The following is a 120167-nucleotide window of genomic DNA, read 5'->3' on the forward strand; positions in this document are numbered from 1 at the left end:
ATTTTTGATTAAATCTGAGAGCTGGATCACTCCTCCATAGGCTTCTATGTTATTGAAACTTGCCGGCCCAGAAAGTTAGTAAAGACAATGTTTCAAATAGTCCAAGTGACTACAGTGGCTCAACCATAAGTTTATCAAGCGATGAGAATACTTTTTGTGCAAAAAAAACAAAAACTCTGAGTGAGTTCACGTAGTGTTACAGCGCACTGCATTTGGGTTGTACGTCAGAACGAAGGCTCACTATTGGTCAGCATCACACACATGACCAGCGTCGACCAATAGAGAGCCTATGTTCTGACGTTGCGCTGCACTGTTACACTACGTGAACTCACTCAGAGGACCACACAGAAGAAAATGAATAAAGTCGTTATTTTTGTATTTTTTTTGCACACAAAAAGTATTCTCGTCGCTTGATAAACTTACGGTTGACTAACTTTCTGGGCCGGCAAGTTTCAATTACAGAGAAGCCTATGGAGGAGTGATCCAGCTCTCAGATTTCATCAAAAATATCTTAATTTGTGTTCCGAAGATGAACTTAAGTCTTACGGGGTTGGAACAACATGAGGGTGAGTAATTACTGACAGAAGTTTCATTTTTGGGTGAACTGTCCCTTTAAGGAACAAAGTGCTTTTGTTCCGACACACCCCAGTGTCAGCTTTTGTACCTTTTTCTGAGAGTGTACTACACCCTAACAGTATACCCTAACCCTATATAGGTTAATTCTGCTAAATACGATGGTCAGTATAGAACAGACTAGTTGCTCTTTTCCTAAATCCCAATAGGCCTACAGATTTTCCTAAATGCAAAGTATTAATTTCTCGATCTGATTCCACAGCTCGTGAATATTCAGGACACGTTTTTGAACGGAAACGTTTTTCCTTTGTGTTTTTCGCACACAGACAACAACGTTTGCAAAATGGTCCCCGCAAAAACAACTAAAAACGCTATATTCTGCTGCTAGGCCAGTAGTTGGCGATGTCACTTTGTAAAGAAACACTATACATGTCAATCGATTGAACACGTGATTACGCATGCGCTTGACGTCACCGCTTTCACAAATCCGTGTTTTTGTTGATTCGTTTTTAGGCCTCCAAAACATTGTTGTCTTGTAAATGAACGGCCAAAACGCATAAAACGTTTTTAGTTGAAAACGGTGTATTGTAAATGGCCCCTGAGACTCCGGTGGCCAGGCTTAATCTTTGGCTATTGAATTGTTGCGGTGCAAATCAGATGCTATGTGATTTGCCAAGGGCTGTGTGGAGAGGGCCAGCTCATTAGCTCTCATTACCGGATGGCTAAATGGGCCTGCTGACCACAGCAAGTAAAAATAGATGGATAGACTCTACACTGACCAGCTCCACTCTGATAATGGGTGCATTACCACTTAAAATGATTCAACATAGAAATGGCTGGCCAGGAACCACTTGTTTTGAGCATTAGTGAGCGTGTCTGTTTGTGCATTGCACTTTTCCCACATGCCACATTAGTCCTTGTACACATTTGTAGGCAGTTTTGTTGCTCTAAGAATTCAGATAATACCATATACAGTGTTACTGAATTTTTACAATATTTAGATATTATGTTACTCCAAGGTTCTATCATAGGACATGTCCAAAAACACAAGACATAGACCATGGTATCATGTCTAAAACATGGTACTTGCTCATACTTGTTAGCAGGTGAGGATGATCTGAACAAGCTTCCTCAGGACATAAAGGAATTACATTGCCGTTCAAAAGTTTGGGGTTGGAGATGTTTTTGATTTGATCTGAAATACAAACTATTGAATATTGTAAAAAAAATTATAAAATTAATTTCTAATTTAATATATTTTAAAATGATCAAAGCTGAATTTTCAGCATCATTACTCCAGTCTTCAGAGTCACATGATCCTTCAGAAATCATTCTAATATGATGATTTGATGATCAAGAAACATTTCTTATTATAATTATCAGTGTTGAAAACATGTGTGTGTGTGTTTAGGATTAGGATTTTTTGATGGATAAAATGTTCAAAAAACAGCATTTATTTGAAATAAAAAAAAATTCTGATAAATTTAATTGCATCCTTGATCTATTAAATGATTATTTTCTTTCACAAATATATATATATATATATATATATATATATATATATATATATATATATATATATTATTGATCCCAAACAACAATACTAACCAAATTTTGGAAAAAGCATGATTTGTGTTTCTCCATTTTGATGAGAACAGAGCGCTGCATCTTTAGAAAAAAATTTGAGGTTTAATTTTTTTAGTTATCATGCACAAAAACAAATCTCAACAGAATTATCCAGCCATGCAAGACCGTCAATCTATTAATCCCTACATGTTCCGCAAATTATGTAATGCTAATTGCGGGAGGAAAAGGACTGTAGCGATGAAATTTACGCTAGTGGATCACAACAATGAAGGACAATCGGTATTTCATATGGAAATGACTCATTTCCCACTTCAACATCTGTCCTGCATGCTCCTGACATCTTCTGCAGAACGAATCTCTCAGTCTCACACTCTTCTGGATGAGTGAGTGTGAGCATCAGAGCGGATCTGCTGTCCTTGGGGCCGGTGGCAGTGCGAGTTGAAGACCATCGCAGTGACAGGAGTCGACCTTTAGAGACCTGATGTAGTCATTTGACAGATGCCAGTCATTCATAATAAACATCACACGTGCCCCTCACTTCACAGGGAACAGCTCCAATACGACACATGACACATTTAAAGAAAACTGAAGGGCAGAAAAGTGGCAACCTGCCATTGTTACCATAAATAGCTATTTCAACCGGATTTAACCTATAAGAGTTAGATGTTACCATTTTTAGATTATTACTTCTTCCAGTGTAGAGAAAAAGGGTGATATAATACAAGACAGCAATGATTCAAAAATAGGTCAACTAAAATAATCAGAATAAACATTCTTCTGTCAGGTTATAATGTGCATTAGGTTGCAAATGAAAGTACAGTGTTTTCAATCAAAAGTTTTGCAATGGTTTCGAAAATGACTAATAGAATTTGTGAAGTGTACCAGACACTGGCCAAGTAATAGTACACACACACACACACACACACACTTTAATCTCTAAAACTTTGCAGACCTTTTACATTCACAAACAGCTTTATTACACACTGCATGAAAGGTAAGATCTGAATAAATTAGTTCACCCAAAAATTTAAATGCTGTAATTTCACCCTCATGTCCTTCCAAACCCGGAAGACTTTCGTTCAATTTCGGAACACAAATGAAGATGTTTTTGATGAAATCTGAGAGACAGCTACGCTACTGACACTTTGACGCTTCAAAAAGTTCATAAAGAGATCTCAAAACGAATCAATATGAATCGAGCGGTTTACTCAAAATTTCAATCGCTATATTATGAACAGATTTAATTTAGGCTTTTATTCACATATAAACATTGATCAGAGAACATAAACAGAAGCTCAACCGAACTTGTTGCGTAAGAACAAACGCCTCTTGCTGAAACTCAAACGTGCTGCGTAACGCGAGAATGAACCTCATTGGTTCTTGCGGAAACTCAAACGTGATGCGTAACGCGAGAATGAACCTCATTGGTTCTTGCGGAAACTCAAACGTGATGCGTAACGCGAGAATGAACCTCATTGGTTCTTGCGGAAACTCAAACGTGAAGCGTATCACGAGAATGAACCTCATTGGTTCTTGCTGAAACTCAAACGTGATGCGTAACACTAGAATAAACCTCATTGGTTCTTGCGGAAACCAATTAACCTCATTGGTTCTTGCTGAAACTCAAACGTGATGCGTAACACGAGAATGAACCTCATTGGTTCTTGCTGAAACTCAAACGTGATGCGTAATACTAGAATAAACCTCATTGGTTCTTGCGGAAACTCAAACATGATGCGTAACGCGAGAATGAACCTCATTGGTTCTTGTGGAAACTCAAACATGATGCGTAACGCGAGAATGAACCTCATTGGTTCTTGTGGAAACTCAAACGTGATGCGTAACGCGAGAATGAACCTCATTGGTTCTTGTGGAAACTCAAACGTGATGCGTAACGCGAGAATGAACCTCATTGGTTCTTGTGGAAACTCAAATGTGATGCGTAACGCGAGAATGAACCTCATTGGTTCTTGCAGAAGCTCAAACGTAATGCGTAACGCTAGAATAAACCTCATTGGTTCTTGCGGAAACTCACACATGATGCGTAACGCGATAATGAACCTCATTGGTTCTTGTGGAAACTCAAACATGATGCATAACGCGAGAATGAACCTCATTGGTTCTTGCGGAAACTCAAACATGATGCGTAACGCGAGAATGAACCTCATTGGTTCTTGCGGAAACTCAAACGTGATGCGTAACACAAGAATGAACCTCATTGGTTCTTGCATAAGCTCAAACGTGATGCGTAACACTAGAATAAACCTCGTTGGTTCTTGCGGAAACTCAAACATGATGCGTAACGCGAGAATGAACCTCATTGGTTCTTGTGGAAACTCAAACATGATGCGTAACGCGAGAATGAACCTCATTGGTTCTTGCGGAAACTCAAACGTGATGTGTAACGCGAGAATGAACCTCATTGGTTCTTGCGGAAACTCAAACGTGATGCGTAACACGAGAATGAACCTCATTGGTTCTTGCAGAAGCTCAAACGTGATGCGTAACACTACAATAAACCTCATTGGTTCTTGCGGAAACTCAAACATGATGCGTAACGCGAGAATGAACCTCATTGGTTCTTGTGGAAACTCAAACATGATGCGTAACGCGAGAATGAACCTCATTGGTTCTTGCGGAAACTCAAAGTGTTGCGTAACACGAGAATGAACCTCATTGGTTCTTGCAGAAGCTCAAACGTAATGCGTAACGCTAGAATAAACCTCATGGGTTCTTGCGGAAACTCACACATGATGCGTAACGCGAGAATGAACCTCATTGGTTCTTGTGGAAACTCAAACATGATGCATAACGCGAGAATGAACCTCATTGGTTCTTGCGGAAACTCAAACATGATGCGTAACGCGAGAATGAACCTCATTGGTTCTTGCGGAAACTCAAACGTGATGCGTAACACAAGAATGAACCTCATTGGTTCTTGCAGAAGCTCAAACGTGATGCGTAACACTAGAATAAACCTCATTGGTTCTTGCGGAAACTCAAACATGATGCGTAACGCGAGAATGAACCTCATTGGTTCTTGCAGAAGCTCAAACGTAATGCGTAACGCTAGAATAAACCTCATTGGTTCTTGCGGAAACTCACACATGATGCGTAACGTGAGAATGAACCTCATTGGTTCTTGTGGAAACTCAAACATGATGAATAACGCGAGAATGAACCTCATTGGTTCTTGCGGAAACTCAAACATGATGCGTAACGCGAGAATGAACCTCATTGGTTCTTGCGGAAACTCAAACGTGATGCGTAACACTAGAATAAACCTCATTGGTTCTTGCGGAAACTCAAACATGATGCGTAACGCGAGAATGAACCTCATTGGTTCTTGTGGAAACTCAAACATGATGTGTAACGCGAGAATGAACCTCATTGGTTCTTGCAGAAACTCAAACGTGATGCGTAACACAAGAATTAACCTCATTGGTTCTTGCAGAAGCTCAAACGTGATGCGTAACACTAGAATAAACCTCATTGGTTCTTGCGGAAACTCAAACATGATGCGTAACGCGAGAATGAACCTCATTGGTTCTTGTGGAAACTCAAACGTGATGCGTAACGCGAGAATGAACCTCATTGGTTCTTGCGGAAACTCAAACGTGATGCGTAACGCGAGAATGAACCTCTTTGGTTCTTGCGGAAACTCAAACGTGATGCGTAACACGAGAATGAACCGCATTGGTTCTCGCACGTCAATCGAACATGCATGAGCTTCCGTTTATCATAACTGATGTGTGAGCTGATGAATGTTTATGTGAATAAAAGTCTAAATTCAATCTGTTCATCATATAAAGCGATCGAGTCTCTTCAGAAAATGTGGACTAAACCACTCAATTCATATGGATTAGTTTTACAATCTCTTTATGGACTTTTTGGAGCGTCAAAGTGTCAGTTGCGTATAGACTGTCAATGCAGGGACAGAAAGCTCTCAGATTTCATCAAAAAGATCTTCATTTGTGTTCCAAAGATGAATGAAAGTCTTACAGGTTTGGAACAACATGAGGGTGAGTAAATGATTAATGACAGAATTCTCATTTCTGGGTGAACTAACAGATTTATGATTCTAAGCAATTTGAATCGATGCATTTTGAAAAAAAAAATTTATTTTTAAACCTAATAGATGCAAATAGTTACTAATAAACGTATGTCTAGGGTTTTTTTTTAGTTTGACTGACAAAGTTTCTTTATGTTTAAACTGTGTAATCCAAATTGATGGACTTTTTTATAGGCAATTCAAAAACATTCATCTTAAATTTAGGCCTAAATATATATTTTTTGAGTTTGGCCTAAAAGTAAGACATTTATGGTTAAAAAAGCAAGTGTGCGTGCATTTGACAGTGAGTCAGAACTATCTGTTTTATAAGACAGATTTCATAATAATGCATTCCTTTAGTGCCAATAATCTACAGTCCACATTTCCAACGAACCCACATGCCCTTAATTCAAATTTAAACCCAGATGTGACTAAAATAATGTTAAAACATCACCCACCCACATACTCAGAGCGCTTTGCATCTAGTCTGAAAGGTTAATCACAGCAGAAAGCTTCCAACAGAAAAATTAGATTTGTATTTCCAAACAGAATGACTCATAATAAGCAATATGTTTTGTGTGTGTGTGTGCATGTGTGTTTCAGTGTAAACACCTGTTTTGCTCTCCGTATCCTCCGATGATTTGAAGCTTCATTTGTACAGGCTGTGGTTTAATAAATCAAATGGAAATACAATAATACACGCGCGCGCAGAGGTTTTCTCGTCCAGAAAGGTCAGCTCTGAGATTAATTATACCGAGAGGAAGACCTTAAAGGGACAGTTCACCCCCCCCCCCCCCCCCCCCTCAAGTTTCTTTGTTCAGTTGAACACTAAAGAAGATATTTTAAAAAATGTTGGCAGCCAAACAGTTGCTGGACCCATGTGTATACTTCCGTATACGTTCGCAATGGGGAAAAGTTTGGAGTGACAAAAGTCTTTAAGTTGTTCTAAACTTGTAATAAACTCATACAAGTTTAGAACAACTTGAGGGTGAATACAAATGACAGAGTTCTCATTTTTGGGTAAATTATCCATTTAATTATGGAATATTTCTCTAATATATGACACAACCTTGCTTTTACGATCCGAATAATTCACTCCAAATCTGTCCTTTTTACAATTGCACATGCATGCATGCTCCTATTTTTTGTCTTTGTGCATGCAGTGACTGCAACCCCAGTGTGTGTGTGTGTGTTTACAGATGAAGGAATAAATGTAATGAGGAAAGCGGGGGTGTCGTTTAAGAGCCACATTCAGCCTCGGGGAATGGCCGCTTGTCACAAGAGTCTGTGGGACAGTGACAGCGTCATCAACTACACACTCATGGTTCAGCCTTTAGAGTGAACAGACAGACAGGTCCCGTCTTGTCTGGTGGTTCTTTGTCAAGATTTACATTTGCTTTTATTCATTTAGCACATGCTTTTATCCACAGCGACGTACAAATGAGGAAAAGCAAGCAATTTATATCATAAGCTAAAAATATTAGCAATGGAGCCTTCCAAGAGTAAATCAGGAAAACTTCTAAACGAAACAGCAGAAGAGAGGAAATGACATTTTATGGTTATGAATTAGCTGAATGCTGAGAAAGGATCAATAAAACATTAAAGCATTTAAAATTGTAAATGCTCAAAAACTTTAATGCGTTTCTTTTGCGGTTGTTAGTTTTTGTGAGTTTTGAAAAAGTGTATTTAGTGTGTTAAATCTGTCACATTAACAAAAAGTATTACCATGTTTTTTGACATGGTACCAAAACAGTATATCAAAATTACCATAGTCTTACTTCATTCACTGTACCATGGTATTATTTTAGCATCATTTTTATACTTTGTTTTTATTTTCATTTTAGATTAAAGTTTTAGTAATTTTGTTGCATGTTTCATCATTAACAGTTTACAGCTTTGATACATTTTTATTTCAGTTTTAGTTATTTTAGTACAATAAAAATGTGAAATGTTTTCTTGGCTACAAGCTGAAATAAAATACTTTAAACAAATTATATTTAATTTTATTTCGGATAACGTTTATTTTGTTTCAAGAATAAAATTGTAATAAAACTATTTCAAATATATTTCAAGTGACTTTTTTTTTATAAAGGCATGCTTATGATTTTCATGGGTAAGAGAAAACAAATGTCTATCACCGTATACAAAAGGTTTATGTCAGAGATGTGGAAGGAAATCCAAAAATCTATTATATTTTTAATTCAGGTTAAAATTGGCTTCAAGCATGCAGTGAAATCTATACTTATAATATTTCAATCAAACATTGACATGGTTTTTACTTGTCTACAATTTGGTTTATATCCTCTCACAGCATTCTAAACAATATTCAGACTTCACAGAAATCAGTCACATTTTATATGGATGGTATATGGTTTAAATGTGTTAAATGGCATGTGAGGAAGCAGCATTATTGCATCACAAATAATAATAATTTCGTTATTCACATCTATCAAGAAAAAGTTTTACTTAGCTGCTAAGGAGTACAAAACAACTGGGAAAAGAAACTCATAGCCTATTATTGCAATCAGTGTTTTGTATTCTGAAAATACACACCTGAGTCCAGACATGGTTAAAATGTAATGGAAATGAGAAAAGTGGCCACATAATTTATATGTTCTGCTATAAATGAGATATTTTCTCTGGGGAGACACTAATTCAGATTCCAGCAAGTAGTGAGGTAATTGTGTTTCAGGTTTAGCTCTGTTTTCTGTCTGTGAATCACATTAGACAATGAATGATTGGTAAACCCTTAGTGTTAGTTCAGTGGAAACCCTTCCGTCTGAGATCTTCATCCGCTGCTCCTTAAGAAGCACTACTGTGCTTGATACTGTAAAGCACACACACACACACACACACACACACACACACATACACACACACACAGACACACACAAAAACACATACCTGAGTCTTTCACAGAATAAAATACATGAAGTTTAGGTGGTGAAACGGTAGATTAAACAGCAGAGGAGGACTAGGTGTCAGTAGAGAAGCTCTCTGGTGCCATCTAGCTAAAAACAAAAACGCTTCAGAAGTTTCTGGTCTCCATTTTGCGTCTTCATCAGACCACACTACTAGCAGGAAACCTAATGATTGACCAGTTATTCACAAACTCAAACATCTGATATATGGTGTCTTTATGAGTTCATGAGAGCAATATAGATGTTATGAAGAAATCAAAATAATGTCAAAATGGTTCATATACTGCCATATTATACGGGGCAGACCATAGCATGTTTATTGTGCTCAGTGTGTAGACTAACATTCATCTAAAGCTTGGGGTCAGTTTTAAAGATTTCAAATTATTATTTTTATTTTTTTTCAGAAAGGATGCATTAAATTGATCAAAAGTGAGTTACTTTAACAGTTAGAATGTTACAAAAGATTTCTATTTCAAATAAATGCTGTCCTTTTAAAACTTTATATTCATCAAAGATTCTTGGAAACAATTATCAAGGTTTCCACAAAAATATTAAGTTTTCAACATTGATTAGAAATGTTTCTTGAGCATTAAAACATCATAACAGAATGATTTCTGAAGGATCATGTGACACTGAAGACTGGAGTAATGATACTGAAAATTCTGATTTGATCACAGTAATACGATACATTTGATAATGTATTAAAATTGAAAAGAGTTATTTTAAATTGTAATAATATTTGACAATATTATAGTTTTTGTTGTATTTTTGATCAATTAAAGTGTTAGGCTGCGTCCAAAATCGCATACTCTCTTGCATAGGTACTTATTTTGAATGAGTAATTACTTCACAACTGCAAAAAAAAAAAAGTATGTTCTATGACATGAGTGTGTGTAGTATGAATGTAATCTGGACGTACTACATGTGTCATGTTGTCATTATCATGGTATACAAGCATCAATTCACTGCCATTCATAAATCCTCTCCCGTGGCCTCATGGGATAGTAAAGTGTCCATCATCTGCACACTTCAGAATCTCAGTGGAAGCAGTTTTGCCTCATAGATATCATCTATGGTTTGCCTACTCTTTTATGAGTACTGTGAATTAGTACATACTTTTGTCACCTACTACATAGTAGGGAAGTATGCGATTTCAGATGCAGCCGACATTTCATAAAATGTGTACTGGGAATTGGATCCCATAATGCAATGCACTCAACCTGAAGTTAACTCATCTCAAGAATGAAGGGTTTCTGCAGGTATCTTCAAATTAAATGTAATGCTTTTTAATGCCTTTTTAATGGCATTTAAAATAATAATAAAAAAAAGTGTATGCCATACATGACCTATGACTAACCATGGAAATTATATATACATAAATGTTTTTAAAAAATAGACAGGTCCCAAATTCTGAATTGAAACCATTCAGTTTGACACTGATGCAACTATATTGCAAAATTGCAATTACCAAACTGGTTCCGCATGTTTATCACATGAACGTACATATTGTGAGACAGTTTTGAAGAATCAATTTATTTGAATATAGCCTTCATATTTTAATTTATCTAAATTTTTAATGCCTGTAGGATTAAAATGTAATGCTTTTTAATGCCATTTAAGGCCTTAATTTTCACAAAATTCATTTAATGCCCCTCAGAAACCCTAGTATGACTATTTCCAATACCCAGGGTTTGCTCGATTTGAAGCGGTGCTGCACAGACATCAGAGTACAGCGAGCGCAGATACAGTTATACAAACTCCTATAAAGTTAGCATGCACAAAGTCATGTGACAAATGAAGCACACTGCAAAAGTATGCAATAAGCAAATCTCTTGCTTCTAATAGCCAATAAGGAATCTCAATAGTCAAGCATCAAGCAATTCAACTCCTAAAAACAAAAGAGCTCATTTATATTGCCAGTCAATAAAGCACCAACATTTAAAAATATACAGGCTTTATTTAACCATTTAAATATGTACATTTTCTGTGACAATAATGGTTCATTTCATCATAAAACACTCATAATTTTTTATAAAATCTTATAAAACAACATTTACAAAACAGAAGAGGCTGTTTAACCTCCTTGTTGAATATTTTTGGCAAGGGACGATTGTAGGTATTCCTCTTTGTGCACAATTCACTTCACATTTTAGGAAGATAAAACATTTTTAAAAGTCTTTCAAAACAGTTAAGAACCCAAAGGCATTTTGTTTTTTAAAAGTTCTTGTAACATTTTCCCTTGTGGTGCTCAGAGGCGACGGACGTTTCTCTTGCTTCGAGCGGAGCCGGCGACCAGTGTCTTCTGGGAAGGGGTGAAGGCTCGGACTGATTTTCGGCACGGGTCAGAGTTGTGGAACGCCGAATGGCACAGTGTGCAAAACTCAAAAGCGCAGCTGATGCGCGTGCACACGGCCTGCTGCATCTCGGAGTCGAAGCGTGCCGGAGAGCCACAGAGAACACACGATCGCAGAGACTCGTGCTGCTTGAGGGATCTGGCCGCCTGGAAGAAGAAAACCACATTCACGTCAGCTGCCAAACACACAACTAAACTCATGTGTGCATCAGAAGAGAGACAAATCAACCTTTACTCATTTCCTAGGTTCTCAGAAGCTAAAGTCATATTTGGGTAAACCTCTATAGTGGTGAACTGAAACTACAAATAATTTGGATTCCAATAGTAAAAGAAAAAAAAACATGTTCTATGACTTTTAATAGGTTTACACGACACGGAAAAACCAAAACATATGTATTTTGGCCGTTCATTTACAGAACAGCGTTTTGAGGGGGGCCTGAAAACAAACATTTGAAAACTGGTTTCAAGGTTCAAGTTTTTGAAACCAATACCATTAGTCTGTAAATAAAAAAAGAAGTGAAAACTGTGACATCATGTGCAGGTGTATTACTAGTCTTAGGGCCAGATTTACTAAACAGGGCAAATTAGAGAGAGCGCAATTCCAAAAAAGCACTAGTGATGTACTGACGACACGCAAATTAAAGAACAGACGCAGCCGGATCATTTCCAAAATGACCAACACAATCTACCAGTTAGCGTTTGGCTTAAGGCGTGCTTTTTGGGGGCGGTAAATAATGGCGCAAACCTTAGTAAATCACCTTGGGTGATTCATTTAAATACTCTTCTCCAATACATTTTGCATCTGAAAGGGAAACTCCAACGGCCGCAAAAACCCTGTCCACGCCTTTTCAGCGCCAATTTATCAGTGCATGTCTTTAGGAAAGCCTGAGTTCAACACAAAAAGAGGGTTTGCACTGGCGCAAGCGGTTAGTAAATTAGCGATTGGTGCTTCTTTACAAAGTCACATCGCCAACTTCTCGCCTGTCAGCAGAATACAACGCTTTTAATCATTTCATGAATCAATGTGAACGGGATTTTGACAACGTTGTCGTCTGCATGTGAAAAACGTTTGTTTTAGTACATCATTGCCGTGAAAATGTACCATAAGAGGAAAAATTTGAGTTAGTATGTCGGTCAGAAGAGAGAAAGTCAAATTCATCCCTCCCTCAGCCAATCACGCAATAGTATTGATATGTTCTGACGTTTCATTCCAAAGTAAACAAAGTTTCATAGTATTATAAAAGCAGACTTTAAAAAAGAAAAAAGCAAGCTAGATTTACGATGTTTACTGTGAAAACACATCACAGTGTGTGAAAAGGATCCATAATTTAGTGTTATAGGGGGATTTTTTTTTTTTTACCTCTTGAAACTGTTGGAAGCGACTTGATTTGGAGGAGTTTTGCGCTCCACCCGTCTGGCACTGCGACTTCTTAACAGCCTTGTGAACGGGCGTCGAGGCGACGGCCTGCATGCAGGAGAACACCACCCTGCTCAAGGTGAAGTCTCGTGATAATGATCCCATGGGGTGGCCCGAGTCCTGGAATCAAACAAACAAACAATTAGAACTGAAAGATAGCAAAACAACAATTATGAAGGCTCTAATCATGTTCAAACCACAAATATTCACACGTTAAGTGAAACTGCCGTTTGTCAAAACTTCTAAAACTTGAAATTTAGTTTAAGTATTCAGGGATTTGTGTGTGTGTGTGTGTGTATACAAGATTGAAACTAAACTCTTGTTGTGACTCTAGTAAAAGAAAACCCTAACATTCAAATCAAAGCATTATCGTGGAAAGAAAAAAAGCTTTTTTTTGTAACTGATGGCTTTTCCTTTGAGCTATCTTGAGGTAGTTATTTGACAAACTTAATTCTGTTTGGCGCCTGAATTAACCAATTCAAGTTTATTCAATTTAGCTTAAACTAAACCATTACAACGTGAACTTTGCGTTATATAAAAGCAAATAAAACAGCACATGGGTGAATCGGTCCAGTCGTCATCTGAATGCCTCTTACCCGTTGTGTTCTTTCTGCTTTTTTGCAGCGCTGAAGGGCCACATGATCCTGGGAAATGATTTTCCGCCACGTCCGGCTCACTTTTTTACAGCTGCAACAGGCCAAACAGACAGTCAGTCAATCAGATCCACATCAGTGTCGGATCAAGCCACAGGAAAAGTAACGAAACTAAACAGGACTTTACCTTATTAAGTCGCAATCTCCCAGCAGACCCAAGACCCTGGTGAGAATGTGCCTCATGTCTTTCTTCAACAGGTCACAAAGGATGTCCACAAACTGCAGTCCCATCTTCCCACCGATCACATTATGCAGCCCGAAATTCTCAGCAACCTTATCGACGACGGTCCAGTCGAAACTTCTGCTCTTTTTATAGCTTTTGGCCAGTTCTCTGCACGCCTCCTCCTGGAAATTCAGCACGGGCAGACAGAGCGCAGAATGACACTCAGCGTCCAAGGATTGAGAGGACACATTTTCCACTTTACTCCTCTCCAATGAGTCCACACCAACCACGTCCCCGTGATCCAACCGGCTGTTTTGGAGGGAAAGGTAGCCACTGTCCTCAGTTAGGCCACCACCGCTGATAATCACCTCGTCGTCGGACGCCACCTCCAGAGAATGACGCTTATTCTGGTAGTTTTCTTTATTGTGCGGGCCTTTGCTTCTGGCCTCCATTGGGGTGGAGATGATGGCCTTCACCGGTGAGCTCGGGGGGGATGTTTTCCGTGGAGAAACGGAGTGGCGCTTCATCTCACCGAGGTCTGACTTACCTTTCTCCATGTGGCATAAAACAGTACAATCGTCACTGTTGCTTGGACACTTCATACTGAGGCCGATTCAGACCGCAAACTAGAGGAAATGAGAAATAAGACACGTTAAAGTATGTTGGACAAATTGTTATGTCTTTACTAACCCAATCATGTGAACATTTTATAAATCCACATTAGCCAAACTACTAGTTTGAGGGGGAATTCCCCCTCTTATTGTCCAATATAAAGTTCTAAACACTTCTGACCACTCTAACACTGTTAAATCAAGATACATTTATTTGAGATGCTAAACGACATATTAAGGTATGAAGCCTTTTATCCTACTTTTCGCTAAAAACAAGAAAGAAAAACTGACAATGGGGTACAAAAAATTTAAATAATTTTAAAAAAACGTATTTTTCCATTTGAATTAAGTTCTCATTTTTTACCCCAATGGCAGATTGGACTTGTCTTCGGCAAAAACTAACTTCATTTAAAAAAAAAATATTCCCAGAAAACATGACTTAGTATCACATTAACACTTACTTAAGAAGCTTAGATACACAAATACCTAATATGGAAGTCATTGTTTTACAATGTAGGCCTATATTGGAACTGCATTAACTAATTGCAGATTATCTTGATGTGTTATATGTCCAATACTTTTATATAAAGAGTTACATAAACTCATATAGAAACACAAAGTCCCTCCTTTTTTGGGGCTCAAATGGAAGCACATTAGCCTGTGCTCTCACGTCTTAAACATTACAGCCTTAATATTAAAACACACTGATAATGCATGTTAAAATAACGTTATATCATTCTGGTTGCCTGATATTTAATGTGTTCAGATGTTATACAGTGGATGCGTTTATTTGTACTTTTAATTTTGCGCGCCTAAGTGCATGCATCCCTGACGTGGCTCCTCATGATGCACACTACCGAGGCCACATACTAGCTTTAGGACAACTAACAATCGATGTTCTTACGCGAAAATGCTTATAAGGTTTCTTTGAATGGCTCCTATAATACAAATAGATAAATAGCATTTTACAAAAATATAATTCTAAACTTAAATCTGAGACCATCACATTGAGGGACCGCAAAAATGGCCGGACAACTAGCAACAATTTGTTGAAAATCCTGTTTAAAGGCTTATATTTTCACGAAACTACAAAAATATAACATTAAAGTAGTCGTCGCTTACCTCTAAAAGATAAAATCACGTTTGTATAGTCCTCATATGTCGTTACAAACACGTCCTGGTCGCTATTGCAGTGGTAGTACAAGCATTTAAGCGGCAACACAATGGTTAGTGACTAGTGAGCTGCAGGAAAAAGCGCCACTTGCAAATGCATTTGAAATTTGGCGAAAAAACCTTTTAGCCAATCAGAGCGCAGTGGAATACCTTTAAATGACCCGCAGCCAATGAAAGCCATTGGCGGAAGACTGAAGTGATGTCATGACGCAGATAGATCCTAAACGTCAACATGCATAAAGAGCGCCACCCAATCAAAGGCTCGCCTGAGGAAAAATGCGCTTTTTTAAAAAGTAAATCAATAAAGTGGACTTTAAAAATGTTTATTTTATTTTATTGGTTTAACAGAGATTATACCGGGCAAACGTTTCGAAACATTAAGGTTTTTTAATGTTTTTTAAAAGTAGTCTCTTAATCTCACCAAGGCTGCAAAAATACAGGAAAAACAGTAATATTGTGAAATATGATTATAATTTAAATGAACTGGTTTCTGTGATCAAGGCTGAATTTTCAGTATCATTGCTCCAGCCTTAAATGTCACATTAATGATCCTTCAGAAATCATTCTAATATGCTGATTTGCTGCTCAAGAAACATTTATGATTATTATTCATGTTAAACACAGTTGTGCTGCTTAGTATTTTTGTGGAAACTGATTTTTTTTTTAAAGGATTCTTTGATGGATAGAAAGTTCAAAAGAACAGCATTTATTAAAAATAGACCTTTTTTGTAATATTTATTAATTTCATAAATTTCTTTAGTCTTTTTTAAATCATTTTAATGTGCCTTGGCTAAATAAAAGTACTAACTTCTTTTTCTTTTTAAATCTTACTTACCCCAATCTTTTAAATGGCAGTGTATTATGATTCCAAAAAAGAAAAAAGAAATGTGATAGTATAAATTATCTTAGAATGATTTCTGAAAGATCATGTGACACTGAAGACTGGAGTAATGAAGCTGAAAATTCAGCTTTGATCACAGGAATAAATTGAATTTTAAACTATATTACAACAACTTTAAATAAAAGCTGTGATTTAAAATCCTGTGGAAATGTATGTTACAGTATACTCAGCTCCACATATTATTTTATGTGCTAGAAATGGCTCTTTGTGAGTTAAATCTCTACAAAATGATTTTTAGAAATCTTAAACAACTGTAAAAGTCAAACTGGCTGTAATTAGTCACCTCACCAAAGCATTTCACAGCGCTGTGTGAACTTCAAGAGAAAGCACAGAGTGTGTGTGAAGCTCCTCAGAGTGATGGTGAGATATACTGCGCTCTTTTCCTTAGACCAGACGACTCTGCTCACAATTCAATCTGACACCCATGAAGCCAAACTTTTACACATTATCTTTATTGCCACAAATAACTACTGATTCTGATCACTGTCCTCGAGAACGTCCATGAGGGATTCCTGTTCAGAAAACTGTTGCAAAAACACAATCATCTCCTCTAGCATTTCCTCTCCTTGTAAAAATCCACGCACGTCATGAATGGTTTTTCCAATCCTGTGATCAGTGATCCGGTCCTGTGAGAAGTTATACGTCCTGATTTTCTCTGATCTGCCTTTGGTGCCAATCTGTAATAAGAGAAGAACAAATGTAGTTTACATAAATCAACTAAACCAATCATATCTGATATTAGATAGTCACTTATACATCAACATTGACAGTTCTACAGTAGCCTTATTCTGTGCATTAATAAAGTTAAATTCAATATGAATTGATGTTTGCAACTGTTAATGCAATGTACTTCCAGGTAAAACAGGATATTTAGAGAAACTAAATGTAGGCCGGGAATTTATTGGATCATGAAATGTGTGAGTTGCATGCCAGAATACCAAATTGATGTGGCTAAAACAGCAAGATTATGAAGATTTTTTTTCTTCTTCTTTTGAATAACATGCACTGATGAATGACTGTCATGCTTTCATGTACCTGGAGTTTGCGAGCCTGGTATCTCTTGCTGGTCTCTTCCTCCAGCCGGGCGCTGTAGAGTTTGGCTCGCAGGAGTGTCATCGCCGTCTCTTTGTTCTTGATCTGGGAGCGCTCCTGCTGACACTCAGACACTGTGCCTGAAATTAGGACAAATTATGAATAAGTTGTGAAAGTATTACAGTCTAAACGAACTGTTAAAATGCTATTTATTCCTGTGATGCAAAGCTGAATTTTCAGCATCATTACTCCAGTCTTCAGTGTCACACGATGCTTAGTATTTTTGTGGAAACCGTATGATATTTATTATGTTTTTTATGACATTTATTATTATCATCTGACACTGAAGACTGGAGTAATGATGCTGAAAATTCAGCTTTGATCACAGGAATAAATTACATTTTAAAATACATTAAAATATATATTTTTTTCACAAATATTTCACAATATTACTGTTAATATACACACAACAGTAAATATATAATAACAACATATTTATGGTGTAGGTTTGATTTTGACATTGGTGGGGACATAAAAGCACTTTTGACTGCAATTTCATGTCATCTAAAGCCTTGATTTATAGATATGGTAGTCAACCCACTCATAACTCATAACATAATTTTGACTATGTAAACCAACAACATTACAATTTAGCTTTTCGTACTTTATGATAGAATATTTAAACAAGCATACATTCATAACAGCAAAAAACATTATTTAGGGATTGAGATTAAGGTTTTTAGTCTGTATTGACTTAAATTATGCATGTAATATTATAAGATAAAGGTAATGATGGCAAGGAGACTTTTACTTGACTCTGTCGATAATGAAATCGTCAACATCTCTCATAATCAGTAAATATTGCACAATGTATATAGAGCACTCTCTGCGAATTACACAGTTTTTTTGTTTCTTGATGACACTGTGCATCACTTTATTTTAATATCACGAAATGAACTTAACCAATGATTTTGAAAGAAAACACGACTGAGAGTGCACTGTTGCTGTAGAAACACACAACTTCTACATGCATCTCATTAACTGCACGCTCTTATTTTAGTGTTGTTCTTAACTTTGTGGAAATTTGAGCTTTGTTCGTTCAGTTTAACAACATTAAGTTAAAGAGGGTAAACTTTACCATTCACCTGAACTGTGCACATACTTACTAAATATATAAGTCCCTAAAATAAAACAGTTTTCAAGCGTATTTACTTTGACTTCTCAAATGTGGCCAATATTACAACAACAGTGGTTACATAAAAATGTTTTTTTAATTGTTTGATCAAACTTATTGCTAGGGACAATTCAGTAGTGGCTGGATATTGGTCGGGACATATCCCTAGCGTCCCTACTAAATTCCACACCCTAATCTCCATCTTGCTGACCTGTGGGTAGATGGACGATCCTCACAGCGCTGTCGGTGGTGTTGACGTGCTGTCCTCCTGCTCCACTGGCTCTCTTCGTCTCTATCCTCAGATCTTTGGGGTTGATGGTAAATGAGATCTGTGAGGGAAAAGAGAAAGTCAACAATGCAATAAGATGAATAACCACTTATAGCTGAGTACTGCTCAAAGAACAAGGCTTTCTCATGAAATACAGATTCTATTTTTTAAATAATAACACCTAATTTACACATGCACTTACTTCGTGGATGTGGACGAAGTAACACATCTGATGTGTAATCAGATGTTAATTTATTTTGTAACGTTACAGACTTTTATTTTGAAAAAAGAAAAATCACCCGGAAAAAGAAGCTTCGTACAACTGATTTACACATCTGAATTGCCATTAGAGCTGACGTTTTGTGTGTACCTCAGTGGGTTGAGGAAGTATGGCCACGGTCATCGTGCTGGTGTGTATGCGACCTTTACTTTCTGTTTTCGGGACCCTTTGGACACGATGGACACCAGCTTCAAACTTTAACTTTTTATAGCTGAGTGGACCACTGATACTGGCTGCTGCATGTCTGATGCCCCCTAAACAAGCCAAAAACACCACTGGACATGAGCGTTCAGGGCACATGATAACAAACACACAATCACTGACACAAATTATTAAGAGTTTATAGAGTCTTTGCCTATGACAGGATAGAAGTAGACGAATGTGTTAACCTAGTTCACTAGACATGACCTCCAGGATTCCAAAGTCCCAGCCATGGAAAGCAGCGAAAGAATGATACATATCGAAGATCTCTGCGGTGAAGAGCATAGCTTCTTGACCTCCGACCCCCATAGTGACCTCTAGGACCAGGTCACTCATGTCTGAGTCCTCTTCTGGGATCAGCAGAGATAAAATCTGGAACACAGAACATTAAGTATTGAGTGTCTGTTTACATTATGTTTAAACTTGTTGTTTTCACAGCATTTTTACTTGGTTTGACTTACAAATTTTTTTTACTACTTTTTGTACTGCCCTTTAAAATAATAATTAAATAAGAGTAACAAATAAATAAATAAATAATCATTATCGAGTCATGCTATTAATGTTATTTATATTGTATATTCACTGGTTATATTATAACTGGATGTTATTCATTTATTTATTTTTAAATAATACAGTGAATGTATCCAGTAAATGAATTAATTTGAAACCAATATATATATGTATATATGTATATAATAAATTGTATATATTTATATATTAATGGATACATTAACTGTATTGTTTAAAAATGCATAAATTATTAACTTGTACATTTACTTGTATGATTATTTATATTACACACACATATATATATATATATATATATATATATATATATATATATATATATATATACTGTCTATACATATACATACAGTATATAATATTTTCAATTAAATATTAAATAAGTTATATATATTAATTTCAAGTTCATGTACATTTACTGATAATTTATAATAATATTGTAATAATAACATCATAAAGCAGGGTTAATCTTTTTACTATATATATATATTGTAGTTTATTTTTAATTTTTATAAACCATAAAACTTGGATATGTGAGACCCATAAGGTGTGTAAGTGTTTACATGTCCTCCATCTCATTCCTTGGTAAACTTTAAAAAAGATCTGTGACTGTGCAAAGACTGTATGACAATCAATAAGGGTAATTTATTTAATAAAGGAGACTGACATGTTAATGAGAGGATTTCACACCTCACCTTTTGTTTGAGATCTTGAATGGCTGCCAGACAGGTTTCCTTCTCAGACTCTGCAAGCTCATGTAATTCTGGGTCATTGTCTGAAATGAGATGCAGATGCAAATGAAATGGCACTCTAGAAAGCTTTTCAATTTAAGTTTCACAGTTCACTACCTTTCAGCAAGTCCTGTGTTTCCTCCAACTCCTTCTGTTTTTCCTCCAATTCCTTGATTTTTTGTACCAAAGGCCCTAGTGCAGAGAGATTAGTCCTTTTCATTTTTATATCATCATCATCCAGTGGTTGGTTTTCAGTACTGATGGAGTCCAACCATGTGTTATACTCCATTTCTTTCTTCCTCAGATAGGCATGTAAAGACTTCTTGTTGAAGATCTCATCCACAGACAGTATCTTAGTGACCAGCACAGACTGGGATGTATGAAAGGCTCTTTGAGTGTGTGGTATTGTGCTGTTAACAGTCCTGTGAATGGCTGGACATCTGCATACTGCTCTTCTAATGAAGCCTGCACTCCTGAACAGTGTCACATTCAGCAGCTGAAGACTCTTACTAAAGCAAACGACTGCCATCTCCACTCAAGTGCCGTATTTAAAGGAGGATAAAAGCATTTACCATTCAAATAGTTTTACAAACACAACTTTATAGCAGCCTTCAGTTGACATCTATGAACCACAACATTCACATGTACTGTACGAAGCTTCTTTTTCCGGGTGATTTTTCTTTTTTCAAAATAAAAGTCCGTAACATTACAAACATACTGGAAATAAAGATTCAAGACGTTCTGACATTTATGTATTCAAAAACATTTAGTAACATTATGTAAAAAATAAATGTACACCCATTTTAAAATAAAATTCATCACGATAGTTCGTCAGCACGAAACATCTGTGTTTATTGGAATCTTGAGCACATTACTATTTAAAAATGTTTTATTTATTTATTTAAATCATTTTAAATACTATTATATATAAGAAACACGTCTATATAGTTTTAATAAAATATATTTTTAAGGCTTTTTATTTAGGCAGCATTGCCAGCGTTGTTTATTTTAGGTAAACATGACATTACATTTAATTTATATTATTTTTACATTAACGCGTTTTGTATAAGCAATATATTGATATAATGTTTTAAAATCAAGACGATCTACTATTTATAAAATAATATAATAAAATAAGATAATTATTATTAATAATTTATTAGATGATGCAGAAATACTACAATAAATTCCAAATCATGTAAAAAAACAGTACCACATTAAACCAGAAGATGGTAGTATTGCCAGGACACACACACACACACACACACACACACACACACACACACACACACACACACACACACACACACACACACACTGTAAAAATAAAATCGTAAAAAAACGGTCAATGACTGTCAGCTGCGGCTGCCAAACAAAAACCGTAAAAATAAAGTCAAATATCGTAATTTAAATGAAGTGCAAAAAACTTTTACAGAAATTTTCCTTCAATGTTTTACAGAAAAACACTGTTATTTTACAGCTATTTCCTGAATTATTACGATCAAACACCTTCATTGTAAAAAAAATCCCATAAAATAACAGTCAAATGACTGTCAGCAACGGCTGCCATACAAAAACCGTAAAATTAATGTAAAATATCCTAATTTAAATAAGTGCAAAATACTTTTACAGAAATCTTCATTAACCTTTTTTAACAGAAACACACAGTTAAAACACAGTTATTTCACATTTATTTTCTGATTTTTTTACTGAAAAACACGCAGTTAATTATATGCATGATTTGTTGTGACTATACGTCACTGCATCAGCAACTACACAGTTACTGTCAGTTAAATAAAGCAAATTGCAGCATAACATCTGCGTTTCTCTGCTCATTCTGGACTGAAGCACAGGCTCTACTCTTCAACACAATGGTGACACATGAAACACACCATACAGAAACACTTTAAACCCCAACAGAACATTACACACTACCAGATCTCTCATCTTCACTTATTACAATCCAGACTTTATTTCTTTCATACTAACATTATTGAGAATTAACAGAGGTTTAGAAGTTGAAGTTTTATTGAAAAGAATAAAGTTTGATGTCACCATGAACAGTGTTTGCTATAGTTGGGGTCTTGAACTTTTAGTGTTTAACTTTAATGTTTCTCTGGCTTCATTAACTGTGTGTCTCTGATGCATATTTGCAATTGTAGCAGTCCAAGAGAAACTCAGATCAGATGATGTTGGTCACGTTTTAGTAATAATAGTCATTATGCAGTGTCCTGCTTTATTAATACCACTTGAAAGTGAAAAAACTGACTAAGTCGTTAAATATTCGTTGATCATTTTGCATGACAAACCTGCAGTGCTGTGATACTCAGATTTTATGAAATCATTATACAGAAAATGTTTTGACAGGATCATATCATATAGACATCAAGAATCAGCGTATGAATCACAACAATGGTGACAATGAAAAAATAATCTGAATTACTATAAAGTCACAAAAAGGCTTTGTTGGTTGTCACCATTGTTGAGATTCATATGTTGATTCTTGATGTCTCTATACTACTAAAAAAATGAACAAGCTCAAAACTTTTTCTGTACAATATATATCTTTTTTTTTAAATTTCAGATTGTTATAATACTGATGCCACAATATTTCAAGGGTTATGTGAAAAATTATGACATTAATAGACTTTGTATAAAGCTAAATTCCATATACATATTATGTGAGCTAATACAGGGGTTTTCAAACTGGGGGGCCGCGGCCCCCTGGGGGGCCGCCAGGGGGCGCCAGGGGGGCCGCAGCAAGTTGGAAAAAAAAAGCGGAAAAAAAAGTTAAAAAACGTCACACAAAAAAAAGTGTTAATATGAGTATTGTTATGAAATAACATTATAATAAATTTGTTGCATAGCCTATCTGAACATTATACTTTTAATGCTAATCTTTTAGAGATGAACTGATTGATCGGCTGGTGACCAGAATTGGCAGATTTTCGGGCGATTTTCAGTCTGACATATGCCGATTCAAATGCACTTGGGCGCCGCATGATTAACATTGCATAACATCAGCATCACACGTGCACACAGAACGCACATGTAGGAAACCTTGTGAATTACGGCCGTTTCAGACCGCGAGCGGCGCAAATTTTTTTTCGGCGTGCATGTTCAGTGAGTGCATTCACACCGCGAGCAGGAGCAGCGCGTGAGCGTCAGGCAGGAGCGTCGCGTGCCGTGAGCAGTAGTGAAGCGGAGGGTTTCGGCGCCGAGTCTATTTTTGCTGCACTGCTCACGCTCAATTAAAGCGAAAGCACACTTTTGATGGACAAAATAAATATGATTTCACACAAAAAGTACCAAAAATGCACATAATTTGCATGTAGGCTATAGTGTGTTTTAACAAGAACTGGAGTAGGCTATGTCAGAAAAGAAAATGAAGACTCAAAAATATTTATAGAAAATGTACCCATTTAAACTTGTTTTTATTAATCAGTTTGGGTAAAAGTGGTGTTTTATAAAAAAAATATATTTATAGAAAATAAATATTTGTGTGTGCTGTAAAGTGGTTAGAAAAAATGAAATCAGAATCGGCTAAAATCTGTATCGGCAGGTCAAACTCAATGAAAAATCGGAATCGTTGAAAATTGTAATCGGTTCATCTCTATAATCTTTCTGATTGGCTGGTATCAAACACCATCACATAATCTGATGTTCACCTTGTTTTATTTATTTATTTCTACATTTGCCGCAGTATTGTCGATGGGTTCAATAACACATCTTGCAAAAGGGGGGCCTTGGCCAGAACCTAGTAGTATTTGGGGGGGCCTTGTCATGGAAAAGTTTGGGAACCCCTGAGCTAATATATTCAGAGATTTGACTGACACATCAGTGAAATTTATTTTAAAGTTTTTTACACTTTATTTAAATTAGCATATTATACTTTAATTTTATGGTTTTTGTTTGGCAGCCGCAGCTGCCAGTCATTTGACCCTTTTTTTACAATTTTTTTACAATGAAGGTATTTGATCGTGATTATTCAGGAAATACCTGTAAAATAACAGTGTTTTTCAGTTTATTTAATTTAGGATGTTTTACAGTTTTTTGGGGAGCTGACAGTCATTTGACCATTTTATCATTTAACTGTTTTGTTTCTGTTAAATTACAGATTATATTTGTAATTTTACATACATTTTTATGTAATTTAAGAAAAGAGAAAAAAATACTGTATAAAAAATGTGAATTACTGTAATTTGTCATTAATGTCACAATACCTAAAATAACAGCTGAATTTTTATTTTACAGATATTATTTGTAATTTTACAGTGTTTTGAGTACAATTTAAAATTAAAGAAAATGATCGTCAAAAAATCACAGTTATTTTCTGTAAAATTAGGATTTTTTTTTTTTTACAGTGCACACACACACACACACACACACACACACACACACACACACACACACACACACACACACACACACACACACACACACACACACACACACACACACACACACACACACACACACACACAATACTTTATTTATAATAAAGAGCACACTATAATACATTTCAGTACAAAATCAAGACAAAATTTAGAGGAACCAACGACAGTATAACCAATAACCAATAGATGGCAGTATTAGCAAAGTTACTTAACTAATCAAGTTTTATTTAACTTTTAATTTGCATAATTGTGTTGTTTTACGTTTTGTTTCTGTTTAGTTGATGTTTAGTTTAGTCTATGTTACTATGTTACATACATGTATAATGCATAATAGGCTATATATATATAGTCAGACAATATATAATGACTGATATAATTTTTTATTAGACCACAATATTCACTCAAGTGATTCCTTCTTTCACAAATTCAGTTTGAACATATACACACATTTGCCATTTATTGCAGAGACTTTCAACTTTTTACACAGATATATATTTCCAAACATTTTTACAACATTTTGCACCTCATTAAACGGGTCTAAATTGATGCTTTACCCGAAGAAATTCTACAACAACAGTCCAACACAAATTCCAGAGCTGTTTAGATATGTCAAGCTAGTACATGTGGCTGCAAATGTTGTCTCTAATATTAATGTTCTGTTAGATCTAATCTTTGCATTCTTTAAAAGTGTTATGTGAACATGGACTAATGAAACAGAGCCATGTGGATTGTGTAATTCTCACTGGAGGCAGAGATTTGACATTATGTGGCCCAGAGAAAGAGAAAAGGGTTATAAAAAGTTTAATCCTCTGCAAAGTCATGCTGATTATAGAGGAATTACATGGATTTGATCGACGTAAATGGGTCATTCATCAAACTTCACAGATCAAAGATTGAGTGTGCAGGGGGACAATGAATATATGTCATTTCTAACCACAATTTCACATCCTAATCAATACTTCCTTTTGATGGTGCATATTAAATTCAAGAGCTCTTTGTTATAGTCATGACTCCAATCTGTCTGCAAAGGACAAATATCCTTGTGTGCCCCTGAATAGGAGAAGTGAACAAACACACTCTGTGAGCAGCTGGAAACCCCTGCCGATGAAGTTTGTCTTCATGTTAAGAAGATTACTAACGGACAATAACAATATCCATATAGACAAGCACTCCAGTGGCTATTGTCTTCGGCTACATTGTTCTCTGTTAGATTCATAGTTCCTTTGTGTATGCACATAACACACACCCTCAAACGTTGGACATCTGAGACCCCAAAGCTGCAATTAAGATTTATAAGTGACGAGAAACACATTTTAATTGTGTTTCAAAAAAGTTTCTCAAGAACTCTCTAATTTATACAGAATATAGCCTAATAATTATGTTATAGAGCATCCACACTATTTAGGCTAGAATAACACGCATGATATTTATAAATATCAGTATAACCCAGCTAGCAATGAGTAAGAAGGTTTGCTAACGTTCTCATTAAGTTATGAAAACCTTATTTCTGAATTTTCCTGAATGTTCATAAGTTTTTGTTTTGGCCATTAAAGGGATATTTCACCCATATATTAAAATTCTGCCATCATTTACTCACCCTCATGTTGTTCCAAACCTGTATGAGTTTCTTTCTTCTGTTGAACACAAAAGAAGACATTTTGAAGAAATATAAAAAGTTGATGGTAGCCATTGATTCCATAGTATTTCTTTTCCTATATGGAAGTCAATAGGGTCATCCAGAAACTCATCCAGGTTTGGAACAACATGAGGGTGAGTAAATTACTTCACATAAATGATGACAGAATGTTCATTTTTGGGTGAACTGTCCCTTTAAGGGAACACTTTATTCTATAATTTTGGGAATGTTACATTTGGAACATTATGTTACATAAGTAGTAGGTAGTAACATTTAAAAAGAAAAAAGAAAAGAAACATAGAGGGACGTCCAAATAAAACGTTTCAGGAAAACGTTTAATGAACAAAGTATAAATAATGTTTTTCTGCCAACATTTTAAGAACATTTCTAAAAACCAGAACCAACATTACTGAATGAACGTATAACTTTCTGAACCTTGTCAGAAAGTTCTGAGAATGTAAGCTGGAAAGGCATTTTTATTTTGCATAGCAAAGCCAGTTTAATGAGCTCAGATTGAAAGACTGAATTATTTCACAATCACAGCACACTTGTTAATTTATATAAATTTAATGAAAAAAAAAAAATATATATATATCCATGTTATTTTTTCATCCACTCTCATAGATTGTTACAACCTCCTGCACTGTTGCGTTGTAATTCTTTACTTGTCTAAAATGTATCAGTTGTAATGACGTGTTTCTGACGATTTTTAATCCAAACGGATAATGATGTAAAAGCATGCAGCGCTTAACCAGGCTGAAATCCACTGACAGAGCCATTGATTCAGAGAGGAATTTGGAGCAACTTCACACTGCGTATCGACGCAGTCATCACATTCAGAGCTGTGACAGCAATCCGACATTCACACAGAACACATTCTGCAAACTTCGCGCAATGACATGCAGGGCGTTTCAGGAAACCGCGAAGAACCATGTAAGTAATAACACTTGCAGCACTGTAGAGAACGCCTGTCAATGACAGTATAATCCAGCTGTGCACGCGCTCAGGAACACTGTCTGCGTCACGATATGGACTGTTTGAAGACGAACACTGTCCAACTTGGATTTCTGCATACTGTATATATACAGTACTAAACATTTTTGTACATTTGAAATATTTTTTTTTGTACAATAATGCGTTAAATTAAAATAATAATACATTTAAATACGTTTATACCAATTATAATAAATACAATTAAGAAAAGACTAACGATAGGTAGTAGCAGTTGTGCTTTGTCAGATTTTGAATAAATTAAGCGACCGAATAAGAACACTTGTTGTCAGTTGAATGTGGGCGGATTTGTACGCAGAACACATGCTGATTCAGGTCAGACCTCCACAGGCGATCCCGTGAGAGAAATCCCCAAAATATCTGGCTGGCAGATTATCATGAATGTGTTGTTAAGATTAAGAAGCTTCATTCGATGCAGTGTATTGAATTGCAAAGAAACGAACGAAATAACTGTGTTTCACTGGTGCCAGAGAACGTGACCTCAGATGTCCCAGTGGTTATCAATGCCAAAACCAGAGTTCTGAATAAAGCCAACTTTTTAAATACCAGCACGTCTTCTGTCAGACTCAGCCATCTGCATTCACAAGCAGAGCCTGGGGTTAGAAGCTGATGTGGAATATACTGTACATATTTATGATACTTATGGTGCTTTTGCTGTTTTCATTTTTGGAGTGTTAAAGCCGGCATGCAACAGAAGTTGCGATAGTCTATTCTTCCATATTGTCTTCTCAAACAAGAAGAAATGTAGGGGCGGGACTTGATTTTGACCTTGAGGAATTGATTGGATGGTTGTGGTTTGCTATTGGTCGATCTCATGTGAGTGACAGGATGCCCCGCCCTCGTGCCAGTAAACATAAGAGAAGAGATGTCACTGCAAGAGGGAGGGGAAGTTATTTTAAGTGAAGATTAGAGAGAGCACATGCATTAAAAAAAAATATGATATGCATGAATAAATCATTTATATTATAAATAGTGCAAAATTCCTTACAAAAATCACGGGCTTTGTCTGAAATTGTCCCCTATACTCCTAAATAGGGGATTATTTGAAGAGAAAGTCATTTGTTGTGGTGTACGAAACCATAGTGGACATTATCGAGTGCACTCATTCAATCCCACAATGCACCGCGATAACGAGTGTACAACCGATGTACGCTCAACGCCTAGAGAATACCCATAATGCACTGTGAGGGTCATGCAGAATGAATTTCCGTGTCTGACCAGAAGATGAATCATCCATCCATCCCTCCATTTTCACAAACCGCTGGTCCAATGTGGCGACAGCGTAATATCATACAGGTATAAAGTACCTTTTTAATTGAATATTAAATTGTTTAATTAAGTTTTGCATGCTAATTTTCCGACAAAGTTAAAGATAAATCTTTTCATTACTACTGGAGCTGCCAGTTTGCTATAAGTTTCAAATGATTATTAAACAGCAAGCTCAAACTATGCATATAAGCGGCACTCAGTGTCGTTTTCATTCACTTCTTCAAGTGAACTATATTAGTGGAGTAATGTAGGGAATAGTAAATGAGGGTAAATGAGGTGATTTTAAACACAGCCATGGTGACTTTAAAGCATCTGTCCTCAATCACTTTCATTGCGGGTTTGGTTAAACTAATATTGACCTTAAACTGTCAATCATGCATGGGCATTGTTTGCTGTGGCTTATGATTAGAGACCTGTTTGTTATTGTTTGCATAAGTGCTGCATAGATTTTACGCTTCACCTTTAAATTTGCCCACCAATATTTGTGAAGGCCCACCCAAACAGTAAATCCTGCCTTCGCCCACGAGGTTAAGACATGTAACACATGCCTATAGCCTAAAATGACTTAGCTAGACATTCTTAACCTCTTCTGACCTCAGTTATCCCACTCCACCCAATGCACTTTGTTCTTCGAGTGTTGAGAAGACACACATGACCCGTGTCTTTTCTCTGGGAACGAGCCAGGAGACCCCATTGCCTGGCTGTTCAGTATTGGAGGGATGAGAGGAATTAATCGTCTTAAGGAACGGGCCTTTCCATTGCTGTGAAGGATAAACCCTGCAAATATTTGATGAATGACGGCTATGCAATACATTTTTCACTCTCTCTAGAATAATAAGCAGGGGTATGTTTTGATAGATAAATGAGGCGTGTGGAATACGAGGTTCAAATAAACTTCATCTCAGTAAGTTTGCTGTGGGAAAGTTCAGTGCTCAGGTTTCAGTCTGACAAGAAACAGTGTATTAGGTTTACCAAGGCAAACATCGCTGTTGTTTTTTGTATGTAACTGCATAGCAGAGATGTGCAAATCCTTCTGTCCTGAATTTCTTTTCATTTCATTTAAACCTCCTTACATTCAACTTGGAATTGCAATTATTAGGCTATTTAATCCAGTTAATTCATAAACATTCAACAGTGCTGGATTTAATCCACATTTTGCACTTAGTGTGTTAATTTTATACCCTGAACCTAAGAGTCAAAACCCATGAAGTGCATTTATGTAGATACATTTCCTTCGCAAGATAAAAAATGGCCTTTTTGGATTCCGCATTATACAAAGATTTCTGAACATCCGTGTTTATAGAAAACCGTCTCACATAGAGCGGTACCTACTGTTTTGATTCCCATCGCTCACTGGGACATAAGCTGGGGGTTATGAAAACATGACGTGACAGGGTGAAAACTACAGAGCGACTGAGAGTTCAGGGCTGAGGAAGGCGAGCATGTGAAGGAAGCGCCGAAAAGCTGCAGATTCCACAAGTGGGATTTTATAAAAACATCTGAAATGTCCAGCGGAGGCTCCAGACCAGTGAGCAGAGGAACGGAGGAACAGATGGAAAAACATTGTCATTCCCTATAACTATAGCATCAGGAAAACACCAGACAATGTTAAATAAACATAACATTTTAGTTCACTTTAAAGATATGGACACAAAAAGTCAAAACACCAGAAGAATCAGAGAACAAAGCAACATAGTTAATGCTTGTGTGAGAAAGAATGAGCTGCATCAGGAGAGCCGCCTGAAGAAACTCATGTACCTGCGTTTATAGAGTCACTGGATTGAACAAAAATATATAGATTTTGAAGAACAGATAGAACAGTAAAAGAGGCCCTTTATGTGAAACTCATGATGTTGAGTCTCATGATGTAGAGCTGTGATGTTTAACCCTTGAGTAAGAGTTAGTGTTTTACCCATTTTCACAAGTGTGTGTGTATATACATTATATATATTTATATACAAATGTCTTATTAGCCGATCACATGGCAGCAGCTCAATGCATTTAGGCATGTAGACATGGTCAAGACGATCTGCTGAAGTTGAAACTGAGCATCAGAATGAGGAAGAAAGATGATTTAAGGGACTTGGAGCGTGTCGTGGTTGTTGTTGCCAGACGGGCTGTTCTGAGTGTTTCAGAAACTGCTGATCTACTGGGATTTACACACAACTATTTGTTTACAGAGAATGGTCTGAAAAAGAGAAATATCCAGTGAGCGGCAGTTCTATGGGAGAAAATGCCTTGTTGACGCCGGAGGTCAGAGGAGAATGACCAGACTGGTTCGGCTGATGGCAACAGTAACTCAGATAAGCACTCGATACAACCGAGGTCTGCAGAAGAGCTTCTCTGAACACTCAACATGTCAAACACTGAAGCAGAAGAGCTACAGCAGAAGAAGACACACACCTGTGACACTTCTGTCAGATAACAACAGCAAACTGAGGCTACAATTCACACGGACTCACCAGAACTGGACAATAGAAGACTGAGAAAACGTTGCCTGGTTTGATGAGTCTCGATTTCTGCTGCAACATTCAGATTGTCGGGTCAGAATTTGGTGTAAAGAGTGAAAAGCATGGATCCATCCTGCCTTATATCACCAGTTCAGGCTGCTGGAGGTGTAATAGTGTGCAGGATATTTTCTTGGCACACTCTTATGAGCAATTGAGCATCATTTAAACCCCACAGTCTACCTGAGTATTACTGCTGACCATGTCCATCTCTCATGACCACAGTGTATCATCTTCTGATGGATCCTTTCAGCAGGATAACATGCCGTCACAAAGCTCAAATCATCTCAGACTGGTTTCTTGATCATGACAGTGAGTCACTAAACTCAAATGTCTCCACAGTCACCGGATCTCAGTCCAGTAGAGCAGATTTGGCATGTGGAGGAACGAGAGATTCACATCATGGATGTGCAGCCGATAAATCTGCAGTAACTGTGTGATGCTTTCATGTCAATATAGACCAAAATCTATCAATGCTTCCAGCACCTTGTTTAATCTCTGCCACCCACAAAGAATTAAGGCATGTAGTACACACACACATACAGTACACACATTATATTTCTCTCTCTGCCGCACCACAATGTGACAGCACTCAGAGATGCATCATGGGACCCTACACAACAACAGACAAAAGGAAGGTCAGTGACAATGCCAAAATTAGCAGCAACAGATATTCCCTGGGCCAGTAAATCATCTCGGTCTGAAACCAGCGCAGAGACGCACAACATCATGCAACACAGTAACATCTGGAAGAAGAAACTCTATCAGGGCGTCTCCTTCACTAAACCTGCAAGATGAGATCGTGTCGGGGTGGATGCGTGTATTCCACTGAATGATGGATATATATATATATATACCTGCTCAGATTTCGTGTGTATTCATGTCCTTTAGCTAAGAATAATGTCAAGCTCTCAAGCCAAAGATCGGGATACAGAACAACGCCAGAGGTTAAAGTAACTTGTACACATAATAAAAGTGGCGATCACTTTATGCAACTTCCAATGTTAGTGAAGACAGTGGCGGACAACTGTCAAATATGGATATGGATAAAAATGGACATTTATTTGAAATTGGTTGTTTGACATGAAATATGTTTGCAATGTCCTGGGGTGTGTGTGTGTGTGTGTGTGTGTGTGTGTGTGTCATTCAAATCCGTGCAAAACTATTTTAAGAAGCATTTTGCTTATTATTATGCATGCATCTTTTATGAACTCATTAATTGAAAGACTACATGGAAAAGTTAATTTGCCACACCGCACAGTAGCACCTCACTGCAGTACATGAGATCCAGGGGGCGGAGTTGGATCCAGATCTAAGGGGTGGAGATTGGTAGGTTTAGGGGTGGGTATATGGATCAGGGGGTGGAGATGGGTAGGTTTAGGTATATGTAAGGTGGGAGGAGTTGGATCTGGAAATTCAAAGTCTAGGTAAGCGGAAGATTTTTATTTTGTACTCATACATTTTAATTGCTCTTAACTTGAAATATTTGAGTAAGCTTATTTGTACATTTAACCTAAAATGATCATGTAATTCCAACTAAAATATTTTTCAGTAGTGGAACTGGAAACTTGGCTAGCTTAAACTAGATAATTTGACGATACTAGATAATCCCCCCCCCCCCCCCCCCCCCAAAAAACCCCCATATCATAGCCTCAAGAAGTGAAAAATGAATGCTGCATTATTTTTAACACATTCGGCCAGTGTTAACTGTAGAATACGTGCTACTTTTCCCCAGCTCTATAATATAAACCCCAAAATATTTTACATTTTCTAAAATGTATCATGCCTTTAAATATAGAACTGATAAGAAAGTAAATGTGTACCTTGAAATGCAATGTAAGTACATTCTGTAAATGTAAATATCACATATTGTTATCTAATGCGTCTTTTATTCATTATACACTTAAAGGCTTTTTTGCTTAAGTTGAATTTTTAGTTTCATTGGACCCTAATGGTTGTAACAAGATTTTCTTTAGGAACATCAATGGGGCTCAAATTTGACCCAAAGTGAGGGCTTTTTGTCAGTAATTCATACCATCCCACAACTAATTACATAAAAGCCAGATGCTCCGGAGTACATCTCTGCAAGATTTTCCAAAGTGTCGTTTCTAATGAGTTTCAGAACAGCCGGCACACTGTGTCCAGTCATGAGGCAAAGGGCACGCTTCTGAATAAAGGTCTGTAAAAGTTTCCAAAATTTGTGTTGGCCTTGTTTCTTACGTCATCTGGACGGCCAACAGTGCGGACAGGGCAACTAGCCCAGAGGAATAAAGGCAGTTTAAGGATGACGATACAAGTCACACACATTTGCATCAAATTTTCATTAGTGCACAATTTTTTTCAATTATAATAATATTAAACATTGATGTTTCAAGCAAACGGCACTACAAAACCAGCATGTGTTTTCCATTTTGAACAAGGTTTTATTACAAAGCGTGTTTTTTTCTTCTTCTAATAATCTCATATAATCTCAATGTCAATCAAGATTGATGCTGATCCCTCTCACTGACAAAATCCATGAAAAGATGATTTGAGTCACGGTTTTGTTTTTTGGGTTTGTTCATGTCATGTTTCCATGTCTGTCATGTGATTCCCTGTTTGTCATGTGATGCTGCCATGTGTCTTGTCATTGGTTAATTGTCTCATTGTTCACAGGTGTCCCTTGTCTTGTCATTAGTCTGTGTATTTAAGCCCTCATGTTTGCCATGTGTATTTGTTAAGTATTGTTCCCTGTAACCCCTGTTTGTGAGCCATGTCCATGTCCATGTCCATGTCCATGTCCATGTCCATGTCCATGTCCATGTCCATGTCCATGTCCATGTCCATGTCCATGTCCATGTCCATGTCCATGTCCATGTCCATGTCCATGTCCATGTCCATGTCCATGTCCATGTCCATGTCCATGTCCATGTCCAGTTTTGAGTTTTCATGCCACGCCCTGTTTTTGTTTTTGTTTCATGTTTGGTTTTGTTTATAATAAACTGCACTTGGGTTCTCAATTACAACTTGCCTCCAGTGGATCGCTATTACAATTTGAGACATTGCATTTCATTCAAACTAAGGTTTTAGGTATTCAATCACCTTTCATACTAATTTTCAACGAAGCAACATAGTTTATGCGTAATTGTGTGGGAAAGAATGAGCTGCATCCGGAGAGCCGTCTGAAGAAACGCATGAGCCTCAGAATGTGTCATGGTTGTTGTTGCCAGACGGATCAGTGATCAGTGAGATCATTGTTTCAGAAATGGCTGATACTGGGATTTTCACACACAACCATCTGTTTAATGTTCCGAAAAAGGGCAAATATCTAGCGAGCGGCAGTTCTGGGTGAAAATGCCTTGTTGTTGCCAGAGTTCAGAGGTGAATCAGAGGAAAACATAGTTAGGTTCTGACTCCAGACACTGGCTCATAGTATTGTACAACACCCCCTCCATCTGCAGTGGATGCAACTTTAAAGGCATTCTTCACTATGTCAATACGGATGTTGCATGAAGAATGTTTAATAATTTCTGACATGGGTGGTTTAAATGGAAGGTCATAAGACTAACCTCATAAGAGTTAGGCTTTTGTGTTTCTCTGGTGAATTGGCCTAAAGGGCAATAGTCATGTGATGTATTGACTTTAGTCTTAAAGTCATTGATGTTGTGTGTTTATCATGCCTAATTTGCAACTTGGTTCTGCATGTGATTTTACTGCTGAGACCTTATTTCTACCACTTTATCTCCCCATTTTGCCTTGTCTAGTCTGTACTACGTCAGAACTCAAATCAAATCTTCCTTTCCCATCATCTTTTCTTATAAGCTGCTGAGAGGAAAGCTATAGTTTTGTTTTTACCTCACAAAGGTCTTTCTAATACAACACTAATCAAGGAATGGAGGTTAGCAGAAGTATTGCTGCAAAAAAAAAAATTTTTTTTGATGACAAAAAGTTTTAAAACATTTTAGGCTGCTCTGTCTCAGCCGATCTAACAGTGCTCGTCGATGTCAAAATCATCGAGATGGCCAATCAAATCAAAGAAAGCGGGCTTTACTGTCGATAAATGCGAAGTCAAATGTGATGCTTTATTTTTTAATGGTGAAAGTGTGCATGGTAAGATGTAAGTAACTAAACATTTAATATTTGCCAGCTGTTTCATAAATGTTAAATGACCCGCAGTAATATCCAGTGATGAAAACTATTGAGCTTCATCAAATGTTGCCATTTTAAAGTGAAAATATGGTATCATATACATGACTGAATCTAACGAGACCAGAAACGTTTTGTGTTTTTGACATATTAGACAAACGAGAGATTACATGTGTGCATATTTTAAAATAAAATATTATTTGCAAATAGTTTAAATTGATTAGTTCACACCTATACAATTAGACTTATAACTCATCCGTTTCTTCTTCTTTATTCCCTTAAATCCTTTTTAATTATTTTAATCCACCCCCCAAAAAAATAACCTTACCCCACCAATGTTCAAGGCATAAACACGCTTAATTTTGTATACTCTTTTATGAGTTGCCTACTGTGAATTTGGACATAGTTCTTTTGTCACATACTGTTTTTTTGCCTACTATATAGTAGAGAAGTATGTGATTTCAGATGCAGGCTTGATATTTTATGTTATCTTGCTTTTCAAGTAAATGTGTGAAACAAAACAAAATATTTAGCTTTTCATGTTAAAGTCTTTGTTTTGATTTAAGAATGTTTAGATATTTGTTTTGGAAAATGATAAAAATACTGAGGAGGAAAATATTTTTTTTGTAGAGAGAACTGTACGTGAATGGACATGAGTTGTTTGTGTTTTTGATGAAGTCATCAGGCACAATTTTAATGATCTAAGCGCATTGTCTAAAGCTCACGACGCAAGTGCACTTAGGCCGTGTCCGAATCCACTTTTGCTAGCTTAGCGACGGGAAAAATGGTTGGCGCTCCCGGCGCATGATCTAAAAGGGTTGTTTCTATTCTCTTAATGAGTAATGGGTGTGTTTTGGGCGTAACGTGCAATAAACCAATCAGTCTCATCTTCCATTCCCCTTAAAAGCCAGTTGCGCTCGCGCTATGGCGGATTCTCTAATTACATGACGGAATCCTTTTATTTGTAATATTTGGCTAGTCTGTGTGCTGTTGCGCGTCCATGTGTGTGTAATAAGCAGAGTGTAGTGCGTTGTGTACTAATGCGCTCTTTAAATAACAAAGAAAATACTGCACCATTGACTTAAACCAGATTTCAGTCTGGTTTAAGTCAAAATAGCAACACATCTATTGTGTTATGCTATTGCTTCAAAATAGCAACACATCAACAATGCGCCAGAACACACCTCGTTCTCAGACCAGCACACCCATGGGTGCACAAATGGGCGCAAATGCATTTGCTATTTAAACAACGTGACGCAGGACGTGAAAATGATAAGTGCGTCGGGCTGAAACTAGCAAAAAACACTTGCGTCGCGCATGGCTCTGCACCGGTGTATGATAGGGCCCATGGTGCGAAAGAGGAGTGCTGATTCTTTTCTAAACGATTTAATGTCTGATTTTTGATTTTATCAGATGGTCCTGTAGGTTCTTTGAGCCTGGATGATATGTTGTCCGCTGGTTCACCAGGCTGTCTCAGAGTCCCATGCAGCATGGGTCAGTGGGTTGTTGCACCGAGTTTCCTCTTGTTGTCTTTGACTTGCTGTGCCTCAGGTGATAGTGGGATGAGGACAATGGAGCACGGTGTGTTTTGAGAGGATGTCAGGATACTCCTCCTTCAGAAGGTTCAGCAGGAAGACCCTCAGACCCCCATGCTTGCGTGCTTTCTCCTAATGCGAGATCCGTGAGATCTGCTAGTTTTACTAATCTTGTCTGAGTGAACATCTTTATCTGACAATGACAATGCTTTCGTTCCAGTTCGTCAATTTCTGTTGACATTCTGGATTTAATCCGATTTTACAAATACCTGTTCAGAACTATTAATCAATTACATTTCAATGCAATTCAATTCAAATGAATGCAAATTTTATAATTGCACCACAAATTCTGTCTGATCATTTAGAATTGTATTAATGATTTTGTGCTACAACATGAAGTAACTCTGAAGTAAAAAAGTACAAACAGCATAATACAAGTAGGAATAACATGGTCAGCAAGCAGGCACTGCACATTTAGGCTATAAATCTTGCAAAACAATGTCTCATGACCGAAACGTATAAGCTATAGCAGTGTGCTGGATTCATCTATAGTTTTATTCGATTATTTGTTTATTTATTCCTAGGCACCTGCTGGATTTATGACGAGCTGCAATGTTATTTCATTTATATTTGAACTATATATCTTGAAAATGGTAACAACAGTAACAACATACAAATTTACAGCATATCTGCAAATACAATCAACTATGAACGCACCACCTAAACCTGTTTTACACACCTTTATATTCCTAGCAAGCAAATACTGTAGCTCAAACTCCTTCTGCTGGGTAAACAGCAGTTCCACAGTATGAATGGTTGGCAGGTGTTGATATGCATTTCCTAAAGTTTGTAAGATGTTCGGGGTGTCGCCAAGATCTTTTTAGAGTTGCTAAAGCATTTTTAATGTATTGTCATTCAGGCGTAGGGTGTTCTGGTTTAAATATGTGACCGAGCGGCTCTGATTTCATTTCACATGACACAGAGACGGCTGCCCTGCCACGTGCTCAGCTCCTGTTCCTCTGTCCTGCCAGGTACGTCACGATTCAATGTGCCTTCGGGCACGTAAGACCTCCACATCCAAAATCAGAAATTAATTTACAACTCCTAAACACAGCTCCATGCATGGCACAGATATTCAAAAGATAATATTATTATTATTATTAGATTTTTTTTTTGAGTCATTCAATAAAATTACTTTTATTTTTTTTGTTTTTTTTTTGTGACAAAAAATTATGAATCTATTTTAAAAGAACATTGTCTTTTTTAAAAGCATCCCATTTTGAGTCATTGAAACCTAAAAAAAATATATTTAATTTCTATGGAAATTCCATATACAGTTACTCCACTTGTACAAGGGTGAGTACATAGTACCATAAATTATATAAATCTTATATATAATGTAATGTAATGTAAATATAAATATAAATATAAATATAAATATATAAATTATATATATACACACACAGTGGGTATAGAAAAGAATCACCCCCCATTAAAATAATCTAATTTTGTTGCTTTGAAGCCTGAAATGAAGACGGACACAGTTTTTATTTATCTAGCTGTATTTACTCAGTGCAAATTATAACATAAAAGTGAAAGATTTAACACCAACATGACAGAAAAAAATTAATATATATATAAAAACAGAATCATTGAGTTGGAAAAAGGATTATCCTATTGTGTCAGTATTTTGTTGAACCCCTTTTTGCTTTAATTACGGCCTTTAATCTGTTGGGATATGCCTAACTTTGCACATCCAGACTCTCTTCTTCGCAGAACTGCTCGAGTTCAGTTAAATTTGATGGTGAGCGTTTGTGGACTTTTTCCAACTCAGTGATTCTGTTTTTTTCTGACATGTTGGTGTTATATCTTTCACTTGGATGTTATAAGATGAGTAAATACAGCTGGATAAAACAAAAACTGTGTCCGTCTGCGTCTTCATTTCAGGCTGCAAAGCAACAAAACATGATTATTTTAAAGGTGGGTGATTCTTTATCATGATATATATACTTTTTTACTGATTGAATCCAGCTGTCTTTTGCAGCTCTTTCCAGATCAAATGACCTTTGAAAAATAGTGTCAGTAATTTTATTTCATAAAGATGATGACTCACATTTACCCTTAAAACATTCTATTTTCTTTCATATCAATTGCTTGCATGTTTTTTTAACAGATTCTTTCCATCCAAAGTGACTTTTATTTGAATTTCCTTAACACTCATCCTGGAGCAAACAGAGCTTATGATCCCAGTGAATGGCACAATCACTGAGTCATTTCACTCGCCCCCTTCATCTCCTGGATCGGTGTTACTTGATCTGGTACACGTGGATTCCACACGCACCAGATGTGGGCCGGATCTGTGCCGACACATATGTTGTCACTGTCTGGGTTATATTTATTCTACTGGGTTACTGAATGGAGGCAGTGTATATCGGTGAAGCCTCTTGGCTGTCAGTCTAAATGGGACAAGTTTATTGCACTCATTTTAAAGCCGATGGTATCAAACTTGTCCTTCTGAGTTTTATTACCCAAGAAGAGCTTGTTTTTGTCTCCTCTCACTTTCTCTGGATGTTTACTTGTTAAACCTCATATCCATGGAGGGACTGTTTCACTCAAACCACGGCTGGTTTTAGACTAGACAGGGTGTAGGTGGAAGCGGTCGGGCTGTAAGTGCAAACAGAGTCTAACCTCATGATTATATTCAAGCGGCAGCCCAAAAGAATACAAAACGCTTGCCAATTCTATTTTAAACAAACAAATTCATCTGACACAGGACCCAACACAGACGTAAACAAGACAGCATGCATTTAAAGTGCTTTGAGAATGAACATCAACATGTTTACTGGAGTCGTCTGGTAAATTTTATTTTAAAATCACACAGTGGGTCTAAAACATGAAACATTGAAAAAATTTACAAGTGTAAATCCCTGTATTTTTGCACATTTAGAAATGAGTGTATCATGAAAAGTTCCTGTTTGGAGCCAGACCTGATAGTGATTTTATTAAAGCGGTGACAAAATTTAATCCACGCTAAGTTGTTGAAAGATTATGACAAACACTCTCTTTACGATAATATCCTCTGAGGAATCATGCAAAATATAAGACCATGAATGTGTATTGTAAAAACATCAGTAGTGAATTCATGTTGATTTCAAATGGACATTTGCAGCATAGGTCACGAAATTCTTCCATATTATGTCATGCGTTATTCACTTAGGAAGAATATATATCATGTCCTTGAAAAGTAGACATTGTGAGCTCCTCCGGGAAAGCCTGGAAGTGCAGCTGTGTTCTGATGGGAGCTGAGGAATCTCACATGGAAGGAGTGCGTCTCCACACTACAACAAAACAGCAGATGTTTGTCACTGTCAACAGGCAAAGGAAAGTTTGTTGTCACATGCAACTCATTCATGACCGAGAGAGCGAGCGAGAGAGAGAGAGAGAGAGAGAGAGAGGGGGTAGATGTCTAATGAAACACAGCAGTGCTTTCAGTTCACTGAGAGATAGAAATACATAAGAATGTATTTAATGAAGATCTGAATTTCATATTTGTGTGCAAATGTGCAGTTTGTATTTCACTTCAGTTAACAGATGATCAGTATCTGATAGGAATTAATAATTATTTATGTTCAGAGATTTAGTCACCATGAAATCATTATTTTAACAGTTTGTATTTTTATGGAATATTGCATTATTCCATCATTTGCATATTTATATGGAATATTGCATATTTGACATCATTTGACATCATTTTTATTCATGGGCCCTTATAATCTTGAATCAAAATAACTTCCCCCTCCCTCTAGCAATGACATCTCTTCTCTTCTCTGTTTACTGGCGTGAGGGCGGGGCAACCTGTCACTCACATGAGATCCACCAATAGCAAACCACAACCATCCAATCAATTCCCCATGGATAAAACCAAGCCCCGCCCCTACATTTCTTCTTGTTTGACAAGCCGTTTCAAGCCGACTTTAACTTATACACACTATCAGTCTACTATTTTCCACATTGTAGAAATAATAAAGTCAATTAAACTGAAATAACATTAAAAAAAACCTGAAATGTAAGAGAGTTTTGAATCTGTATAGATTTCAGGTATCAGTTCTTCAATGAACCTCATTGGATGCTTTATTATCAGTTATGTATTCTGGACACTTGTTCTGCTTTTTAGTTTCTATCTTCACTATCCATTCCAACTCCAGGCATTTATTTATGTATAAATAATCTGTTACAGACCAAGGCATTGATTTCATACACGTCCACCAGGACTTAAAGCATGTTTATCAGGCATTTTGAGAGACACAAGAAGTGATAGGGAATTTATATGTCAATATTCTTAAATATCAGGTATTATTATGAAATTGTTGCCAATTATTACTCCCATTATTAGTTCTTTTTTCATAACTTGCCCCAAGAACACATTAATATGCAATTAGATGAATGTAATTGAATGGGATTACTCATTTATTGCCATTTTACCCATATATTGCATAAAGTATGTTATCAATTAATTCCGTTGTATCTTTCATAACATAGTTGAGAGTCATCTTCATATAAAGTTTGATAAAAAAAATCATGAAACCTAAAAATTGATTGGTGAATAAAAAACAAACCTCATTATTTTTGTCTATACATGTCATTTGATGTCTTTGTATTTTTTTAACAACCTACAGAGGACATAGCATAACATATGAATAAAATATAGTTTTTTCCAAAATGTTTTCTTTTTTCATTTGTTTCTTATGCTCGAAACAATTTAATGGCATGAAAAAATAATACAGTAAAAAAACCTTTTTTTTCTGGGTCTCAGGAAGATAAAAAGTTTCAGTCCTATTCCTTAAAATTTAAATAATACATTTTAAAGATAAAGATCAAGTACTATTAAAACTACTATGTTGTAGTCTCTTACCATCATCATTCGAGTGCGTGTGTGAATTTGGGACTGTCCCTCTCCCTCCTCGATTACAGCTCATCTCTCTCTCTCTCCCTCCCTCTCTCTCTCTCTCTCTCTCTCTCTGTGCCAGTTTCAGTCCACACAACAAAATCTTCTACTCTTCGCACGTGAAGGTAAGGGCTTGATTTTTTACTCCAGTACAACTCACTTCACATATCTGACGGTACACTTGTATTTCTCGAGTTACTGTTGTTGTTATAGTTCTCGTTTGAATCCTGTACTTTCAAAAACCGACAGTAAAAAGTCTGCGATGTTTTTAGGCGCAATGCCACCCGCGTTTTCAAGCACGTGGCTTTACGTACAGCATGGTATTGTTTGTTTTAGCCTAAACTGAGCGGGAGAATTAAAATGTATTAAATTTAGCGCCAATGTATTCACGACACTACATTGGAAATATTCTTAGCGAAACTTTGGGCGGTAGTTATACTATTTATTTATTTTATTTTTTATAGGCCTATATATTTTTTAATAAATCTATTCTGTTTGTTAATGTGTCTTAAAGTATCATATTACTATTTGTTTTAATGGCTGCTTGCCACGTGTGTCGGGCATTTTGGCGTGCGCATCATTCATAAATTAAAAATATAGTAGCCTAGCCTTGTTCTTTGGGGTTATGTGAATATGTTTAGTGTAAGGTGAAATGTAAATTGGTCTGTGACCTGAAATGTACATAGAGCCAAGTGAAATGATGCTGTGATGTTTACATTGTGTCTTTGACAGTTTTTTCAGACACGCACTTTTTGCCGCCACATATATACGGAAAAGTAGTACAGGATGACGCAGGTCGCTTAGAAGCATCGTCCGAATACCACGTGTGTCCCCCACAAAAAATAAAAAAAATACCATGTGTGCCAAATTATTATTTTATTTATTCCATTTTAATAATAGCCTAGTTATTGTTATGTGTAAAGAACAGCTGAGATCATTTGCTGGTTACTGAAGAAACTACCATAGCGTTGTGCTTGTTTCATTTCTATGTGACATACAGTAGCCTAAATATTTGTTACCCTCGTGTCACGCATGCTGTTAGTTTTGGGGCCAAGCACTGAAAGTGCGCAGGCTCCTCTGGCGTTCTTATTATTGTTCCGTTTCTTCTTCTTCCGTATGGAAGTCTATGGCAGCTCATAGAACCGCTTGCGGAAAAGTTATGAAATTTGGCACACTGATAGAGGACAGTCTGAACAGTCACCATAGCAAATTTGGAGTCTCTTACTCAATCCCTCTAGCGCCAACAACTGTCTAAAGCAGTGTCAGAGGGGTATGCAGCAACAGTTTTGCCCCCCCCCCCCCAATTTTCATTATAACCAATGCAACATAATGCCTTAAAATGCAGAAGTAAGCCTACAAAGATCCTTTAGAACCCTCTCTGTTAACTATAATGTAGTTTATGTAACAATTAGGGTTGGGCATCGTTTTGATTGTAACAATTCTGATTCCAATTCAGATTCTTCCTTTTGATTCCGGTTCTGAACGATTCTCGATTCCGATTATTTGAGTGGTGGAGTTGAAACGGGCCAATATAAGAGTAACATTTTATTTTGATTCAATGGTTATTTAAAGTTTTACCAAGGCTTTTTCAGCCACACTTTAGAGCGCTGCTTACTGTGCTCCATGGCTGTAACACAACAAGTGCCTGGACGGACGCTATACGGAAACCAAAGCTTCCGTGTGTTAAATTTGGAACAGATGATCAGATTCCAATAAAGAAAATCCTAACTGTTGCCTTGCTTTCACCATCCACTTATTTAGCTGCTGTCGCATCCCTTGACATGCCATCTCCTTTCCCCTCTTTCTTTTTCTATTTTTAGCCCCCGACAGCTTTTTGTTTTATCCATCTTTTTTGATGACAACTCACTACTCGTACCTGTACTCTATGATGGAATCTTATGAGGGTGCCCACTCTAACCTGTTAGTCCTCTAAAATGTTATATAACATTGAGGAAATTCAGAAATGATTTAGAAACGCACAACAGCAGCTACATATAGAAAATAGCAAAAAAATTATTGACATTTTTTTGTCAAATTTTTTTTTATACCATCTCTTTAGCGCCATCATGGTGCTGCGCGCCGCATATAGCGCATACCCACTTTTCATACCCAGCGCCACTGGTCCAAAGTTTCAATCATGTTTATGCTAATACCTTTTGAACAAAAATCTTGTTTCCTCTGATTACAGTGTGGGGCAGTCATGGCCTAGTGGTTAGGGAGTTGATCTGGTGACCCAAAGGTTGCTGGTTCGATTCCAGAACCGGTGGGAAATGACTGAGGTGCCCTTGAGCAAGGCACCTAACCCCTAATCGCTCCCCGGGCGCCACACAAAGGCTGCCCGCTGCTCTGGGTGTGTGTATCCACGTTTGCAGTGTGTGTGTGTTAACTACTCACTACTCTGCTCCTAATGTGTGTGCATTAACTTGGATGGGTTAAATGCAGAGGTCAAATTCCAAGTATGGGTTACCATACTTGGCCGTCACGTGTCACTTTCACTTTCACTTACGTGGCTCAAGCCGATTCGATAGCACCCTATGACGTCATTTTCTGTCGTGGAATCTTTCCGCCATTTTTTATTTTCCGAAAAAACGACATTTTCGAACTCCTCCTAGACGGTTTTCACAAAAATTTAACCAGATCATCTTCAGACCATGCCGACAAGAAGCTCAAGAATTCAAGTTGATTCGTCAAACCGTTCTCGAATACCACGCAAACAAATTTTACGTAGCGCTTGCGAAAACAGACTTTAGGCTGTATGTCCGCAAAGCTTTATCGTATTCAGACAAAACTTGGTACATGTCATCACAAGCATGACCTGAGGCAACATGCTGTGTTTCGGCGCAGCGCCACCTACTGGTCCAGAGATACGAAAAATCAACTGAGTTGCGCAAGCTGTTAAACCAACCATTCAGGTCGTGGGTTTGAATCCTGTGTGGCACATGCCCAGACAATAGGTACTGTGGCCAGAAGTGGTGCAAAGATGCTCCAGACATGGTGTCTATCTGAGAAGGAACTCAATAAATAAGACATTTGGCGCATACAAAATTATTCATTTTGATCACCCAGTGGTGCAACGAGATAAGTGACCGGCATCTGATCCAGAGATAGTGGGTTCGAGTCCCGCATGGGAAGACTTTAGAAAAATTGTGTGGAATATTGTGTCATTTAGATTCCTTTATTATTCAAGCATAGCACTAATCTTTCCTTCTCTTGGATTAGAAATAAGTATTTTTGTTCATTCTATACAATATTGTCTTTCAAACTACAAAAGCACAATCTGTATCTCATTCTCTAATTCTGTGTATTCAAACTGCTGCAATGAAGTGGCATTTGCAAACAAATTATGCGAGTTGACTTTTAAAGACCCATGAAATCAAAATAAGAGTTTTGACGTTTGGTCCATGTCTAACTCTAACTTTGTGGTCATCTATTGAGCTAGTTAATGCTTCTTGGGACTGAAGTTTTGTTGTTCTTTGTGAAATGTAATTTAGCCAATAAAAGATAACTAGTTTTGATTTTGCCACATTTATACACACCAGTAGGAAAGGGTTAGTTGTTGATGTTTGGGTCCTGATGGGGAACGTTTTCGATTAAAAGAAAGCACCTGCTTTGACTCAGTTTTAATGACAGTCTTGCTTTCTATGATGTTTAGTTGAGTTTCCTTCAAGTGATGCATTTGCTCGTCGTTTGGACTGTAGATGTTCCTGCACTTCTCATGCACTCTCGCAAATCTTTAGATAAGATTCATGTGAGCTGTATCATGATTGAGACAGTGGGCTCTCAGTACTATAGCCGGAAAATGTTCTTAATGTAACTCATGTGCTGTGCGTTCATGGCATGCAACTCTGGCCACACACTCGCACTGTGCAAATTAAAAAAGATCATCATCTACCTTTGGTTTCCTAAGTGGTATTGCAGCTGCCTGATGCATTAAAAAAGGTCAGCACAACGTATTTCTCTGTAAATATTGCCTGTTTTACCAGTAAGACAACTTCTCTTTAAAGTCAACCAAATCAAATTTGACCCAGTTTAATTTATTAATGCACAATCCTGGTTTTATTGTAAATGATTCTACGTTATTCCAAATGGGGAAAAAAAAATGTAGTTGTCTTTCTAAACTCGTATCATAATGCATTAACCCTTACATGGCTTTCCTTTTCTTCTGACACAAAAAACACTTCCAAACCTTCACCTCCAACCTCCTGTTTTCACAATTCAATAAAGTCCTGTACTTTTATTCTCATTGAATATCCTGTCTAACTCAGAACTGCCTCATATTAAGGAAGTAAAAGGGGTTGTGAATGTTGTTTAAAGCAAACTAGAGCTGTGGATTTCAAGAGATTGGAGTGGTTTTATAGAGTTCTGTTTTTGCAGGAAACATGGCACAAATAAGCCAACATATTGCAGTGTTTATTTCAATCGCACTTAGTCAAACTCATGTCTTTCTTTGCTTTCATAATAAATTCCTTACGGATGAGAATAGAGGGCGAATTAAATGGCCTTATGCTTTGGCCAATAGTGACTTTCTGACTCTTGTTGTTATCCAGTGTTATGTTATCCAGAAGAGAAAGCAGGCCTGCCGTCCAGCTGCGTCACGGCGATTTGAAATGAGTCAGGGAAAATAAGTGTAATCGTCTGTTTTTCTGTAACCGCCTTAAACTCATAGTAACAATTGTGACATTTTTCCAGGTCTTGGTTGAGGAACTGGGAACGGTTTCTTATTCTATTCCATTGAAGTGAAGAAACCGATTTCATGGAGTTTAAGCGTCGTACAGACTGTCAGTCCAAATCAGATTTTTGTGCATATCGGATTGGAATCCGATCAGATTTAGCAAGTGTGTACCGCAGAAAAATCACATGAAATGCGAATCTTTTTTTTTTTTTTTTACAAATCCGTTTCGAGCTGTGTTCACATGTGGTTTGAAATCCTATTCAAATCACATTTCTGGAAATCAGTTTCAGTCTGACCGCTCTGATCGAAGTTCACGTGGTTTAATATGTGACTTTCTCACGCCACGTTAACGTTAGATGTTGTTATAGGAAACATGCTGAAAGTCGCTTCAGAAACAAGGTTGTGTTGTTGCAAAGTGCCGAAAATGACGATATAACGGAGACACATTTTGAAACCGGCGGAGATGACCGCACGGAATAAAGACGCTCATAGTGTTGCCACGATACTGGAATTTCTAACTTTGATATGATATCTTGAAAAATATCGATATTCGATACCAAATAACTGCCATATTTATACCGGCATACAGAAATGTTTTTATTATCTCAGAATTTTTGTATAATTTGGGCAATTTTGTTGTAATAGCTTACAGCACAGGGAGGCTTTATTTAAATCATTGAATTACAATTACAAACCAAACCAAGACAAGTAAACCATCAGTAATAAAATTAAAACAAATGAACAAATTGCAAATGATAGCACAATTATATACAATAGAATAAAGAGACAAATAAAATAAACAAACATCATTCTAAAAGTGAAATACAGATTAATGCTTATAATTATATATATTTACATTTACATTTACATTTATCTGACGCTTTTATCCAAAGCGACTTACAATTGCTATATATGTCAGAGGTCGCACGCCTCTGGAGCAACTAGGGGTTAAGTGTCTTGCTCAGGGACAAATTGGTGTCTCACAGTGGATTCGAACCCGGGTCTCTCACACCAAAGGCATGTGTCTTATCCATTGCGCCACCACCACCCCTAGATACACCACCAATATATATATAATTATATATATAATTTTTTTTTTATTAAAAGGATTTCTATATTTTATCCACTCAATAGTCTACAATATAACAGCCATATAAACGTAGCGTAATAATAAAACCTAGTGGGATATTCAGTGATATTGGTGTTACATGAAGAAGCAATTTGACAACAATGCAGTAAATATTTTAGGTGCATCAAGCGTGCTCGTTAAGATATCAGCAGACAAGCTAATCCAGCACAAATTAGTGCATAAAAGGTCACCAAAATGAAGTATTTGAACCTCATAATTAAATACAAAAGGAGGAGAAAAACTGCAAAAAGGTCCACTTTTTGAAAAAAATAACCCCCCCTTTCAATAGGCTGGCTACGGACCTGCAACATGCGTTTTCTCTCAAATATTACTGATATACTCTCTAAACTTTCAGTGTGCTGCACTGCTGTAGTTGACTTCTGCGCCTTCCCCCCCCCGAAAATATCACGTTCATTTTGAAAACGTAATTCCTTTTGTGGGTCCTCTTGTTCTTTCTTCATGTTTCTTTTGACAAATATCAGTGTCTCAGTCTCACGCACGCTGCACGTGAGTTAACCACGCCTACTTATTTACATGTTGCGGTATACACGGAATAAAAAAATCTGTTACGGCTGACATTTTCTTCCGCAGTAACGATATATACCGTCATACCGCCCAGCCCTACTTATGTGGTAAATAAAGTTATGCCAGCTTATTTAGCATCTAACTTATCAGCTTGCTATCTACTAGATGAATACATTTGTATGTGATATTTGCTATTTAAACATTTAATAAATATATTTCCCCATAATATCATCAAAACTTACTTCACTTTGTTTAGTCCACAGGCTCAAATGTGTGCCTTCAATAGTCTTGTGCTTTGGGCTTCTGTACATGTGATGGAGGCATGCACAGTGCCAGTAGGGGGTGTGGTCTCAGTAAGCTGTGTGCTATGTGCATGTGATTGAGGATTGGCATGGATATTCAAGTGTATTTGAATGGCATCTGTTTGTTTTAGTCAAGATTATGCTAAAATATACTTTCCTCAACTATATTTAAGTTCCCTATGAAGAGCCAACCTTCAACTTGGAAAATTCCCAGTTTATTCCCGTTTATTCCCATAAATTCCTGTTAATTCCCTTAAATTCCCATTAATTCCCATGGAAAGTTTCCATCTTTGAAAATTCCCAGAATTTTGCAACCCTAGTTGTGAGAACTTGTGACCATAGTTGGCTTTGGGAAACGCACCCCTGAATGGTTGCAAAACACAATGCGTACAGTCAATAATTTTACAAATACACAAATAATCAGATTTGGACTGTCAGTGTGAATGTAGCCTTAGAGGATTGATTGACCCAAACCTTTCATTGCTTCCTTAATGGTACGGAAAGAATTGTGATGAGAAAGGATCATTTAGTGGAATTGGAGTCTGCACCAGAATGATTAAATTCAGATTTCCATCCATATTCATATTCATATTATAGTCTTCTTATTCTTGTGTTGTGGAGCTATACGGCTAGAATTGGTTCACAGTGCCTCTTGACTTGAACACAAATCTGTTCTGAGCTTATTCTTGGATGCATTGCTGTGATGTTCTCAGATTTCAGGCCTCTCGCTGAAGCTGAACCTCTCAACACCTCAACTGACAGACTATTTCAGGACCCTGCAGTTTCGTTACGAAATATTATAATAGAAGCACAGTCCCAGGAAGCAGAGTCAGAGGACCGTCCGGAAAACCTGCCAAAGGTGTTTTTCAGGACGGGAGGTGAACCAAATTCAGGGAACTGAGTGATTGTAGGCTGCTGGGATTAATTTGTGGAGTGCGGCTGTGACTGTGTACCTTGGCTCATGTGGAAATGGGAGGTTTGGATGATGACTTTCAGATTTGGCCCATGAGCTGATCTGGGAGTGATTGTACACTGTAAATCAGAGACGTTATTGAGAAAGACTTGTAAGAACTGGATGTTAATATGTAGCATTAGCATATAAGATATTTCAACAAGGTTATACAGGCTTTTAATAAATAAAGATGGATGTCTTTCAAACATTGCTATACTAGATTTAAAAAACACTTCAATAAAATGACATGATTTAAAAATGCAAATACTCCTTCAATATATTTCAGGTTCGGTAAGATTTTTTAAAAGTAAAATATTACTTCTATTCAGCAAGGGTGCATTAAATTGATCAAAAGGGTCAGTATGATTATTTATTTCAAATGAATGAACTTTGTAATGGTTTCCACAAACACAGCAGCACAACTGTTTTCAACATTGATAATAAACAGAAATGTTTCTTGAGCAGCAAATCATCATATTAGAATGATTTCTGAAGGATCATGTGACACTGAAGACTGGAGTAATGATGCTGAAAATTCAGCTTTGATCACAGGAATAAATTACAGCTTAAAATATATTAACATAGAAAACAGTTTTTTTTTTATTGTAAAAATATTTCACAATATTACTGTTTTTACTGTATTTTTCATCAAATAAATGCAGCTTTGGTGAGCATAAGATTTTAAAAATCTTCTGGAAACCCAAAACTTCTAAATGGTAGTGTGCACCACATAAATATGTAAAATCATTTTTAATATATGCAAGCTTGCAAAACACTTATTGTCATTTTTTGTTAAGTGCACTTCATCAATAACCAGGTTTATTGTAGTTCTGAGACTAGTGTTATCACATCTTGTCTTGTTGGCATGTCAGTGTATACAGTGGTAATCTGTCCATTCCTGGAGTTCCACAGACTCTCTCACGCCTGCCAACCTTAGGGCTGATAAGTCCGGTCAAGGTGGATATGCTTCGTTTGGTTTCAGCCGTTATCAACTAACCATGGCATTTATTGCTTCAACTAAATTAATGGTCCTGTGTCTATACCCTTTTAACTTTGAAGTAAAATATTGAGTTTCTACAGCTGACTTTCAGAGGTCATCTTGTCCTGGTTTAAGTGGTGAGATGTTTACTATGGTTGTTTTATGAAAGAATAAAGCGGATGTGTTGATAAGAGATGATTGTTTCTGTTTTAGACTATAGTGACAGTACTTAGGACATGTGATCACCGGGGTTAGGTCAATCAGACTAAAATTAGATTCCCTCAACGTGATTGAGATTTCCAGTGGTTGTAACACAATTTTGGCCAATTCAGATCAATTGTGTCAAGTGGCTGATTTAAAGGTCTTGTGCAACTGGCTCGTTCAATCATGATGATGTATTGAAAATGCACATGTAATTGTGTTGAAATCACAGACAGCTGGAATACTATTTAAAATGGTGAACTTGTACGTATGTGTTACAGAAGAATCCGATTTGATAGTTGTTCAAAATGTCTATAGAAAATAAGTGTTTTTTAAAAACCAGTTTGCCATGGTCTGAATATTTTCATTACTGTGCAGATTTTCTAAAATAAAGTGAAATGATTTTCCTCATTTCCAGAAGAGAGTGTGTTTTAGTTTCTTTGGAAAATACTGTTTTAGTGAATACTGCAAGAGCGATGGAGCATAAAAACCTTCATTATTTGTCATTGTTTTCAAGAAATGGTTGAACATAATATGAAATGCTACTTTGAAATTTCTTTCAAATTAAATTTCTCCATGAGGGATACTTTTAACATACAAAAAAAAAACAATAAAACACATAAAAATGATTGATAATAGCAAACCAAGTTTTGAACGCCAATAAATCTCTTAGCTAAGAGGACTGTTTAGTATATCCTGACAGTTGTTTGAATGTGTGTACAGAGAGTTGTGCTTTATTGGACTTCTGAAAGTATACTTTTTGGAAAAGGATAATGCATCAGGATCAGTATGTTCTCAAGCTCATTGTTGTCAGCACCATCACAGTCTGCCATTATCATAGTTTTCAAACAGTTTATCCAAAACCTCTTCCAGTGCTTTGTTGCCTCTGAAGCTCCTCATTTAAGAGCAACATAATCCATTTCCAAGCCTTAAAAGTATAAAGCACTATGCAGATTCACTACATTTAAAAATTTAGTTCACATGTATCAATAATATCAATGGAAAACCCAGTATTAGTAAGACAGAGGATGTCTGTCCTGGAGTCCATTACGTTTCTCATTCACTGTGTATGTTTATTCTCAAAGGACTGCAGAATTAATCAATATATTTAGCCATTTCTTGAGTGCAGAGGATTTTGTGATTCATTCCTTAAGAGCAGGAGATTTAGTCTGAAATCCAGATAAGCTGTCGCTTGAGCTCAGGAAATTAATTTTTGGTTATTTTATAAACTCTATACCTAAGGCTTAATGAAGCACAATATGTGATCTATTCAAAAACATTGGTTTAGAGATGTAGGCTAATGGCAAGCACATGTAAAATGACTCTGAACTGAAAATATTAACGTTTGTTTAGATATTTTAATGTTTATGTTGCTGCGGCCAAAATATCCATTGGGAGAATCATATTTTTGAACGAAATGCAGTAATAATGAGGGATGTTTACACAGTTAATGCCAAAACCCACAGACTTGTTGAATACAGTGTCCTCAAAAAGCATTTGGACATTGAGTCACACTTAAAAAGGTCATGAATATCATTACATTAGCTAAGAGAATTTAAAAACATGGATTTTAAAGAAAGACAGCATGCTTCTCAAGCTGAATGTTTCTCTAAGATTAGGTTTGAAATGATAGATCTTCATTGATGGTTGTTTCCATGTGATTGTAATTTCAGATTTGATGCCAGATTGTGAAACTGCTCATTGATAGATCCGTCAGACAGACACCATGACAGCCGTGAACGCCCCACGAGACAGGTAAATGTGTGAGCGTAACCTCCTCCTCACAGGACGACAGAGGCTCAGTAGTGAAACTGCACGTGGATAAAATGATATGTCTTCCAGGTACAATGCTGTATGGATCATATTCTTCATCCTGGGACTGGGAACTCTCCTACCATGGAATTTCTTCATGACTGCTACCATGGTAAAAATCGTCTCGTTGAGTTCTAATGACAAGCATTGAGACTGACATTAACCATCTTTATTGGCACATTATTAGATGAATCCATGATTATGTGAAAGATACTGGATTTGGAGTACACATTTGGCAATATAAAATTAACCAACAGTGAATATAGATTTTAATGCATCTTGTATTTGGAGATTTTAAGAGGATCTATTTGCATTTTTACATTTCAATATTCTTTAGTGTGTAATGTTGCTGTTTTGAGCATTAAAAAGGTCTGCAAAGTCCCTCCAGTGGGAGTTCTTCTCTATATCAGTGTCACTGTTTCTGAACTCCCTGAAACGCCTCCATTGTAGTCTTGAGTTTTCTTCCGGAAACGTCACAATATTCCTAATTAAAATAATTAATTCGCAGAATAAAGGGGCGGGGCCTGGTTGAGTTAGTTAGTAGTGTATTGAAACTTGCAGTTATAGTAAGGTGTCACATTTCCCAAACACACTCGAAGCAGTTGACCAATCACAACACACTGATCCAGCTGACCAATCAGAGCACAGTGTGCTTTTCAGAAGGAGGGGCTTCATAGAGACAGGAACTAAACAGCGCGTTACTGACAGACTGGGAAGAGAGGAGCCAAACAATATACAATATGTGAAAAAAATTTGTTTTTTGAACATTCAAGCATGAAAACCTCTTCTAGTAGAGCCTTAAAACAAAATCAAGTCTTGAAAAGGGCATAATAGGTCCTCCTTAAGTTTCCTACAGTAGCTTTAAAAGCTTTAGTAGAAATCTTTTCATTACTCTATATTGTTATATTAGCATAAACATTATTAAATGTCAATCTTGTGTTTATTTAGTGAAAAATAGTAGAATCAGTAGAAAAAACATCTTAAGATTTACTGTATTTTAGGTCTTGCATTCAAATTATGGTTCATATTGGTGTATATGACTTTTTATTTTGTATTTGAAGATTGATTTACAAATGACTCTTTGATGTTTAATGTAACGTAGCTTTCACATAGAGGACCGCTCAACATCTGACTTCTCCTTGTTCTCCAGTATTTCACCCAACGTCTGAAGGACCCACAAATCATTGGAGAACACAATCAGACAGCCAATGGGACGGATGCTCGTAACGTCCTAGAGTCAAAGTTCAACAATGTGATGACGCTGTGCGCCATGGTACCGCTGCTCATTTTCACTTGCCTCAACTCCTTCATCCATCAGAGGTGAGACAAACTCTGAAATTACATGTAAGAGGGATTTACAAACGTACATAGATTAGAGCTGCCACCAATTTTACTTAAAAGATAAAATATGCATAGTGGGTTTAATGAACGCACAACTATATTGACCTAACCAGACATTGAAACTCATTGAAATTCTGTTCTGTGATTTTAAGGATATGTGATGAAGTTCTTTATAAATTACAATTTATGGATGAGTTGGACCAAATAATGAAGGAAGAACGTCCCTCGTGACTTAACACACTCCTATGTGTCCAGGTGCACACTTGTTGTTTCATAGTTTTGTTGACTTGACTGTTATTCTACAATGTGGAAAATCAGTTGTAATAGAGAGTGATGAGGTACTAAATAACATTTGTGACCCTGGACCACAAAACCAATCACATGGGTACTTTTTGGGAAATTGGGATGTATAAATCATCTGAATGCTGAATAAATAAGCTTTAAATAAGCATAAGTTTGTTATGATATGACCATATTTGGATACGATTATATATACAATTGCTATTGCCACAAATATACCCGTGCGACTTGTGACTGGTTTTGTGATCCAGGGTCACATTTGAGATTACCAGGAATCTTCCTAATAACCACTCATGAAACCCAGGAGAGTTGACCTTGTGTGATTTTTCTGTTGCTCCCAGGATTCCTCAGAAGTTGAGGATCTCAGGCAGTCTGTCGGTCATTCTGGTGGTGTTTCTCATCACAGCGGTGCTGGTGAAGGTGGAGATGGCTCCCCTGCCATTCTTTGCGTTCACTATGATCAAAATCATCTGCATCAACTGTGAGTACCAGTACCACATCATCATCTATTCCAGGCCTCATTGACCTCAGTGCAGTGGTCTTCTCTCCTCTGGGTTCAGGTCACAAGGTTCGGTTTCATAATGAGCAAAAGATGGCTTGAGTGCACACACATGATCCTTTGATGCTGATATTAAAACACAATATGTTGTGAAAATCAAGCTGGGAAAGGTCCTACTTGAAAGAGCAGATCTGAAAGGAGTGAACTCTCAGAAATGTTTCATTATGTTCTGTGTTGTCATGCCCTTTATGACTTTCCATGTGAGTTATCTCAAGTCTTAACCAACGTTTTTCTTCTTCTCAAACTGTTTTTGCAGCGTTCGGGGCAATTCTTCAAGGGAGTCTGTTTGGTTTGGCTGGAATGCTCCCGGCGTCCTACACTACGCCCATCATGAGCGGCCAAGGGCTTGCAGGAACGTTTGCTGCCTTCTCCATGATCTGTGCGCTCACCTGTACGTATTCCTCCTCCGTATCGCTCTCTTTACGTTCTTCCTTTCCAAAGCGGAGGAACCAGAATTTGGACCAAACCAGAATAAAGCTGTTAATAGACAGTAGTCAACATTTGAAGTGGATCAAAATCTTTCATCAAAGTTATACATGAATTTTGAGCTACTCGTTCTTGTCTTAGGACAACTTTGATGAACATTTTTGATCCACTTCAAATGTTGACTACTGTAGTTTCTGTAAATTGAAATAAAGCTGAGATCAAATAAAATATAAACATTAGATAAAAAAAAAAAAAACTTGAATGAAAAATTAGAAATGTTTAACTGAATTAAAAGTTGAAGTACTAAAAAAACAAATAAAAAAAAACAAAGCTAAATAGAAAAAAAAACAAAGCTAATAAAAATGAGAAACGCATAACAAAATGAAAAATGAAAAATATGAATAAGTACTATAATCGTACAGTATATAAATAATACTAAATACTAATACACAAATAAATAATGAGTAATATTAATTCACAACATGTTCTTTAGAGTTACGGTTGGTGTTAGTTACTTGTAATTATACATCATTTACAGTTATTACTATAGTAAGTACATGCAGTAACGTGTAAGTATCTCAAATAAAGTGATTCCCAAAATTACAAAAATATAAATAAATACTATAATAGAAAAAATTAATTAAAAATTAAAATAACACTGGACCAAACAGATTCAAAGTAGATGTAAAATGTCAGAACTAAAATGCTACTCTACACTAGTTGATAGTTGTTTATTTATGTGCCAATAACACAATTCCACTGCGACTTTCATGAGTACTTTTAAATGATTGAATATATGTTTTGAAGCAGATTTGTTTTGTGGAAATGTTCGTTTAGTTCTAGATAAGGGTTGTCAAATGTAAACGGTACTATCGGTACCATTCGGTACTAAAGAATTATTTTTATCGTACCAATATTTCTGCAAACACTCACGTTCAGGATCGTTTCTATTTACAGCATAGAGGATGTGCTAGTCCGTAAGTTCATTGAATAATTAAGACTGTTCTGTTTTTTTATCATAACGGGGTTTTTGGTGAGAGTGCAGAGTTCAGTGAACTTGCTCTTTAGAGATTGACAGCCTTAGTGACTGTAAATGGAGGCTCTGCTCTTGCTTTGTTTATTACCCATTCACAATCTGAATACAAGTTTTTAAATGCGCAGAAAACTACGATGATTGACAGTGATAACCAACGGTCGAGACAAAACTTGTCTACTTTTTAAAGTACTAAATTTAACAGTTTTTGCTCTGGTACCGAGACCTGCAAAATGTTCCTGGTTTTGGCACTGACTACTGTAATTTTGGTGCAATGATGGCAACCCTACTCCAGGTGCTTCCAGGTTTTTGACCCTCGTCTTGTGTTTTCCAGCGGGCTCTGCTTTACAGGACAGCGCTTTCGGCTACTTCATCACTGCCTGCGTCGTTATTCTCCTGGCCATAGTTTCTTACTTCGCCCTGCCCAAAATGGTAAGATGTAAAGCCCTGACTCTTGAGATTCACATCTGTGTCCCACTTCCTCTAATCAATGCAGAACATTATGATTCGACGTTTACATTTTGAAGACTAAAACTATTTGTTCTGCAGGAGTTTTTCCGGTATTACTCTGAGAACAATGGCTCTCGGCCCATCGAAGATGAGGAAAACAAGATGGATTTGCTGAAACCAGGTAATGCCCAGCGTTCCATATTTATCAGAATGTCAGTGACATCTGATGCTCCGTCATACACTCATGAACATATATATGGGACTACTGGAATATATAAGACCACGGAGAAAATGTGCAGAACTTTTCTGCCCGGTTTCACAGACAAGGCTTGAATCTAGTCTCGGACTAAAATGCATGTTTGAGCTGTTTTAACTGAAAGCAACTTGCACTGACGGATCTTTAATTGAACTAAGGCCTAATCCTGGCTTAATATAAGCCCTGTTTGTGAAACCGGACATAATATGGCAAAGATTGTAAATGTTAATCTGGTTGTAGAAATTATGTTCTCTGAAGGTTACAAATCAACTATTAACTGAATTAATATTGAGACCAAATACAGATGTCTCTGGTCAAGATTGTGAGGTAATTTATTTGTACCTCAGAAAATCTGTACTTTTTTTATTTTGTTTTTTTTTGTTTATTGCATTTTGTTTTGTTTTATTTTATATGATAGCATTTTTTTGTTTTATTTTATAGCATTTTGTTTTATTTTATAGCATTTGTTTTATTTTATAGCATTTTATTTTATAGCATTTAGTTTTATTTTACTTAAAACATTATAAAATAAAATAAAACAAAATGCAATAAAATAAAACACTATAAAATGAAATAAAATAAAACAAAATGTTATAGTTTTGTTTTGACTGTCTCCTTAAATATTTTGACTTTGGGACACTAGTGCCCTTAAAACCCAATGCTTTAAAACTAGTCCCAGTAGGGTAGCTTAACGCCCGTTTCACACATACTCCGTTTGCAGTGTATGCGGTGTGTATTTGTTCCGCACCCATGTTAACAGGTCAGAGCTTTCACACTGCACACGGATGCGGCCCCGCGATCTGTTCCAGTTGCGGTGTGTATACAGCAGTGCAGAGACCGAGTCTATTTCTGCTGTGCTGAATTAAAGTGACATTGCATGTTTTATGGTCAAACTGAACACATATTGAAATGAAAATATAATAATCTCACCATAAATGCATTTAATTAAATAAAATGTAGTAATCTCACCATAAATGTATTTAACTTAATACTACTTATTTTTCACAGTCATCTTTTTTACTTTAAGACCGGGGTAAAGCAAGGAAAACTACAATTTACCTCAACAAGGCGACATAATGAACAACACTCGTCTCATTCGTGGAGGTGGAAAAACAAGTTCTTTGTGAGATGCAAGATTTGTTGTATTAAAATTTAAATGCAAAAGAAAAGGCAGGAGAATCGGCAGTTTTTGTCAATTTTAAGTTTTAATTTAAATTTTTGCGATTTTATTATAAGGAGGCTACATGGTAAAATATTTTACCACTTGCTTGAGCAACTATAAATCTATATTGAAGTAGCATTGAATAATACGTTGTTTAAATTGTGTTTAAACATCTATTAAAGAGTGTATATGTGTACAAAGAGAATCGCAATACTGGCAAATTTTTTTACAAATAAAAGTTGCAGCATAACTTCTGGATTTGAAATACAAAAATAGTGAGTATGTGTTTGTGGTACAGCCGTGGATCAGTTACGCACTGCAAACGCAGCATATGTGAAAGCACTATAGCGTGTGCTGCTCCTGCACTGCATACAACACGCACCACAACACGCACCACAACACGCACCGCATACACACCACAACACGCACCACATACTCACTGCATGCACACTGCAAACGCAGCATATGTGAAAGCACTATAGCACGTGCTGCCCCTGTACCGCATACGCACTGCATGCACACTGCAAACGCAGCATATGTGAAAGCACTATAGCACGTGCTGCTCCTGTACCGCATACGCACTGCATACACACTGCAAACGCAGCATATGTGAAAGCACTATAGCACGTGCTGCTCCTGTACCGCATACGCACTGCATACACACTGCAAACGCAGCATATGTGAAAGCACTATAGCACGTGCTGCTCCTGTACCGCATACGCACTGCATGCACACTGCAAACGCAGCATATGTGAAAGCACTATAGCACGTGCTGCTCCTGTACCGCATACGCACTGCATGCACACTGCAAACGCAGCATATGTGAAAGCACTATAGCACGTGCTGCTCCTGTACCGCATACGCACTGCATGCACACTGCAAACGCAGCATATGTGAAAGCACTATAGCACGTGCTGCTCCTGTACCGCATACGCACTGCATGCACACTGCAAACGCAGCATATGTGAAAGCACTATAGCACGTGCTGCCCCTGTACCGCATACGCACTGCATACACACTGCAAACGCAGCATATGTGAAAGCACTATAGCACGTGCTGCTCCTGTACCGCATACGCACTGCATACACACTGCAAACGCAGCATATGTGAAAGCACTATAGCACGTGCTGCTCCTGTACCGCATACGCACTGCATGCACACTGCAAACGCAGCATATGTGAAAGCACTATAGCACGTGCTGCTCCTGTACCGCATACGCACTGCATGCACACTGCAAACGCAGCATATGTGAAAGCACTATAGCACGTGCTGCCCCTGTACCGCATACGCACTGCATGCACACTGCAAACGCAGCATATGTGAAAGCACTATAGCACGTGCTGCTCCTGTACCGCATACGCACTGCATACACACTGCAAACGCAGCATATGTGAAAGCACTATAGCACGTGCTGCTCCTGTACCGCATACGCACTGCATACACACTGCAAACGCAGCATATGTGAAAGCACTATAGCACGTGCTGCTCCTGTACCGCATACGCACTGCATGCACACTGCAAACGCAGCATATGTGAAAGCACTATAGCACGTGCTGCTCCTGTACCGCATACGCACTGCATGCACACTGCAAACGCAGCATATGTGAAAGCACTATAGCACGTGCTGCTCCTGTACCGCATACGCACTGCATGCACACTGCAAACGCAGCATATGTGAAAGCACTATAGCACGTGCTGCTCCTGTACCGCATACGCACTGCATGCACACTGCAAACGCAGCATATGTGAAAGCACTATAGCACGTGCTACTCCTGTACCGCATACGCACTGCATGCACACTGCAAACGCAGCATATGTGAAAGCACTATAGCACGTGCTGCCCCTGTACCGCATACGCACTGCATACACACTGCAAACGCAGCATATGTGAAAGCACTATAGCACGTGCTGCTCCTGTACCGCATACGCACTGCATACACACTGCAAACGCAGCATATGTGAAAGCACTATAGCACGTGCTGCCCCTGTACCGCATACGCACTGCATACACACTGCAAACGCAGCATATGTGAAAGCACTATAGCACGTGCTGCTCCTGTACCGCATACTCACTGCATACACACTGCAAACGCAGCATATGTGAAAGCACTATAGCACGTGCTGCTCCTGTACCGCATACGCACTGCATGCACACTGCAAACGCAGCATATGTGAAAGCACTATAGCACGTGCTGCTCCTGTACCGCATACGCACTGCATGCACACTGCAAACGCAGCATATGTGAAAGCACTATAGCACGTGCTGCTCCTGTACCGCATACGCACTGCATGCACACTGCAAACGCAGCATATGTGAAAGCACTATAGCACGTGCTGCTCCTGTACCGCATACGCACTGCATGCACACTGCAAACGCAGCATATGTGAAAGCACTATAGCACGTGCTGCTCCTGTACCGCATACGCACTGCATGCACACTGCAAACGCAGCATATGTGAAAGCACTATAGCACGTGCTGCCCCTGTACCGCATACGCACTGCATACACACTGCAAACGCAGCATATGTGAAAGCACTATAGCACGTGCTGCTCCTGTACCGCATACGCACTGCATACACACTGCAAACGCAGCATATGTGAAAGCACTATAGCACGTGCTGCCCCTGTACCGCATACGCACTGCATACACACTGCAAACGCAGCATATGTGAAAGCACTATAGCACGTGCTGCCCCTGTACCGCATACGCACTGCATGCACACTGCAAACGGAGTATGTGTGAAACGGGCACAACAGTGTCCTAATGTGTTTTTTCATGTTATTTCAAAACTTTTTTGCTGCTAAATGACAAATACAGCTCTATGAAGTTGTGTCTGACTCAAATCATCCATGATTCCCTGCATAGAGAAATTGATTGTCTTGGCTTGCAGAAAGTGCGGCAGAGAAGAGGCCCGTCCTGAGTCTGACTGATGAAGAGACCAGACCCGAAGTGTCAGTGTTTGCCATCTTTGAAAAAGTATGAACTTCTGCTCACATCTCTTTTCTCAGTTCTAGAAGCCTCAGTTTATAATAATATAATATATAATATAATAACACTTGTCTCCTGACTTAGATCTGGGTGATGGCTCTTTCTGTATGCTTTGTTTTTACCGTCACCATTGGTACTTTCCCTGCTGTCACTGTTGAGGTCAAGTCCACTATTGCTGAAGGGAGTGCATGGGGTGAGTGTGTTTGCATGTGTGATGTTTCACTGTATTGATGTTCTCTACAGAAATGTCACAGCTGTCCTGTCTCTTTTTACAGAAACTTATTTCATCCCTGTGTCCTGCTTTCTCCTGTTCAATTTGATGGACTGGGCCGGTAGGAGCCTGACTGCTGTTTGTATGTGGGTACGTATGTGTGTGTGTTAGCCTGCGCACACGGGGACTCTTCAAACATGTGCTCTGAATGCTTTATTAGGGCTTAAATCAAATGGAGCATCTGCTTTTTATATTGGACCTTCCCCTTCTGGGACTTTCAAGGTATTCCTATGAACATGTGCTTTCTGAAAAAACTCAAGAGCCTGTTTATTGTGTAAATCTTCCAGCAATTATCATAACAGGGAAAACAATAAAAAGTCCTACATCATGGAAAATCCTACATCATATCAAACGGATAGTTCAGCCAGAAATGAAAATCTGTTGTTCCAAAACATGTGACTTACTTTCTTGGACAAAAAAAACTAAGTACCATAAAATGATCATAAAATTTGTCCAAAATTGGTTTTACTTTAGTAACAGTTTCATATTAAATCTAGAAGGGGAATCTATTAGACTGTGACTGTCAAATGTGGTTTTGCCAAGTTCAACGGCTCTGGCTGTGATATAAACTTAACGCTATTGGCTATTTAAAAAAAGGGGAGGAGCTGTTAGATATGCCCCGCCCTGTCTTCCTGTTTCAGTGGAAATAAGGTCAACACATTGAATAACGCTGCTCGTTTCAAGGCACATTACATGCACTGCGTTAGTTTACACTGAGAAGGGTCATAGCACTTGCATATTGTCGTCCTAATGTTAGTTTAACTGCTTCTATTCTCATTTGTAAGTTGCTTTGGATAAAAGCGTCTGCTAAATGAATTAAAGTAAATGTTAATACTAACATTGGGTCTCATTCATGAAACATTCGTAAATATACGAGTAAATATGTGAGTGATTTGCGCGTAAAGAGACATTCCCGAAAATTCTTCTCCTGATTCACAAATACTTCGTAAACGTCAGATTTGATAGTGAAATGTGTGTGTGGGTTAATGAATTCCAATCAGTCGTAAATGGGACGCGCGTGCACGCTCATTCTCTCAATTACCATAAATCCCGCCCATTAAAACCGACTGACAACTATATATAGGCATCATATTATGACACGAAACGAAGGATTTCAAACATGTCTTCTCAAAAGCGAATGAAGAAGAGAAATTTCTCAGATGCAGAAATTTAAGTTTTATTATCAGAAGTTCATTCAAAACGCCACATTTTATTTTCAAGGGTACATAGTGGCGTATCAGGTCCAAAAAAAAGGAATTTTTAGGTAATAATGCTTGGCAGATGCAGTTAATGGAGTTTCACCTGTTAATCGAACAGTCCCAGAAGTGAAAAGAAAATGGTTCGACATGAAGCTTGACTGCAACACTTGTGACTTGCGGACTTGTAAAAAAAAAAAAAAAAAAAAAAAATGTATAAACAGCTTAAAAAAAGAAGAAAAAAAAGACTTGCGGACTTGTGTTCCGTTTGCAGATGCTATTACTGGCTCTCGTAATAAAAGTAAAAAGAAAAACCGTATGTAATTACTATATATAATATTTTTTCAAAATGCTGTGTAAATATGTACCCGATTAAGGTGAATTAAAATGCAGCCTTATTAATGAGCAAAACGTTCGGATGTTAAACGCACTATTTACGCGTGGCTGGGAGCAGGTGTAGGTTTCTTTCGTACCAACTAACATTTGGAAAATAGGAACATTTTAATGAATCCGAAAATTTACGCCAGAACCACTTTACACACGATTTACACAAAAATTCGTTCTGCTCGTGTTTCATGAATGAGACCCAATAAGGCTACCATTAATGTTAGTGTTGTAATTTCACTGTTGTTCTGTAAAATAAAATTCATGTTGATTATTAAATACTCGATTTTATCATTTTACAGTACAATAGTATGGATTGCAATATCTTTTTTAAGTTTGATAAAATATATATTCTTTAATAATAATAATAATTGCCGGTTGGTGTGGTGATGTTTGATCACATGCCCACTGAAGCCCGTCTGGTGTGCGGTCAGCTGTCTGACGCTCATGTGCTCTTTACCACAGTCAATGTAACGCTTGTTTCTGATGCGCTTGAGGATACTTATAGTTTGACTCGATTATAGCGTCCATCTGAATGAGAGATTTAAATAAGCTGAGCATCATGGGAGAAGCTTGGCTGCAGTACGTGAACTCATTCGGGGGTAAATGGAGACGGTGGATGAATTGAAATGTCACGTCCAGGCAATCGCTTTAAATTTGCTTTATTTAGATTTGGTATTATCATGGGTTTTGAGTATTTTAGGGGCGAAACCACGTTCATATGATCCCAGAATGTATTCTACGTCTTTCTCATGCACTGATTGGCTGTTTAAGCAAATGGATTGCAGTGGTTGACCAGCAAAGGTTGTATAATGACCGATGCCGCCCTGATTGACCTTGGTAGTTTATTTGATGATAATGACAGCTTTATTGTTTTATAATATAATACAAAATTAAGATTTAATACAGATGTGACATTATGATACTAAATTGATTGAAGCATTTACACAATATTTGTATTAATATTCATAAACGTTTTACTTATTCGTTTCAGTGTTTAGTTTTATTTATAGTTTTGAATTATCTATTGAGGTATTTATTAATATTTTGAATGAGCTTTTATTTTTAATTTTATGTTTTTATATTTCTATTTAGCTTTATTTTATTTCAGATGTAGTTTTAGTAATTATTTAGTACTTACATTTATTTTATTTCAGTTAGTTACCATGTTGCCAATCTAATACTTATCTTTATTATATTTTATTTCAGTGAATGAAAACAGTTTTTAATTGTTTTAGTAAACAAAACTATGCATTTTATCTATTTGCAAAACTATTGATTAATTTTAGCTTAATAGTTAAAAGTAGTAATATAATATTATCTGACCAATACATCATTCTATCACTAATAGTGTCTACAGTGTGTATTGACTAATAAAAGGTAACTAATTTCTTTCTAGTTTTGGGTGATGATGATGGATTGATGAATGTCTTGACATGTGACCTCTCTCTGTTCAGCCCGGTAAAGACAGCGTCTGGCTGCCCATCCTGGTCATCGCTCGCGTGGTGTTCATTCCTCTCTTCCTCCTCTGTAACGTTCAGCCCAGACACACTCTGCCTGTGTTGTTCTCTCACGACTCCTGGTACATCGTTTTCATGATCCTCTTCTCCTTCAGCAACGGATACCTGGCCAGTCTCTGCATGTGCTTCGGACCAAAGTAAGTACAAAACAACTACAGCAACGTGCGTGCAAAATATAGTGCATATTAGACTTTATATTGGTCTGCTAGAAAAATAATAGTCTTTACAAATTCATGGTGTTTTCTCAGTTCATCATTATCTGGTGTTGTTTGTGTGATCCAAGCTGTGACGTTGCTCTTCTTCTGTTTGGATTATCGTTACTTTTTTTGGTTAAATAAACACGCTGCATTTAAGATCCTCTCATCATCATCTGTCCATGACAGAAGTATCATTAGCTACATCTTGTCAGTACACACTGAACATTGTCCTGATGATGTTCATCTAACAGTTTAGTCAAAGTTCTTCATGTCCTCAATTTGTGTTTTCTCTCAGGAAAGTCTCCCAGCATGAAGCGGAAACTGCAGGAACCATCATGGCATTTTTCCTCTCTCTCGGCTTGGCTTTGGGAGCCGCGTTATCCTTCGGGTTCCGGGCCATGATCTAGTTCTCAGTATGAGGAAGAGGAACTTTAACCCTAGTTGTATACAGAGCCAGAGAGAAAGTTTTCACACTGCACATATAACCATTTGTCCCTCTTGTGTCTCTTGAAGAACTGCATGTGGCATCTGGAATAGACTGGATTCACACGGGGATAACAAGATCATCATGATGTCATGAACATCATCATCATCATCAAGCCAAAAACTGTCTGCATTTTGGTGTACTTTTATATTGTGCCAATTCAGTATTTAGCAATAATGTGTATAGTTAAGGTTAACACCTTGCTGTTTTAGTTTTTAAAATGTTTTTGTAGGTATTAACAGTTTTAATTGCCCTGTTTTAGTTTTGTTTAGTGAAACTTGCAGCTATTAGGGCAGTAGTTTACTGCAAAAAAAAAGATTTTCTTGCTTAGTATTTTTGCCTACTTTTCCATTAAAAATGGAAATCAAGATGAATTTATTTTGAGAAGGGATATTGCTTAAGTTTTGAAGTCCCCCTGTAGGCAATAATTTTATCCCTTAAAACTCATCTTTGTTGACCAAAATTACATATTTAAACGTTTTTCCTTTAAAAATTATTCATGCCTTAAAATAGCTTGAATGTTACTCTACAACCTTGCCTCATTTAGTATACGTGGTTCTATGAATATGCAAATGAGCCCCTCCTCCACTCACTCACACAGCTCAGAGATCCACTGGTTGACGATCACATGTTGACCCTGATTGGTTACAAGGTAGTTTGTGATGTCAGAAACACCAGTGTTTTTATAAACTTTAAAAACTTGATTTCCACCATGGGGACTTTTAAGTCTTGTTTTCTAATGAATTCATCAAAATTAAGTTTATGCTTAAAATATCTGTTTTCCCCCATGAATTAAGTTTATTTTTCTGATACCATTGACAGATTTTTTTCTAGTTTTAAGCATGAACTCAATTAATTGATAGATTTTTCTGAAAACAAGACTTTTTGTAAACGCATCTTGATTTTAAGAATGTTTAGATATTTGTGCTTGAAAACAAGACAAAAATACTGTAAGAAAATCACATTTTGCAGTGGTTCTAGATCAACCGTACTGTATCACACATTAAAGGGCCCCAATTGAAGTTTATAGTGGCATTTTGAAGGTTAAAACAAGTTCAGATGTCTGCTGTTCATTTTGTCAGCTGCATGTATTTGATGTGAATGTTTTCAGAGTGAAGGCCTAAAATTTTTACATTTGTCATTATTTATACCATTGTTTTTTAACAGCTTTTTGTATTCTATATTTTAATGCAGCCTGTTTTATGACAAATTTTAACATTGCTAATGCATAACTTGCTTTTTGAATGAGATGTTTTCCAAAAAATGGTCAAAATGGAAATGTTTGGCGGGGTGGGTGGGTCTGTGACTGGACGGGGTAAAAATAAACACACTTCTGTTTGTAATTTGATGATGATGATGTCTGTTCAGTACGTGAGCTGGAGCAGAAGCACAACTGCCCTGTCACTCAGAGGTCTCATAATGGAGGGTTTCAGGAGAAACTGTGTGTAATCACAGGATGTTTGCATGGTTAGTGGCGTCATTCCTGTGGCAAACCAAGAAGCCTTTTCATTAATGCTCGACGAAACAAACAAGACTTTAAATCTTAAGTCATTTTGCTTCTCAAGTAAATGTATTTTGATTTAAGAATGTTTAGATTTTTTTTTCTGGAAAATAAGACAAAAATAAGTTTTTGCAGTGAGCTAATACTGATTCGTTTTTATTTACTGAATATGTTGTTTTTGCTTATTCAAGGGTGGATATCTCCTTTAATCATGCATATTCTGTTATGCGATACGAGCAAATGCTTTCATGACAATTTTATATACGAAGAGGTTATTTTAATATTGCATTAGACAAAATATCGACGCAAATGTCGTGCAAACAAATGCTGCAGGACAAAATATTTGCTGATATTTTGTTTTAGTAATACGATTCTTAAAGCAATTTCTCCTCAAGATCACACTGGTATCAGGAGTAGTTCATCACATTAACTATCAACATGTTCCACTATAATACCTTTGTCTTCATTTTCAACACTTTATCTATTGTTTTGTAATTTACAACCAAACAAACGCACTGTATTTGCTTGAAAAGTCCCGGTACTGTTGCTGAATGTCGTGGCAATATGAACGCCTGGCCGCTAGATGGCGCTGTTTTAAATGTGAATTCCCATAGGCTTGAACACACGGCCTGTTCCTGTGACGTTACTGCGCTGCTATGGTGATCCGAGAAGCGTCCGTGGTTTTGAAGAGCAGTTTCAGGCGCCAATAAGTATTACAAAAATCAAAAACGTAGACTAAAAATGTATTAAAACACGGTTTTATTTTTGTCTGTCAACCGGGGGGTTAGTATGACGGATTAGTAAACCAGCTGTATTCTCGATCAAATGCACTCATTATATTAAACACGGGTGTTAATGGAGCATATTAGATCAATTTCACCGATCCTGCATTTGGATTTGTATAATTTTAACTCTCCCGAAGCTAAAGACAGCAGATATGTTCTTACAAGTCCACGTTCACTTGAATCCTGTGCAAGACTGGGAGTGAAACCTGTTGATCTGCTGTTCAGATCCCTCACAAATGTTATTGATGAAAACCTGGAGTCCTCTTTGGAGGAAGTGACTGTATTATATGAGGAGTACGAGAGAGGAAGAAGAGAACGACTGCGCTTGTGTCGAGAGGAGAGAGAGCGGATCATACAAGAGGGCTGGAATAGAAAGTCATCTGTAAAACCCTTCACAGCCCTGGAAACCGTGCTAGAACAAAAAGCTGAGAGTCAAAGCACTGACTCCAAAGCCAAAAGTCCCAGTGATCCACGGTTCACAGATGACCGTGTTCATTCAAAGTCTGCGATCACCATCTCAGACAGGTTTACGACCACGTGCGCTCAGAAGTTCCCCTACAGTTTCAGTCTGGCCGACCTCAGACGTTCTCCTGCGACGGAGCGCCGACTAAAAAGCCTCTCGCAGGAGATCAGTCGCAAACTATGCATCACGATACCGGAAAAAGATCATAAGATTGCCGGATTGATGCTGGCCAAGCATGAAGAGGAGCAGTTTCGTTTACGGCAGAGCAATTTCGAGGAGCAAAATCGTGAGGAGGAGAAGAGGCGTGAGGAGGCGCGGAGAGCTCGCTTGGAGCTAAAGAAGCGAAAAGAGCTTCTACGACATATCCGTCGCTGGCAGGAGGACTTGGAGGAGCGGAGGAGGTATCGAGAGGAAGAGGAGGCCGTTCTTACGGAGCAACGCAAACGAGAGATGCTTCAACAGGAGGAGCGCTGGAGAAGACTCGCCGAGGAGCAACAAACTCAACGCAGGTCGAAGCATAACGCGGCAAACAGTGAAGCGAAAGAACGCAAGCGCTACCAGGAGAAGCTCCTGCAGGAGAAGGAGCGCAGTGAGGAGGCGCAGCGAGAGAAGGAGTTGCAGGCGGCGCGTGATAAAGAGCAGCATGCGATGAGGAGCAAGCGGACGCAGGAAAAGAGAGAACTGAGGAGAATCAAGCAAGAGAACGAGAGGGAGCTTCTCAAGCACCTCCTCCTAAAAAAGGAGGCCGAGGAGCAGGAGCACATGGAGAAGGAGATGAAGAGAAACGGACTGGAGCGGAAGCTGCAACGCTCCTGGGAGAACCGTGAGGTGCTTGTGGAAGCGCGCGTGCAGGAGATGCGACTGCGCGCGATGAAGGAGGAGGAGCAGATGCGGATGGCGCTGGAGCGGGTGGAGAGGGAGAACAGGGATTGGCTGGAGCAGAAGCAAACGCTGGTGAAGCGGTGCCAGGTGAGGATGGAGAACGCCGTGCGTCAGGCGCAGGAGCAGCGGAGTCGCAGAGCTCAACGTGCCAGACGAGAAAACCAGGAAAAGGAAATGAATCATCGCAGACTACAAGACCGAGTCCTGGAGGAGGAGAAAGCACAGTGGGAGCAAAGATACGAGGCCGTGACGCAAAAGGACGAGCGCAGGGAGAAGCTGCAGAAAGAGAGAGCCGAGGTCATGGAGAGGAGCCGAAAAGTGGCTCACGCCTCCTGCTACATGCGGGACAGGGTGAGGGAGCAGACGTCCCGGCGCACCTTTGACCAGATGGCTCGAGAAGCCGAGCTGAACGCTCACATGGGTCGCCTGAAACCATGAAGAGTGCTACTAAAATAGTCCTACTGATGAAAATCAAATTACAATAGTATTAATGCAGCCAAACAATAGACACATTTGAAATGTAAATCCATCTTCCAGCAGAAGTATTAGACTAGTTTTATGTATGTTTTTTCATACAAATGAGGTGTTTACAGTGCTGATTACTGTATTTATCAAGTCAAAAGACGATTAATACGCTTTTAGACTTCACCAAAGACAGGCCATGTATTTATTATATAGAGAATTTATTTATTTATTGACTTTTATTTGAACAAATATGTGATTTCTGAATGCTTTATTAACCAATAAAGTTTTGGAATATTTTACAATATTTCTCCTTTTTTATTAAATAGAGTTGTGTTGCAAATTTGAGACCAACTTGGTTAGAAATAGTGCTGTCGAATCAATAATCGCATAACGTAAAAGTTTGATATATAATGTGTGTGTGTGTGTATATATATATATATATATATATATATACATACATACAGTATATATATTTCCTCACAGACACACACATATATATATATATATATATATATATATATATAAACAAACTTCTATGTTAGATATGATTAATTGATTTGATAGCACTAGTTAGAAACCTTCACAATGTCCTTGGCCAGTACTATTGTAAATTGCAAATTCAGTCAGGACATTCTTGTTACTAGTTACTAAAAAGATCATCACTAAAATTGCAGGTTTAAGATACATATATTCTGCCAATGGTCTATTGCACATGTATTGGTGTCCCAATAGCTATTTATCAGCAACAGACCTTTTAAACAAGTTAATCTTTGTTGATCCTGGAACAACATTCCAATCAACCAATCAGATTTGAGAGACAACTTTACAGTTTTTGTCAAGTTTAGGCTTATAATATAACCAGGGTTAGGTTAGGGTAAGATACGGGTAGGGTTAAGTTTAGGGCTAGGGACTGGGTTAGGACTGTTTTTGGACAGGAATGTTGATCCACACAAATGATTTGCAAAACACAAACAGTGGCTTTAAATGGCTTTTAATAGATTGTCACGTACCAGAGAGACTGACGTGCCATCTCAAGATTGCACTGGATTGTAATTCTAAACATAAACATTGTTTTTTACTAATATAAGGCATTCTTGGTTTAATACAAAACTACAAAAAAATAAACAACGATATTTTTAAACTCCTTGGAAAAAGAGCACTGTATTGCACTTAATTATTGCAACTTTATGGCAGTGAGAAAAAATTACTTCAGCTGTAAGACAAAATACGTAAATATCAGTGTTTTTTTATTTGATTCAATTTGACAGTGTTGAGAAGACAAATGACCCAGAGTCGGACCCTAACTGCACATAAATACCAGCATGCCACAGGCTTGTGTTTTGTTTCCCGGCAAAAAACAAACCAAACAAAACTCTAAAGAGCATCTTTATAAAAATATAAACATTTCAAAATGAATCATTACACGTCACATATCTGGCTGTTGGATTGTTTTTTACAGATTAATCATCTGGCAGTCCGAGGGCCAACAGCACGGGAAGTCCCATGCCCAGGATGAAAGTGAGGCTCTCTGTGATGCTCAGACCGCCCGGCTGCTGGTAGGATCCCGATCCTGCATGATGGTAGAGGTGAGTGGAGCTCTGCTGTCCTCTGCTGTTGATTTCAGGCAGAACATGAACTGTGGCCACATACAAGAAAGTCCCAGCTGAGAACAGCATTCCAATGCCTGTAGCGCTCAGACGGCTCTGGGACGAGCCATTAGACTGCAAAAGATAAAAAAGTATTGATTACTTATTATAAAACGGATATTTCCAGTCCTTGATTCTGATTGGTTGAGCCGCGTTCGAAGCCGTTGTAAATTACTCAACAAACACACACCTGTGACCGCATTACATCAGTGTTATTGCGCAACTGTGATTCTTTGTTGCTGCATGTGTTGCTTGGCAACCTCTATGGATCCACATTGCTTGGCGGAGGAATAAATGTGTTATAATAACGTTATATTTTTTTGTTGCTGGTGTTTATTTTATGAATAAAATATATGAAGAGTTCAGATGCAAAAGCCTCTTAAGTGCCATCTGAAATTTTCTTCTAGAATGATCATTTTTATCAAGCTCGTATATTTAAGTTCAGTAATTTCACTTAAATCACAATTAAAGGGATAGGCTACTTCACCTCTGGAAAGATGAATGTGTATTTAAAATGGGTCATTTATGTAGAAGAAATTTGGTGCTTTCTAGACTGAGAAAAGCCAGAAAATGTATTTTTGGCTTATGTGGATGGAAAGACAACAACTCCCAGAATGCACTTGCTTCGCTGCTCTACGAGGCCACTCCCAAGTCACGCCTACCGGTAAGAGAGCGCAGTTAAACAACAAGACTAGGCTACTAGTGAGCCTCCGTGACGAGTCTGCCCGGGATTTCGAGATCGCCCAAAATGTCCGGGATTCGGCTTTTGCGTTCTACAGTCGCCATTCATTATGCCATTCGGTAATTTGAAAATACTACAGGTTTTCTACTACTACAAAGTTTAATGCTAAATGCTGAAGTATCCCTTTAATAGGTAATCTTCATTGCCATTTAAGTGAAATATTGAACTTAAATATACAAGGTTGATAAAAATTATCATTCTAGAAGAAAATTTCAGATGGCACTTAGAGGCTTTTGCATTTGAAGTCTTCAAATATTAAAATGAATATTTTTATGGAGTAACCGTTTTATAAAAGCAATAAGCCCCTTGAAGCCGTGATTTACAGTGGATTTAGAACATCCGCTCCGCGTCGTGCGTAACAACGCCCCTTAACTGTTCTAGATTCACAGTAAATCACGGCTTCGAGGGGCTTATTGCTTTATTTTAGATCAGTACAAAATTAATAACAACAGAAGAATTAAATGGAAAATTTGTAACATTAGTTGCACTACTGTAATGTTCAGAACATACATTCTCTCTCCATGACACACTCACACCCCAAACATTCTTATCTAGTTACTTATTAGAAACTTCAAAAATTGAGATTACATAAACAGGGTCTAAAACGTTTTGAGTTTGTCCACTTTCGACCGCTTCTAGATGTAGTCAAAAACTCACAACTCGTCTTTTGTAGCTGTTCGACCGCATAGCTTTCCTGTAGCTCAGTGGTAAGAGCATTGCGTTAACAACGCAAGGTTGTGGGTTCGATCCCAGGGATGCCAAATGCATAAATGTGCGTTTACACTATGAAAGGAATCCGGTCGAATGTGTTTGAACAGCCACAAAGGATGCTTACTCTCCGTCTACTGACCTAATGAGTAAATATTATGGGAAGGGTCTAGCCAGAGGGAATTTAAACTGTCGGCTGAAGACCCAAGTTTGGTTTGATGACGAAAAACATACCAAACACAATGTTTTCTCACCATTCCTGATTTCTAACACACACACACAGCGATCGGCTGGTCTTGTGGCTGTAAGAGCAGAAACTAAAGCTGATGCTCTCCGTGTTTTTTCTGTCGTCTCCGGTCACATTCATATGTAAATTGCGTGAGCTTATTTTGTCCATTAGCACACATTTAGCCGCCCATAGACCCTCCCCTCGAAGAAATCAGGACAGAAGTGGTTAAAGTGGACAAAAGAGACGGATTAAAACACCAGGTGTAAAAGGGAATGTGTCTCCCCTGTCTACTTGTGATCCGATCGACCAAAACACATCTTAATACCAGGTGAAAACAGGGCCTAAGTTTCAAAGAATGAATAAAGAGAACAGGGTCTCTCACCGCACTGAGGATGAAGTAAGTGCTGATGGCCATCAGTGGCGCAGCAGCAGAAAACGCCAGTAAATGCATCTGAATAGTCTTCTTCTCCAGACCTGCGTGCATGAGGAAAGACACAAGACCAAACGCGGCTGGAGCCTAGAGAGAGGGAGAGGGAGAGGGAGAGGGAGAGGGAGAGGGAGAGGCAGAGGGAGAGGGAGAGGGAGAGGGAGAGGGAGAGGCAGAGGGAGAGGCAGAGGCAGAGGGAGAGGGAGAGGCAGAGGGAGAGGGAGAGGCAGAGGGAGAGGGAGAGGCAGAGGGAGAGGGAGAGGCAGAGGGAGAGGGAGAGGGAGAGGCAGAGGGAGAGGCAGAGGGAGAGGGAGAGGGAGAGGGAGAGGGAGAGGCAGAGGGAGAGGGAGAGGGAGAGGGAGAGGGAGAGGGAGAGGGAGAGGCAGAGGCAGAGGGAGAGGGAGAGGGAGATGTGAGTTGTTAAAATTCTTTCTTTTTAGTAAACTGTGTGTACACAAACAATGTTGTCAATGCTGGAGTTCATGTGTAGAGCCCCTGGTGATACTTCGAGCAAAGTTTCATGTTGTGTTGAGCCTTCTTAGTGTTTTAAGAATAGTGATTTTGATGCTATAGTCGTGTCCCTAACACTCCCATTCAAAAGGCAATTTGTCACCCTGGATCACAAAACCAGTCACAAGTCGCAAGGGTATATTTGTGGCAATAGCCAACAATACATTGTATGGGTCAAAATTATCGATTTTTCTTTTATGGCAAAAATCATTAGGATATTAAATAAAAATTAGGCCTGTCGCGATAGTCAATAAATAAATTAATCGCACGATAAAAAAATGAGCTCGATAATTTTTCCGGCCGCGATAATTCCATTTGCATGCTTGTTTGTTTTCCTCGTCTCTCTCTCTCTCTCTCTACCAAAGAGACTGGATGACCACTCTCGGTTCCTTAGCGTATAGGAGGAGTGAACCCTCTTGTCAGTTGCATGGTCTTTGAGGCGGCGCCGCGGCGCTTGTCAGTCACATGGTCTTTGTATGGGAAAGCGCCGGCGGGACTGCTTGCGGCGACTGCCGGGAGAGAGAAAAGTATGGAGTCAATATAGGGCCATATATATCTGCAAAATAAAACAATGTTTTGCAAACAAAAAATATGTTTTGCAAAAAAAAAAATGTTTTGCAAATAAAAATAAGAGTATTGAGAATTTTTTTTGCTTTTTTGCAAGTAAAAAAAAAATTATTGCAAAAGAAAAGTTAACCACTGAGAGAAAAAATAAAGTTTAGCAAAGTAAAACTTCAGCAGCATTGACTTTGCAACACATATTTCCCTTTGCGCCGCTCCTTTAAATCCGCGTTTCAGTCATCCGTGCCTCTGCGGCGCAAGCTTTCCTTTGCGCTTCATTTTTCTTTGCGCCTCGCTTTGTGTCCCTGATTTGACGTGGGGGGAGGGGTCAAGAGGTTGGGGTGTGTACAAGGGACGAAGGCGCGTCCCTCTCGTAACGTCATCAGCGCGAGCCCCAGACCGACTGGTGCTGCGTTCCAGTCCACTTTTAGACATGCACTTGCGAACTTCCCTAAGCACTTCCCCTTGGGGGAATCCCTGCCGCCATTTCACTTCGTGAAGTGGACGAGGGAAGTTTAGATGGACAGACCCTCGTTCCCTCGATTTTGACCGAGGGAGCGAGTCTACTTCATATGTACACTTCAGGCACCTATATGTCCCACAATGCAGTACGATTGTGACGTCACCACAGATCTCGTTTTATCACCACCACAACAGACAACTCTATGAAATATTATATAATATATATATATTTATTTAAAACAACCCAAACACACCTATAAACATTTGGATGCTGCATTAAACAAATTCTTAAAGGGAAACAAAATGTAAATAATAAATCAACTCCACAGCTGATTCCAAGTGATCAAGGGCTTAGGACGTTCCAATTCAGCCCATTGCAGTTTCCGCCAGTAGTGGGCACTCGCAATGACGTACATCCGAGTGAACGAGACGGAGGGAAGTTAGCAAGTGAAGGGCATGACAACTTTGGACTGGAACGCAGCCCGGGTGATGGATCACAGGTAGGCTATGTATTATTGACAATAATAGTCTGGGGCTCGCGCTGATGACGTTACGAGAGGGACGCGCCTTCGTCCCTTGTACACACCCCAACCTCTTGACCCCTCCCCCCACGTCAAATCAGGGACACAAAGCGAGGCGCAAAGAAAAATGAAGCGCAAAGGAAAGCTTGCGCCGCAGAGGCACAGATGACTGAAACGCGGATTTAAAGGAGCGGCGCAAAGGGAAATATGTGTTGCAAAGTCAATGCTGCTGAAGTTTTACTTTGCTAAACTTTATTTTTTCTCTCAGTGGTTAACTTTTCTTTTGCAATAATTTTTTTTTTACTTGCAAAAAAGCAAAAAAAATTCTCAATACTCTTATTTTTATTTGCAAAACATTTTTTTTTTGCAAAACATATTTTTTGTTTGCAAAACATTGTTTTATTTTGCAGATATATATGGCCCTATATTGACTCCATAGAAAAGACGCTAGTTGTGAGTTGGAGGAAAAAAAGAAAAGAAAAGAAAAAGATGGAATTGGTTTCAAAGCCAAACGCGACAGCGAGCCCGATCTCATGAAAATGCGTATCTATACCACGAATGTTATTTCTCGTGCCATTTATACGCCAAAAATAGTTTTTGCATGCATATGATGCATACTTTATGGCGTGTAATACGCACGCACTCCTCACCCCTAATCCTAACCAAGTATTTTCAGTGCGTAGCATATACACGCAATAAAGTGCATGTAACAGTAAGTTACACAATCACTCGGGCGTTTAGTCGACAAAGTAACAGGAGGACAGTGCAAAGTGGTGTGATATGGCCTGTTGAGGCAATTTTTTTTGTTAAAGGGGTGGTTTACTGCTTTTTTTCTTTGCATGATTGTGTTTATGGGGTGCAATATAACATGTCTTCTGGTTTTTTTTTTTTTTTTAAGTCTTATTTTTCATAAATTTCACCTTTATTGTAAGCCGCTTTCTCCTCTGTCATTTGAACGACCGGTTGACTTCCTGATTCTATGAAACCACTCCCTCAGAAACAGGCAATGGGCTCAGATTGGTTAGTTGGGCCGGTGTGTTGTAATTGGCTAAACTGCGTAGTGTATGTTGTCCGGAAACTTCACGCCCATTACCTTTATGGGCGAAAGTTGCATGTGCTCCGGTCAAATGTAAATAATGGTGTCAATACTGCCGTATCAGTTTGAGCCAGAATCAGACCCAGAAAGCGGCAATGAAGAGAGTCAAGCAACCTCCCCAAACACGGCTCTTACAAAACATTTCTGAATGGTAAATTTTTTATTATTATTATTCTATTCTAATCTACTATTATTATATAAGAATTTCGATACGCTGTTACTTGAAAATGCTACTGCTGCTTGTTAGCTTTTGAGATACGGTTTTCTCCTGATTAAACATTTAATATAACTGAATAAATGACTGAGTAATACCGTTTTTTAAAGTTATTGTTTTAACTTCAGCAGCTGAAGTTGGCTGTTGCGATTACATATAATTTTTTGAACTTTATACACGTTTATCTTATACACACAAAATAGCATCGAACTAACTGGCTATAAACAAACAGCGTTGGCATTGGTTTACGTTCCTGATCAAATCGATCGTCATAAAATATACATGGAAAATACATTTACAAAATTAGTACATAATTACAAATTCAGGTTCAAAATGTTTGTACGCGTTTGTACGTGTAAGTGGCTACTAAAGCCAGCGCTGGCATTTGTTTACGTCCTTGATAAAACTAAAACATTACCTCTGAAATTATACATGCAAACATTATTAAGTCTTACTTACAGGTTGTGGCCCAACAACTGCTGCCTCTGGTTTTAAAGTTGGAACTGCTTCATGTTTTAGTAACAGTTTCTTGTTGAATCCGGCATTGAATTCGTGGAGATTCTGGAAGCTGTCTTCCGTAAAATGCGCAGCACAGAGAGCTATTACGATTGAAATTTTCAGGAACATAATCAAACATAAATTTTAGCCATTGTTGACAAACTACAGCGTCCGTATGAAGCCCGAACACAGAAGACCTGGCAGCTGGGTGAAAATAACACACTTTCGACGGCATGGCTACAGCTCTCCACTATAACTCTTCCTCTTCGACAAAGCTGCAGAAATATGGCCATGCCCCCTTTTTTGCATGGGTTAGTTACGTATAAAACCCGGGAAGTATCTCGTTGTAGTCCCATTCCAGTCGTTTTTGTAGGCATTAAACTTCCTGATTTTTAAAAGACGATATCTCTGCTTACGTTGAACTTTCAGCGCAGCAACTTTGCAGATACTGTTCATGCACCAACAGCAACATTACACACCATTTAAAATGAAAAAAGTGAAATCACAATCAACCACCCCTTTAACAGACACTGAGAGTCCATTGCTTTTATTGTTTTTGGTTGTTTTGTTCATTTTTTTGTGGAAATTTTAAATGTTTTCCGTTTTCAATGTTTAATATTCTTAAAGCCACACTAAGTAGAAATTGTGTTTTTGTCAAACAGCGACCCCTAGAGTCGCTGTGGAATACTTGCACTGTCGTAAATTATATTATAACATTTTTACATGATTGCAGCTAAATCACAAGTAAATAGTCTAGGCCTACTGTATAATTTAATTTGTGTTGTTTTTATTGGAATGTAAACATTACAAAATGCCAGACAACATCAATTAAGTTAAATGTACGTCGCATTATTTCATAACATTGGCCGTTATGTCATTAGACATGATTATTGCAATTTATCATAATAGTTTGCAAATTGTGCTCGTTTACACTATTTACAACCTCTACGTTAGGCTTATTTATGATAATTATGTGAGATATTGAAAGCTGTTCTCATGATAATCGCTGGCAAACTAATTCGTGAGGCATAGCTATCTGATTTATCAAAACGATTCCATTTACACCTGGTCACATAAATGTATTTTTGCGAAACGGATTTAAATTCGATCTTCAATTCTCGCGCTATATGCAGATTTAATGGAGTGCACGTCACCGAGATATGAGCTGCATTTTATAGATCATTTCAAAATCAAAGACCGCAATAAGAGAGAGCAGTAACAGCCCTGGTAAGATCATTTAGTTTCTTTACTTTTAATGATGAAGATTGTGTGTTAAGCGTCTGCGACTTACTTTCACTTTGATTTGCGATAGTTTGCACGTTGGCTTGATGCAGTTGCTCATCTGCGGTGATGCGTGTTCCAGCGCGTCGTCATATCTGGATATAACATAATAGCCTATGCAACGCTCTCACACGTTTTTTTTTTAGCATTTTTGGGAGGAGTACAATTTACATATGTGGTTTCAACAACCATATGCATTTACACTTGTCCAGTTTCGTCTGGAATGCGTCTCAGATCTCCTCGTGAAGTGGTTTGAGGGATCGGATTCAAATCCGTCTCAAATGCGTTTCGGAGGGCATTTAAACCTGGACTTTTCACGATCGGATAGCTATCCGATCTGAGAAAATGCATGAAGTGGCCAGGTGTAAACAACTCCCATGACAAAAACATACGCACGAAAGCCGAAAACAAACGCTGGTTGGCCTCTCACGTCCAAATTTGACGAAGTGGTGGGGGAAGTGACGTATGCCGTAAAGCAGTCGAATTTTGTAGTTCTTTTTGTGCTCTTGTTACTACCCGAACCCCGAAGTTACATAATGCCAGTAAAAGCGATACAGACCCTGTCAGGCTATGGCAGACGTGTCATTCAACCTATTGTAAGTCGATGTACCATCACAAGGATCTTGGAAATATATTATGAAGGTTGAAAAGTTACATAGTGTCGCTTTAAGAAATAAAAGTTTATAGATCTTTGAAAAGGTGTACCCATTATTATGCCATTATCATTATATTAGATGAAAATGGTCTCGAACGACAATATTATCGTCCAGCTAAATTTGTTATCGTGACAGGCCTAGTAAAAATCATGTTCCATGAAGATATTTTGTAAATTTCCTACCGTAAATATATAAAACATTTATTTTTGTGAGTGAATGCCGCACAATCGGCAGCATAAATTTAGAACTTTAAAGGAGATTTTCTCGATGTTTCGATTTTTTTGCACCCTCAGATTCGAGATTTTCAAATAGTTGTATCTCGACCAAATATTGTCCTATCCTAACAGACCATACATCAATTAAATGCTTATTTATTCAGCTTTCAGATGATGTATACATTTCAATTTCAAAAATTGTACCCATGTGACTGGTTTTGTGGTCCAGGGTCACATTTGACCGAAAACGAAAATACGGTCAAACTTAAAAGTGCCGTTTCCATTCTAATTATGCTTTTACACGAAAGTTTGACTCGGGTAGATTAACAAAAAGACCCTAGGTTGCATTTTGGCGAGAGTTACGCTTTAAGGAATAGATTTGATCAGTTCATGCTGGGAATCGAACCCATGGTCTTGGTGTTACTAGGGTCACTTGACTCAGCAGTGTGAAAGACCGATACCAGTGAAGTCTCACCTTGTGCAAAATGACAGCAAAAAACACGACAACCTGCACGGACACCTGTGATGAGGCGGCAGCTGCACCCAGAGCGACTCCATCAACTGAAGACAGAGAAACAATGTGAACGTCATGCAAATAAGTTCCTCACAAGCTGTGGGCATCTCTTCACACCTGACAAAACACTGCAACCAAACGATCTGAGGCATCATTATTCACTTTGTGAGAAAACAGAAATGTAACACTAGCCATGAAAACCAAACCAGACAATGAGTTCAGTCTGTTTTTTAGTCCCTAGATTGTGTCCCTTTTTGGTAATTATAGGACAGATGCTGTGATAAACACACAACGGAAGATTATTTAGAAACCCATTGTTCACTGACTTGAATAATCATCCTCAGGACAAGCACTACTGGCATGATTCACTGTAATATAATCTGTTTTATCTGGGCAATGTGGGAACACAATAGTGGCATTGAGGCCCTTGTTACCTGCGGCGTGAATAAGCAGACCCAGGGTGGCAGTGACACTGTTGCCACTGTGCATGCGCACTCGGGGTTCTGGGAAACAAGACAAACAGACATGTTCTCAAGAGAGCATTCGACAGCATTTCACACCGGGTTGTCTTTCCGCAGACTTCATTGTGTCTGTGTGCGGCCAAGTGGAATAAATTAAATTCATGATGCATGCTTGCAGCTGTGCTTTATATTTTCCATAATATACTAAGAATTAAATTTGACACATTACACTGAACTACTGAGAATTGAAGACTTGTGTGAATACAAGACACATGCAAAAGATGTTAAAGGGTGTTAATTCACCCAAAAAATACAATTCTGTAATTAATTACCCTCATGTCGTTCCAAACCAGTGATTGTTTTCATCTTCAGAACACAAATTAAGATCTTTTTGATGATATCTGAGAGCTTTATATTATTTTTATGATCTCTTTGAAGCATCAAAGTGGTAGTTGCGTAGCTGTCAATGGAGGGACAGAAATCTCTCAGATTCCATCAAAAAGATCTTCATTTGAGCTCCGAAGATGAACGACATGAGGGGGAGCAATTAATGACAGAATTTCATTTTTGGGCGAACTAACCCTTTAATCAGCTCTAAAAAATAGGCCTAATCTTTATGCAAAGTGCAATTTCTTATAATTATGTTTTGATTTTGAGATTAAATATGACCTAGATTTCTAATTTTTTCAAGAGTCACTCCAAAAGTTTGGATATTTTGTTTTACAAAGAAGTTGGATTAAAAATGCAAAATAATGTTTTATATCTGACATGATAACTCACTGAATTAAACAATACAACATTCTACAGTTTGAAATCTTTTGTTGTATACCGTTAAAACAATATAAGGGAACTACACTATAAATTTCTATTCCGAACACAGCCTATGTTTGGAAGAAGTGAGTGTATAATTATAGAGCTGTGTTTATGATGATAAGTTTATGATTGAGGTACCGTTCATGGTGCAGTAGTTGGCAATCTGATCCGCCACAAACATGAGCGTAAAGCCCAAGACGAGAGAGACTCCTATGAAGAAATGAGGACGCAGACCTTTTTTTTCGACTAGATGAAGTGTTGAATTTGATCCAGATATATTTTGATTCCATTCCATTGTGGAGCAATACCAGTCTATATGTGGAGAAGGAGAAAACATGCACTCTCAAACATAATTGATCATGGCCTGCTGAGTATGGGGTTACCATTGAAATGACTTTACATAAAAGTAAACAAAGACATACAAAGAGTAAACAAAGACATACAAAGACTCTACATATCCATTCCCTGATAGAGAAGTCAGTGAATGAATAAAACAGAGGAAGATGGCCAGTCTTACCTTTCCATGACTCCTGCACTAACTCCACCCCCTCAGGGATGATGATTGACAGGGCAGTGCCACATAGAAGCCCCGCCCCCAACACAGTAATCAACTGCAGCTTGTGCTGTAAGGGTGGAGAAAATGTCTTGAAATAACTTTAAACTTGTATTTCAATGTCAAAATACACAGTTACTGCATTAGCCGTTAATAGTCATGGCCTTACATGGTTTATAGTATGACACTGACAAAAAGTAACAGAGTATTGCAATGTTTTCTAGACATGCATCATGGTAATATTTGAAATACCACATGAACGTGGTAATCTTGCCATATATACCACAGTAATGTTACCTTTTTTTGTACGATGACATTCAACTCAAAATATATAAAATTGAGCTCTGTTTGCCACAGCACAGAGATTTTTTAGACCTAAATATCACGTGCATAAAAACCAGCTAACGTTACGTGACTGAACGCAAATCCACAGGTTAAAGTCCAAGGTATAGTAAAAACCTTAATGATGCAGCTAAACTTCATTTATAATGCATGCAACAATGTAACGTTACATATAGTGTATGTAAAACTTTGTATCTGCATTTGATATATTGCTTTATCGTCTGTAACGTTATGTATCCCGTTATGCATAAACAACACTTGTTGAATGTGAATCATCTTACCTCTGATAAATTGATCAATAGTGGAATTATCCCGAGCACGAAACATCCCACGAACATAGCCAGAGAAATGAGAATAACACCCCAAGCTCCGTCCATGCTTGCTTCTGTTATTCAGCCCTTCCGATTAAACCTCTTAACGCACATTCAAGCTGCATCACGTGTAACTTAAACACCCTTAAATACAAAAGGAAGACACAATATCCTCTTTGAACACTCAGTGAAAGGCATAGTGGAGAGTTATCCACGTCTCAACACCCTCCATAACCTCCCACAACCCTAAACTACACCCCTAGAGTCCGAGAAACTGAATTACATGAAACTAATGCTTAGAACATAAACTGTAAAAAGGCTCAGAAGAGAGTTCGATTCATTTAAGAGAATCGGTTCTTTTCGGTGAACTGATTCGCCTTTATTTTTCATTACGTTTTATTTCTGTAGTAAAATTGCTGTTAATTGGTATGTTATCACTATCAGGTTATGAAGGTGCACGTCTAAATGACCTCAAAACATTTAAAATATCTTTTGATCGACTACATTTTGTGTATATAACCACAATACAACGTTTGTGGAGCATTATTTGCTTACATTAGGGGGGAAAAAAACTTGAAAAGACTTATTTTCAACTGCCAAGCAAGTCACTTAAGTATACTGTGAATATTCATATTATTTAAATTTTGTGAACATTAGACATGGCCACGCGCAAAAGCCGTTGAACTAATTGGGGAGCGCGCGCGCACCGCTAGAGCGTCTGAGGTAAGAGGCTTTTCCCTCACGACGAATTACTTCAATAACTTTTAAAATACATGAAAATATTCTGTGAGAGTATTGTCATAAGAAGATTCAAGTTATATAGGTAATGCGAATTTTAAAATAACACGACTAGAGCGCTGTTAAAATGGTTATCATATCAGCTTCATACCGACAATTTGAATTCAGAACGGCGAGTTCATTACTATAGCTATAGAAATATAGAAATATAGCAATGGAGTCTTATATACTTGACCTCTATCTCTTTGTCCCTTCAATATTATTGTTGGTAAACAATTTAATACATTTTGCCGACGCCAAATGCAGTCGAATGATTCAACTTAACCATTGAAAAGAATCGGTTCAGATGAAAGATTCGTTAGTGAATCAAACATCAGAGACAACGTGAAAGCTTATGACTCTCTGTTCCTGTTTTTCCTGGTCTGGAGACACATCACAAGACTCCACCATAAGACCATGAGAGGTCAAAGATTGTACTCACTGTTTCGTGGCAGAGGGAAGAAAGCTGCCATAAAACGATATCATGACTCCTCATAGGAGGTAAAGAGCACTTTAAAACCATATTATTTAAACTTTAAAGTTCTTTTTTTCTTGTAAAGGTTGTACACTTGTTTAATTCACTCAATAGTTCAAGTCATTAGTGTTCATCAACAACACAAAGAGTCAGTAATTAAACACATTTGGTCAGAAAGAAAATGGAACATTGCTTTAACATCATACCTTTTCATTTCTGTATAAGCACAAAATACTAACTCAATTCTGATATATCAATATAAATAATCATACTGTTCACTGTAATATAAACTACGCTGCTTGCTTAAACTAAACTATGTTTTAAATAAGTAGAAAGAGTCAGTAAAGTGAAACAATTAGTGCATTTCTTCGTATAATTTATAAATGGTCCACAAAGTAATAAAGAATTTCTTCACACTTGATATGGTTTTGTCAGTAAATGTCTATTTTATTGTTCAAAGACATGTAAGAGATTGAAGATGACACTGTACAAAAGATCATTTGAGGGGAGGTTGAGATACAAAACTATTAAAAACAGCAATCGCAAGCATAGTATGATCTTAAGGGAAATCTGAATGGACAAAAGCAAACAATTCATGGTCGACTGTACATGGTTTTGCTGTCTAAGCTGTACAAATGTAAATACAGTTTAGTTTTCCAAGAGCAGCGCAATGCTTCTATTTACAAAAATATTACACCGATTTAACCTCTTCATTCCAGTTCAACAGCCAGTTAATTCATAAGATGGAAAAATAATAGACAAATGAAATAAATACTGTGGACAACATCTGTAACAAACAGGAAAAGTCATAAAGATGCATAAATAAATTATTGCCACTGCATCATGCTTCAAAACAGTGTTTTTCCTTAAACAGATCCAGGATGCAGTCATACGGACATCACCTACAGTATCTAAGCAGCAAGAGCGTCAGACGTACAAAGCACCGCAGTTACTCGTTGTCCAAACAAGATCAATAAAAAAAAAAAGAAAATGGCTTGAAATTGTTACATAAACCATGATAATGTTACATATTTCACACGAAGTGCATAGCCTACAGTGTTATTTGCATTTAAAAGTTACAAAGCTCCTCAGTGATTGATAGATTAGTGTGATATACATAAATTAACAAAAAATCTCACTGATTAGCTTCCTAAAGTTCTAATTCACAAGCTTACATACTGTACACCCGACGACTGTTTCAAGTCAACATTTGTTGCAGAAAAATGACAGTTTAAACACTGCATTGCTATTCGTGTAAACAAATGACACAATGAGAACTATTTAGGTCCACTAGCAGGAAAGATTAACAAATTAAGGGGCTGGACAGAGAAAATAAAAATGATGTTAAAGCAAGTACTCGGGCACAGCCTTTGTCTGCTCCAATAACTTTCTTAAAAAATATTTCGTTTCCAGTTCTGACTTGCATTTCAACAATGCACAGAGAGCAAAAATGCAATATGTATATATAATGGACAAAGTAGCAAAAATGTCTGAATATGGCGACGACTAGATATAAAGAGTGTAGTTGTCAAAAAAACATTTTAATAGTGGTCAATAAATAGTGGTCATTGTACTAGTTTTTGTATTCTTTTTTTCAGACTTCAACCACTAAATGATGCATAAACCCAGTCAAATGATCTCAGAACTGCAAGTGTCAGTGAACAGCTTGTAAATGCACACAGGTAAGAAGAACCATAGCATGGATTCTGTTATTTCCAGTTCTCTTGTAAAAATGCAAAGGAACACACCACAATAGCAACAAAGTAGGCCATATTAAAGACGCATATGTTTATATGACCCAATGAGATTTAGCTATCATCATTACCCAATTTTTATGGTGTTCAGGGATTCTGGGCATGTTTCAATGCACTTTTTGTTTTTTTGTTTTTTTACAGTAATTTATAAGTAGTAAAATATGTTTAATGGTTAATGTCTACATCATCATTTGTTAGCGCCAATAAAAAATAAAATAATAATCTGATGAAACCATCATTTCATACCCATGCATAATAAAAAGAAAAATTCCACCTTAAGGTCCACATAGGGAATCTTGCTGTGCGTTTAAGTTCAATTTGTTACAGTATCAGTTATTGACAGAACATTCCACAGTAGAGCAACACAAAGTTGGTCCATTTGATGCCTGATTCAGAAAGTAGTGTCATATCACGCATAGCGCAAGTATGTATTTGTAATGCAAAGGTTTACATTTTAAACTCTTTGAATCATTGGATGGACCTTGAATGGTTACAGGGATAGCGAATTGCCTTTGAGTCTGTAAGTCTGAAAGTGGCTTTTCCAGTTGAGACAGTTAGTGTTTGGTGGCTGTTTTCCCTCACAATCTGTTAATTCAGCAGGCTCGTGTGAGTTTTCCACGACTAATGGCCTTTGTGTTTAATACATTCACTTTGGTAGAGAAGAATGGAAAGTTGTGTGAATTAGGCTAATCTGCATGTCTTACATATATTGTGCTATAGTGCCATTTCAGCAGGGCCAAGAAAATAATATTTGATTCTCTTGCCAAACTCAAAACTTCAACTCAACAAGCTTTTGGAAGATATGTGATTTCACACAATATTTGATAAATTATCATCACTGAAATGGTTTGGGCCTCAGATAGTAAACATGGAGAAATTGTTATTGTAGAGCACTGTCTGTTATCTGTTGCCATATACATCTTTTTTTGTTCTTAACAGTTGCCAAACTGTATTAATTGACCATTATCCTATGCAACCAATGAAGAAATATCCAGATTTGGGGGTAAAATTTGACCTGTATGCGTCTTTGTGAAATCCGCCCTTATATACAATTTTACTGCCCACCTGAGATAGCACTATAGCGGTTTCAGTTCATCATAACATAGGTGAATTAAAATTTGAAATGGCAAATTAGTGAACATTGCTATTTTTGGTATTGTTTACTAGACATGCGCTTGCAAGGGCAAGAAATGTGGTACTGACCAAATGCTGTACGAACAGGGCAAACGATGCAAAGACGAATTATGGAACTATGATGAGCCAGTTTCTTATAGGTGGAGTACAATCACAAGCCACTTCAGATTCTTGACAATTGGCCATCCTGTCTCCAAGCCTTAATAATGAAGGAGTGTTTTAGCTGTCAGCTGAGTTGGATTCACACACACACACGCACACGCTCACACACACAAGTAAGTGTAGTGAGGTGTAGTGGATCTCCTGCTAGTTTCTCTTAAGTTCAGTACATGGTGTGGCCCTGGCATGGGTCACTGATGCACCTCGTTCTCAATAAGGCTGTCCTCTCCGGACTGGAAATCCCCCTCGGTCACCACTTCCTCATCCTGTGAGGACGCCTGGCCCTCGTCCTCGGCAGTGCTCTTCTCGTCCTGTAAGACTTGAGCGACGTACGTCTGCTGATAATAGAAAGAATGTGAAAATGTCAGCTCTGATTATTTTCTCAGCTTTACAATATAGCAATACATCAATGCCATATGAATAACTACTACATAACTATAGCCTGGTTAAAACCAGACCATTCTCAGTAGTAACTGAGTTATGGTCTGGCAAAGCTCCATAGACAAATCATTTCCAAAGGGGCGTCACCAACGGACGTCGCTCAAATGCCTCTCGGCGCAATTGGATAAACCTAAAACTCCAAAAACCAATCAGAGCGATCGTCATGTGTAAAGCCATATGCTGCGTCCCAATTCGCCTAAGTTACACTACTCCATAAAAGTATGTACTCTTTTTGTGAAGAAAATGTATTTACTTTTGAATGTGTAGCAAAAAAGTAGGCAACTTTTGGACATACTACTTCATCATCTTTATCGGACGGATCTGTCGCGTGCATCCCGTCATGTAAACTGTCCTGTCAATCATCTTGTCACAGTTAAAATCCTCTATTAAATCTAATTTAATTTCCTACCGTTTCGGAGAGAAATGTAGTAGCATGTTCATCTGCCAGTGGGTCTTTCATGGAGACTGTCCTCATGTGTTTGCAATTTGAATATAATAATGCTGCATTTAAAAGTTGGTGCGCTTCACCAACGGACGTCGTTCAAATGCCGTGGGCACAATTGGATAGACCTAAAACCAATCAGAGCGATCGTCATCGTGTAAAGCCCGCCTCAACGTTTCTGATTGGTGCCGCGATTTCCACGGCATGGAAATGGCCTTGAATGAGCTCTTTGCCAGACTACTTGCAGAGCAAATCTAAATTTGCCGGAAGTTGTCTGGGTTTTCCCAGGCTAACATAACTACTGTTTGACACTAAAAACTGTAACTGTTAAATGTAACTGATTTGTATACAAACATTAAAAGTACGCAAAGATGTTTTTCATAATTATACATTTATAACAACAATTACGTTGTTTCTACTCTTAATTCGTTTTTTGAAATATAACATTTTATAAATTTAAACTTGTTTCATGAAGAAATTTATTCAAACATACATTAAATATTGAAAAACGTGTTAAGTAAAAATATAATGAATATGTAATATAGTGCATATATTCACAAAATACACCTCTAAAGCAAACTGTTCCAGCTGACTAAAGAGTTTATGGTCCCTGAATCAAGAGGTCAATATAACATCACTTGACATTGTTTACAAGCTGTTGCGGCTGAACACTGATTGAGTGATTACATGAGACATGATGCGTATTTCTGTAAGTTGTACTGTATCTTTCAACATACCTTAAGATGTTCATTCATGCTTATTTTGAGCTTAAACTAGTAGTAAAGCAGAAGAGATGATCAGTTCAAGTGCCGCTCGAATTGAGGCGTCTACAGTATTTTGTCACACCACATTAAAGTGTGCCTAAGCAATATTTATTGTTTGAATTTTGTAAAAAATAAATACAGAATTTAAAAGCGGAGACTTTCTTTTATATAAAAAATAACAAAGCACAAAGCTTTTTGCGACTTATTGGAGGTGCAACAAAGTTTTGTTCATTCATCAACTGAAAACAGCATAGACTAAAATAATTGATTCTTGGAATTTAAGAATCAATATCATCGGTTCGTCAAAATGAGAATCGATTAAAAATCAATGATTTTTTTAACCCAGCCCTGCTAAAATCTAGGGATGCAAAAATTCTTTCTTTCTGCTCAATATGATGTGACACAGACACAACAGTCATGATTATGAAAACTTACCACAGACTTGACAGGTGGGGATGAACCTGGTGGTCGTCCATTGTCCACACCGTCCATGTCAACCTGTTGTGAATACAGGAAGATCACTTTGCTGATTAGAGAAAGTTCTAGGCTAGACTGTGCATAAAAACTGAAAAATTAGTTAAAGTGGTTTCTGACCTTATAATTATGCGCACTGAGGTATTTGAAATGACCGAAGACGACATGGCAGAGGCAAATGATGATGGTGATGATCAGAACCACAAAAGTAAACATTGACGTTGGAGCGCTAAAACCTTTAGAATTTAAAAAGCAAGAGAGAAGAAAGCAGGGGAGAAAAAACATGTTAGAGACATGACAATAATCTTTGTGCAGTTAATCTGGAGTAGTTTCTAAAGCCCTATTTCAACAGTAATCCTTTTTGACCACTGAAATGCACCATATGGTAAACTGTTGCACTTTGTGGTAATGTGCGCACATTTTAAATATGGACACTTTTATTACTGAAATGCTGGAAACTGTTTACAAGAATAATATTACATTCACAACTCCAATACTGTGAGTATATATATTATATACATTAAATTAATTAATTATATAGATAAATGAGGGCTTTTTTTAAAATCTAATTAATTAGACAAATTTGACTGAGAAATTACCCCCAAAGATAATTTAAAGCCATTATTGTGTACAAAAAGTAGCTTTAGAATTTATTATTTGATTCAACATTTATTACACACAACCTTTTATGCATCAACGGCCATGAGGGTGAGTAAATGACAGAATTTTCATTTTTGGGTGAACTATACCTTTAATGGGTTTTTATTAATATTATGGATAAAAAAAATAAAAATAAATGAAATGAAATGATACTCTAAATAAAACCTAAACTGCCAGTAGGTGGCGGTAAATGTCTAAATGAGTAAGTCATTGGGCCCTATCATACACTGGTGCAATGCAGCGCCAGGCGTGAAGCAAGAGTTTTTTGCTAGTTTCAGCCCGACGCAGTTATCATTTTCACGTCCTGCGTCACATTGTTTAAATGGCAAATGCATTTGTGCCCATCTGTTCGCCCATGGGCTGCTGGTCTGAGAACGAGGTGTGTTCTGGCGCGTTGCTATTTTGAGGCGACTGAAATAGACTGCGCCATTGACCAACTGAAACCTGGTCTAAAGTCAATGGCGAAATATCTTTTTTTGTTATTTAAAGAGCGCATTAGTAATGTGCGCCTATAGCGGGTCCACAACTCAGTACACTCGCAGTACAACGCTTACACACACAGGGACGCGCAGCAGCACACAGACTAGCCAAATATTAAAAATAAAAGGATTACAATGTAAAAGATTATTATTGTGTACATAAAGATATGGTGGAATCCGGCTTGTCCAGTAGATGGTCTGCTTGTGCTTTAACCTCACGCACGAGCAGATCCGTTTCCTCTCTGGAGAAGCGTTCAGTGTTTCCGCTTGCAAATTCCGCCATGTAATAAGCGAATCCGCCATGGCGCGAGCACAACTGGCTTTTAAAGGGAATGTGAGATGAGACACTGATTGGTTTATTGCACGTTACGCCCAAAACACACCCATTGCTCATTAAGAGAATAGGAACAACCCTTTTAGACGATGCCGACCATGTTTCCCGTCGTTAAAACTAGCAAAAGTGGATTCGGACACGATCTAAGTGCACTTGCGCCGCGCGCTTTAGACCATGCACTTAAATCGTTAAAATAGGGCCCACTGAGTCATTAAATTTATTCAAATGGCTGATTCATTCAGGAATTAAGTAAATAGCTTTCTTTATGAATGGGCCATTTAATCATTGGTTCACCCGATTGATTCGCTCAAAACACAGATTCATTCAGAAAGTACAACAGTTCTGCTCTGGCTTTATAGGTAATATTTTTGTAAGCAAAATTGAGCAAAAGGAGACAATATTGTTTAAATGGTTATTGTGTCTAAACTATAACTATAAATATTGTGTCTAAACTATAACACAATATTAACGTTGAATAAAATCGGGACAAAAACATCACTCGCATGATATTGCGCTGCATCCATAATTTTGAGAGATAAAATGCAAGATAGAAAACCATTTAAACTATAGCGTGTCAATTTTACAGATTTCTTTTAATGGGATATTTAAATAATAAAATAATAAATAGGATAATATTTTCCCATTATTAAATATGATTTTATTAATTGTCCAAGCAATAACAGACATTTTGTTTATAGCTGACGATCACATGACTGACCACGTAAACAGCAAGCGTTCCCGGGTTTGTAGAATCACAGAACTTGTTCCTCTGCCGTGAATAAATCACCATCCGAATGCACAAGTTTTGTCACTGAGGTGCCATGCAAATTTATTTTTACAGACGTCCCCATGAGAAACAACTACTATCCGAATAGGACTTTTGACACCTAAAAAGGCTGTGTAGGAAGGCAGCTCATTAGTGTTTAAAACAGAGCCACTGTTTGGCGGTGTCTTACTTGTACGGACAGTAGAGAAGAAGAGTAGCCAGAAGAGGCAGAGGATGGGTGCTGCCACCACTTGGTTGACAGCTCCAGAGTGGATTTTCTTATCCAGTTTGGAGGGCAGGTAGGCATAATACATGTTATACCTGTCCACCAGGTGCTTCAGTAGCATATACATCAGGCCTGCAGACAAAATTAAAGTCAGACTGGTTTTTACACTGTTTGAAGATGATGTGAGTGGTGTTTGCCTATGGAAAAACCACCATCACAATGCAGGAATTCTTCTTCAGTGAGTAATGCGCCACTCACCAAATGGTACAATAATTGGACAGGTGATGCTGTAGGTCATGACCACAGTGAAGACGTTCATCATCCAGGCATAAGCAGCTCCAAACTGGAACTCATAAGCTTGATGCTGTAACAAAACGCAACCACACGTGAATCACAACATACGAGTTTATTGAGCATAATGAGAGGAATTCAGAAAACAAAGGATTGAATAAATACATTAATGGTGTATTCATCATGTTTATATGATTATAATAGTAAGGCTGAGTATCGTTTACACTTGCAAACTACACAGACCTTCTTCACGTTGCGCCTCTCGGCAGCTGAACGTGCCAGGCACAGTCGGATCATGTACATGAGAAAATAAGGAATGCGTAACAGGTCCATGGCGTTACCGATGAAAGCAGACGCGATAACATAGTTCACAAAGAAAGCTCCGTTATCTGGAAGGAAGACACACCTAAAAGGAAAAGAAATCAAGCCATAAAAACTTGTATCTGCAATCTCAAAATGTATGTGCATAAACCAAATGTTTTGTATATCCTTTAATCAAAACAGGATGTTGGAACTGCAAACCCTTACTCGAATCGGACTTTCGCCTGGTCAAGAAATGTCTTGTCAAAGAGCCACCGGAAGAAAACATCCAAACTGCATTTAGGAAAAGATCATATGAAATGTTTAATGCAAATGAAGAAACAGGTCAGTCCAAAATTACCTGGATAAAACAGTTTATAAAAATTTTTATTTATTTATTTATTTATTTTTTACAAAAAGGCAATATTTGTATTTGAAAAAGAATTTTCAGAATATACAAATTACTATAATTTCAAATTAAAATATACATAATTATAAATTAGCACAAATTTGCATACATCAAAAACGATATGTCAAAATGTTGTTTATTCAGGATAATGTTGCTTTTAAGAATAAATTCACCATTAAATTGTTTACATGCAAAATACAAAATTGGGGCTCAGTAGCTATAGTGAAACATTGTTGAAGGATACAGTCAGTGTTCTTTAAAGTTATATGAAAACTACAGGATAACTGTATTTTCTCATCGTTACATCTGTAGTTCTAACTTTTCGATGTAAACCAGGTATGATAAAATACCTGCTCAGGCCCAGAGATGGCAGCAGCAGAACCATAAAGATGAGGAAGGTGTAGCATTTGTGCATGGTGGTTCTGTTCTCTCCAGATCTGAGAAGCAAAGGTCACATACTCTCTTGAGTCCACCACAATATTTAGCTTAGCATCTATAAATGTTGAAAGCATTAAAAAAATACATTGATATACAGGGTTTGGCATTGTACCGTGTCCAGTGGGCCTCAAAGAAGGCAGAGTAGTAGACGATGGTGGGAAGAAGGGCCGAGAAGCACCACAACAGCAGGGTGGGAAAGAACTGAGTGATGATGGGGTTCTGGAGGAACAGACACAGAGGGAAAGGAGGGAGGTGATGAGTGATAGAGTCATGACCCCCATAGTCACACTGCATTGTGATGTGCATGATGTTTAACAGTCTCCTTACATTTAGGTACTCCACGGGTTTGGTGACGTTGAACTTGTCCATGGTGGAGATGATGATGGCAGGGGTGGTGAGGAAGAAGAGCAAGATGAAGAGAAAGCAGTTGATGACAAGGCAGCGGAGCCACCAGTTGAGGCCACCAGTGGACAAATGCTCCCTGTGGAGAACAAAGTACAAGGTACATACAAGATAATTTATACAACTACTACAAGTATATTCAACCTTACCTTGATACATACAGTACATTTACGTTAAGCAGCATTTTCTATATAGCAAATCTGACCTACTTGATATTGTCACAAAAATGTAAACTATATTATTGCCCAGTGATGTATATAAAAAGTTGGATAAATAGTACAACCTACTATTGTAAAATTGTATATATTACATCCAACTTTAATCTCATACATACAATACACTTCCAAAAAGCCATATACTATATAGCAATTCTCAGCTGCCTTGATTTTTTTATATTTCTTTGCAAAATGTAATTATATCCTCGGCCAGCTCTTTTTATAAAAGTGGATATACAAGTATGTCCAAATTCATACAGCATATCTCAACTGCTCGATTGCTTGTAATGTCCTAAAATGTAAACTGTAAAAATGTATATTGTTGCCCAGCTCTAATCTGCTAAATGCGACTATAGGGCATGAAGATATTATAAACATTAAAATCATATTTGTAAAGCTGCTTTGAAACAATGTGTATTGTGAAGTTACATATTGCATATTTAAATGGCAAGCCCTAGTCAATATCATATAGGCTAAGTAACAATAATGTTAATAATAATATGCTTTATGCAACTTCCAGTCCACAATGAAATATTGTGGTATCATCGATTTCAGATTTTCCTGCATGTAAAACAAATAGATGTATGGTTTATTCTGGCCAAGAACTGCCTATTAACACAGGAAGAAACTGACCAAAGTGGATCCTGTCTAGCACTTTGAAACAACAATCATAATAAATTCATGAGATTCAAGATGAGGATGTTACCAGTAAACATTCTGTGGATTTGGAGCATATGTGACTGTCCAGTTGAACGTGTTGAGCCCGTTGCTGAAGGGGGAGGACTTCGGCTCTCGTCGACAGTGGCAGCCATGACACTGACACGCATTAAAATCTTTCAGGATGCTGGGAAAGGAAAAAAAACAAACAGATATTATGGTACCTCAAAGAATACAATGGTACTACCATGATAATTTTCAGTACTTTGGTTAGTGTCAGATACCAAAACAGATACCAAAATTACTATTAGACTTACAGGGCTGTCATGGCTTCATTCTGGAAGGTAACAAAAGCCATTCCCAGAGGTTTAGAGTTGACTTTCTCACGTTCTTTTCTGTATTCTTCCTTTAGTTTGGCCTCAAGGTTAGTGTAGTAGTTGATAGCCTCTTCCTGCAGGGATGGATTAACATTACAAGAGTTAGACATCACTACTAAAATACGTTTTGTTGTAAAGACCCCATGAAATAAAAATATATGATATGATATTCTGGTCTCTAGATAGGACACAGGTCCCATCCTCAATGCAATGTGATTTTCTGGCCTGTTTGATCAACTGACATTGCATTTTGCGCAAAAGGAAAGGTGCTTTGAAGGGAAAAATGTCCTCCCTGTAACTTACTAGAAAGTCATTACAGTCATCGTCCAGAAGGGGGGGATGTGTGCTATGGAAAAATGGCTCTTGTGATAAACTGTAAGTCTGCTTATCTAATGAGGACACTTGGGAGCTGCTTAATATACCAGCGCTGATGTTGAACATGTCTCACAGCAGCAGAGCGTACATCATCCTGACTAATATGACTGTAAATACAATGAAGCGGAATTACAGGCAGCAAGACAGCGGCTCTGACATCCTGACTGCGTGTCTACTGGGGAAAGGTTATGCATTCATGATTTACATCTGAATGTGAAGTGAAATGCATGATGGTTCATGTACTAATACGAGATCTAGATACCCGCTACTATTCAGAACACTTTGGGTGGAGTGACTGGAGAGGTTATAATGCATGTGACATGTGAAACTCCCATGAGCCTCAGGGTGACACTGACCTGCTCGCAGCCATTGATGATGCAGCAGCAGAGGTGGCCGCAGGGTTTGGGGTTAATCATAGTGGGAATGTGCTCCTTGGCCATCAGGTCCGTGTAGAACTTTTTGCTGCGTTCGGCCTTTTTCCTGTAGCAATTTACATTAAAACATGATAATGTAAACAAATAAAAGAAAAATGTCAAACAAACAAACACATAAATAACTAAATGAAGTACCTGACTGGACAAGGGGCCTAATTTACCTGTCATTTACTATCTATCTTTTATTAATCACAGTAGAAATATAGTAGATATCAATGCTTTTATTTATTTATCACAAAAATATAGTAGATATAAAGGCTCTTTCTTTCTTTTATTTATTCATCTATCTATCTATCTATCTATCTATCTATCTATCTATCTATCTATCTATCTATCTATCTATCTATCTATCTCATAGTACATATCAATGCCATTTGATGCTGTCATTTTTATGCTAATTCTATTTTATTTATAAAAAAAGAAAGAAAAAGGAATGGACACAAATCGGCACCTTATTTACATAAAGTTCCTTGTGTACACAATACTTAAAATAGTGACTGAAACTTGTCTCATCTCAGCTTGTAAAATTTTTACCTTTCAGACTCCAGAGACATAAGCTTGGCAACATCGTAACAAATGCGAGCATCCAGAACTACGCAGTTTTCATATGCTTTCCTGGATATTAAAACAAAGAGATAAAAAAAGTGAGATTGTGTAAGAGACATAAAAAAAATAATAAAAAAAATCACATGAGGGGGACAGAAAGTATTTCTACTAATTCCCACTTTCTCATTTTAACGTGGCACTGGAACACAATGTTGATAGTGTTGCAGGAGCCAGACTTCACTATCGTCTGGCGCTCACTGTAGTTTATGCTAGCCAAGAATTGCTCACTTAGACAGAAAGCGACTGACCACCACGCAAAAGGAAGCCACTGCTTTTTTATGTGATGCACAGAGGCGAGTAAATCTAAAATCAATGATACCAAAATAAGACTGGCATGCAACAAATTGGTAGGCTTTTCAAATAATGACACAGCAGACTCTGTGAGACACGCTGAAGACAGGAGTGGTACATTTGTACACTATGAAGTCAAAATTTCCATCAGTTCTATGGGAGTCTACAGGGCTGATGATTTTTTTCCCAGTTGGCTGCAATAGGGCAGATTGCAAATATGCTTTGAGATGCCTGTGAGACTAAAGGCCCGTACACACCGGGACGAATATCGGCGCGCGTTATTCGCCAGCGTTTTTCAACGCGTTTTTTGTGTTAACACCCAAGCGATTTTCGCTGACGATGAGCCGAGTGAACATGCAAATTCATTCCCTGACATTAGATGGCGCTTAATGTAAAACAGAAATACAATACCACTCCATAACAGTCTATACTCTGCAATACCACTCCATAACAGTCTATACTCTGCAATACCACTCCATAACAGTCTATACTCTGCAATACCACTCCATAACAGTTCTCTTTTAACAAGATTTTTGTAGTCGCGTTTGTCATATAGTTCTTTATTCCGACACCAACGAGACCAGCAGCTCTACATTCATCATGCCTTGCATCTTCCTCGTCATTTCTTCCCGGCAGTGTCTGTCTATGGGCAGTGTAGACGCTACTTGGCGTATATCTTCTTCGCTGTTACGTTTGTGTGCTCGGCAAGACCGTTTTGTGTTTGAGCGCCCCCAAGTTGTGTTTTACTGTAACTTCAGAAGCTCCAGACACGTGAGCAAAAGCGGCAATCTCATTGGTCGGATAGTTTTTGACGCAGCGCGTCAAACCAAAAAAACGAACCCGAGGCGTTTAAAAAAAAATTACGCTTTTACGCGTGGCATTTTTCGCGTCGGTGTGCACACTCACATTGGCGCCCTTTGTTTAGTCACGAGGCGCTAAACGTCGGCGAATATCGCGCGCGAAATTCGTCCCGGTGTGTACGGGCCTTAAGGCTTGGGTATCAGTTCTACTTTATTATGTGTTTGTTCTACACATCCTCTTTATCCTCCATCTACACATCCTGCCTTCTATCTCTCTCTTTCTCACTCGGTCTGGACCCCATCTGTGTTTTCCCAGAAATCCTTGACATAGAAGCTGAAAAAGACATGTATTGTCCTGACACATTCTTCAGCAGTAAACGAGATTAGATAAACTGAGTGAATGGACACACTGAACGTCTTGTAGCCACATGACCACTTTCGAACAATTAAAACAGTTAAGGTTGTCATTTTCTTACATGTCTCAGGACTAAGCCTAGGCATCTTAGTGTGCTTGAATTTACTGTGTGGTTTGGGATAGTTCACACCAAAATAAAATCCTCATGTCCAAAAGAGAACACAAGAAGATCCAGCAAAAGGTCCAAACAACATTGGACACCCATTGAATTTCATTGTAAGTGGGAAAAACTCTTCAAAATATCTTCTCTTTTTTTCTACAGAAGAAAGTCATACAAGTGCATAAATTTGCGGAGATTTGCCCTTCCATATGTAAAGTGCTGTAACGAATTATAATTACACACTTCATCTTTACTGATGATGAGAAGGTAGATCCTAATTAGAGTGTTGAGACATAAAATGTGTTTTCAGCAAGAACTTACTCAAAATGCTGCTTTATATCACTCTCTTCTGCGTATTTTGCGATCCCGTTAATGAATAAAGTGCGTTTCACCTGTGAAAGGAGACAATGTGGAGACATTAGAGTACAGTTTGTTAGCATTAGAAATATTATTTCAACCATAATATTGATTGATGCTCTATGTTGATCTCCATTAAGCGAGCAATTTCATGCAGCACTAAACTATGGACCTTAGTTAGGATATACATATTTAATTTGATACAAAGGACAGCTAGTCTGTGAAGGGACATATTTATCTGTTCTTATCATATCTGTTCACTTTGTTATAAATCAACATGAAATTACCAACCAGGTTTACATTCTTTGATGATTCATCTGTGCACATTATAAATGTTTTCATCATTCATGTCATTTTTCATCAAAACATAATATGCCTTTGAAACGACTTATTTGCCAAGCTCTCTTATTTTCAAACTCCTTTTTCACATTTTTTAAATTCCTAATGGATAAAACCAAGTCCCACCCTTTTCAGGTTGAATATCCCGTTTCAAAAAATGTGCCAGATTACGCAAGAAAAGTGGGTTGCAATGGGCCGTTTACCCTGACTTTGGCTCATAACTCTCTCTCAGGGAAAGTGAAATATTTGAGTAATGTGGGTTTATGCCAAAATAAAATCTGAAAATAAAGAAATGTTCCTGAATTCTCAATTAAAATGGTTTTTACTGTAAGTAACTGAATTAAAACGGTAAAAATGGCCAGTGTTCTTCAGGGTTTAAAAGCAGAAATGTGAATCTTATAAGTTATGTTACAATTAATTCATGTGATACAGGACTTTATTGCTAAATATGCTGTGTAGACTATCATTTACTATTATAGTTTTTATTTATATTTTTATTTGAGTAGATCAAGTTAAACTAAATGAAAATGAGAAATGTTGCCTTGGCAACTAGCTGAAAAAAATAAATATATTTTTAATTAATGTTTACCTTATTTCAAGTAACGAAAATGTTGTTGTAATTAACTTGAATAACGCTGGCTGTAAATAGAAACTTGTACTGAACCCAGAACATTTCTTTGAAGTGTTTTGTGTAAGTTGTCTCTGCTCACCAAGTCATCCTCTTTGTAGTGCATCTTTGATGTGTGTCGTCTCATGCTGTACACAGTCAGTAACAGATATAAGCAGGCAAATGTAGTGTGCAACCATAGCAGGTTATTACTGAAACAGAGAGAAAAACAGAGCTGATGCATTCATCAACAATCTTTCAAAGGTCAAGTAAGTGTCACAGACAATAGTATATGCTTACTCAGAATATAAGTTGGCTATTGTAGTTCGCCCAAAACTGTAGGCATTATTTTCTGGAGGAAGAAAAGACAAGAAACAGGTTATAGGGAGTCTTTGGTCACATACACTAAAGGAAGAGAAACTCGAATGGCTGCATTCAGACACACTGTATAATCCCAGATGACTCACTCTTAAACTTTCTTGACTCACCTAATAGGTCTCCTGAGAAGTTAACGGGCAGGACAATGCCCACAGAGAGCACGCCCACCACCACCAACAGACCAATGATGTGCCGTTGGAATGAGAGGTAGTGGACGGCATCCTCGCCACACTTCTCCCTGATCTCGTCATCTCTGGAAGGGTGAGAGACATGTGTTAGTATACCATTACGATTTTTATTCATAATTAAATTGTTAACAATAAAATAATAATATAAATAAAATCTATACATTGTACAGCTGAAAAAAGTAAACTAGACATGTTTGACAAAATTTCATCTTTAATATTAATTAGTTTGTCTGAATTTTTCATAGTTTTTTTCTTCCATTTCTTCCAGTTCCATTTATTTGGTGCTTTGTTCAATCTCAAACCATTATTTTTATTTTTATTATTAAGATGTCTGCACAAGAGTTAACTGTAATCTGGGCAAACATTAAACTTTGCTGAAATTGAACGTCTCACTTTGGTCTACACTGGAAGTGTTATGTTTGCTCGGCTAAACTATAATTACTAAAACTAAAACTGAAGCTAAATAAATAATAAAAACTAAATAGACGCCATCCTCGCCACACTTCTCCCTGATCTCGTCATCTCTGGAAGGGTGAGAGAGATGTGTTTGTATACCATTACGATTTTTATTCATAATTGTACTGATATTATTGTAAATAATAATAATAATAATAAAATCTATAATTTATTAATATTATTTTTAATAAACAAGCACAATATTTAGTTCACAATATAAACAAAATAACACTATATTAATAAAATAATTGAAAACATTTGATACACTACATTGAAGTATTTGACATTATAGTGCATATAATATAATATCATTTTGGATAATCTTGTTATATACTTGTTATAACTGGAATAATTGGACTAATCTTTTTCTGGTGTATCGTTCCTACTTCCTCATTTCCTCTACTTCTAATTTGAAAAGGACCACAGACACTGCTGGAGTTTTGTGATAAAAAAATAAAAATAAATTCACACCATTTTGGATAGTTTTTGCAGTTAAGTATAGTTCCTATAGTTAGTAAGTCTTCACATTTTGAAGTTACAGTATATTGACATAAACAGAAATACAGTATGTTCATAAAGTAAAAGCAGAAATGACTCACTTTATCCTGAAGATGGCAGTTAGCCAGGAACAGAGACCCTACAAACAAAGAACATCAAATTCTTGTCAATGTACTCTCTCTAACTATTGTCTGTCAATCACCTCAACATTCAGAGACATTGACAATGTCTCCAATACAGTTTCAGGAGTTGTTAGAGGCTGCCTGTGTGCACGTGACACCTGTTTACATAAGTGCAGTTATTCCAGATCCCAGCAGGGAAGGGAGAGGCAAACAAATGGCTGTCAAAAGGCATGTGTGCGCCATTATGAAACCCACAGGTGTGTGTGCATTAAGAGATAGAGCTGTGGTAGATGGCAAGAAATACTGCCTGAACATTAGCGTGAGAGAGTGCATATAGAAAGTGAGCAAGGAAGACAGAGGGAATGTTCAGAATGGCAAACTTTTATTGCAGGTTTACTACTTTTTTCAGTATGCAGTATGAATACTGTGAACAGTATGCAAATTTTGCACAGAAAACCGGATGATCATCTGCTTTCGAGAGTGAACAGTTTCAATTGACTCATGCCAGGGCTTGCACCTCTCAACACGTGTCATGTGCTGCTTTGACCTTCACAAAAAAGCATTGCACATAAAATCGTATTTTATTTAAAAGTAACAATAATGTTTATTTTTATGCTTTTATTTTTAGCTTTAACTATTGTTGTAGTTAACGATACTAACCCTGATAAAGACACATAGGAACAATATTGTTGAAATCACTTTCAGAACGGCTTTTTCTAGCCGATGAACGAAAAATATTGAGAATCTGAGCCAATCAGAATCCACCCAACTTTAAAGAACTCAAGCATTTAAAGTGGCAGACACCTAAACTGCAGTGTACACTTGTAATAAACAGAACATTATTGGTCATTGGTGGACGCTAATGTAGTTATCGTTATACAACCCCATTTCCAGAATGGTTGGGACATTTTGTAAAATGCCATAAAATCAAGAATCTGTGATTTGTTAATTCTCTTGAACATTTATTTAACTAACAAATGTAAAAAGAAAATATTTCCAGTGTTTTCACTGACCAACTTAATTTTATTTTGTAAATATAAACATGTTTTGATTTTGACGGCTGCAACACACTCCACAAAAGGTGGGACAGAGGCATGTTTACCACTGTGTCACACCACCTTTCCTTTTAATTACACTTTTTAATAATTTGGGAATTTAGGATACTAATTGTTGCAGTTTTGCAAGTGGAATAGTTGCCCAATCTTTTCTGCTCAACAGTCCATGGTCGTCGTCGTCTGATTCTCCTTTTCATGATGGGTCATACATTTTCAATAAGAGACAGATCTGGAGTGCAGGGAGACAGTCAGGCACATCCCTCCTATGGTGCAGAGTGTCTAGAAACCACTCAGATTTAGCATGTGCAGAACGAGGCCTGGCATTGCTTCCCAGGGAAGATGTCATCTTGATAGCAGTTTATGTCTCTGTACAATCCAAATATATGCCTCCATGTCAGTGATACCTTCACACAAATGCAAGTCACCCATATCGCTTGCACTGATGCACCCCAATACCAGGACAGATGTTTGCCACAGCACCCGTCACTGATGAAAGTCTGGTTGGTCCCTTTTGTCTTTGGGACTGAGAACTCGATGTCTGTTTTTCCCCAAAACGAGCTGAAACATGGACTCATCTGACCACAGAACACACTTCCACTGATGAGCTCGGGCCCAGAGAACTCGCCGGCATCTCCGCATAGAACTGATGTATAGCTTTCTCCTTGCGTATCAGAGATTCCAGTGGCATTTCTTTATGCAGCGTCAGACTGTGTTAAGTGAAAATGGTTTTCTAAAGTACTCCAGAGCACATGTGGCTGTATGATGGTTTCTCATGCAATGCCGTCTGAGGGCTCAAAGGTCACGCACATTCAACAGAGGTCTCTGGATTCCCTGAATCTTTTTACAATATTATGTGTGGTAGATGGTGAAAGACATACATTCTTTGCAATCTTGCATTGAGAAATGTGATTTTTGAATTGTTTGACAATTCTCTCATGATATTTGACACTAAGTGGTGAGCCATGACCCATCTTTGCTTGCAAAGACTGAGAAGCTCCTTTTTCACCCAAACATAATACCCTCACCTATTACCAATTCACCTACTCATTGTGGACTGTTTCAAAAGAGTTGGATAATCTAACCTTTATAATCTTTTCACTTTTATTTTGCCTCTGTCCCAACTTTTTTGTAGTGTGTTGCAGCCATCAATATAAAAAAACTTTATTATCTATCAACCAGTGATAGAAATTTGTCTTAGGTTAAAAGGCTCACATAAACGCAGTACAATCACACACATCACAAAACACAATTAATCCAAAGAAAGTATCTTACAACAAATATGTAAATAAATAAACAAAGGCTTAAATACAATATACTAATAAAACTATTTGGTCCTGTAAGCCTTGTTTTTGGCCAAAGGAGCTCTATAGTGGCAACCTGATGGCAGTAACTGAAAAGAGGGGTACCGAGGATGAGAGGGGTCAGTAACGATGAAGACTGCTTTCGTCTTTACTGCACAGTTATCAAGATCTACAAGTTGAATCTAAGGGGTCCCAATAATTTTAGATGCCTGTTTGATTACTCTGGATAATTTTTTCTTGTTTTCAGCAGAAAGAAAAACCATTAAACCAGGATGCAATATTACAGGTCATAACTGATTCAACAAGAGAATGATACACTGCTGTCAAGATATTCTGTCTTACATTAAAACCCTTCAATGCCTATCAATCTCAGTGCCCGAATATGTGAAGGTCTCAACTTGTTCCGTTAACAAATCACAGATTGTGAATTTTATTGATTTTTACTAAATGTCCCAACTTTTCTGGAAATGGGGTTGTAGTTATCGCTCTTAGTGTGAATGGAATGCAAATTTACAGAGAATAATTATAAAGGGCTGAAAAAGGGCTGGTCTACACAATGTATATACTGTCTATACAGGTGTATACTGTGCAGTATGCTAGTATTCCATTCTGAACATAGCCATAAGCATCCACAAAGATGACATTGCAAGCTACTTACGTTGTCCCTTTGGTCAAAGTCGACCGAGCTGGACACAGAGGTGAGACGCTCGTATCGGGAGTCGGCAGGCGTCTGCATGGCGGAGGCCACACTGAACAGAGACACACATTATCAAACACATGCCCTTCTCTGAGCACTGAACTCAAGCTAACATACAAGTGTACGGTCACTTAAAGGCATGCCACTTCATTCAGCAGTTATTACAATAATGATTAGATTGATGTTGATAATGGAAGATCTGTAATATAAAGTGCTATGATCATGTTAAAGGACTAGTTCAACCCAAAACTGATCATTCACTGAAAATCTTCCTCTCTGCTGCAGTTCTCATTTCTCAGTTAAATAAAAAAATAATGAGGATTGTCACAGTTGTTATGTTAATGATGAGACAAACCCGCTGTTACGCACTTTGATGCATTATTTAAAATGAATCAATACAAACGAACAAGATTTCTACACATAAGATTTGAGAACTAATATTTCCAGCAAATAACACATGCTAATTCATTAATAATTTTATGGGGTTTTTTTGACAGTCAAGTCAAGATAAATGTATCTGTATAGTATATTCACAATACACATTGTTTCAAAGTATCTTTACAGAATTTTTTTTTGTATCTTAATATCTTCATGCCTTATAGTCACAATTAGCAAATTAGAGCTGGGATATATATATATATATACACACACACACACACACACACACACACACACACACACACACACACACACACACACACACACACACACACGTGAGTATACTATATGCATGGGGATACAGTTGGACATACTTGTATATGCAACTTAATATAAAGAGTTGGATGATAATATAGTTACATTTTGCGACAAAATAAATAAAATCACGCAGTTGAGATTTGCTATATATAGTACGTATCGCTTTATGTGAGTGTACTGTATATGTTTGCGGATGAAAATGCATACAACGGATAAAAGTGGATTATATTAGATATTATATTATCTAACTTTATATACACTTTACATTTCGTGATGATAAACAATCACACAGCCCAAATTTACTATAAAGTATATATTGCTTTATGCAAGTATACTGTATGTATGCAGGTGTAAGTAGGATGTACTAAAATATCCCAATTTTTCTATGTCTTGTCTTAATCCAAATTATTATCTGGCATGGAAAAAGAGCAAAGGGTGAATAAACGACTATTCCTTTAATAATCTTTACATACCGCCAATGTTGATACATTTTTTAATGCTGTTTATGTCTATGTGGTGTTTTTAATATGCTTTAGCACCCTCAAGCGCCCCTGTAGAACTGGGCCTGTCTGTATAATTACTTTTCTTTTGAATCAGTTTCGGGTTCAAACATATATGGCTGAATATTTCCACTTGCTATCGTGTAGCGTTTGCTATAGTTGGCCAAGTGGATTAGGTCGTTCAAGCTGAAGTGCGATTGAGTGGAGCCTGAGGTGGGGACTAATTTGCACATTCATGGCCCCACGTATACTAACAGCAAGGGTATAGTTTTCCTTAAGCTATTTTAAGGCATGAAGAAATTATTTTCACAGAAAAAAAAAAAAACTTTTAAATATGTCATTGTGATTATTAAAGATTAGTTTTAATGGATAAAATGATTGACCCCAGGCGGATTTTAAGTGATGGGCACGGCTAGGCCTTCCAGGCTCAGATTACCCCAGCTCCATCAGGGCATATCAAGGCTAACCACATGTTGGGCATGCAGCAATAAGTGACTGTGCACATACAAATGCAAACACAGAATTAGCATCAGAGGCTCAGGGGCATTACACACAGATTGTTCACAAAGAGACTGCAGTAAACCTATAAAGGAGATGAACATGCAGAGAGGAGCATACATTTGATTTGAGGCAGAGCGTGTTAAACAGAGATACACAAAGACACTACTTTAACATAGATACAATGACCTCCAAAAGCCACAATTCATAAGTATGAACTTCAGTGCATTAAATAAAATATCCTAGAAAGCTGCAAATGTATTTAGCTGCCTGTCTTTAAAATAAAACTGGCAAATTTGGCATTCTGTTTGATAATTTGCAATCTAATATGCAAGTGTGCCTTAAATATCAAAATAGTTTTTGGGGCCAGTGTATGTGTCATTCTCTGGCTACAATATCCACAGACATTTGGACTGATTCTATAGGACAACTTCTATAGGGCCCTTCTAATAAGTGTCAGTGCTTATTGCTTTTCAATGACAAAAACGGTCAAACAACCGGACAAATCACAGGTATTCATCAAAACAAAGTCTTCCAGTCACACAGGGGTTTTCTATGACATCACAGGATTTTTTTTTACCTCTCCCTGTAATCCTCTTCCCTGTGGGACCTATAGGGTGCAAAGACCCTGGCCAGAATGTTCACGCTTACAACAACGAAAACATATAATTTAATGGTGAAGTGTGTAGTTTTTGCAACGTTACAAAGAGAAACTATCAGTAAACCATTTGTAGTTTGACTTCCTATAAGTCCAAGACTGTTTTTTTTTTTTAGCAGTCTGTTATGTAAACAACTTCTGTGAGTTTGAAAAGAGACCGACTACCTGTTTAGCAGAACAATGGAAGACAGGGATGAGAAAATGTAGTTGGAGAGTTTAGAGAATTTGTTTGGAAACAATTATTTATGCAGTTTCATTTGGTGATGCGAGTGGCACGGAAATTACACACTTCGCCTTTAAAAGACACAAATCCACAAGAGACACATATTGATTAGCTCAGGTAAATGTGATGATTATCTTGAGAAACCCTCAACCAATGGACTCTAGGAAAGAAGTAAATTAAAAAGGACAAGAGAAAGAAGTGAAAAGAGTTATTAGGAGACAGATACACAGTGAACAAATTCACCCCAAATCCACCCGATAGACACACAGCAGAAGAAATGCCAGAGAGCAAATTCAGAAAGCAGACACAAGGTGTCCTTGGAAGAGAGAGCTGAAGTGTAAAAACAACACATACTATTCCTCGTCCAGACGTTGATAGTGCTGATTCCGCCTACTGATGAGGGAAAAGAAGTTATTCAAGTTCATGCTTGACAGAAACTTGTCAAAATATGAGAGCATTCATTCAGAGGAAGAGGATATTACTCAGCTGAGATGCACTAACTGAGATGACACTAATTAAACTTTTCCTATGACTCTGTGATGCAAGTTATTACATGTAATCAGAACAAATCTTTGAGGAATTTCACATTATTGGTTTTAGATGTCATGAAACATATTTTTTATTATAAAATAATAAAGTAAAGTAAATATATAAGAATAAAACCATTCTAAAAAAATACCACAAAATTGTTTAATCCTTGATTCTGATTGGATTGCATTTTTCTTGAGATAACTGCACGTATCTCCAGTTTTAGTCGGCAGCTTTACAGTTCCACATCACTTCACCACAGGGCACTTTCAAACTAGTAATGGTGGCTTGACCTGTTTGTAAGCAAGATACTAAATCTGTGACAAAAGGAAACTGGAAAAATGTCTTGGGACAAACATATGTACACATGTGGTCACCATGATACAAGTGCAGTATGAATTATTTATAAAAAATGTAATGCTTAACCAAGTTGTAACAAGCTTCATGATCTGACTTTTCAGGATTTCACTTTGACCCCAAACAACATTTCTAATGTTTAAATTGAAGACTGGAAAGTCATAATGTAGGTGTTGCAATTCAGGGAAATGTTTATGGAACCAAATGTTCAAAATAGATCAATGAATGCTGGGTGCACACAAAATAAACCATTTCATTTATTTAATTGTTGACACTTCTTTAAAAAAAAAAAAAAATACTGACTCAAAATACTGAATCATGACTTTGTTAAAATGAATGTGCTATCCTGAAACATGGAGAGAAGGTTCTGACATCAGAGTAGTGACTATGGGATCTGACTGGACAAAAATTTGAGATGCCCAGAATATAATCTGATCTCCCATAAACACAATCTCTAATGCACTTGCGTGCTGCTCAAACCAGTTTCCAAGTCGCTAGATGTGAGTGTGATTGAAAGGCAGGGTCATATTACTAATAGAATAAGACTAGCTGAGCTGTCTGAACAACCAATCCATTGGATAAACCCATTAAGCAGCAGCCGAGAGCATGCTGTTGTCTTACAGCATTCAATGCATTCCTGCACGAGGCATTTTCTCTTCAATTCGGACAAATCAAAGGTCTACATCATGATTGATGAATCCAGTGTCCAGCTGTATATATTTAGTCTGGCAGAAAATGCCAGAAAATGTTACTCAATGTTGGAAAGATGAGTGTTTGTTTGGGGTTAGATTGGGACCAAGAGCATGCTGTGAACGCAGCCAGCTGAGGCCGCAGTATGAGTCGCTGAAATAGGACCGTACAAGTGCTGTCTTTATTATTTTTTTTATTGTACTACAATGAAAATGACATCAGAACATTTGAAAGAATCAGGCCGACATTTATTTTTTGTCTAATATTGTGTACTACAAAAAAGCTACTGTATGGAATATAATAGTTATTACCTGTCGGCATCAGAGACCAATGCGAGACGGCCATAATCCCACGCCACCTTCCTCAAGAGAGAGAACACACATAGCAGCACCTGGAGACCCAGAACATACATGTTACACAATCAAATTCACATCTCATTCCACAAATGCATTCAAACACAAATTCCTGTTCACAATGCCGCAAACATGCAAACTGAACACAATTAAGAAACACATTCCTAAAGTGCATAAATTTAGAATCACATCAAAACTGGAACATGTTACTCTACATAACTGTAGTGTGGATTATAAAGGCCCACAGAATTCCACAGAAAGCTCGGCAGACTTCCACAGAATTCAAAGCATTTTTACACACTCCCAGTCACTTTTATTAAAGTGCAAACAAGAAAATGGCTTTCATAACCCATTTTACTTCTACATACTTTACTTTTATCCATTGGGAATCGATTGCATAATGAAAAGTGGGCGTTCCATACTAGAACTGACATGTTTGTGAATTTGCAATTAATTGAACAATGAACAATTAATTTATTGCAGTTGGCTCCCCTCTTGAAACACCACTGGCACTTATGAGGACGCATTTTGACTGAGACATGGAGGCTAAAAGTCACGTTCACACTTGAGAGCATCTGGATGCAAGTTAACACTTCTTTTTAAATCTATGATTATTTGCTATTATTACTTTACCACTAGTCAACATTAAATGATGAATGAAATGGAAAATGCAATGACATAGATACATTCGAGTGTAATGGATTATTGAAAAAGAGAAAAAGGTTCTATCCATCAGTTGTTGATTGGAATTTGAGATGTGGGCGTTGCTTTTAAAAATGAATGCAATATTGCCTTCTGATAGTGGAGAGGTGGCGTTTAGAGGTGAAGTGAACCCATGATTGGCATATGTATAGTTAGTCTCGCATAGCCAGACGTTCAGACTGACGGCAGGAGGTCTGGACTTTATCGCAGCTTTCATTGGCCAAGGACTTCCCAAGAGGACGTTTGACTAACATCTAACGCAACCAATTACAGTTCGGTTTGTTCCGCGTCATGTTTAGGGGCGTGAAAATGTAAAGTTTCCCTACAATAACAGCCCGGCGTGTGTCTAATAAATGATTAATTCAAGAACGTTGTGCAAATTTACTGCAACAGTGGAGCCGTGACAATCTAGCTTTTAGTTGATACTGGTAAGCGCTTATTATCACAGTCGTAACCATGATGGCTTTCTTCTTCCACGAGGGGTTTTGGCGTCACAAAGGCTTTGTTTCCATGTGGACCGTTAAAGAATGCATCACACACGTCTCCCATTCTGTAGAATTCAACCAACCAGATGCAACTTTGAAAATCCTGAAGTGTTCCAGTTAAGTGTGCCATACGCATCAGATGTTCAGCCAACGGTCTGTGGGCGTGACGCCTGAGGCTGAGACTAACTAATAGTAGTCAATGAACTATAAACTGGGTTAAGATAATGTATTTTAAAGTCGACATGAAATCAAAATTGACCCTATTTACTTTGTTAGCACATATTACTAGTCTTGTGGTGAACAATTAATCCGTTCAAGTTAATACACAGAAAAAAATAGTTTGCCGTGGTAATCTTTAATCAAAATCTGAAAAGTTATTTCCGGTCTGGAATGGCGTTCCTTTTCTGATGACGTCAGTTTGACGGCTTGGGTTGAAAACGCTTAACCACTCGCCTCAAACCGTTAGTCTGCTATGAGCAGAGATGGAGAGAAGGAGCGCTAAAGTAAAACCTTGCCCTCTGTTCAATATTCCCTTTCACTTGGAAATACGTCACAACACTGGAGAAAAGTCATTTGCTAACTTCCAGTTCATGGGGACTTTAACATAAAAAATCTTACATCAACATTTAAGTGGTCAAAATGACTGGAGAATTCTGGCACACACCACCAGAGAAAATCTTTCACCGGAACATTGAGTTTACAATAAAATCTATAACATGCATTTCCAAAACAGTGCGCAACAAGACCGGGAATGTGTGTTAAGAAAGTAAACGGGGTCAAGATTAATTTCATGTTGACTTTGAATGACTAACTCATGGCAAATGAACAGAAACGGAAAATTGTAGGGTTTGTGATGCGCACCAAGAAGCACATGAAGTCAAGGGCGAGTACGGTGGGCACTCCTCCGAAGGGCAGGCCCTGAAGCACGGTGCTGCGGATCCGGCCCGTATAGCAGTAGTCCTTGGAGCTGTTGGAGCTGGAGCAGTTGTGCTGGCCTGTGCAGACCTCAGCTTCACTGCTCACAGCCATCATGAGCAAAACTAAGACAATCAGCATCCTCAGTACTGCTGCATCCTGAAACTCCACCTGTTAGGAGACAAGAGGAAGAGCGTTACGAATATACTTGCACATAGATGATGACCCAAAGCTAACAGAAATCGACAAAAAGCTCTAATACTGATCACCTGGGGTCTTTAAAGGGATAGTTATGGGAAAACAAAGGAAAAATAGTCAACATTAACTTGAGTGATGAGTCTGTCATCCTTCCGGAAATCTTTCATGTTTTACAAAAGAGAGAAATTCAAAGAAATTTTGAACAACACAAGAGTTTTTTTGGGGGATTAACTAATCCTTTAAGAACTGGCATTTAGCATTCAGAATTCATTAAGAATTAGGCCTAATTATCTGAACACATTTAAAGATCGAAAGGCTGAAATAATGATAAACAATGAACGCAAAGAGAACGGTTTTGCAAAGTATCTTACAGGAAAGACCAGTTCTGTAACGCTCAATATCATAAATCTGCTTCGTGTCTATGACGTCTAAAGGTGTAACTTGGCGCATTATGTAACTGCATGAAAGCTTTGCTGTGAGTGACTGACAACACATCTCTACATTAAGAGATCTGTAGAGCTCCAAGGCTGTGCATGCTGTGCTCTGGCATGCTACCGCTGGCTCAACACAGACACATCTATATTCCTCCTACAGTGAGATCAGCCACTAAACCACTTGACAATGGACAAACAGGCCGAGCCATCTCTCTGAGGCAAAATGCACCAACTGTACCGAGTTCTTCCTGAGGGAACACTGTCTAAAATTGCCAGCCAGGAATATACATTTCAAATACTAAGGAATATTTCACAGTAATTAAAAATGTTTTTATTTCTTCTGTGGAACAAATTAGGACGCTTTTTGATGAATATATGCACAGCTTTTTTCCATATTTTTTTCCCCTCAACCAAAAAAACTCCATTAAAATATTATAAAAGTAGTTTACAGATAATACAGGTTTGAAACAACATGGTGAGGGTGAGAAAATAAATTCATTTTTGTGTGAACTATTCCTTTAATTTGATAAATTGTCACGTTTAGTTAGTTATTAGTTTAGGTATTAGATTAAACATTTTCTTTACTTGAAAAAAAAAAGGTTAACTAAAATAAAATGCATATATTATATATATACTGTATATATATATATATATATATATATATATATATATATATAAAACAACCTTTAATATTTATTTTTTCAGCTAGCTAAAATAAAATAATTGAAATCAAATTGAAATCAAATGAATAAAAACTATATAGACATTTAAAACCAACTAATATAAACGACAAAAACGCAAAACAAACTTACTAAAACTTTAAAAATGAAATGAAAACAGAAAATATAAAAATAAAAAAAGATTCAAAATATGAATAACTATAATAGTATCTTAATGATACTAAAATAATACTGCTTTAAATATGCAATAACGTGGGGTTAATTGAGTGCGTTTAACAAATATTACCATTTAATCTGCTGGTCATTTGATCATTTATTGTTCAAAGGATGCAAGGAATCTACTAAAGCAACAACATACACACACATTTGGCTGTCCAGTGTGAATTAATGTCAGAACCAAAGTTATGTTAACCGTGACAGCAGGACTCTGACTTTTCCGATGGAAAATAAATACAGCATATAAGGGTGATGGGGGAGAGAAAGTCACACGCTGCGTTTCATAACAAATCAAACTCTGTGCCAAGCCAGCTCAAGGTGAGGTTAGTCATCAGCATATCATCTTTGACACCAATTCACTTCCAAATTCCAATACTTTATAAGGAAAGGGAAGACTTTTTAATTAATTGTTTAACAGCAGAGTTCCTGGTTTAAAAACAAACAAACACGTTACCCTTGATTCTTCAAAGAAATCTCCACCAATCAGAGAATCGTGACCAGCAATTAGCGCCAAAAAACGCCCATCCACTCCCATTGGACTGCAAATAATGTAATAGTATGTTCCCTATGTTCTCGAACTACTTAAATATGTGCATATTTTGCAATAAACATAATTATTTTATTATTGTAGTTCTTTCCCTCATTAAAGCTGTTTCGTATATATTCCTGTACTTTGTCTTTTTGTTTCAAATAGTTTATAATGTTGCGATTTGCCTCGTAGCTGTTTGGTTTATGGCTTGTAACTCTTAAATGAAGGCTTTTATATATATATATATATATATGGGCAAAATACTTCAGAAACTAAGACTGCTAAAAAAGTGATAGTCTCTATTGCACTCTATAGTCTGTGTTCTGGGTTTGTTCAAACTTCTGCAATTGTTACTGGCGCAGTTTTTCACACAGAACAGAATGAAACAGTTAAAAGGCCAGATTAGATAAATGATTTAACTGTGTTAAATTCAACGTATTGAATTAATCGCAAATGTAAACGGCAAATGCATTGCCTTTGCAGATTTAGAACAGTTCCTTTGAGACAGATGGCTGGGACATCCACCCCGCTGCTGTTCTTCTGAACTCAACGCTAATGCCGAGTCATGAAAACAAACAGCGCATGACAGCAAACGTTGTGACAGCCAAGCTCTAATAAAAGCATCAGGTTGCAAATGATCCATATTACAGAGACTTATTCACTGACTGACTGCCTTTACTTATGTTCAATTAAGCCTGCTGTCACACAGACCGATCTTGTGATTTCCTGGCATCAGCAATGCTCAAAAACACACACTGCTGAGTCTGACAGCCACAAGTCTGAATATAACAGCCAGTCTCATCTTGACAAACCAAGGCCTTACGTTGACATCCTCCTGATGTCGTAAGGTCGAGCGCTGATTGATTCCTGTTTTTCAGACATCTGAAAAAGTGGTCAACAGATCAATAAGAGAACTGATTCTGAAACTACAACAAAGCATACGCCTTCCCGGAACATGCTGACACTTGTTAAGTTCTGACCTCAACAAGTTTGACAACGTTACAAATCACTGCTGATTTGTTTGTTGAATTCAATTATTTACCTAGCTCACAATCTTGCGTTCATATCATCGATTAAGCCTTGCTTCAAATGAAGAGAAGTTATAGGCTACTCCAAGTCTATGTTGATGAGGAAACTTTAAAGCAGAAGAATATCAGACAAAAAAAATATGCTGTAACATCATGTCTCCAGTGCTGCGGCTGCTGAAACATTTAATCTATAGCACAGCTTCTCTGACCTCGTTCGTGCAAGTCTCATTACACTGGGCTCAGCAAAACTCACATGATCTTTAACAGTTAAGGTCATCATCTCAGGCCAACGAGTCACATTAGAGTATTGATCTGTACAAGTTCACAACACCTGCAGCATTTACTAATATCAAACTTGGGCAAAATTGAGAATTTAAAAACTGGCTCCCATTTGAATCATGAGTGTGAATTCGAATCGAATGTCAGATCACATGATGCTGAACTGGAATCACAGGAAAAGCAGTCCCTCCAGGATTTCGAGATTCTGCAATTGCAGAATTTAATGCAAAACCAAACAAATTCTGTGATATTCAGGGCTTGCAATTTTTCTAAATTGCTGCAGATTTCCCACAGATTTTGGACCTAGACGCATCGTATGATGTCACTGAAACACGCATTCAGCCAAAACCCACTTCGAATCGATCGTTGGACTTCTGTTTGCACTATTGCTTCGGCAATGCATCTGTCACTCCCAGTCAGTCAACCACCACAATCCTGCTCCCACTGTAAACACACACACACACACACACACTGAGTGACATCTTTTCAATCAACCAGTTCAATTTATCAACACTGACTGTATGCTGTGTAAAACAGTCTCACGCACTCTGTGAACAATCCCACTAGAACAAGGAAAGGAGATGCTAAATAATAATGTAATTCACTCTCTGACAGTAGGTGACGCTTATGGAACAGCCGTGAGACACCGAGGCCCAAACTGAGCAAAAATAACAATTTGGTGCAGTTATTATTTATATGGCCAAAAATATAAATTAATGAGATTTATATAACAGTATAGCAGATTAATGACATAAAATGCATAATATAATTTGGCATTCTATATTTCATTCATACATACATTTTAACACAGTTTTTCTAATGCTAAGTAATGATTTTGCTCCAAATATCATCTGTTTCTTGAGATGTGTGTATGGTAATGTTTTGTGAGATTCATACTGACAAATGAAATGTTCATGAAATGTTATGAATTTATATAAAAATAATTATAATTATAATTCTGCATTCAATTTCATGGTATTCGTAATATAATTCTTAATGTTGCACAACCGTGAAAAATACATTAGCATTTCTACTTTTTCAATTGAGAGTTGCAGCAAGTGACCTTGGATCAGCTGAAACAACTGCTATTGCCTGTAAAATCCCAATAAACAAACAAACGAGTGATTTCTACACCCAAAACACTATCATTCTGCAATGTTAACATATAATAACCTTTTATGCCCTGTCGGACTACAGTTTGGCTTTCATGAGAAACACAGACAAATCAAATTGCTTTGGATAAGAATGTGCCGTTCAGATAATCTGTTCTTTCGGGTTGTTGGCCTCAAGGTGAAAGGAAATAGTCGCTCATTAACCACCACATTACAAGAGTGAAGTAATACTGGCACCATTTCATCGTGCTAACAGCAGAGCAGTAAATAACATATTACAACATCATATCCAAGGTCAAAGTGATTCCACTTCACAAACACTATCAGCAGTCTTAAAGGGATACTAGAATACTTTCGTTTCACTGGACTGTAATATATGACAACAATTAATCCGCCACTCTTTTACTGTGGTATCACTGTCTGTTACTGAATTTCATCACCTGTATCTACCAATGAAATATATATTACCTGATCAAGTGCTGAACACTTTTGCCACTTTATTTTTAACGTGTGATCTCTATATTAATTTTCATATACCTTTATGTCTGAATGCAATTGTCGAGTGTCTCCTGTTTCAGCAAACTGATTCTCATCACAAGTATTGTCATCATGTCCAGTGACAGGATTTAAAGGGGTCCTATTATGCTTTTCCACTTCTTTAACTTAAGTTAGTGTGTAATGTCGCTGTTTGAGCATAAAAAAAAGATCTGCAAGGTTACAAAACTCAAAGTCCACTCCAAAGGGAATTCCCTTTTCAAGAACTACAACAAACGGCTCGTTTGGACTACGACACGATTTTATGAAATCCACGGAATATGCAAGAAAGGGGACGAGGCCTGGTTGAGCTGCATTAGAGAAGACAGTGTTGGACGCTATGTCAAAGAGACACCGTTTTTTCTACAACGTTTCCGAAACTCCTTTGTTTGACCTTCCTAAGGCTGATAAAATGTATTTTAAACACTGTTCCTGAACATGATTACCCCAACGTTCATCTATGCTCTGCACATTTTATGGAGAACAGTTTGTTTTCTGTTTGCTATTGTAAGCTCTCGCTTTTGTAAGATGGTTCACCGCTCCTTAGAAAAATTAACCATGGTTTTATGATCGATTACTGTTTGTATTAACTTCGTTTTCCGACAAATATCACGATTAAACGGTGGATAACATCGTATCTATAATGTGTACGAAAATTCCAAAAAACACACTACCCTGAAACATCCTGTGAAATCCGTGCTTGCAAAGTCCGTCCATGAAATCTGTTCTGGATGCTGCTCTTGTTCGTTAACATTGTCAGGGTCTGAATCGGGCTCGAATTGGTTTGAAATAACCTTAATATTTACACTAGAGAAGAACGCAGTTATGGAGAGGCGGGACATCAGCTGCTGATGGAACGGCAAAAAGAACGCAAAAATCACTAAGCAACAGTAAATAGGACGGCGTAGGGGATAATTTAATCATCTGACAAAATACAACAAAAAAAAGAAAGTGATTTTAAAAAGCAAGAAAAAGGTTGCTTTCGGCATTTAATGATATACAGAAACAATTACAATGCCACATAACCTAAAACATAACATTAACTTTATTAATCTGTCACGTAGTAGCGACTGCGGCAAATCAGCTGCTCTCCCGTAGTAGAAGGTTGAAGTTTACAGTAGAACTTCGCGAAGTAGCAGTTAAAGTCGCGCATGCGCAATAGAAGGACAGAGTGCCGTTGCCGTTCCACCAGAGGCTGTTGCTTAAAGGAGCTGTATGTAAGAAATGTATTTCAATTAATCATAAAATGGTCCTGATATGTCACTAGACATTAAGATTGCAGTACCAGTTTTGGCCACAATCTTACATACGGCTCCTTTAAAGGTTGTATCAGTGATTTCAGGCCCAAAAAAGGCCCAAACATAAATGAGCACATTCATCTAATCTTTCCTAACGATCCGCTAGCTGCCCGCCCCATAAGCAGGCCGTCAAAAAAACGCGTCTCTGTAGGCAGCCTAGGCTCTGAGATCTGCACACAAAAACAATTGGTTTCACCAACCACTCAAAAACCAAAATAAATAGTGTTCCAACCAATCACCGACAGCGGGTGGGTGTTGTGAGGTTTTGCGCTCATGCACGGCTGCACGCGAAGTCGGAGTCACGAGCGCAAAACCTCACAACAATACAACCTTTAAAGTCCTTATTTCCCGAACACGAGCTAAGGCTGCCAATCACAACACACTGGGCCAGCAAACCAATCACAGCACATTTTGTATTCCGGAAGGAGGGGCTTCATCGAAATCGGCATGTTCGAGCCAGACTGGGAAGAGAGGTGCTGTAATAATGTAAAATATGTGAAAAATAATGCATTTTTTTAACAATCAAGCATTAGGCTATAGTACACCCCAAAAACTAAATCAAGACTTTGTAAAAGGGCATAATAGGACCCCTTTAAAAGATGACAACTGATAGCTGTGCAGATATCCCACACACCCTGAAAATATTATAAAACAGATAACAGTTAAATCAGTTCAATTCTGATTAGTAAAACCTTCAGCATGCACAAACAAGTTTATATTTTTTCACTGCAGTGCATTACAGAGACTCATAGAGATGTGTATTTTTTCTGAAACGTTGCCCAGTGAAGAGCAGTGATAGGCCGAAATATTGGCCAGGCTGATACATGTGCTGAATTTAGCCATTTGAAAATAATCCATTCACCAAAAAAAACCACTTTCAAAAGTGTTAGTTCACCCTTGTGCCAGAAAGTGCCAAAATTAACCACCAGCCTTGTCAATGTTTATTAAACTACACTCTAAAAAGAATCTGTGAAATGTATGGTTAAAAAACAGCACCTGTGGTTGTCAGTTAAAATATACAATCAGCTGTCAGACAAAGTTTTTGGATTGAAATTATTTTACAGCAAAAATTATATTTCATTAACTGATATAATGTTAATAAACCAAAGTACTCAAATCTGTTTAGTACCTTTATAATACTGACAACCATCATAAATACGCAGGTGGTAAAAATAAAGCCAAATGATAAATGAAACCATCGAATTGTGGAGTTAGATCTAGGCCTATTACAGTTTTTCACTGTATATAAATAAGGCAATTAAAAGGATTTTACCATAGCATTTCAGTCTTTTACTGTTAAAATTATGATAATTTATGTTTCCAAAACAGTTTATTCTAAGCCAACATTGTATAAAATAAGTGTTTATTTTGTGTCAGCAAATAGAGCATGGTCAGTCTTTCACCCTGGGCTCTTAATATCAGTATTGCCCATTGAAAACCAGTCAACCACTTATAAAGCACACCAAGCATGAGGACAACATTACTAAGGCTCATGTGGAGGATAGCACATTTGAATCTGGTTTGCTATACCATGCAAACTGTACATTTGAGTCAGTGAGAAGAAAGGATATGTGGTGTGACATATGGAACATATGGTGAGCCCCAGGAGCCAGTTGTTGCTTTGCTGAACAAGACCTGAAAGGAGCTTTGTAAGATATGAAATTCTCCTCAGTTTGATCAAACTCAGCCAAGCCCAAGGGGTAAACTGCATTCCGGCTCCTGAGACAATATTAAACTTGGAGTGAAGCGTTCATCTGTTTGAAATGCACTGAAATGGTTTTAAAACTGTATCCAATTTCTTGAAGCCATCTCCAAGACACCAAAGAGCTCAATTTATTGATTTCGTTGCACTAAGCTCTGTGCCAGAGGCCAAATGCAAACGCGAGGATCAACCAACTGCTGCTACAACAGAACTGAGTGATTTGCCACAGGATAATCAAACTTGGCAGGCTTAAAGTTTTGTACTTTTAACATCACAAAATCATTGGGATACCAATAAACAACTAGTTAAACTCAAGGGACATGAAAAATTAAAGTCAAAGTAACTAATTAGTGCACAAAACAAACAATAAACCACATAATCTTATTCCTCATATAACTATAAAATCATGCTATTCTAATGTTTAGATCAGGGGTTTCAATCTTTAGACGCCACAGAAACCCCTATGGTCATCCTTGTGCAAGGGACACCAATGCTAACATTTCAAACGTAGCTTTAACTTTTCGTGTATAAAGACCCAATTTATACTGTCAATTTGTTTATTAAAAATATGTGGAAAATATTTGTACTATGTATTAAGTCAAAAAAATATATAAAAAAATCTACTCACTATATTCCCGTACTGTTAAATGTATGACTTGTTTAAATCAAATGTATTGTTATATTTGTAAATGTACTTATTTAGTTAATTTCTATAGTTTAATTACATTTACTTAAAATAGAAAATGCTATGGATAAATGTTTATCTTTCATACAGCACTAGTCATATTCTAGTCAGATGGATCAGAGAATATGTGTCACTGGAGTACATCATAATCTGCTATTATACTGGTGAGGATTGACACTAATCATCAGATTAGCTATGCTACATATCACCTCACGTTCCCCTAACTCAAAAATAACCACAGAATGTATTTATTTATTTACATTAAACAGACTTTAAGAAAAACAGTTGATGAGGCTAATCAATCCAAGCCATAATATAACGTCAACATGCTAGCTATAAACTGCTTGAGAGTGAGACCACTATATTTAGTCATTATAGATAAATGACAGTGAATTATGTACTGATCTACCTTAAGAATAATTACTAATAAAGTTAAATACTTGTATAGTTAGCTACAGCTAATGTGCCTAGCCGAACTGTTAGCCACTTTGTTGTGATTTCTCACCAACTGGTTTAAATGACTTAACATTGGTATAGGTTTACTTCTACTAAAGCTAAGCATCACAATGATCAGACTGACACTGCTCAAACTAGTTAGTTCAGGTGGTAGAAGTTAAGTTAACTCACCTGGCCGGAGCGGTCAAAGCCAAAGTAGCTCTCGGTTAGCTACTGCTGTGATATCCCAAAATAACCGCAATAGTATCAAAAATTCCAGTTCAGGATTTCCTCGGAAAGGTTTAATAGTGTTCGGAAAAACAAAATGCTTAGGATTAGGCCATTTTTCAGTTAGTGTCTCATCTACGACACTGACACACAACAAGCCCTAGCATGGCTGTAATGGATCGGGCCGGTGACGATGTATGTGCGGTTGATAGGCAACCCACGAACTGTTTCCCAGCTGGGGCGTCGTCCATGTTCGGGTTTTCCCGGATGATTTCGGTCACATTCGACTCCGCTTCGACTCCTGTTGCTTACGGTCGGTTTGGTGTTCGTTTTTAGTCGGATTTGCTCGGAATTGTTCGGTCACATACGTTCTTTTTAAATGGCGTTGTCACCTGGGGCCTCATGTACAAAGACTTGCGTTGAATTCATACTAAAACATTGCGTACGGACAAAGCTGTAAATGTGCGTACGCACAAAAAAACCCAGATGTATGAATCTCTGCGTACGAAGGATCCCACGCATATTCTCTTTGTACATCACAGTTAACGTAAAATTGAGCGCACATGCACGAGCACAACGCCACACCCAGTCTCCTCCCTTAATTAAATTAATTTAAATATGGTAATGAGTCCACTTTGGCAAAAGATAGCAGTAAGAAAATGTCGACAAGAAACGAAACTTTACAGAAAGTGAATGGAGGTGCTACTATCGGAGGTAGAAACGAAAAAAAAAAAAAATTGGAACTTTGTCCTCCGGAATTAATAACAAAAGGAAAAAATATGAGTGGGAGAGTTTGGCTGATGCCGTCAATGCAGTGGGATCTGAAAGTCGCACTGTAGAGTAGACTGAGTACAGTTGAGATTTGATTTTTCACACAAAAATAGACATTGAAAAGAAGTGAATTTCCACATGACACGCCACATGACATTTCATTAGCTTGTAGACTAAGATATTATCAATCAATAATACCCACAAGTAGTTTATATTTTCCACAATTAGCTCATAAAAATAAGGTGCTTTTTTCTCAACTTTGTCTCAACTGTACCAATATGTGGTACAGTTGAGACACCCATTTCTAATGATGTGAAGGTAACTAACCATTCATTGTAAATATAAAAAATAAATGTTTATTCATCCATTTATATTCATTCATTTTATTTAAATTAGCACTGGTTA

At 37.5% G+C, this 120167-nt stretch overlaps 6 protein-coding genes and 1 long non-coding RNA gene across 10 annotated transcripts; 2 read left to right on the plus strand and 5 right to left on the minus strand.

The window, feature by feature from the left end:
• Window positions 1-11069: 11069 nt before the first annotated feature.
• fbxo5 (F-box protein 5) lies at window positions 11070-15615 on the minus strand. The gene is made up of 5 exons (XM_082153596.1): window positions 15452-15615; window positions 13683-14344; window positions 13499-13589; window positions 12846-13022; window positions 11070-11632 (listed from the first exon to the last, which is right to left on the minus strand). The coding sequence occupies exons 2-5, from the start codon at window positions 14318-14320 to the stop codon at window positions 11381-11383; spliced, it is 1158 nt and encodes a 385-aa protein (XP_082009722.1). The 5' UTR covers window positions 14321-14344; window positions 15452-15615; the 3' UTR covers window positions 11070-11380.
• A 182-nt stretch (window positions 15616-15797) lies between these two features.
• On the minus strand, window positions 15798-21276 carry mtrf1l (mitochondrial translational release factor 1-like). Its single transcript, XM_082153429.1, has 7 exons — window positions 20732-21276; window positions 20579-20658; window positions 19547-19730; window positions 19248-19411; window positions 18821-18938; window positions 17439-17575; window positions 15798-17080 (listed from the first exon to the last, which is right to left on the minus strand). Exons 1-7 carry the CDS (start codon window positions 21141-21143, stop codon window positions 16871-16873), a joined length of 1305 nt encoding a protein of 434 aa, XP_082009555.1. The 5' UTR covers window positions 21144-21276; the 3' UTR covers window positions 15798-16870.
• Window positions 21277-27433: 6157 nt separating this feature from the next.
• On the plus strand, window positions 27434-66527 carry slc29a1a (solute carrier family 29 member 1a). Of its 2 annotated transcripts, XM_082153422.1 has the most exons (14): window positions 27441-27580; window positions 42122-42164; window positions 52473-52554; window positions 52642-52723; window positions 53762-53931; window positions 54594-54733; window positions 55068-55202; window positions 56605-56702; window positions 56820-56901; window positions 61030-61115; window positions 61212-61320; window positions 61403-61488; window positions 64436-64635; window positions 64991-66527. In XM_082153422.1, the coding sequence occupies exons 3-14, from the start codon at window positions 52526-52528 to the stop codon at window positions 65100-65102; spliced, it is 1329 nt and encodes a 442-aa protein (XP_082009548.1). In that variant the 5' UTR covers window positions 27441-27580; window positions 42122-42164; window positions 52473-52525; the 3' UTR covers window positions 65103-66527. The 2 variants fall into 2 exon arrangements, with proteins under 2 accessions (XP_082009549.1, XP_082009548.1); XM_082153423.1 differs by lacking the exon at window positions 42122-42164 and having other exon boundaries at window positions 27434-27580.
• Window positions 40089-43330, minus strand: LOC309486283. Its single transcript, XR_014201449.1, has 2 exons — window positions 42007-43330; window positions 40089-40432 (listed from the first exon to the last, which is right to left on the minus strand). It is a non-coding gene; the product is annotated as an uncharacterized lncRNA (long non-coding RNA).
• Window positions 66528-66666: 139 nt separating the features above from the next.
• Window positions 66667-70403, plus strand: LOC309486167 (uncharacterized protein). Its single transcript, XM_082153391.1, has one exon. The coding sequence runs from the start codon at window positions 67536-67538 to the stop codon at window positions 69246-69248; it is 1713 nt and encodes a 570-aa protein (XP_082009517.1). The 5' UTR covers window positions 66667-67535; the 3' UTR covers window positions 69249-70403.
• On the minus strand, window positions 70251-82307 carry LOC309486217 (zinc transporter ZIP9). Its single transcript, XM_082153475.1, has 7 exons — window positions 82006-82307; window positions 81347-81452; window positions 80968-81141; window positions 79990-80058; window positions 79517-79602; window positions 72983-73117; window positions 70251-70996 (listed from the first exon to the last, which is right to left on the minus strand). The coding sequence occupies exons 1-7, from the start codon at window positions 82099-82101 to the stop codon at window positions 70736-70738; spliced, it is 927 nt and encodes a 308-aa protein (XP_082009601.1). The 5' UTR covers window positions 82102-82307; the 3' UTR covers window positions 70251-70735.
• A 1403-nt stretch (window positions 82308-83710) lies between these two features.
• tmem63ba (transmembrane protein 63Ba) lies at window positions 83711-119217 on the minus strand. Of its 3 annotated transcripts, none has more exons than XM_082153328.1 (24): window positions 118956-119217; window positions 109580-109804; window positions 107490-107569; window positions 105958-105996; window positions 102990-103080; window positions 99955-99992; window positions 98822-98964; window positions 98634-98685; window positions 98437-98545; window positions 97352-97422; window positions 95353-95433; window positions 94741-94864; window positions 93950-94083; window positions 93682-93819; window positions 92686-92839; window positions 92471-92577; window positions 92271-92357; window positions 91740-91805; window positions 91455-91617; window positions 91179-91284; window positions 90885-91052; window positions 88576-88691; window positions 88417-88479; window positions 83711-86669 (listed from the first exon to the last, which is right to left on the minus strand). In XM_082153328.1, exons 2-24 carry the CDS (start codon window positions 109772-109774, stop codon window positions 86526-86528), a joined length of 2469 nt encoding a protein of 822 aa, XP_082009454.1. In that variant the 5' UTR covers window positions 109775-109804; window positions 118956-119217; the 3' UTR covers window positions 83711-86525. The 3 variants fall into 3 exon arrangements, with proteins under 3 accessions (XP_082009454.1, XP_082009452.1, XP_082009453.1); XM_082153326.1 differs by having other exon boundaries at window positions 83711-86672; window positions 118956-119216; XM_082153327.1 differs by lacking the exon at window positions 118956-119217 and adding an exon at window positions 113351-114833 and having other exon boundaries at window positions 83711-86672.
• Between the last annotated feature and the right edge of the window lie 950 nt (window positions 119218-120167).

The sequence above is a fragment of the Leuciscus leuciscus genome (assembly GCF_965113295.1).
Source record: "Leuciscus leuciscus genome assembly, chromosome: 22".
Classification (NCBI taxonomy): domain Eukaryota; kingdom Metazoa; phylum Chordata; class Actinopteri; order Cypriniformes; family Leuciscidae; genus Leuciscus; species Leuciscus leuciscus.

Bases quoted from the DNA above. Each gene is read 5' to 3' on its own strand.
- tmem63ba (XM_082153326.1), bottom strand. From the start codon at position 109,774: ATGCTGATTGTCTTAGTTTTGCTCATGATGGCTGTGAGCAGTGAAGCT. The intron at 94,084-94,740 runs GTCAGTGTCACC...CCATCCCTGCAG, and splicing joins TCATCAATGGCTGCGAGCAG to GAAGAGGCTATCAACTACTA. The intron at 92,578-92,685 runs GTAAGGAGACTG...CTGTTCCTCCAG, and splicing joins AACCCGTGGAGTACCTAAAT to AACCCCATCATCACTCAGTT.
- slc29a1a (XM_082153423.1), top strand. From the start codon at position 52,526: ATGACAGCCGTGAACGCCCCACGAGACAG. The intron at 54,734-55,067 runs GTGAGTACCAGT...CTGTTTTTGCAG, and splicing joins CAAAATCATCTGCATCAACT to CGTTCGGGGCAATTCTTCAA. The intron at 61,489-64,435 runs GTACGTATGTGT...CTCTCTGTTCAG, and splicing joins TGACTGCTGTTTGTATGTGG to CCCGGTAAAGACAGCGTCTG.
- LOC309486217 (XM_082153475.1), bottom strand. From the start codon at position 82,101: ATGGACGGAGCTTGGGGTGTTATTCTCATTTCTCTGGCTATGTTCGTG. The intron at 81,142-81,346 runs GTAAGACTGGCC...CTCCACATATAG, and splicing joins AGTGCAGGAGTCATGGAAAG to ACTGGTATTGCTCCACAATG. The intron at 70,997-72,982 runs GTGAGAGACCCT...TATCTTTTGCAG, and splicing joins CTTACTTCATCCTCAGTGCG to TCTAATGGCTCGTCCCAGAG.
- fbxo5 (XM_082153596.1), bottom strand. From the start codon at position 14,320: ATGAAGTGTCCAAGCAACAGTGACGATTGTACTGTTTTATGCCACATG. The intron at 13,590-13,682 runs GTAAAGTCCTGT...GGCCTGTTGCAG, and splicing joins GGAGATTGCGACTTAATAAG to CTGTAAAAAAGTGAGCCGGA. The intron at 13,023-13,498 runs GTAAGAGGCATT...GTTTGATTCCAG, and splicing joins AAGCAGAAAGAACACAACGG to GACTCGGGCCACCCCATGGG.
- LOC309486167 (XM_082153391.1), top strand. From the start codon at position 67,536: ATGGAGCATATTAGATCAATTTCACCGATCCTGCATTTGGATTTGTAT.
- mtrf1l (XM_082153429.1), bottom strand. From the start codon at position 21,143: ATGGCAGTCGTTTGCTTTAGTAAGAGTCTTCAGCTGCTGAATGTGACA. The intron at 19,731-20,578 runs GTGAGGTGTGAA...TCTGTGTTCCAG, and splicing joins TTCAAGATCTCAAACAAAAG to ATTTTATCTCTGCTGATCCC. The intron at 17,576-18,820 runs GTCAGCAAGATG...TCCTAATTTCAG, and splicing joins GATCGTCCATCTACCCACAG to GCACAGTGTCTGAGTGTCAG.